Genomic DNA, 144,179 nt, shown 5'->3' with positions numbered 1-144,179 from the left:
GAAATCCTCAAAATATATTAAACTAAACTAAGACAAATCCAGTCCAAAGATGAAGGAAGACCCTACAGGGAGAGAATCGCGGGCGTACAATCGGAATTGACTTGGATCATCTCCACCCCCAATGACCTTCCTTAAAGTAAACCTTCCAGTATGGCAAGAAGTTCCATTGCTGTAGCTGACCATCCAATACAATTGTGACATTGAGCAGCTAGAAATGAACCTCGAGAATCCCACAAAATACAGCTCCTACCTCCCTTGTTGGTGTGGTTCTTCCATGCACCGTCTACAAACACTTGAAAGCATTAAGTTTTCTCTGAGGGTCTAGTAATAGTAGGAGGAGCAAAATCCCATGCAAAAAATGACATAGTCAAGAAATTATAAATGTCAACACAAATGAAAGAAAAGTGTTACATAATAGATCTAACTGAGACATCAAGACTAGGAAAAATAGATGAGTTTTGGGTATTCAAAACACACCAAGCCATAGAACTCCAAATTTGGTTCACTCTATCCATATCTCCACAGCCCTTGAATTTTTTCTGGACAAACTCCATCCAGTTATGAATGTCAATCTCTCGAAAATTTGTCATATTGATACGTAAGGGAGAAAGTTCCCAACACATCTTTGCATGAGGGAAAAAGAAGATAGCATGGGTAACAGTTTCCCTACCACAACCACAAATTAAACATAGAGGAGCTAAAACAATGTCTAATAAGTATAGAATTAGAAGTTGCAATTGCCTCATGAGTTGAACTCCAAAGAAAATGATTAATTTTAGGGAAATTACCTAGTTCCAAAGCAATGACATGAAAGAAGATGAAGTAATATTACCTTGAGAATCTGCTAGTGCGAGGCACTGATAATATGTAGATTTATCAGTAAATTTGCCATTAGAGTTTTTATACCAAATCTAATTTACTTGGGAATCAACACTAAGTATGGGAATGGTACACTAAGAGAATCCAACTTTAGTCAAAATGCATTCTTTTTAAGAAACTACTTCATAGGTAAGTTATGTGATCCATTTCATGTTAGCTTCCTTTACTCAATGAACGCCCAAACTGCATTTAATTTAATTTTTCAGACTGTAAAATTTTGTGGTGTTGTATAACCGGAGAATTGGAAACTCTAAATTTGGTTTACTGTGACAAACCCTATTCGGGTAAGTAATACACATTTCCTAAAACTCAAACCCTAATTCTCTAACTCTATCGTTCTTCACATGGTATCATCCTCCAAGGTATGATCCTTAGACATCAACCTCTCTCCTCATCCACATCAATGGCATCTAACCAAGCTTTCCAATATGTTTCATCTCACCTCGATGCTCACCACAAATAATTTCTTACTGTATAAAACTCCTCTATTAATTTCGTCTCCTAAGTAACTAGGATCTCTTAGACTTCTTCCGAGGCGCACCCTAATTGGGATATTATAAACTCAAACTTGTTATTGAATTCTCTATAAAATACATGGTCACACACTAAAAAGGGTAAGATGAACTTCTCCAACTCTATTGTTCTTCACAGTTCCATAACTAATCCCTTTGAAGCCTATCTATAATAGAGGAACAATGATGAACAGTAGTTTTTAAATGATAAAATGGAGACCCAAAAACTGAATAGGGTATTTACATCGTGCTGCATCCGAGACACATTTGTGTAGGGTGTTTACATCATTAGAAACTCCAGAGAAGATGCCAGGGTTTAAGAGGACAACACGATGACTAAACATGTCCTAGAAAGTATCTGAAGCTTCTATAACTAAGAAACATAAGAGAAAATTATTGAGATGCTTAGCAAAAGCTAGAGAAGCAATCTTAAGTCATAATTTACTACTTAGTAATGACAAATTGGAAAAAGGAATGGCATGCTAATCGTTGTTGTTTGTTCTCTTTTTTGGTAAAATATGCTAGTAGTAGTTGTAAAAAAAATGAGAGAGAAAAAGAGTGAGATTTTAGAGTGGGGATTATTACATATACTATCAAGGAGGATCAAGCCCTGACATCCTCATTGGAGGCATTGGTCACTACCAACTGAGATGACCTTTGATGGTGGGTTTTAACTACTGTTCAATGTCTTGAGTTACACCCCTTCTTATAGAAGGACCCTTGTCTCTTTCAATAAGTCTTGGAGACCTGGGTTACTAGGTTAATTACATGGTCTTTGGTATTGATTAGGTATACCAATGTTTGAGTTCAAATTAACCATATTGATAAGGTGTACAATATTTGTGTTCATGTCATTTTCATCTTTACGTTGAGTTGTTATCGCATGCAGTGAAGTCCCTCTTGAGCATAGATTGTAATCGCATGTGATGACTTGAGTTCATCAAGGTTTGGACTCCTAGCTTGAGCAATCACTTTATGCAATGAGGAGAGTCCACTAGGGTTAGGACTCTTGACTCGTGCAATCAAACCTTGACTATGATTATCGTTAACAAGCTCCTGCGAACTCGTGTGTCGAGGACACCTTAAGTTTGTAGAGAAATGTGGTGAAACACTGGGAAGGGAAAGCCTTGGTGAAGATACCCACCAATTGATCTTTAGTTGATAAAAAGAAATCAAGATCCTTTTTTGCAACCTTAAAATGGACAAAGCAAAAATCTATATTGACATGTTTTAATCAAGCATGAAGCACCGCATTGTTAGTGAGACAGGTAGCACAAATGTTGTCACATCATAATGCAGGCTCATGAAGGAGATGATACTAAGTTCTTATAACACATTGGAACTAGGTCAACTTGTCCATGACAATTACAAAAGCTTGATATTCAAACTCAATGCTAGAGCGGGCTATAGAGGGTTGTTTGTATGAGCTCCAACAAATCGAATTAGTGCCCAAAAATATAGAATATCCGTTGGTGAATTTCCTATCATCAAGATAGCTTGCCAAATCTGCATGAAAATAGACCGAGAGGTGGAGGGAGTTGTCTTGTGAAAATGAAGAACATAGGAAATTGTACCCTTTAAATAGCATAAAATACATTCAACCACCAACTAGTGCTCCTTGGAAGAGGGGGGGGGGGGGTGCATGAATTAACATGCTTTGATGACAGCATGTTGAATGTCAGAACTTGTGAGTACCAAATATTGGAGGACACCAACAAAGCTTCCATATTGAATTGGGTTTTGTGAGGATTCAGCACCAGACCTGCTCAACTGGGCCGAAGTTAGATATAGGAGTTGACACAGTCCTGTAACCACCCATGTTGGCTTTGCGTAGGACATCAAGAATGTAATGTTGTTAGCGTAAGTGCAAGCTAGTTGGTGTCTAAGTGACGGGCATGCCAAGAAAATAATGAATAGAACCTACGTTTTCAACTACAAAGGTGTCATTGAGTTGTTTGATAAACCATGTAGCACATTAGTACTCCCTGTGAAGATGATGTCATCTACATAATTTACTATAAAAGCGTTTGATTTGCTGATGAAACAAGTTCTCAACCGAGAGTATAGACTTATGAAAAACACCAAGTGCTTCAGATTTTACGGTTGAAGGATAAAACTAGATAAACTTTCTAAAACCATAAACAAGAGTAATAAAATAATGGTAACCCTAAACCAAAAATATAGCTGAAGTACCCCCAAACATCCAAGTAAATCTAGTCCAATAGTCCTCTGCAACGTAAATAGAGAAATTAAAGGGGAGCTTATGACTCTTGCCTTGCTAACCGACACTACAAATTAAAAATCCTTGGAAACAGAAATAGGTGAGTTGAACTTATTAACCTATAAATAACTACTTCTTGGAAGGCAGGGCGTCCCAATCGAGAGTGCCAGCCAAGATAAGGGAAGGCGTTCTCCAAGTAAAGCATGCGTAAAACTTGTATTAGGAGACTGATGCTGCAAATCAAACCAATATAACCCATTTTAAACTTGCCCTACAGAAGACAGATACCCACGATCCGATCCTTCATATAAAAGACTTAAAAGGAAGAAATTCAAAGACAACAACATTATTATCCTTGGTGACATAGGGGTGATGAGATGATTATTACTCTGTGTGTGATTTGTAAACCAACCCCATTGCCAAATTGAACTTGGTCAACACCGATGAAAGGTTACAGATCTTGCGAGTGATTAAGATCTGGTGTCATATGGTAAGCAGCACCAGTATCAGGATGCCAACTGCTATCAACAACTGAAGACGACGAATAGGCAAAGTAGTGAGACAATAATTATAAAAGTTTGTCTTGAAGGTTAATTTTTCATCTCATTTCCCTACAGAATATTTTTTTCGAGAACGAAAATCTCGATAAAAATCGATACATAAAAGTATAATTTTTATTTAGAAATTTTATTGTTTATCACTTTCAATGAGAGTGAGAAGAAAGGAATCCTTTCACAGGAGAGATTTGAAATGTGCATATATGTCACACGACTGAACAGCGATAGCAACACTTTTTTACAGGAAACAGAAACAGAAGACTTTAATGAGAATGAAAACAAAGGAACGAAGGAACAACTACTGAGAGAAAGGCAAGAACTCGAATTATTGAAGATGAAAAGGGACCAAATATTGGATGAACTTCGGAACGCCGAGGAAGATTCCAATCGAATGGTTGCAGACTTGGTTGAGAAGAAGGTATTCTCAGCTGCACAACAGTTGGTAGCTTTACAGAAAGAGCTTGGCGATTTGGAGGAGCAAAGACGAAAGGAAGTGGAAGAGTTTGAAAGCTTGCAGAGGCGGCATCAGTTCTTCTCGGTGTTCTCTGCCCTGGATATTGAGGCAGCAACTGGGGGCTTCAGCCCATCAATGAAGATTGGAGAAGGGTCATTTGGGGATGTTTATAGAGGACTCCTTCGACAAACCCCTGTGGCTATTAAGAGGTTTCACTTTCATGGTTTGGAAGGCCAAAGCAGCGCAGATTTCCAACGAGAGGTAAACCATTTTTTAGTCTCATCTGCATGCGACAAGTTATAAGTTTAGTCAGATCAGTAGGTGGAGCGTATTCACTTGTTGTCTCAAGCGTTATATATTAATTTTTCTTTTTTCAGATTGATGTCTTGAGCAAGGTAAGGCATCCATACCTTGTCACCCTCATTGGAGCCAGCCCTGAAGCTTCTTCACTTGTGTTTGAGCTCCTTACTAATGGTAGCCTCGAAGATCGCCTCAAATGTAAGGATGGAACACCTCCTCTTCCATGGAAAACTCGTATACGTATTGCCAGTGAGATCTGCACAGCTCTCATCTTCCTTCACTCCAACCATCCTCATATCATAGTTCATGGCGATCTCAAACCATCAAATATCCTTCTGGATGAAAACTTAGTATGCAAACTTGGTGATTTTGGGATTGCTAGCTTTATTGCTCGTGATCAAAATTCAACCTCCATAACCACACTATTTCATGAAACTGATCCAAAGGGAACCTTTGCCTACATGGATCCTCAGTTTGCGGCAACTGGGCAGCTAACGGAAATGTCTGACGTTTACTCATTTGGAGTTGTACTGTTGCAGCTTTTGACTGGGAGACCAGCCTTCGGTTTGATACAGAAAGTGCAGTGTGCAATGGTAGAGGGAACTCTTAATGATATGTTAGATGCCTCAGCAGGTCATTGGCCTTTGGTCGAGGCAAAGAGGCTGGCTCAAATGGCATTGAGGTGTTGTGAGATGGACAGGAAGAACCGTCCAAAACTTGAACCAGAAGTGTGGAAGCTGCTCCGCTTACTGGAGTTTTAACTTTGGAAATGCTGTTATATTATGCCGAGTTGAATCAAATGTATAGCTTGTTGTATAATTTTTAATATAGAAATCATTTTCTTTTATTTTATTCTAGGAAACCATCCTTATTTAGTGTTAAGAATATCTAGTCTAACGCAACGGAATACCAACAAGAATCGAAGAGACAGAAGCAATCACTCGCACAACACAGAGATTTTACTTGGTTCGGTCAGAGACCTACATCCAAGGATGAGATATGCTCTCACCAAGCTTATGCAATCGAAGAACAACAGAGAAGGATTACAGCCCTAAGATCAGTGTGATAACTCTATACAAAAGGTAAAAGAAAGAAACATCAAGACAAGGAACAATCACACCTGAAACCACAGATGACAACCTTGCTTCTTCTTCCCTGGAACACACAACCGAGAGTACCAAACAAGCACCTCCACGCCCAAACAGCAAGTAATACTTGCACACCTTTACAAGAGTAAACCTCACAACAAAGATCAAGCAAGGAGCAGCAATGGAGTCTTCTTGCGCATGAGCAGAATCACCAAACCAAAGGAGAGCAAACCCTAGAACCCGTGAGAGAGATTGAGAGGAGAGAGAGCAAATGAGCGAATTAATCTGAAAACCCAAAACCCCCAAATTACATACATGAGATACAACATGGGAAATTACTCACATACCCTCTAAACAACTCAATAAGACTTAGCCTATCCTAACCATAGTGAAAAGACTAAACTGCCCCCTGTATCATATTACAACATTCTCCACCTTGACTTTGTTATTTTGCCGATGCATAAACCTGAGAGAACACAACTCATCAAATAAAATAAAAAACAATGTAAAACAAATTATAGAGATAATAATTTCAATGAGTTTAAGGCAGACTTAAACTTATTAACAGGTACAACCTAAGTCATAATATCTGCAGGGCTAATGGAAGTATCTATCTTGCATATATTAATTAAACCCTTAGCAATTATATCTCTAATAAAATGCAATTTTACATCAACATGCTTTGTTCTTTCATGAAACACATTGTTCCTAGCAAGACACAAAGCACTCTGGGAATCACAATAAACAAGAGAATGCAAGTCATGAAAACCAAGCTCCCCTAGAAGTCCCTTAAGCCACATGCATTCCTTCACAGCCTCAGACAAAGCAATGTACTCAGCCTCAGTGGTTGAAAGTGCCACCACATGTTGGAAGGTGGACTTCCAACTCACTAGATTCCCACCAAGAGTAAACAAGTATCCAGTAATGGACCTTCTCTTATCCAAATCAGAGGCAAAATCTGAGTCACAATATCCAACAATGTCTAACTTATCAACACAAGAGTTATCATGAACAATTTTATAAGATGCAGAATTTTTTAGATATCTCAAAAACCACATAACTGCATCCCAATGTGAATCACATGGCCTACTCATGTATCTACAAACAAGACCAACTGCATAAGCAATATCAGGCCTACAACAAACCATAGAATACATGAGACTACTAACACATTCTTGATATGGTCTATTAGTTACAACAGCAATAGAACCATTTTAAGCTTGAAATGAGCACCAAGAGGAGTATTAACAGTCCTAATATTATCATGTCCAAACTTGTTAACAAGTTTATGAATGTATCCAACTTGAGACAAGGTCAAAACACCACTAGGCCTATCTCTATGAATATCAATGCCAAGAATCCTTTTAGCAGCCCCTAAATTTTTCATTTCAAACTCAGATTTCAACATAGACTTAAGCTTACAAATCTGAAATTTACCCTTTGATGCAATAAGCATGTCATCAACATAAAGTAAAAGATAAATGAAAGAATTAGTGCTAAACTCACAATAATAAATACAACTATCATAGGAGCTTCTCTTGTAACCATTCTTAAGCATGAATTCATCAAACCTTTTATACCATTGCCTAGGAGATTGTTTCAAGCCATACAATGACCTTAACAATAAACAAACCTTTGTCTCACTCCCCTTCACAACAAAGCCCTTAGGCTGAACCATATAAATATGCTCATCTAACTTACCATTCAAGAATGCAGTTTTCACATCTAATTGTTCAAGTTCAAGATCAAAGAGAGCAGCCAGGGCAAGAAGCACTCTAATAGAAGTATATTTCACAACAGGTGAAAACACTTCATTATAATCAATTCCCTCAACTTGGGAATACCCCTTAGCTACTAGTCTTGCCTTATACCTAGGTTGTTCAACACCAGGAATACCAGCCTTAAATTTATAAACCCACTTACAACCAATTAGTTTCTTTCCTTTGGGTCTATCTACAAGAGTCCAAGTCTGATTTTTCATTAAAGATTCCATTTCATCTTCCATGGCAACAAGCCAAAGCTTGCTATCCCCACATCCAAGAGACTCTTTATAGGTTCTAGGCTCACATCCCTCAAGCTGGTCAGCTACATTTAAAGCATAAGAAATCAGATTTGGACTCCCATTAGATACACACATATTAGCATATCTAGAAGGTCTCTTTATCTCTCTTTTAGACCTATCTCTAGCCAATAAATAACCATCTAAAGGATCCTCATCTTTAAGCTCTTCTTTAACATCAAAAGAATCACTACCAACTTCTAGATCATCATCCTCAACCTTAGGATCAGATTCATCAACCTCAGTCTCAGACTTATCCTCTAACTCCACCTCAAATATAGCCTTGTCTAGATCATTGGAGTTAGGTCTAACACTTGATGAATCAATTTTCAGAAATTCAAGTTCATTGAATTTAACATCTCTACTAATTACAATTTTCTTATCTTGTAAACACCAAAGCCTATATCATTTAACACCTAAAGGATACCCTAGGAAGATACACTTCCTACCCCTAGGCTCAAGTTTACCCTTGTTTTGATGAACAAAACAAACACAACCAAAAGGTTTCAACAAATTGTAATCAGTATGCACTTTACTCCACCTAAAATCAGGTGTTTCAAAATCAACAGAGGAACAAGGAGATTTATTAATGACATAACAAGCTGTACTAGCAGCTTCAGCCCAGAATTTCTTACTTAGTCCAGATTCAATCAACATGCATCTAACCCTATCCATGATTGTCTTATTCATCCTCTCAACCACTCCATTTTGTTGAGGAGTATAAGTGCATGTTCTATGTCTAGTAATACCATGTTCCTTACAAAAAACCAGAAACTTTTCATTCACAAATTCAAGACCATTATCAGTTCTAAGTTTCTTGATTTTCTTTTCAGTTTGATTTTCAACCAATACTTTCCATTCTAGAAATTTATCAAAACAGCAGATTTATCTCTAAGAAAATACAGCCATGTCTTTCTAGAATAATCATCAATAATAGACAAGAAATATTGGGCACCAAAAAGAGACAAATGTACATTTGGACTTCCCCACAAATCAGAATGAATATATTCAAGCACATGAGATGTCTTATATGAAGAATGGGGGAATTTAGTCTTATGGAGCTTACCCATGGCACACACATAACAAAAAGTCAAAGGGCTAAATTTCTTAAGACTTATTGGGCCACTTTTGTACAAATGTCCAAGCCCCTTACTACTTATATGACCCAGTCTCTTATGCCATAGCTCCACCTCACTAAGAACCCCATTAGAGATTGATGCAGCCCCTAAAACCACACTTCCATTTAAGAAGTATAAACCATTCTTCAAATCAGCAGTTAGAATTACACTACTACCCCTCATAACCCTAAGAGAACCATCCCTAGAGATGTAAGAGAAACCCCTAGAATCAAGCTGACTCAAGGACAGCAGGTTCCTCCTAAGTCTAGGTACATGTCTCACCTTTTCAAGGTCTCTAACAGTCCCATCATTCAACTTAAGTCTTATTGATCCAATCCCCCACAACATCACAAGCATGATCATTACCCATTAATACTTTACCACCACTGATAGACTCAAAAGTGATAAACCACTCCCTTCTAGGAGTCATATGAAAGGTACAGACTGAATCTAAGATCCAGGCATCATGATCACTACAAGATGAAACCACTAGTGCATCACTAGTAACATCAGCCACATGTGTAGCCTCCATTATCTCATTTCCATTTTCACTTTGCAACTTTTGAAGTCTCTCTCTACAAAATTTTCTTATGTGTCCTTCCTTCTTACAATAATAACAAACTCTTTTATTGTTGTTAATCTTTCCATTAAAATTCTGATTCACATTTGCATTGCCATTCTTTACAACAAACTTCTTCTTTTTCTTATTATTATTGAACTTCTTCTTAGTTTCATGCATACTTCTATTATCAGAATTAACATATAAACCCTCACTAGCATGCTTTCCCTTCTTCTCACATTTCAATTCTATATCCCTAATTTTCAATGCTTCCATCACATCATCAAGGGTTATAGATTTTCTACCATACTTAATAGCATTTTTCACACCAACATGAGAATCAGACAAATAATTCAATAATAGGACAGCAAGGGTATTATCAGATAATTCCTCATCTAGATCAGCCAAGTCACATGACAATCTATAAAATTCCTCTACATTATCAGTTAGAGTCTTAGAAGCATCCATTTTGAAACTAAACAATTGTTCCTTCAATAATGTAATATTAGGAACATATGCAGCTTTATAAAGAGTTTCAAGTTTAAGCCAAACCTGAGCTGCAGTCTTACAATCTCTTACCCTTCTCATAACAGTGTTACTTAAATGCAAAATAATAGTACTATAACACATATCTTGCATATCTTCCCTTTCTTCTTCAGTCATGGTCAAGGAGATCTCTTTATCAGTCTTCAATACCTTGTGGCATTTGTTTTGAACAAGAATAGCATGCATTCTGTTCTTCCACACCATATAGTCTCCCTTACCATCAAATTTCTCCAATTCATACCGGGTTGGTGCCATGACAAAAGAATAAAATATACAATCAGTTTGTATCTTAATTAGTAAACAAGTAACACAAGATATTATTCACTTTATAATATTTCAGAATTTAATCAATCAACAAATCTGAAAAAAAAATATAATAATATCAATTTTATACAAAGAGAACAAGTAGAGATCACCAATGTTTAACAAATTGTTAAACCACAATAAGAATATTCAAGAGTTGTTTATTGAAGGCAATATGGCACTAAATAAAAAAATCAGAATTTAATCTATATGTTTTTATAACCAAAAAATCAGAATTATACTAATCTGAGATTATAAACTTTAATCTATCATCTATCTCATATATACACCATGTTTCTCACAAAATCCCAATTCAATATGAAAAATCCCAAAGAGCCGAATTAGTCAAATAATCAGACAAGCAATTTTAATTTTTCAAATTGAATCAATAACCAAGGAAATTGTATTCAACCAATACCAATAATGCATATCAATAAAAGCCCTCAATCAATTTGAGAAGAAACCCTAAGACAGGGATTCGGCCAAGCTAGGGTTTATCACCACAGCAATAGATGAATAAGAATATAATCTAAAATCAGATTACTAATTCTATCCAAAAACATATACAAACGATTAACCAAGAGTTTAACAGATTAGGTCAAGAATCGTAAAGGTTGCTCGATGCCAAAAACTGTTAAGAATATCTAGTCTAACGCAGCGGAATACCAACAAGAATCGAAGAGACAGAAGCAATCACTCGCACAACACAGAGATTTTACTTGGTTCGGTCAGAGACCTACATCCAAGGATGAGATATGCTCTCACCAAGCTTATGCAATCGAAGAACAACAGAGAAGGATTACAGCCCTAAGATCAATGTGATAACTCTATACAAAAGGTAAAAGAAAGAAACATCAAGACAAGGAACAATCACACTTGAAACCACAGATGACAGCCTTGCTTCTTCTTCCTTGGAACGCACAACCGAGAGTACCAAACCAGCACCTCCACGCCCAAACAGCAAGTAATACTTGCACACCTTTACAAGAGTAAACCTCACAACAAAGATCAAGCAAGGAGCAGCAATGGAGTCTTCTTGCGCATGAGCAGAATCACCAAACCAAAGGAGAGCAAACCCTAGAACCCGTGAGAGAGATTGAGAGGAGAGAGAGAGCAAATGAGCGAATTAATCTGAAAACCCAAAACCCCCAAATTACATACATGAGATACAACATGGGAAATTACTCACATACCCTCTAAACAACTCAATAAGACTTAGCCCATCCTAACCATAGTGAAAAGACTAAACTGCCCCCTGTATCATATTACAACATTTAGTCCCACAGACAATTATTTAATTCGGCGAATTATTCCATCTATTCGCCTGGAGTCCGCTTTTCCCAGTGATTTGGTAAATGCTTGACATTTATCCGTAAGAATCACCAGGTTATATGCAAATAACTCGACTAGGTAATAATAATGGCATGAAAAAAGTAAAAACCCAGTGATTTTTCATGGCAAACACATTTAGTATTGATCTTCTTCTGTAAATTTTCTCCATATGATCCTTTTGCAAACATTGCCTATAGATTCCTGGGCTTGCCATCTCTTAATTCAAAAATCAAATTCAAACCATAACAGATCCGTTATGGTCTTTCACCCCCCCCCCCTCAAACTCTGTATTGGCAAGTGCAAGAGTTTGTCTCCATGCTTGAAGAAAGCTTGTGATGTTAAGTCCTTAGTAAACACATCTGCAATTTGATCATCTGACCGAACAAAGTGCACTTTTATGATGTTGTTCTGAACCAAGTCTCGGACAAAATGATAATACACTTCTATATGTTTTGTGCGAGCATATAGCACTGGATTTGCAACCATTTGTGTTGCAGACACATTATCACAATAAATGTTCATTCCTCTTGGAAGTTGCACTTGCAAATCACGTAGAACATAAGAAAGCCATAGTAACTCAGATGCTGTGATGGCAAGGGATTTGTACTCAGCTTCCGTACTTGATCTAGATACTGTAGGTTGTTTATTGGAAGACCATGATAATAAATTATCCCCAAGAAAAGTGCAAAACCCACTAGTTGATCGATGTGTGTTTGGACATCCTGCCCAATCTGCATTAGTATAAGCAGCTATGAAAGAAAGTTGGGTTGGTTTCAAGAGAACACCAGCACCAATAATATGCTTGACATAACTTAAAATACGTTTTCCTGCTAATAGATGATCTTCTGTGGGAGATTGCATGAACTGACACATTTGATTGACTGCATAGGAGATATTTAGTCTAGTGATCATCAAATATTGTAAGGCTCCTACTAATTGTCTGTATAGTGTTGGATTAGGTAGGGGATAACCTGTTGTTGATGATAACTTTGTTCCAACTGCAATTGGGGTTGTGCATGGCTTTGAAATCTCCATTCCTATAGACTTTAATAAATCGATGGAGTATTTACTTTGAGTCAATAAAAGACCATCTGAACTTCGATTAGCCTCAATTCCCAAGAAGTAATGCAAGTGTCCCAAATTTGTCATTGCAAATTCTTTGCTCAAGCTTTGAATAACCTCTTGAATTGCAGCGTCATTGGCTCCTGTCAATATTATATCATCTACAGATAACAACAATACTGTCATTGTACCTTGGGTGTTGCATGTAAACATGGAAGAATCTGCTACGCTTTACTTGAAACCTTCTCCTTGTAGATATATTTTGAATATGTGAAACCAAGCTCGTGAAGCTTGCTTGAGACCATAAATTGCTTTTTGTAGATGACAAACATGGGTTGGTTTAGATGTGGAAACAAACCCCTATGGTTGTTCTATGTAAACATCTTCTGCTAAGTTGCCATTCAAGAAGGCATTTTTCACATCAAGTTGATGTATTGGCCATGACTTTGATAGTGCAACGGTTAATACTGTCCGAATGGTGGTTGGCTTTACAACTGGACTAAATGTTTCATGAAAGTCCACTCATGCTTGTTGGTTGAACCCCTTGGCAACTAATTATGCCTTGTATCTCTCAATGGAACCATCACTTTTTGTCTTAATCCAGTGCATCCACTTACAACCTACAATATTCATACCCTTATAGTAAGGCACCAAGTTCCAAGTCTGATTGTCTATCAAGGCTTTGTATTCTTTTTGCATTGCATCAATCCACTTTGGATCTTTTGAGGCTGATTTGTAGGTTTTAGGTTCAGTTGGGATGTTGGAGATGGTGGTAAGAAAGGTTTGAGGTATTGGGTGTCTAATAGTGAGTAAAGAGAGAGGGGTTTTTGGTTTGGCGGAATTGGTTTTACTACTAGTAATCATAGGATGAGATGGTTGGGGTTGTGGTTGGTCTATTGTTGGTGGGGATTGATTAACATCTTGGGTTGGATTTGCCATTGATATGGCTGGTGATGATGTTGTAGGGGTTGTTTGTGATGGTTGGTTGTTTGAAATAGGTGAAGAAGAATGTGAAGTGAGTGGAGGCACATTTGGTGGGTTGTGTGGGATGAAAATAGGTAGAGAAATAAGTTCAACTGGTGGTTTGTTTGATGATTGGTGTGATGGGGGATTTGAAAAGGAAAATTCCTTTTCTTCAAAAATAACATATCTAGATAAACATACCTTGCCAGTGTCCTTATCTAAGCATCTATAACCCTTGTGATAAAGACTGTAACCAAGAAAGACACAAGCCTTGGACTTTGGCGATAATCTATCTTCTCTATAGGGTGTCAAGTTGAGGTAACAAAGGCATCCAAAAACTCTCAATAAACAATAACCTGGTTTTAAGCCAAACGGTGCTTCATGAGGAGATTTTCCTTGCAATACCGGTGTACGTAAATCGGTTTATTAAATAGACAGCAGCAGTAAAGGCTTCTAACCAATATTCTTTGGGCATGTGAGCTTGGAATAGAAGGGATAAACCATCTATTTAATGTGTTTTCTTTCTGAAACTCCATTTTGTTCTGGAGCATGAGGACATGAAATCCTGGATACAATGCCACATTCATCAAGATAATTTTTTAAAGCTCCCCTTGTTAACTCTAAGGCTCCATCACTTTGAAAAAATTTAATAGAAGTAGAAAGCAAGTTTTCAGCCATATTTTTAAAATGCTTGAAACAATGAATTGCATCAGATTTAAATCGCAGAGGATAAAACCAAGTAAATCAACTGAAATTATCAACAAATAATATATGAATTGAATCCACTAATTGGCAAAGTTTTAGTGGGACCCCACAAATCACAATGAATAAGCTGGCGCCAAAATTTGATCGTGTCACCAACCAATCAAAAATAAAATCCTATACTAATCTAGCAAGCAGAAAGTACGGGGTCGAACTATGGGGAACTAAAAGGCTAAGTTACTAAGATTGAATTTAACAAAACTAAATTTAAACTAAATCTATTAATTAATGCAAAAACTTAAACTATGAATATGTGAAGATTTTTGGGATTTTGAATCCCCAATGCTTTTCCCTAACCGATATAACACTATACTTCAAAGTAAATTAAGGATGGTCTTCCTAGATATGCCCTATCTTAGCAAGACTATCCTCCTTCGCGGAAGCTTGGCACGCTTAGTTCACTAAGCTATAGAACATCTTTGGCCAAACTCAAACACAATCAACTAGAAGAGATAGAACAATCAAATTAATGAAATAAGCATGGTTAATCTACATCCCAAAGAAAAGGAACTAGCTACTCATTATCACAAAGTTCATAAAAAAAAATAAAGATAAAACATAGGGAGAGAGAGAGAGAGAGAGAGAGATGTGGTCTAATGGCTGAGTGGTTCAACTAACTGAAATAGAAAATGGTAATTTGTGATGTTTGCCAAGTTGGTAAGCGTCACAAATTTTATTGGATCCAAGTGTTTCAAAAGAATTAAATAAGACACTATTTCTCAAATGAGTAAGTATTGCAGAAGAAGGATGACCAAGCCGGCGATGCCAAATATCAGAAGGAGCTTTATTTCCATAAAGAGCCAAAGGAGGCACAACATTGGTCGAGAAAGAATACAATTTATCTTTGACTGGACCCTTCAGGAGAGTGATGCCTGACTCCAAATCCTTAACACAGAAACCCCATGGAAAAAATTCAACAGAACAATTATTGTCAGACGTAAGTTGAGAAATGGAAATTAAATTCTTTGACAATTGGGGAACTATTAGTATGTCATTAAGAGATAAATGATTTGAATTTGTTTTCAAAATTGAGGAGCCTATATGAGTTATAGGGAGTTTCTTACCATCACCAACTGAAACCTGGTCTTCTCCTTTGTAGGTGGCAGATCGATGTAGCATGGCTGGATCAAATGACATATGGTTGGTAGCACCTGAATCCGGTATCTACTGTGCATCATTCTGTAGTGTAATGTGTTGGGTATTTTGGGTACCATGTATGCCAGGATAAGGAATGTGAGGTGGTGGATTATGATTATTTCGGCTCTGGGCATAACGGAAATAGCATCTATTGGCCGAATGGCCTTGCTTAACACATATTTGACAGTTGAAGGAATTAGTATTAAAGGTGTTTTGGTTTGGTCGGTTATAGGAATTTTGAGATCTTGGAGGGCCATTTGATGAATTTCGGAAGTCAGATCTAGGTGGGTTTCGGTTGTTGGCTGGATAGGATTTAATACTATTATTAGGCCGATTAAATTTAGGCTGATCTGTAACAAGTAATGCAGTAGGGGAATGGGAATCACTTAAGATTGATTGGATGTTCTCATAGCCACGGCGTAACCGTTGCTCATGAGTAAGTAGTTTGGCTCTTAGGTCGGTAAAGGTAACGGGTGGAATAATATTTTCCATAGTGATGATGAAAGTGAGATAATCCGAACCAAGACCATTTAATGTATATGTTACCAAGTCATAATCATTTACCTTGTCATTGATTGCCGCTAAGGAATCAGCGATGGACTTAATTTTGTAAATATAGTCTGTAATTGTGCTCGTTCCTTTATTAATCATCTACAATTCACTGCGAAGATAAGTCCTTCGAGCAATGGATTGTTCTTGGAAAAGTTGTGCAAGAGAATCCCATACATCTTTCGCTGTTTGAAGACCAAGAATATGAGAAGAAAGAGACGGTGTGAGGGTGGCATTGATGCATGCTCGAACAAAATGATCATTTTTTCTCCAAGTTTGAAATGTTGGATTCGGCGTTTGAGTTTCTCCAGTAGTGACAGTTTGATTTGGCATTGATCCAGTACCATCAAGATGATGCATAAGATCACAGGTAATAAAAATGGATTCTAATTGTTCTCTCCACATGAGATAATTTCTCCATCAAGCTTTACAGAAACAAGGTTGGAGAGATTGGTAATGGAGAATGGAGTGTTAGTAGTGGCCATTGAAAATATAGTGTTTTGAGGAAAGAAAAAAAAATATATCAAAACCTTAGCTCTAATACTATGAAAGAATGTAAAGAAAAACTCTAATTTTAATAAGTAGGTTACTTACCTTGATGGGTAAGTCTTATGTATTTATAAATAAACATAGCTGTTGTACAAGATTCGTTTACAATATTCAAATTTGAATTCAAAATTAAAGACTTGAATTTAAAAATTGAATTAAAAAACTTGAATTCAAAAATCAAATAAAAACCATAATAGATCCGTTATGGTCTTTCAGGCTTGGGTTGTGATCCTTCTATTTGACATTAGAGACAGTAAAGCTCCAACTTCTTTGTGATTCTCTGATATTTTTCTCTTCCACAAATGATTTTTACACATTCCTCTGATTATTCCTCTATCAATTGTTTGGGATTCTAACTTAAGAATGGTAGATAAAATCGAGAGATTGCCTATTTTGTCCATTCTCTGATTTTATTTTATTTTTTATTATTATTGTTTTTTTTTTAAATCTCTCTGTTGGGTGTGTATGCTAGTTTTAGGTTTTGAGAAACTATGGAGTATTGACTACATTTATTTATGTTGTGGATAAAATATTACTGAACCCGGTTCATCTTCGGTTCGTCTTTGACCCCCGGTCGAAGATGGCTAGACCCCACAATTGGGTTCGGACATCCGTTCAAGTTTGGCCTGGTTAAAGTCAACTTAATTTTTATATATTTCGATCTAGAACCTTGGTTACGTTTCTGATCTAAATGTATGCCTTTGGTTTCTGATCTAAATGTATGCCTTTGGGATTACCCAGACATAATTGAGGTGTCTTTCAAGAATGGGTGTATTGGAAATGCTTGTCAAGTGTTTGATGAGATGCCTCATAGAGATTTAGTTTCCTGGACATTACTGATTTATGGTTAGGTTTGGAGTATAAATTATTCTGATGCTTTTGAGTTATTCCATGACATGCGAATGAAGAAATTCAGTCCCAATTCAGTGACAATGTTGATCTAGTTGTAAGTATACAACTTTAGAGTTATCTGATCAAAGGAGGGTTTGAAAATAATGTACCCGTCTAGAATGCAATATTGACAATGTATGCTAAAATAGGGAACCTTAAAGATGCAGAAATTCTTTTTGACAAGATGGGTAAAAGGGTTGCTATCTCATGGAATGTCTATGATTTCTAGTTATTCTCATAGGAAATTATCTCAGAGCTACTGAATGCTTTGACAGAATGCATTACGAAGCTGTCCCTAGTCTTCAAACTTTGACTTTGGTTACCTTGGCCTTAGCCAGGTTATGCATTGAAATCTCACTTAACTGATGTTTTACATATTTCTTTGTTAAATTTGTATGCCTAGTGTGGTGAGTTGGGCTATCAACTCAGTTGTTCAAAGAAACCTGTAAGAAGAACAACAGTACTTGGAGTGCTAAACTAAAAAATGCCCCAATTACAGTAGAGAAGAGAAGATCTGATAAGTTGCTCAGAGCTCATCTGGCTTTAATGCCTTTCTCTTTCAAAAGTGTTGGGATAATTAAGAAAAAGGTCACAAAGGCCATTATAAATTTCTGATTTCTTCTGCCTGAAACATGGAGAGAGAAATTCAAAAGAGCTTTACAGCATGTTCTCGCGCCCATGGATCACTGCCACAGCGAAGCAGGAACAAGGCCGGAACAACATTGAATTTATCAATAACTGCTTGATTCTCAGATCTGTTCTTATCAAAAAGTTGTAGCTTCACAGCGGCTAGGAGTCTGGTAGCAATGAACAAAGATTGTAGATGTTTGACGCATCCCCTCACGGTTGGTTCAAAATTCATCGGAGTAGCACTAGTATCGTTGAGGATTTCCAAGGAGATTCTCTTGTTGCACTAACATCCCTTCAACCTCCAGATACTGCTACTCGAGAAGTTGCATGCGGTCAAGATTGTTTCATATTTGCTTGCTCAGTGGAATCTTAGCATGCATGATGGGAATGAAGTCCAAGTTCCAAGGTGGGTGACCACTGCTTTTCTTGCAATAGATAGACTGCGGCAAGTGGATCTGAAGCTACATTCAGATATATCAGAGCAGCTGAAAAAAGATGAAGTCGGAAGCCTCAAGGCTGCTTTCACTATTGATGGGAATAACCAGAAGAATTTGCAAGCTGCATTGGTCTCGCCTTTACGATATATAGATTAAAATGATCAAAAGCGATTTATTGAGATTGCCTGTAGATGTATAAAGAATCAGTTACCTTTTAAGACTGCATGTTGTCCTTCAGTTATGTGCTACCCTTACAAGAACACACTTTGTTGCTGTGGCTTTTCTTGATGCTGGTGGCTTGCCTTCTCTCTTGTCTTTACCAACAACTAGTCTGTTTGCTGGATTTGACAGTGTTGCTGCTACTATGGTCCGTCATATTCTTGAAGATCCCCAGACTCTACAGCAAGCAATGGAATCTGAGATCAGGCATAGTCTTGTGGCTGCCACAAATAGACACTCTAATGGAAGGCTACTCCCGCGAAATTTCCTCACAAATTTGTCCTCTGTCATCTCTAAGAGATCTAGTGATCTTCATGCAAGCTGCTCAAGCTGTATGTAAAGTTGAAATGGTTGGTGAAAGGCCATATATTATACGGATGAAAGACTGCGAAGTCTGTGGTGCAAGCACCAAGAAATCAGAGAAAACACAGCTGCTGCTGCTGCATCATCTTTTCAATAGTACAGGTGGGCGTGCACAACACAAACGGGTAAGTCAGCCAATTTGAAAGTTTGATCCCTGATTACCTTAGTTAGAACTGGAATAGGGGAAGCTGGCATGGTTTTATATTGCAATTTAGAGAAAATCGATTTGCTCAGGCCCACAAGTAGATGGAAAGGCTAGACATAATCAAACAAGCTGCTCATCCAAGCTTTGAGGCATACTAATTTCCATGTTGAAATGGTTAGATATTTCTAACATCCTCAAGATCCAACCATCTGGTTGAACACCCTACAGTTATTGCTGTGACTAAAAACAACTTGGTAGTAGTACTCCAAACATGCATATTTATTATTCTTAAATGGACAGCACTTTGACCAACATCAAAACGATGAAGAGAACAAAACGAGAAGCAACAAAAGCGAGAAGGGCGACCGCCCCGGAGGAGTTACTAAACCGAAGAGTAGACTCAAAGCCCAAGACCTAGTATTAAAAGTTGCATTAGGGTAGGGGATAAAGTACAAAATGATGAATGATCGTGTAGCATGATTTGCCAAAAGAGGAGGATTGTATGGCAAGCACGTGTTTGGCGCAGTAAGGATTACCTGGCTGATTGCACCAAATCTTTGATTCGAGATGGACCGAGTGCGAACCCCCAAAGCTAGTAGGAGCCGACACCCCCCAATACCCATCAGCTAACAACGCATCATGCCAACCCCACCGCCATCGCGCCCAGGTGAGCCCGAGCCCGCACAATTAAGATTGGAAGGAAGAAATAGTGATCAATGAGATAGTACACGGAGTATTGAAGAAAATGAATGTCCGGTTCCCCTTGTGTGGAAACCGGTCGATTTAAGCTACAACCACGTAATTGGTTGAGGAGAGAAACGGGTTTGGCTTTGGTTTGTGAAACAACAACCTTTGTTCCCAATGAAATAACAAGTTATGATGAAAAGGAGAAGAACACGATGAGGCCCAAGGTGGCATGGTTGAGGAAACTATTCACCAATGTAAATTGTTGAATGGGTTATGTTCCGCTCGGGCCACGCCGGCCCATATCCTTGGTCCAATCGCACGAGATGAAGACGGCCATAGTGTTTCATTTCCTTCACTAGGGCACACTGTTCTCTATTCGTCCATTTTGCTATTTGCTTCGGTAATCCGCATGGGGCGCCAAAAGGGTGCTTTAACTTGATGAAGAGTTACTAAGAGATATAATGATCATAAATGTTTGATACTCAATTATTTGTGCTAATGAGAATGTTCATTTTGAGAAAAAAGAGAGCTTAAGTTTATTTGACAACATGGGTCTTGGGAGTGATGTTCCTAAAGACTCGTGATGAAAGATGAAGAGTCCTCCACTTCATTGCTTGCCGCTGCGACTATCTCTAGTCTTGAAAAGCTGAAAAATGATGCTGCCAGTGCACCAAAAAGGGATACATCGAGTCCATTACACTCACTGTATTCATTATGGGTGTTGTGGGGGTCATTATACATCTCTATTTGGAGATGGGATAGCTCAATCAGTAGGGTAGGTGGCCTTTAAAAAAAATAAAAGGATTTTGATACAGCAACCCAGCTGCTATCAATCCACCAAGATGGATGCATCCTAGTGGTCTAGCTCTAGACCATGAGGGCAGCATGTTGTTCTATTTTGGAATGGGCAGCATTGTACAAGAGGTGCTTATAATGAACGCCTTGGCTGTTAGAAAGGCACTTACTGATCAAAGGACTTTCAACTAAAGTGCGTTGAAGCAGAGAGCGACAACCAGCAAGCTGTTATCTATCTTGTTATAGGTTAACCATCTGATATGCAAATATATATGTTGTGTTGCTGCCAATGTCAGAACTCCCCCTCTCAACAGCAACATTGATGCATGATAGCATGGATTGAGCACGAGATTGAACAGAGATCCAAAGTCAAGATGGCATTTAAATACTTGGCCTTAAACCAGTGTTTGGTCCATGTTCATCTTGACCAACTAATTACATTCAAAGTGGGTAGCAACATCGTAGGTAAGATCGAAATTGATCAACGCATTTTCCACCACTGCTGGGAGCGGCGCTAATACCAGTGGGCAATCAACAGTGGACATGGGCATTGATGATGCTGCAAATAAGAGCAAAGGGAAAGCTGTTGCAACTCTTTTTGAGGAGCATGAAATCAATAAGCAGAAGCCTTTTGCATCTCTTGCAAAGACTATGTTCTTTTTAAAGATGTTGACTGAGATACTGTAGACATATTCATCGTTTGTTCATATCCTTCTCCGAAGAAATGATGAGGAAGGAAAAGAAAGTAGATGGCGATTGAAGGAATTACTTACTTTAGTAAGAAACAAAGAAGCTGAGATTGCACAGAATGATTCTAATATTCATGTGGTTAAGAGAAGAATTGTTGATGCCATGTCAAGGTTTCATGACATGTTATTAAGCACATATGTGAAGTATAATAACTTGAAGTCTACACTTTCCAAGATTGAGCCATCATCCACAAAAAAGAAGGAAATTGATGACTTTCTTTCCTAGGAAGAAAAGAGGGATGCAACGCTCAGGGAACTTGCTATTTCTTCTGCAACTGAAGTAAAAGCTTGCCAAGACATTGTGGGGATAAGGAGGTTGATGACTTCCATTTTTAAAGTTGTGGGGAGATAAGTTGAGGCTTGCCAAGACTAAGGAGAAAATTTTGGAGGATGTTCAACACCTCAAACAAGAAGTTTCTGCTGCAAGAGCTTCTCTAGAATTACACGTGCTTTCAATATTTCTGCAACCAAATTTTCCGGACTTAAATCTAATGGCCTCTGATGAGCCCGTCTATATCATGTTCTCTCAAACATAAGAAGAGGACAAGAAAAATCAGCAATGAAAGCCAAGTTCGGATGCAAGCAAACTAGTAGCAAGTGAGGTTAAGACAAAGCTTCAGAAGATATTCTACAATGGTGGTGATGCATCCCCCGTGGCGAATCTGTACAACTTAAAAGATTAAGAAAGAATACAATAGAGATCACGATGTTTGTGAATGTAATCGTGATCATGATCATCCTCGGGAGCGGAAAAATGACTGATTGTGGGTTGCATGATCATGCTGAACGTGAATGTTATTATGATCAAGTGGATCGGGAATTTATTACCTTTAAGAATTTAATATAATCGAGAATTAATTAAGATCGAAGATACCTGAAAAGGGGCAAAGATTGAAGGTGTCGATCGGTGATCGGGGCATGAAACAATGCTTGGGATGGAGGCAACATTCGCTCGACCATGTGGATTATATACACAATTATAATACCCAAGTAAAGCATCGACAATTTCGATCGATAGGGATTTTATCATCAGAAGCACTTTGGCATCAAATCCACGTCACCAAAAGAAGTTGGATCCTTCATGAGAAGGGCCATATATGATCATCAAACCAGCTAGTTCGGGAGCATATAAGCTGAAGAACTTAGCTGCTGATCGTGAACTAGACCGATCATGGAATGCAAGATATCTCAAAAAGTTTCAATGCGAATCAAGCTTCAGACACCAAATCTTTTGATTGGGGCCAGCATATCAGCACATAAATGATTTTTTAAATCAAAAGGCTTCGGGTAGCATCGAATGAGACCTTCGAACGCCTAGATCACAAGTAAAAGGAATTTCGGGTGGAGGACCCACCGGTTTAGTGGCGGACGCCATGCCCCCCCCCCCAATTTTTAAAACTTTTTTATTCCTTTAATTTTGTCATTTTTTATATTAATTTGCTTCTTTTTTCTAGTTATTTCTCTTCTCACATGTGAAATTTTGCTATTCCCCCCCCCCCCAATATTGAAAACAAATTTTAAAGGTAAAATAATGGGTATAAATGTCATCCCTAGTTAAAACTAACTTCTCAATCCCTATTTATTCTCCCATCTCTTCTCTTTCACATCTTTTCTTCCTATTTATTCTCTTTTCTTTTTTATAAACGTGGGTTAAGGAATTTTTTTTAAAAAAATCTTATTACATATTCAAAATGTCATTTCTAATTAGAAACTAACTCCTCAATCCCTATTTATTCTCTCTTATCTCCTCTCTCCTCTCTCCTCTTTTCTTCCTATTTATTCTCTTCCATTTCTTTCTTCCTATTTATTATTCCCTTTCTATAAGCGTGGTTCAAGGAAAATTTGGTAAAAAATCTTCTCCACAATTAGATACTCTTTCTCTTTCTCAATTTATTTATTGTTTTTTCTTCTTCTCTTTTTTTATTTTTTTATTTGATTGTATATTCTTTTTTCTTTATTTCTTCTACAATTCTTATTATTTGATTTTATGTTGTAAATAAAATGTCAATAGTTAGCAACGTAACTAATTACCATTGGCTTGCATCTCTTACCTAAAAAAAAATTTGGTTTGCATCTGACCTTTTAGGGTTGAAGTCATGTGTATTTTTTTTTTTCACTCATGCTTTAATTTATCTATATCATGTTGAATAAAAATATCATTATCAATAAATTACCTATGTTTGTCAAATATGTGTGGGGCCCACAAAATATATGTGGCATATTCCTTAATATAATAAAATAATTCATAGGTGGACCCCCAATGGGATTTATAAGAGCCCACACAATATGTGTGGCGAAAATGTGCTTCCCCAATCTGTACTTCCATTCTTCGCCCCCCCCCCAATATTGAATCCTGGTTCCGCCCCTGCTTCGGTTAACACTGAATGAGACCTTCGAACACCTAGAAAAAATTCCAAGGAATTTTACAGGTAAAAGGCTTTCGGTAACACCGAATGAGACCTTCGAACGCCTAGAAAAAATTCCAAGGAATTTTACAAGTAAAAGGCTTCGGGTAACACCGAGTGAGACCTTGAACGCCTGGAAAAAATTCTAAGGAATTTTACAAGTAAAAGGCTTCGGGTTAAAAGCCAAGTGAAACCTTCAAACGCCTAGAAAAAATTCTAAGGAATTTTACAGGTAAAAGGTTTCGGGTTAAACCTGAATGAGATCTCTAAAAGCTTAAGAATTCTAAGGAATTCTTTATGTATGTAATTACGGGGCATCGGGCAAGAATCCGAACGAGTCCTCTAAAAGCTTAAGAATTCTAAGAAATTCTTTATGTTAGTCACGGGGCATCGGGTGAAAACCCGAATGAATCCTATGAAAGCTTAGGAGTTCCAAGGAATTCTTTAAGTAGAGGCTTCGGTTTTGACAAACTAAGACCTTCCATCATGGCTTCGGTTTCGACCGACTAAGACCTTCCATCATGGCTTTAGTTCCAACTGACTAAGACCTTTTTGCAAAGGCTTCGTTACGACCAAATGAGACCTCCCATAAAGGGTTTGAGCTCCCCGAAGGAGACCTAAGAAAGAGGGCCTTGGATTTTCCGAGTAAGACCCTACAATGCACCTGTCGAGAGTTTACTACGAGTGGGTTATTATCAAAGAAGATTGCAGGTCTTCGGATTTCCCGAATAAGACCCCATGTAGGAATCGGCTGTGCCCAAATAAGACCTCCTTACACTTGGTAGCACACCACTGAAGCAGAGGTGCAGTAGCAATAAATATGATTTCTTCAAAGAATGAGAGGACGTTTTCGTTTGATCAAACAAGCCAAGCATTTAGTCCGGGGGCTTCTCTTGAACACTTGGCTTGGGGGGCTTATGTTGTGGATAAAATATTAATGAATTGGGTTCATCTTCAGTTCAATCTTTGACCCCGGTTGAAGATGGCCCGACCCCAAGGTCGAGTTTAGACATCTGGTTAGGTTTGACCATCATGGTTGGGTTCGGCCACCATGGTCGGGTTCAGACATCCAGTCGGCTCATTATAGTGTGATGAGGAAGGAACCCTGCGGTTCCAAGGATAAGCACGATCCCGAGAAATTCGAGATACGTGATTGAGTTATATACAGTTACAACTACCATGAGGAGTGGACAATCATGTTAATCATGGAAACCACTTCCACCCTCGAGAAAAGGGGAAAACCCTACAATCGGACGGCCACCAAGAATGATCATAAACGAATTTGACGGTCGAGATTGAAAGGTAAACCCTATATAATATAGAAATTGCTACAAAGGGGAGGTAATTGAATCATTCTTCTTTTATTCTATCCCTTAGTTATGCTCTACAACTAGCCAGGGCACTTTGGTGTTCCAACTATTGACTCAACCTTCGAAGGTGGCTTCGCGACAGCCGAGTCGGCCCACGTCTGACGTTGTTTTGTAGGAATCCAAGGGTTGAATGATTTTTGGACGCATCAATTTAATAAACCACAATCTTTTGACTCTTTCTATAATTAATTTCTCTTTAAATTTGTTTCATTAATTTCATGCAAGAACCCAAGTATATTGGTTGTTGGGATTTATTAATTATTAATATAATTATATGCAAAGGGCAAAATTGGAAACTCAACTTTTGGGCGGTTACAAAATATAGGGTTATATATTTTGGTAACCACCTGTGACACCCAGCCCAAATCTAGCCCGGAAACTCGATCTGTTTTGGGTCAAGTAGGGTTTGTTTAATGTTGACTTTGAAGTTTGACCGTGATTTCAGTTTTTCTATCTTTGAAAATCTTAGGAAGATGTCTTTGTGGTCCATCTCAGTAGAAAATATGGTGTTTGACCCAAAACCCATGGATATTGATGATGGTGTTTCCTTATGGAAACCTTACTTGATTTGGTGTTGAACTATTTATTTGTGAAGAAGAACTTGGTTGATGGACCTAAAGCTTAGTTGGACCTGGTTTGAAGACTTCCCTCCATACTAGGTAAGTAGTACAATGTATTGAAAGAAGCCCATCCAAAAATATTGAAGTTTGGCCCATTAAATCCTTTGTTTTGAATAAGCTGTCCAGGCAGTGGCATTTTGGTAAATATCTGTTTTGAAGGTTTTCAAAAGCTTTATTTCTTTTAATTTCGTGGTAAACTATTCCCACCATGTTTCTAAACCTCTAGATAGTGTGGGATCGACCTTTGAACTTCCTCTTTGGCAACCAATCAACCAACAGGGTCAGCTTGGTCAGTTTGGTGAAACCCTAGTAATTCTTGGACTCTTTGTGATATGTAAAAGGGGGAACTCCATGTGTTTCACTCTCAATCTGTTTCTAAGCCTTGGGAGAACGTGGGAAGATCCCTAGATCCTCTCCTTCGAAGCCAAGGAAGATCCTCAAGCAACTGTTCAGGTTTCTTCAGCGGTTTCTCTTCTAAAAGGTTGGTATGCAATTCGTTTCTTCTTTAATTCATTCTTTCTTCTCTACTTCTGATTTTCTGATCATGAGAAGGGTATTACACTGCTGTAATAACCTCTTCTTTAATTCTTTTAGCCCTAGAGTGAATCCCCCAATTCACTCTATGATCTTGAAGCCATATGGCGATGATCCTTGAATTTGATTCCACCAAAGCTCTTAATGATACTTTCCCTAATTTCGTACCTATCTTTATTATTGTGGGGAAGGTCTCATATTATTACCATGACCTTCCCTTGTGACCTCATGATTGAGGAGTTGATCCTTGTTTTTCCTTGGAACAATTGGCAACCCTTTTATTTTCTATTAATTCATTGGACTCTCCCCAAAACCTTTCTTGATTGTAAATTCTTTGCCCTAAGGGTGAATCTTTATTCTCCCTAGTTTTTTTGTGGGATACACGGATTCTTGTTAGTAAATCCCTAATTGTATGATTTGAATTTGTTTCCCTTCACTTTAATTGAGAACCTTATTTTCTCTCATTAGTAGACCCTTTCTAATTCCATTCTTTATTTTGAAATACTAATGAGATTTTCCTTTATCTATCTTGGGTTGTTTTTGTGAGAATTAATTATGGGTAACTCTCATGAGAGGTAACCAACTCTTATGAGAGGTAACCATATATGAAACCCTATTGTTCTTTTATCTGTTGGAAACTTCCCAACACTTTTTCAGATTGTGCATTCTTTGTTTCTCTTTCCCATGGGTGAATCTTGATTCTTTGTTTCTCTTTCCCTTGGGTGATATTTGTGTTAACCTAAACTTGATCATCTATGTTTTCTTGTTTTATTGACTATCAATTTATTTCCCTTCATCCGGTGCTCTCAACCTTTTCATTGGGAGCCAAAAAAAAGGGTGAAATCCTAACCTCTTGGATCAAACCAAGAACCCTTAGTTTGATCTTGTTAACAGCCAATCAATGTGTTTTCTTTACTAAAATTGTAACCTATCATTCTCTAATTGTTTATCCTTGATCACACTATATTTTCTTCATGATCCATGTTTAACCTAATTAGGATTTCTAATTATTCTTTCTTCGTTCTTGTTCTTGTTTGAGATCAGGAAGAAGATGATGCATTCTTGCAACCATCTATTCCATGATCTCATTCTATTCTTTGAGATCTATGATCATCATCATGATCTTAACCCTAGCCAAATAAATTCCTTGAAACCCTAACCCTTGAATGATCTTTCTGGAAACCTCTTGTAACCTTCCATGTGCGGGAAACCTCATGGGTAATGTTTCTGTTAACATAAACTAGATTTCCTATGATTTCTTGTTATTTTCTTGATAACAATCATTCCCTCTCTTTCCGTGATCATAACCTTTTCATGAGCCATATCTTATGATGAAACCCTAACCCCTTTATTACAAACCTATTATGATTGATTTTTCGGACTATGATCTCCCCCATGTCTTCATTTGGGTTAGGTTGTACTTGGTCTTCAACCCCATGAGCAAAGCACCCTTGTATAGCAATATACATGGGGGCGGTTGCTAGTGGCGGTTGATTAAACCAAGCGACCGCCCGGTTCTGCTTGCGGGAAAATGCCCTATTTTGCCCCCTGTTCGTTATAAATAGCATCCCTCGCCCTATTAACGCATTATTTTGTTCGGGATTGCTATTTTGGGCGATTAGGCGTGGAATGGAATCGTGCGGGATTCAACTCGAAGTCTTGTTAATGATATAAAACCTTTTCTCTTCTATTCTTGGTGATTCTGATTAAGGTAATGAATCTCCATCTGCAATTCTCTTCTTTTTAACCTCTGATTGATATGAACCCATCCCCTTTTTGTTGGTGGTTACCCATTTGATTTGTTGTACTCCCTTTCCAATGTTCTTGATGAGATCCTGTCCAGAAACGAATCCCCGCATTTGTTTAATGGATGAATCCCATCAAGGGGAATGATTTGGGTAATAAATCTTTGTTAATTCTAGGGTTTCTTGTTACCCCCTTGTTCTAGACTTATTAAGCTTGAATTTCGGACTAAGATCATCCCAAAACGGATTGAAATCGGATGATAAAAAGTCTGATTTTCGGAGTTGGAAACTGCGAAGCAGGGCGGTCGCTTGTGGAGGTCGCTTAACTTAAGCAACCGCCACAAGCAACCGGCTGGTTTCCAAGAACTGTGTAGGTTTGATTTTTGAATTGTTTTGACTCTTGACTCTTATACATTCTTGTAACCCTATGCCTAGGTGTTCTCTGTTTCAAATAAAAGTCTTATAATAGTTTTTGGATTGCAAGTTAGAGGACTTCTACTAAATAACAGGTAAGGACATGCATTCTTATTTATATGCAATTACATATACATAATGATTCTGTTGTTCTATTTACTATTCTTTGATCATGTCACTTGCTATAATTGTATAAAGCATGTGAATCTTATTGTACACTTGCTGTTTGTGGTATTCCTTGATGTACTTCATCTTTCATGATATTGCACAACTGTTCATGGTATGATAAAGAGTGATTGTAGTGTAGTTGTGATGGAAGGGGTATTCCATTGGGATATCTTGGCTTGGGATATCAGAAGGCTGTGGAATGGGACACATGCCTGCTGATGCCTCCAGCACTATCATGATTACTTGATGACATACTTAGGGAGTCTAGAATTGCATGGCTAGGTACCCCACATGCTATTACCCTTTCGGCAGGGGAATTGAAGCCGAGTGACCCGTGACAATGGTGGCGTGACTATGTTTCATCCAACAGCGGTAACCAGTCCGTGCGGAGACTCAGTGGTCCACTGTTGATCATGTAATGGTAGGGTTGCATATGTTAGGGTTGGGCTCATGGACGTCCAAGGAGCGGACCGGGTGTCGCGTGGAGTCATGAGAGCATCCGCCCCAATAATATGTGGATGACCATAGGGTTAAGGAGTGGAGTCCAACAGAGGTAGCCAGTCCGTGAGGATTCACACTCCTAGGTTGCGAAGGATACTGAACCGAGTTGGTTGGTGCCATAGGGGAAGTATCTGGACTTCATATAGTATGTTACCATTATGACCTTGCATTGGATTAGAAACCCCGACATGCGCCGGTACTCATTGCCAATGGTCGTGGTGAGAGAGTGTTGACTTAACCCCCGCCCACGGTTTTGAGAGCCGGTGTGGACTTACCCCTTTGCCCGGGATCCCTACAGAGGTAACCGGTCCTTGCCGGATCGGAGTGATGAGACTTACCCAAAGGAGGGCTGGTGTATATCTTAAAGCATGTCAGCCATTAGAGACATGCATAGTTAGATCTTAGTAGCATTCATATTTCTGCATATCATCCATATCATTTCATATGTGCATTCGTGGATTGTATTGACATATATATGAGAATTGCTTGTTCCTTACCGAGTTCGTTGGAACTCATTCCTTTCATTGTATGTATTATATAAACTGTATGGATGGTTGCACAACGTCGGAAGTTGGAGATGATTCGTATGAAAGAGCCTTCTCGTTTGAAGCTGATGTGGCACAGACAGTGATACATGGACTTGCAGAGCATGAAGCCTCCTGAAGATGAAGATTATTTAGTTATTCTTTTTGCTTCCGCTGAACTCGATATTACATTTGATTCTTGATTCTTTCCTTTGATTATTTCTTGGATATTTATTGGAGTATTTGGACTCCTATAACCTGTTTATTAATTATTGCACTTTTCTTGCTCTTGATTATCTATATTTGTATTTATTATTATTGATAGACTAAAACCATGGATCCTGTGACGGTTCACATCCGCGGGTTGTCGGGCGGTTAACCGGGCCTGGCGGGCGGGGTGTGACACCACCGCTTCACTTGAGTGATCACATTACGGATAAGTGAATTTTCCTAAAAGGCAGCTTCCTCTCTCCCTGACTCCAAGAAATGTAGAAAGGAGAAGTGTCCCCCGCACACCCACCCGCCGGGCCCGGTTGCCCCGCCAGACAGCGGGGGGGGGGGTCCGCCGCGATCCACGGTTTTAGTCTATTACCAATAATAAATACAACTATAGACAATCAAGAGCAATAAATGTTCAATAAATGAATTAAAGAATTACAGGAGTCCAAATACTCCAATAACAATAATAAATGAAAGAATAATGAATAAAACGAATATGAGTTCAGCGGAACCAATCAAAAGAATTATATTAGTTTCTTTCCAGTTTCATTTTCTAAGGCTAAATAGTGTTTTTCATGAATTTCAAGATAGGGTGTCCTCCAGTTCTTCTCCATTCGCTGAGCGAACTTTCTAACCACTTTTCATCTCTGACCATCAATAGGTGCGATAAGCGCACTCCATGCACCCGCAGGAGCTCCCGCACATGCTATCTCCATTTCCCACTGCTGGTGCCACATCCTCTTCATACGAGATGGTTCCTTCATAGGAAACAAGTCCATCTTCCGGTACAATTCCTTCATCTGTGCAGGCTAATAAACATATACAAAATAAAGGAGTGAGTTCTAGAGAACTAAGTAAGAACAATTACAATTACCATCAATTATCCAACAAAGCATAAATGCATAAATGATATGAATGAGTGCAAAGTATGAATGATACTATGATTTCTAACTATGCAAGTCTCTAACAGCTGACATGCTTTAAGATATACACCAACTTTCCTCTGGGTAAGTCTAGTCACTCTAATCTGGCAAGGACTGGTTACCTCTGTAGGGATCCTGGGCAAAAAGGGAAAGTCCACACCTGCCTCTCAAACCATGGCTGGAGTTAAGTCAACACTCTCTCACCACGACCATTGGTAATGAGTACTGGCGCATGTCAGGGTTTCTAATCCAATGCAAGGTCATACAGGTAACATGTCTACATGAAGTCCAGATACATCCCCTATGGCACCAACCAACTCGGTTCAGTATCCTTCCCAACCTAGGAATGAGAATCCTCACGGACTGGCTACCGCTGTTGGACTCCACTCCTTAACCCTATGGTCATCCACATATTATTGGGGCGGAAGCTCTCATGACTCCCGGTCCGTTCCTTAGATGTCCATGAGCCCAACCCTAACATATGCAACCCTACCATTTATATGACTAACAGTAGACCAACGTCACATCACTGTCATCACGGGTCATCCGATTTCAATCCCCCTACAGAAAGGGTAGTAGCATGTGGGATACCTAGCCATGCAATTCTAGACTCTACCTAAGAATGTCATCAAACAGTCATGATAGTGCTGGAGACATCAGTAGGCATGTGTCCCATTCCACAGGCCTTCGATATCCCAAGCTAAGATATCCCAAAGGAATACCTCATCCATTAGAACCTCACACTATGTATCATCAGTATATTACAATCATAACCAACAAAGTATATATGTAAACAAGACAAACAGCAGTAATATAACAAGATTAATATATAAGACATGACTACAGCAACATATATAAAGAAAGGCTAATGCTAATAGACACTGGACTAGCATGTTCAAGTCTATTCATAAGATAGGATTGAATGTCCTTACCTGCATATAAGTAAACTGTCCGTAAAAAGAGATCTGTAAACTATTACAAGACTTTCTTTTCAAACAGAGTATACCTAAACACAGGGTTACAATAATATATAAGTTAATTGAATCAAGGTGGATCAAAACCAAAAGTCATTTGGTCATTGTTTACTAGCCGGTCGCTTGGGCCGGTCGCTTAGGTTGAGCGACCGCCACTAGTGACCGCCCCAAAAACAGAGAGTTTCAATCCGAAACTCAGGCTTCTGATCACCCGTTTTCAATCCGGATTTTGAGTGATCATGACCTAAATCTCGAACACCCCAAAGCCAAAGGGGAAGGACCAACCACATGGTTACCCGAACCCCCAACGGTTATCCTTCCAAAGCAAGGTTCGTTTTGGATGAATCACTCAAGAAGATTGGAAGAGAGTCACAAATGAATCAAAAGGGTAACCCAATGTGGGGGATGGGTTAACATGATTTAAAGCAAAGGAGTAAAGGATGAAGGGTGAATCCATTACCTCACTTCAGAACACCAGAAAAAGGGAAGGACTGATCTCCAGATCACTGCCAACACTTCAGATCCACGTTCAACACTTCTTCGCAGCCGTCTGACCTCCAAAAACGGTAACCATGAATAAAATATTCGTAAGTTGGACGAGGGTTACCTTTTATAGAAGTCAGGGGGAAAAATAGGGCAAAACCCTGAAAACAAACCGGGCGGTCGCTTGGTTTAATCGACCGCCACTAGCAACCGCCCCCATGTAATTTTCCATACAAGGGTGCTTTTGCTAGGGGGTTGATATCCATGTACAACCTAGCCCTAAAGAAAAGATGGGGGAGATCTTACCTTCATTCCGGACATCTCCGAACAACACTTGTCTTCCAGAAGACCAACTACCAAGCAAGGCAGGCTCTTCAGACAGAGGATCCATATCCATGGGTTAAGGGTATGGATCATGGACTTCTATCCGAACACTCCACAAACTTACTCGACTAGACCTTCGGGTTCTCGGACCTGCAATACGGATCTCGGGTTAGAATTACGGGGGTTGTTACAAAAAGTGTTTGAGGATCTTCTTTTCCTTTCTTTGGATCTCAATCTTATACCATCCATCCAAACGGTATTTGAGTTGTGGAATACATTCCCTTTCCTAGAGATTGTGGAGGAATGAGAACGTGGATCCAATTAACTTCCGTTGTAGTAATTCTATTTTGGGAAAGCGAATCTAGGTAAGGATCTTTCCCCTTCTATTATCGAATACAGATATGTAGAGTTTTTCCAACATTGGCATCAGAGTCATGGTTCCCACGAATCTTAGTTCCTTCCCAATTGTTTTTGTTTTCTTGAATGGATACAATTAGAGGATCAAGGGTTTATAGAAACCCGCGGAGAATCCAATGTTTAATGGAAACCCATGGGAGAACTAGGGTTGTATAAAAACCCTAATTTTTTGTGAGGATCCAAGTGGGAGGATCCTTGTTTTTTTCCCTTAAGTAAAAATTTCATGAGTTGATGATCAATAATGAATGTTTTTGTTTAATGTTTATTGGATTTTTTGTGTTTTTTTTTCCCCATTCTGTGGAACTGAAATACGTTCAAAGGGAAAAGACGTACGTTGGTCACTGAGGACTAGACGGACGTCCGTTTGGTCATAGTAGACCGAACAGAAATTCCTTCTGATCACAGTAGACCAGATGGAAATTCCTTCTGATCATAGAGGACCAGACGACAATCCATCTAGGAGATGGATTTTTTAAGACTCTGGTGTGTCCAGTTTAGAATATGTTTCTAACTTACTGGACACTAGTGGCCCGACAATCTGAGTGATATTTGGGCATTAAGAGCCTAATGGGGTCTAGTGGGAGCTAGTGAGGTAGAAGCATTCTGTGTGAACCACCTCATAGCATAAACATGATTGGGTGTTTTATTCTAGTAAAACTATATTGATTGTGGGTCTTTTTTAATCGTGTTTCTAGCATAGAATGAAACCAATATATAAGTCTATATGGGTTTGCATGAGAATTTGATTGAATGTTTGTTAGCACCTCTTTTGGTTTAAATGCTTATCCCATAAGTTTACTATGCTAGTGTGAATTGCTGTTGTTTATGTTGTGTTTTATACTAGAATAGTTGAACCCATCCTTGCATATATTGTCTCTAGTTAAATGGTTGCTACCAAGAGCATAGTTGCTGACCTCACGAAAGTAGATAAATTGAATGATAGCAATTATGACCTCTAGCACCGGAAGGTGCAGTATCTCCTGGAGGAGCAGGACATGTTGGAAACCATAAACTAGACAATGTCCCCACCAAAGAAAGGTACCACTGCACAGCATCGCAGGTACTTTGAGCTTTACAATGCCTAGAAGAGGAAAGATCGGGTAGCTAGGATTACTATCCTAAGCTCCATGAGGGATGATTTGATGCTTCGATTTGAGAAGCATCGGATTGCAAAGTCTTTGTGAGAGGTTGTGAAGTTCCAATATGGAGGGACTTCTACCACAAGAGGTTGCCAGCTTGGACTCACTTTTGATAGTTACAAGATGCGTCAGGGTCACACCATGAAGCAACATATAACCATCATGTCCAACATGATAAGTGAGTTGAGCGCATGTGGGTGTTAAAAGACTGATGAGGAGCAAGTCTCTACTGTCATCAGGTCATTGCCTAAGACTTGGGAGCATATGAAAATCTTCTTGATTCATGCTGATGATGCCAAGACTTTTGATTAAGTTGCCAAGCACCTTGAGCTGGAGGAGGATTGGATGTTGGCTGATGCCCCTCCCACTGAAGTATTTGCCGCTGAAGCTAGCACTAGTAAGGGTGCAAGCTCTAAGCGCAAGAGGGAGAAAGCTCAACCTCAACGGTCCAGGAAAAGTAACAAAGGTGGGAACATAAACAAGAGTGGCCCCAAGCGTTCAAGGGGGACCAGTGCTAGCAAGAAGAAATCACCTTTGATTTGCTTCAACTGCCGAAAGCAGGGTCATTTTGCTCGTGATTGCACTGAGCAGGAGGTATGTACTATGTGTTATATACCTCATCTTGTTATGTAACAAGTTTTGCTATGCTTGTTGAACTAAATCCTTTGTGGATTGTTGATTCAGGTGTTTTAGAACACTCGAGCTTTGTGGAATATCATTGTGTTCTAAGAGGAAGCAAGAGAATAACGATGGAGAACAACTCAATTGTGGAGGTTCATGGCATTGGCACATGCAAATTAGTTTTGCGAGGTGGTCGGACGCTGTTACTCCATGACTTGCCTGTATACTCCGGTATTAAGAGAAATCTTGTTTCTGTTATTTTTCTTATGAGACATGTTTTTAGAGTTGTATTTGAAAACAATTCTTTGGTTTTGTATCTAGGTGATACAATTTTTGGTTATGGTTTTCTTCAGAATGGTTTCATTGTATTGGATACAATTGATTATTCATTTAATTCTAGTAGTGCTTTTGTTTGCAAAAATACTGTGTGTATTGATTATAATTTGTAGCATGCTAAAGTAGGACATAGTGGCTTAGATAAGATGAATAGATTGGCAAGAGAAGGTCTCTTGGGCCAATGTTTACTATCTGATTTGCCAACCTGTGAGTCATGTCTATCAAGGAAAGCAACTAGGAAACCATTCAAAAAGGATTTGAGAGCCTCTCTTCCTTTAGAACTTATTCATTCAGATGAGTGTGAACCCATGAATGTGCATACTAAAAAAAGGATAGGCATATTTCATCACATTTATAGATGACTATACACAATATGGTCACATTCTTTGTCCAAGATTGCTTGACTTGACTTGGGCTTGAGCATCCGATGAGTTTGATCCAATGAGTTGGAATCGGTCCACTATAGTAATGAGCACAAAACACATTTAATGTAGACATTAGTAATTTGTATTTGTTATTATCAAAACTAATGGAGGCTGATTTGGCAATGCTGACATGATATTTCCCAACAATAATTGTATTGCTTATTATGATGATTCGATAATTGCCCTAAGCATATTAATGACTTTATATCTTGTTGTATTTATTGTCATAATTGTTTACTCATTGATTATGAATTGTGAATAATGTGCATTGTATTTTATTTCTTTTATAGAATGTTGTTGAATGATGTGACTATGAATTGGGGAATACCTAGCTTGGTACTCCTAGCTTGGGATATTAGGAGTTGAGGTATAAGACACTGTCCTTTGATGCCCCCAGCACTTTCATGGTTGTTGTACTTCATGAATAGGATGTCTAGATGCATGGTTAGCATTCTCTTACATACTACTACCCTTTCGGTAGGGGTATTGCAATTGAGTGACCTGTGGTAGTAGTGACATGGTCTTGTGGGCATCTAGCAGATGTAACTAGTCCGTGAGGAGACATAGTGGGCCCATTATTTATCATACAAATGATAGGGTTGCATATGTTAGGGTTGGGCTCATGGGTGTCCAAAAGACAGTTTGACATGACAAGACATGAGATGCATCCGCCCCCAACAAAGGGGCAGGGTAAGGGCCAAAGGCGCGGGGCGGGTGGTGGGTCGTCAAAGGGCCGGCGGGGGCGCCACATGGTGTTACCATATGACTTTGCATTGGGTTTAAAATTTCTGACATGCGCTAGTACTCAGATCAATGGTTGTGGTGAGAGAGCGTGGACCTATACCCCAGCCATGGTTGATGATGAGGACCATAGCCCTTACCTGGGATCCCAACAAACGTAGTCAGTCCGTGAGGGATTAGAATGACGAGACCTACCCAGAGGAGGGCTAGTGTTTATCTTAAAGCATGTCTACTTAGATAGTGACTCGCATAGTTAGATTTTTAGATGCATTCATAATATAACATTTCATCTATTCATCTCTTCGTTACTATGTGATTGTGGTATATGTACGAAATTGTTGCCTTACGGAGTTTATTAGAACTAGGAAAAATTCCCTATGCATGGGAGAACACCCTTGAAGAGATACTAGAGGCACCAGTGGGACCTAATTATGTTAGACACGAAGCTTCTTGCGGATGCATGGATTGCTCTTACGGGCACACCCATTGACAGGAAAAGAGCTTTGGTCATTTGCCGCATGGACAAGGGGATGAAGGAGGGTCACATGACTCCTTTTATAGAGAGACTTGAAGTAGAATACTCCAAATTGTTGAAAGATGATAGCAAACCATAATGAAACATGTTTGTTATGTTTACTTCCATTGTTACTTATTTGATTCATTCAATATTCATTTTTGGATTTTGAAACTTTTATTTCCTTAATTAATTATTGAATTGTTCTTTTTGATCTTGATTATGAGATTGTGTGTTTTATTTATTATTAATAGTGTAATTGAGATCTTGTGGCTGTGGATTACACCCATGGGTTGTTGGGACGGGTTCAATGCTATCAAGTGGGATGTGACAAGTTTAATTTATTCACATGTGTTATTAAATTGTTATCAACAAAGTGTATGCATAATTTATACTTAAATAGGTGGTCATGGGGAAGAATGATTAGAAACCCCACGGTTATACGCGCTAGACACCAAAGGAAGAAAGTCAACAATGACTAAAGGATTGCACCATAGATTGAATCTTCTCAACAAAAACGAGCGTCCATGAGTCCGATTAAGGAAAATTTATTTTGAGTCATCTAGTCAACTACAACCCTCTTTCACCCCCATAATTTATACTTAAATGGTGGTTAATGGTGTTAACTTCCTTTTCAATTAATTTAGTAAAAGCATTTACTTTTAAATGTGACTTGTTTCATCAATCTAACCATGTAGGTTACAAAATTTTCTATCCATTTAAGTAGATGACCCAAACTGACCCAAATTTGATTGCAATGGATTCACCACAAGAGATTGTGAAAATTAATACACTGCACTTTTTTTTTTTTTTGGTAACCAATAGAGGGGATGTAGTAATGTTCGGACTTTTTATCGAGTGCAACCTATGTAAGCATTAGCCCTGTGCACTACCATCGCAAGCACTGGCCCCGTCAGCGGAGCCCCACCGGAGGCCTAGTATAGTCCACAGAAGCCGATAGCACTCATGCCCATGCCAAAGAGCACACAACTGTCCAATGCAAGAAACAGAGGAGCAGAGGGGATTCGAACCTGGGACATGAGGTTTACCAAACCACTTGGGAGTGAGCTTGGGACCACTAGACCACCACCCCCGGTGGTATTAATACACTGCACTTGAGGGCTTCCATTATTGTCGACTCTAAGCTTACAATCTCTACAAGTTGGCAATCCATGGAGTGAGAAGAATTGGTGTGACATTCTAGATGCAACATTTTTATATTGAACTAATTTTTTTCCCAAACAAAAGAAAAGGTGAATATGATGGCAAGAAAAATCACAACCGTTGGATCTCACAAGTACCATGCATTGTAATCCAAGAGCCACGCAAACATCTCCCACATGGTAGCAAATCCAACACCTCTTAGTGAAAAGGTCATATGTTCACCCCATGCAGATGGCATATATAATATCCCCATCTCCTATATATATAAATAAGAAAAAAAAAAAAAAAAAAAAAAAAAAAAAGCAACCTTGTACAACAAAAAATTATAGGTGCAGCCGTGTAGGTAAAATTTTAACTCATTCTTTTAGCTAGCGATGTTACCAGTAACTGTCAGAAACACAAGAGAGGTTCACATAATGGTCAGAAAGGTGAAGCGACCTAATAAATATGCATTGCATATGGTTCTTTGCAATTGAAGTTAATCAAAAGGGGGATCAGAAGCAATTAGTTATTAGACAGGGTACTACTTGCAGTAATAGATATCTATATATTACAAAAGTTGAAATTATATATGCATATGAAACCCTATCAATGTGTTCTTTTCATTATTGTTCTTCCTTCTCTTCTCTAGCTGACTTTTCTCTGGAACCTGTTTATGTCTACTACTTAATTGTCTCTGATTCAGCAAGTATTAGTGCAAGAATAAGAAAATAACAGTGACTAAAGGATCTTGGCCTCTATTTCCTCAAGGCTCAGCCCCTTCGTTTCTGGTACTACGAGGGATATGAAGATAAGAGAAATCAGCGCTATCACCCCAAATATAACAAACACAAATCCAGTTCCGACCAATGACTGCAACAAGATTCAGACAATAATTTTCATCAGCAATTCCATTAGTGTACATGACAAATAATGAGCTAAGCTTTTTCAATGAGAAACAAATGCTAATGAAGAACAGAAATGTATATATTTGGGGACCACTCTACAAATAAAATTTAGCACAAGAAAGTTGATTGAGGTAGCATGATCACCATCAGCAGAGGCCTTTAAACGCCCTTGTACGAAGAAGCGGTTTAGTCCAAATCAAAGGAATTAAAAGAACTGGGGACAGACCTAAGATAACCCTTAAGAGAAGTGGTAAAAAATGATATGCAGTGAAATTTGGATGATATGATAGCATTTAAAACTTTATTTGTAAGAAACTTCTCAGCACGTGAAATTCCAAGTGCATTCTAATAGAAAAGAAGATGAAATTTAATATAGAAGAGAACCTAAATTTCACTAACAGTTATCTTAACGGTACCATGAACTAAAGCAAGTAAAACCAAAGCTGTTTTGATAAGTAAAAAAGCAAGTTGCAGAAGGCTACGTTTTCATGATAGAGTAAAGCCTCCTTGGTTGTTCTTACATCATTTCAGTTCCTAGTATTACTGGTTCAGACAACTCTTACAACACTTGAGAAGGCATAGCTGCTGGTTTGTGAAGCTTTTTGGTTGTTGTCTGAAGGGGAGGATAGTATCTCATGCTAGTTTAGGATTTTGGATAGTTTGTATGTGTTGTTGTGAAAATATGCTTCGGACTCCTTGGTTCGCTCCTAATCCTGGTCTGGTTCATGAGACCAAAACAATGGTGAGAGTGGGCGGCCTTTGAGGACTTGAAGCCACCTCCAATGATTAAGTCAGTTTAGGTAAGAAAACCAGAGACTCCCCTTGAGGAATAAATGGCCAAGGGAATGAAGAAGAGAATGTTCTTCAGGAGTTAATGCAAGAGAACAATGGCTGGAGTATTCAAGTCTTACGTTCAATTGTGTATAGTGTTGGTATATATATAGTTGGTCCATACCTAAACTGATGATGGATTCACCATAGCCTTACGATGAAGGCTACTTAGACAAATCGTGGAGATGGCCTCTCGGCGTGGCTTGCATAGCAAGTTGATATGCGTGATTCTCAAGATAGTTGATGATCTCACAGGTGAATCAAGAGATCAGCATTAAGTTGATCTTGATGTGACATCATTCCTCTGCTGGGAGACAAAACAGGGGTACACAGTACTCGAGGCAGGCTTTGGACAAATGAGAAGCTTCGGGACTATCCATGTGCATTTAATGAAACTCAGTGCATTCAATGTTGAATTAAATGCTGGGGTTTGACATTTGGATAGGGATACGCCAAATCTATTGCCAATGTTGCTTCTACCGAGAAATCACATGATGACAGCTGTGTGTCACTGTGATATATGATTCTTGGCTTCTCAGCTGACATCTCTCCTCCGAGGAGCCCCATGACTGAGAAGTGCCAATTGAACTATCTTGGACCAAGCTTGAGCCCTTGGTTTGGTTCAAGTGGTCTTTTCCGGTTCAACGGTTTGGACCGTAATGATCAATACAGTATGGATTTAGAAGTTTCTAAGATTCTACTTTGTCGAAGGATTCTCACTATGACTTCTGAACCTGATATTAGTAATCTGTCTCGGAATTTTTTTTTTAGGGGTCTAAAATTGGGAGATTCTAGCAACAAACTGTCCAGATTGACCTGCTGCTCCAAGTACTCTGTTCTGCTATTTTGAGCACTCTGTCCTAGACCAGATGTAGTGGTGTTTTGACTGGTTCAAGTTTGTCCATATCTCCGCAATCTGCAATATCCTTTTTCCTGGTTCGATTCTCTTGTGGCCGCGGTTCTGATTTGTGTGGCTCTGTTGATTGACCTACTGATTCTGCAATATTTCTGGTAGGATTCTCTTGTGGCTGCAATTCTGGTTTGTACACTTTCCTAGCTCTGTTGAGGTTATGTAGACTCTTTGGTGAGTGTTGTGAAGGCAGACTTTATATTGAGTGATTGTGCCCGTTCGGGGTGTAGAAAATCAGTGGACAAAGTCTTATAATGGCTGAAGCTAAGACTGCAACTAAAACAACCATGACATGACTGAGGTTTTGTCCTCTTCCTCTCACCGTCTTACTGAACATAAACTTGCAGAGGCCTCTAAGTTCCACCAGCGGAGGGAATTCGTAAGGGGGTAGTTATTACTGGGAGAAGCCAACAAGATCATTTGACCAAGAGACCTGACGCAAAAGACCCTAATTGGGAAAAGTTGGATGCCCGTATCTTAGGACACATTCTGAATTCTATGAAAAAACATATTATGGGTCTGGTTACCCCTACTGATACAGTTAAGGAGCTATAGGAGTATCTGAATGTCGTTTATTCTGGTCAAAACAACCTCTCCCATATTTATCATCTGTCCAAGGAGTTTATAGAGTTGATCAGAAGGACCGTCCTTTGACCCAATCTTTTGCTTTTGAATGGATGAATGAAGAGCTTAATTCTAGACTTCTCATCAGCTTGAATGTTACTGAAGTACAACTCATCGGTCAAATGTTACTGAAATAAAAAAACCAATGGGAGCAACTAGCAGTCATTTGTTTATTAAGACTGGGGAATGAGTTTGACTCGGTGAAATCCCAAATTGTTGGTGGAGACAAAGCACCCACATTATCTAACACCTTTTCAAGTGTTCTCTGAGGTTTTAGAGAGAATTCCCATGATACTACATCCAGTGACACAACTGGTCTTGCCTCTTTTACTAGCAATCATGGATCCAATTCTCAAAATATTTGCTACTACTAATCGCTATGGAGACCTCCACAGGTTGTCAATACTGTTACTGCTATGGAGATCACATCCTCATCCTGAAGATAAAACTGTGAAATGACTGCAAAGCAGTACACTCGTTTGACCCAGTTTCAGGCAGCCCAATCCCAGCTTTCTACTACTACGTTTGTACATGAGTAATGCAATAGCTTGCCTCTCATCCACCTCTCGGCCTTGGATAATTGATTAAGGTGCCGCTGATCACATGACTGGCACCGTTCCTCTTTTTATTTGTCTACTTCCATTGTCACCCTTGAGAATGATTCCTATGCAAGAAATTAAAGATACTGGAACTGTTTCTATTACCCCATTCCTAACCTTATCCTTATTTCTTACTTGGCAGATTTCCCATTTAATTTATTTTTGTTCATAAACTTACCACTGAATACAATTGTACTGTCACATTTTTCCTTGGCTTTTGTCTTTTTTCAATATCTTATGGCGAAGACAATTGGTAAGGGTCATGAGCCTGGTGGTTTGTATCCATTTGACACTTTGGCTTCTATGGCCGATTTGAGCATTCAGTACCACACCAGATTCACTGTCGCCTGGGAGATCCTTCTTTTTGGAGTTTAAAATTATTAGATGGTTGTTTTTAGCATATTTTTGTGTTATCATGCAAGTTGTGTCGGTTTGGGAAGCTTCACCATCTGAGTTGTTAACACTGGGTGATCAATCAGTCTTCCCACCCTTCTATTTTGGTTTATTCTGATGTTTGGGGTCCTAGCCTTACTAATTCTACATTGGGTTTCTGGTATTTTGTTACTTTTATGGATTTTTGTTCCAGACATACCTGGATTTCTTTAATAAAAAACCGTTTTGAGTACTTGATATATTTTGTAAGTTTATTAGGAACTTCATACTCAATTTCACATTATGGTTAAGATTATTTCTATTGAAATGGTGTTGCAGGGAGGAAGAATTGCCACCCTACGGAAGTAGCTCGTTCATTGTTGTATGAAATGAGAGTGTTTAAAATTTTCTAGGCTGATGCAGTATTGTTTTCCTGTTACCTTATTAATTGTATGTCATCTTCTATTCTACAAGGAGGAATCCCTTACTCTGTTTTGTTTCTTCTGCTGTTTCATGAGGGGAATCCCTCACTCTGTTTTTATTTCCATCTACTCCCCGGTTTGTCTTACCTCCTCGTGTGTGAGTGTTTGCTTTGTTTGTGACCTTCATCCAAGACTATCTAAATAGGAGTTTTTGTCGGCTACTTTCGAACTCAAAAAAGTTATTGGTGTTATAGGTTTGCCTTAAAGAAACATGTTGTCTCTGCTAATCTGTCCTCCTTTGAGTCAACAACTTATTCCACTAACGCTTCTGTTTCCATGATGATGCCGTCATCATCATAATTCAGACTACCATTTTGCAGGGTATTATTCTTCCGTGAATTCTAGCTACTTAGATGGATGCCTCAACAATGTATCGGAGACGTCACCAACCAGATATTGGCCCTCTTACTCTCACACTTCCTCCACCAACACACCTTCTACCTCTCCAAATCCGGTGGTAAGTCCTTCCCCTCCTCCATCTGACCTTGATGTTCCAATTACTCTTTGCTAAAGGCACCCAGAGTTGTGTTAAGAACTCTGCTTTTAACTTCATTTCTTATGCTAACTTGTCATCGACATTCCGTGCTTGTTTGTCTATCAGTAAGAGTTATCCTCTTCCTAAGAATACTGAAAAAGCTTTCTCAAGTACAAAATATAGAGTTGACATAGTGTAAGAATTGTTTGCTTTACATGACAATCATATTTGGAATCTGGTGCCTTTGCCTATTGGGAAGAAGGCAATTGGGTGTCAATGGATGTTTGGTGTCAAAATTAAATCCTGATGGTAGTTTTGCTTTTTTGAAGGCTAGATTTGTGGTAAGAGGACATACACAGGTATATGGAGTGGACTATTTGGAAAATTTTCCCCACGTTGCTAAAATGACATGTTTAACTAATTTGGCCACTTTGTTTCATTGGCCCCAATATTAAATTGATTAAAGAATGCTTTCCTCAATGGTAATTGTTGAAGTATACGTAAATTTGGGATTTTTACTGTTCATGTGAACAGTAAAAAACAGCTTTTACTGTTCATGTTATTGTTCACGTGAACAGTATTATGCTATTGTTTTTATTCTATTTTCTATTTCTAATGTGGGAGTCTTGCTACATAAGTTTTGGGAGTTTTTAGAAAGCATAGTTTCTATTTTGGTGGTAGTTTCAATTTTCAGAACTTTCTATTTTAGGAGTTAGGAAGTTACCAAAGTTGTAATTTATTGTTTCCTTTTTCTAGAGGACAATTACTTGTCTCTCAAGTTATATTAGATTCATTAGAAGCTATAAATAAAAGGGCTTTGTGATTCTAAACTCTTTAGCTAAGAATCACATGCCTTTTCTACTGGTTCTTCATCTCTCTTCTCTTCTTCTTCTTCTTTCTTTTCTCTGTTCAAGTTCAAATGCTATTTTGATTATTTAAAGCTTGTTTTCTAACATGGCATCATAGCTTTTTTGAATCAAAATAGTGTTGTTCTCAATATTCTCTTCTGAAGTTTTTTTTTTCTTTCTGTTTTCCTTGGTGTGCAGCCACCTAATGCTGTATATTATGGACTGTTAGATCAGATATTCATGTGAACTGATCTTCTCTACCTATTACCTTACTCTTACACGTTCAAAACTTGGATACCTTTGTTACCTCTTTTTTTGCTGCAAACCTTTTTTTTCTCATATTCAGTCCTAAGGTTGCAGAATTTTTTTTTTGTGCTCATTCTACTTCAAGCTTTGGAAAACTGATTTAAGTGATATCTACCTCAGTTTAATGTCTTCACTTACAAGTGACTCAATCATGAGTATGGCTGAATCAAAAGGATCTCAAGGAGATTATGTACACGTTCAAATTACATCTATCAAGCTTAAAGGTAGTTCTAATTACTTGTTGTGGTCACAAGCGGTTTGGGTGTACATACTTGCAAAAGGTAAGCTTAAGTTCATTGAGGATGAACCTCCTACTGAGACTGACAAATCCTATTTTAGTTGGATCCAAGATGATGCAATCATCAAAATTTGGATGTGGAATAGTATGGAACCTGATATTGCAGCGAATGTTATGTTCCATAAGACTGCAAAGGAAATATTGGATGATTTGCAAGAGACTTATTCCCAAGCTAAAAATATGACTTGGATTTTTAGTATTTATGAAAAGTTATTTCAATTTCAGCAAGCTGACAAGTCTCTGCAGGATTATTACAACTCCTTTAAAGGCATTTTTGGAGGAGTTGAATGTCTTTCAACCTCTCACCACTGATATAAAGAAGCTTAAGGCCCAACGGAATAAATTTTTTGTGTTTAAGTTTCTTGCAGGATTGAACCCTGAACTGAAATCTGTTAAAGGACATCTTCTGCCTGGTGAGCATGTCCCTAATCTTAATGAAGCATATTCTAGACTTCAATGTATTGCCTTGCTTGAAGGGAGTTCTCTAGAAAAAAGTTCTAAAGGAGAAAATTCAGCCTTCACTACCTCTCGTGGAAGGGGACGTGGTCGTGGTTCAAGGGGAGTTAGCAGGTCTTCTGGAGGTCGTGGTGTTCAACTGTTTGATAAGACATCTCGACTTTGTACTCATTGCTATAAACATGGTACTTAGTGGAAGCTTGTTGGGCCAAACATGGAAAACCAGAGTGGGCCAAGCACCTTGCCAATCATGTTAGTTCTGATGGTGGTACTGATATTGTAGCAAACAATGATAGTGGTTCTGGATCTTCTTCAGGGGATTTGTCTAAGACTTTAAGAGATGGTGTAAGCCAAATCCTTCGCCGATTGCAAAATATTCAAATTGGCGCTTCCACATCCACTAGTATTTCTGCTGCCACACTTTCTCATGCAGGTAACACAGCACTTCTCACTTCTACTCCCACCCCTTGGATCATCAATTCAGGGGCCTCTTCCCACATGATTGGTAAGTCATCACTTTTTAGCTCTTTTTCTAAATCTACCACTAAAAATTCAGTTGTCATAGCTAATGGGACTTCCACACCTATTCTAGGCTTTGGAAGTGTTTCTCCTACACCTTCTCTTACTTAATCATCCGTACTTCATGTTGCTAACTTTCCTTTTAACTATGTCAATTAACTAAAGCACTAAACTACTCTGCGACTTTTACTCCCACTTATTGTGTTTTCTAGGACCTTCACACGAGGAAGACGATTGGTGGAGGGTGTGAAAGGAATGGACTCTACTATCTGGACTATGCTACCCCTATTGCGGCTCTTTCTGATGATTGTGTAGATGCTCTCCAGTGGCATTGTCGTTTAGGCCATCTGTCTTTACCTAGATTAAAAATTCTATTTCATTCTTTTAAATCAGTGTCTAGATTAAATTGTGAAGTGTGTGAGTTAGGGAAGCATCATCGTGCCACCTATCCTCCACGCTCTATCTCTTGTAGTGAGTCCCTATTTTCTCTTGTTCATTCCGATATTTGGGGCCCCTGTAGAATTAGTAATAGGCATGGTTTTCAATATTTTGTTACTTTTGTGGACGATTTCTCCCGTTTAACATGGTTGTGTCTTTTAAAGGATCGGACAGAGTTCTTAACTACATTTAAAAGTTTTATTCATGAAATTCAAACTCAATTTTCTCTTCCTATTAAAATTTTTCGGTCTGATAATGCTTTAGAATATGTGCAACATGATATATCTAACCTGTGTGATTCTCTTGGAATGATTCATCAAACTAGTTGTTCATTCACTCCCCAACAAAATGGAGTGGCTGAACGCATAAATCGTCACCTCTTGGAGGTTGCACGCGCTATTTTGATTCAGATGAATGTTCCCAAGAGTTACTGGTGTGATACAGTTTTGACCTCTGGTCAGTTAATTAACCACATGCCTATGCTTTCTGAAAAATCTCATTTTTCAATTATTTTTCCCAATAGAGAACCGTTTTCAATTCCACCCAAAATTTTTAGTTGTGTGTTTTGTTCACATACCACATCCTTTGGATAAATTTTCCCCTGTTCTATTAAGTGTATTTTTCTTGGGTACTCATGTACTCAAAAAGGTTTTCGCTATTATGATTCGGTTCTTCGCAAACAATTTACAAGTGCAGATGTGACCTTTTTTGAAGACACTCCTTATTATCCTAGTCAATCTGTGTCTGTTGAAAACTGTGTTTTGGATGATACTCCTCCTAGTCCCTCTTTAGTTCCTTCCACTAACAATGTTCCTTTACAGGTTTATTAGCGAAGACATAAGTTGGCAGAACATATTGTGGATAGAAGAGTTCCTCCTAATAATATTAGCGGCTCTCTTTTAGTGGAGCCTAAAGCTGGCCTTACGGATGTTCCTTCTTCATCCTCTCCACCAACGGATTCTTCTAGTGGAGATCCCACTCCTCCTTCAGATGACTTACCAATTGCTTTAAAGAAAGGTACTCGTACTTGCACTTTACACTTTAACATTGTTTATCCTGTTTCCAATTTTGTTTCTACCTCTCATCTCCCTCCTAGCTTTCATTGCCTTGCTTTCTTTATGTCTACCATTCATATTCCAACCCATTATACCGAAGCTCTTAATTCCTGGCTGGAAAGCCGCTATGGATGTGGAAATGGATGCTTTACATTCTCGTCATACATGGTCTTTAATCAACTTACCTCCTGGGAAAGATGTGGTCCACTGTCGGTGGGTGTATACTATTAAGTACCATTCTGATGGTACGGTTGAAAGGCTCAAGGCCCGCTTGGTGGCTAAGGGCTATACACAAACATATGGTGTAGATTATTTTGAGACTTTTTCTCCTGTGGCAAGACTTAATTCTGTCCGTGTCTTGATATCTTTGGCTGTGAATTATGATTGGCCTCTTTTTCAGCTTGACATAAAAAATGCATTCTTATGTGGTGATCTTCATGAAGAAGTTTACATGAAGTAACCTCCAAGGTATGTTGCTAAGGGGGAGGACAATGTTTGTGTTTGTAGGCTTCATAAAGCGATTTATGGACTCAAACAGTCTCCACGGGCTTGGTTTGAGAAATTTAGCAAGAATGTGGAGTCTTTTGGTTTTGTACAGTGTTATTTTGATCACTCTATGTTTGTTACGGGAGGGTGATTGTGTTGTCATTATGGCAGTTTATGTTGATGATATTGTCCTTTCAGGCAAAAATGTTGATGCAATCCATACAGTTAAGGCACACTTACAAAAATCTTTCCAAACCAAAGATTTAGGTGATCTATAATATTTCTTGGGGATTGAAGTGATCCACAGTAAACAAGGAGTAAGTTTGTCACAAAGAAAGTATGTGTTAGATCTTTTGACTGAGACTGGCATGCTTGCTTCTAAACCTAGCGACATTCCCATGGATCCTCAATTGAAGTTAGGACGTGATGATGGTGACTTGTTAGATGATGTCCATCATTACAGGAGTCTTATTGGGAAACTTATTTATCTTATTGTTACTCGTCCTGATATTTCTTATTCTGTTGGTGTGTTGAGTCAGTTTATGCAGTCTCCTAGGAAGGCCCATTGGGACACAGCGATGAGAGTGCTTTGATACCTCAAGAGTGCGCCCAGAAAATGGCTCATCTATCGACCAAATCGGAGTATGGACTTGGTTGCCTTTTCTGATGCAGATTGGGCTGGATCCGTTATTGATCGCCGGTCAACCACAGGTTATTGTACTTTTCTTGGGGAAATCTTGTGACTTGGAAGAGTAAGAAACAGTCCACCATTGCTCGATCTAGTGTTGAAGTTGAGTATAAGGCTATGGCCCACACCGGTGCTGAATTGATGTGGCTTCGTTCATTGTTAAGAGGAAATAGGATTTCCAGTCTCTTGTCCTATGAAAATGTTTTGTGATAATCAAGCAGCCACTTACATTGCTAGTAATCCAGTGTTCCATGAGAGAACGAAGCATATAGAGGTAGATTGTCACTTTGTGCGTGATGTAGTCAAAAAGAAGCCTATAGCAACTCCTTTTGTGAGCTCTACTGACCAACTAGCTAATCTGTTCACCAAAGCTCTGTTCAGACCAAGTTTTTAGTTTATCTGTTGCAAGCTGGGCATGGGAGATTTGTATGCTCCAGCTTGAGGGGGAGTGTTGAAGTATACGTAAATTTGGGATTTTTACTGTTCATGTTATTGTTCACGTGAACAGTATTATGCTATTGTTTTTATTCTATTTTCTATTTCTAATGTGGGAGTCTTGCTACATAAGTTTTGGGAGTTTTTAGAAAGCATAGTTTCTATTTTGGTGGTAGTTTCTATTTTCAGAACTTTCTATTTTAGGAGTTAGGAAGTTACTAAAGCTGTAATTTATTGTTTCCTTTTTCTAGAGAACAATTACTTGTCTTTCAAGTTGTATTAGATTCATTAGAAGCTATAAATAAAAGGGATCTGTGATTCTAGACTCTTTAGCTAAGAACCACAGACCTTTTCTGCTGGTTCTTCATCTCTCTTTTCTCTGTTCAAGTTCAACTGCTATTTTGATTATTTAAAGCTTGTTTTCTAACAGTAATCTCCATGAGGAAGTTTATATGGAGCATCCTCTTGGGTTTGTTGCAAGTGATATGGTTTGTTGTCTTAAGTCTCTATATGATTTGAAGAAATCTCCTCGGGCTTGGTTTGGTTGGTTCGCTTCTGTTATGCTGGATTTTGGGCTTAATTCTTGTCATAGTGACCATTCAGTATTTTTTTTTCACCACTCTAGTACTGGAAGTCTCATCCTCATTGCTATGTTGACAACATTATTAGAACTGGAGATGACTCTACAGGGATTGATAAACTGAGGATATATTTGTAACAGCATTTCCAAACTAAGGACTTGGGAAGGCTGAAATACTCTTGGGTATAGAAGTTGCTGAATCTAAGAAAGGGTTTTCTTTTCATATTGGAAGTATGTAATTGATTTGTTGTCAGAGGCTGGGATGTTTGGTTATAAACCTTTAGATAATCTTATGGATCTGAATTTGAAGCTTATGCTAGAAGGTGGAGATATCCCTGATGATCTAAAGAGATATTGAAAGCTTGTTGGAAATTTGTAACAAGTTGTGCATGTTTGATCTATATGCTTCCAACTTGAGGGGGATTGTTGGAGAATTAAAGGGGGGGGGGGGGGGGGGGGGGGGAAGAAAAGAGAAAGTGCTAACTTGATAATTGTTGTTTCCTTATTTGTATAGAATTCTTCTTCTGGTGTTAGATTCCTATTTTGATTTGTAATCACAATCCAGTCCATAAATAAAGTATCTTGGCTAGTGGAGGCTTAAATGATAGAGTAAGGCCTCTTTGGATGTTGTTAGATCTCTTCTTCAGTTCTGCTATCACTTGCCTTCTCTGTTCTTGCTTCAACCAATCTACTCTCTGATATAGATTCTCTTTGATTACTGAACTTCCACAATCTTGAGTAGTTCTTACTGATGGCTCCACCACACAGGTGACACGACTTGGTACTATTTCTCCAACTACTTCCATGACACTTTCATCTATTCTTCATGTTCCTCATTTACCATTAGTTCTTGTCTGTTGGTAAACTTAGTAAAGCATTTGGATGTTCTGGTACCATTTATCCTTCCTACTGTGTTATATAGGACACTCAGACAAGGAGAAGGATTAGTGGTTGACTGAACAGGTTGGTCTTTACCATCTGGACAGCATGAGACCTACTGCATTGGTACAGGAGCAGATATAGGCTTCATGGTCCAAGTTCATTACACCATGGACTTTAGCTTTGTGTCCTAGGCAAAAAAAGCTTATTGACTTAGACTACTTAAATAGTAAAGCACCTGTTGTATGTGAAATATGAAACAATGCTTCAATTAACGGATTGACACCACTGCAGGGTTCGGGAGGGTCATTATGCATGGTCTTAACCCGGCCTTTCAGAGATGCTGTTTCAAGACTTAAACCTGTTACCGTTAGGTCATAATGAAGCAACCTTACACTTGCATCAAGGCTCACCCTCAGAAGACTTTATAATCAGAAGACTTTATAATAATTACAGAATAACAAAACTGTGGTATCACATATTGGTCTGACAAGCCACTTGCCATTTAAAGTAATACAAAAATATAAATATGATGATTCTTTCTTCAAAAACAACAGCATTAATTCAGGTAGTGTCCAGGAAATGTCATAAAAATTGTCAGTGACAGTAGACAAAAATTGATACGGGTAGTATGATTAAGTTATTTCTATAGGAATCCTTACAAGCAAATTTTAAGGAAAAATTATTAGAGAGAAAAAGAGGAAGCGGAAAGCTGAAATCACTTTCATAGTTCTCATACAACAAAGTGATATTATCACAGAATATTCTTGCTGCATAACTCTTAAGAAATGGTGTTCAACTCAGTAAAATGCAAGTAAAGTATCAGTTGGACAAAGTAGGATGTCAAACTCGATGGAGACAAATACCTTCAATGGGGAGAAAGCAAATGTCACCAGAGCATTGGATGCAAAGTTGACAAGCACTGCAACACTTAAGCCTCTCCCTCTAACACGCAGTGGGAAAATCTCAGAGATCATCAGCCAACCAATTGGTCCAAATGATAGCTGCAAAAGCAATAACCATGGAAAAAGGAAAATAGTTGCATTGGAAGGTCAGAGAAAATATCATTTGACACAAAGCACTCATGCACAACATACACATACATGGAAGGGCACAATACAAACAATTGACAAGAATCTGAAAGAACAAGTGATCTTAAGCATCTTACTGAACCCTCCAACCGAAACAGTAGAATCAAGATCTCAGGTTTAATTTTCCAACCCACATAATTAAAAGACCGGGTTTAGATTGAACCCCAACTCCTAGCACCATGTGCAAAAGCTGCACTGCATATCAAAGCCCGCCACATTTCCCAAGATAGATAGGGTGATGCAGGATCCAAGCCCTCAAAGACCAAGTGGAAGGCCAAGAGAAGCCTCTAAGGTTTTCTTCCTAGCAGCATGGTAGTTCTTTTTTACAGTTCCTAGCTTAGTTTGATGGTCAGTGGCAGAGTTGTAATTCTATCCACTTTTGAGGGCATATTAGTAGTCTTTTAATTCAATTTATAGTCATAAGGTGGCCCATGACTTAAGGGTCCTAATTGAGAGTTTGGATCCTCCACCCCGACAAGTAGAGGATTGTCCTCGCCTCAAATCAACAAACAATTAGTAGGGAGCCAACCTCTAAATGTTCATGGTCCACTTTATCAATGCTCAAAGGTGAGCCTCCCCTCCTAAATGTGTGGTGGAGTATGAGGGGAGCACCAATCCTTGACCCCAATGGGTAGAGGATCCCGACTCCCAAGTTAACGTATAGGTCTGACTAAAAAGACGTAACAGGATTTCTATGTTCTAATTCCTAGAGTAACATACTTATTTTTCATTTAGAGCACAGCCGGGAGTCTAAATCAGATTAGGACCCTAGCTATCATGTATGCATAAGTCCCTCCACTAAAAGGGGAAGGCACCTATTGATTATATTAATAAAGCTTCTCTATTTGAGTATCTCCTTGTGTTTTGCTGCTGGCCTGCTGCAGCTTTGGTTTCGCTCAATTTGGTTGTGAAGATCTAGATTTAATAAAGCTCCTAAGGTTCTAAGGTGAGGTCAAACGCAGACTCTCACTGTCACTGAAAGGACAGCCTTCAATATCACCACTTCCATCTGAATCAAGCACCTGGAAGGCTCTAAAATAGGTATCTAGCAGCCTACCCCATTCCCCCTTCACATTCCCTCATCTATTTTCTGTATGGAACCCCCTATCCCTGGTTTGACCCCTTCTCCACCCTACATTAAGAAATTTCAGAACTCCATCACTAGCCATCCTTTTCGCTCCATATCGCAGCCATCCTACTACCTTACAGAAACTACCTGCAACTCCCATTCCAGCTCAAACTACCCAGCCAAAACATAGATCTGTCCCTTACTTGAAATTGGAATTTTATTTCCCTCCAAAAATAAGATTTTTCATAACTTCATATTCCACCAACAAACCTAATGAAACTTGATGAGCAAGGCCTAGACAACTTGTGAAATCCCACCTAACCTCAACCTTGCTGCTATGCCATGCCAAATGCATACATACCATATGCATTGTTTGATTTATTCTCTATCGTATGAGTTGCCTAGTTTCATTTAGTAGAAGTTTACCCCCGAAGCTGATCTATTCCCTTTGATAGGAGGGTGATCTTAAGTCATTCCCATGATTGATCCTTCTATCCCTGCTGTTCTAGAGTGGATCTCCATACACTCTATAACCTTGTGAATTCTCCACATGATGATTTCGAAGAGAAATCAAGTATGATCTTCATGATTTGTTAACCCTTCTAATTTTTTCTGATTTCAAAGCATGTTAGATTTACTCCTTTGTTTTTCTTACAAAAGACTTATTGTTATTTGTTCCCGTAAATTTTGGGAGAAGAAGTCAAGATAAAAGCAAAGTATCTCCATCTCTTTGGAAGCCTAGTACCCTCTCAATTTCGAGGACGAAATTATTTTAAGGGGGGGAGAATGTGAAATCCAGCCCAAACCTAACCAAGACACCCTATCTGTTTTGGGTGAAGAAGGGCTTGTTTAATGTTTGACCTAGAGTTGGACCTTAAGTACCATGTTGATATCCTTGGAAAGTCCTAGGAAGTCAAGTCAGACCTCTCCCTTAGTGTAGATCCGAAGTCCCAAAATGAAGGAAGAAGTCTTTGTGGGCCATCTCAGTAGAAGACATGGTGTTTTGACCCAAAACCCATGGATATTGATGATGGTGCTTCCTTATGGAAACCTTAGTTGATTTGGAGTTGGACTACTCATTGATGAAGAAGAACTTGGTTGATGGGCCTAAAGCCTAGTTGGGCCTGATTTAAAGACATCCCTCCATGCTAGGTAAGTAGTATGATGTGTTGAAATAAGCCCATCCAAAAATATTGAAGTTAGGCCCATTAAATCCCTATTTTTGAGCAAGCTGCCTAGGCAGGGGCAATTTGGTAAAATTCAGTTTTTAGGGTTTTTAAAGCTTTATTTATTGGAATTTCGTGGTAAACAATCCCACTAGGTTTCTAAGTCTTTAGAGAACGTAGGAAGGACCTTAGAACTTCCTCTTTGGCAACCAATCAACCAACAGGGCCAATACCAATTATGAATGATTATATTTTGTATTATCAGTTGTGCTTGTGAATGATTGATTTAGAATGTGATTGCCTAGGTTGTGATTGGGGAATGGGGAATGCCCTTTTGGCTTTTCCATCATTGGACACTAGTGGAGGTGGTATGAGACATTTTCCTATTGTGCCCCTTGGTGCTTTCCTTGATTACTAGTTGACATACCTAGGGCATGTCTATAAGTGTTTGGCTAGGATGTCCCTATTATATCAAATCCGATCGGAAAGGGAATTGAGTCCGAGCAACCCGTGATTGCAATGCTGATTTGTGGATACTTAATAACGGTGCGTAATATCCGTGAGGAGGACATGAATCACATTGTGGACAATCAATACCGGTGCGTAATATCCGTGAGAGGCCATTCATTGGTACAAATGCAGAAGTGGAACGTGGGCCCTAGAACTCAAGACCGGTGAAATGACCCATGAGAGAGAACAGAAGTACCTGTTAGCTTGATGTAACTGACCAATAGGGTTGATGAGTCCGTAGTCCGACTTGATGACTATCATAAAGATACACAGACTCTAGGGAGAAGGATACCGAAAAGGTTCCCGTGATGGGAAGAATGGAGGTATCCGGATCTATGTTGATATAACTAAGTAGAAGACTTACATTTTTGGCTAGGCTTAACCCTGACACGCGCCAATACTCATACCAATGGCGGAGTGAGAGAGTGTTAACTTAAACCCCAACCATGGAATGTCCGGATGGATGCCTTAACCCAATTGCCGCAAAGAACCCAACAGACATGCATCAGAGCCGTGAGGGAAGTGTGACTGAGACTACCCAGAGGAATATGGTGTTCTATCTTAATGCGTGTCTGCCAATAGAGACTAGCATACATAGAGTTAGAAGCATATATGCATTGTCTGTTTCATATCATGTTGCATTTTATATGGTTTGCTTTCATGTGTTATTATGTTATTATGGATTTAACTGCCTTGCTGAGTTCTTTTGAACTCACTCCTTTTTGCAACATCTTCTGTTAGACTTCTCTGCAGGTAATACTACTACTGTTGACTATGATGGTCAGTAATATGAAGACCAAGTTGATGACTCATATTATGCTGGTTATGGTGATTACGTCGGTGAAGACTATCAGTACGAGACTGATATTTATCAGGATTAGTTCGACTTTAACACTTGTGTGCCAGCGATGGGACATCGTCTTATTCTCTTTTTTTATCTTTATTAGTTTCATTGAGACTATAGTTTAGCTTTGTTCCCCTTTCATGTTGGGAACCGGTTGTAATCGTCATTTGCTTTTGATCTACCTTCCGCTTGTCTGTGGAGTGATTTTCCGCCTCACTCTACATTTGATTGGTATCATTTTCCGCACTCTGATTGTATTCTTGAACCGTATCTTAATATTTTGATTAATAAAGTTAAACATTCGATTTATTCTTACTTTTGATTATATTATTGTGCTAAGTAGATATGATCGTTCCTAAACTTGATCTTCAGGACTGTGGATCACTCCACCGGGTATTCCAGATAGGGTACCGGCTGGCTGGATGTGACTGAACTACCCCTAGACTGGATCCAAGTTTGATCTCTTTCCACGTCATTAAGATCTACATAAATTGTCTTAAGAAACTTATCCGACATTCATTCATCTCATCCCCACATGATTGGCTGGAATCTTGTTGGATTTTCACCTACAACACTTCTAAGGAGTCCTTAGCTCATCGACAACAACAAAATAACATCAATCAAGGGTATCTAAAGGTGTTCTTCAAGCCAGGTGATTTTATCCCCAAATTTGACTTTTTTTTTTCAAATACCATATTATAGAGTAGGCATGAGTATGGATTGTTGAAGTATATGAAAGTTTAGGCTATTTTACTGTTCACGTTACTGTAAAAGCTGTTTTTACTGTTTACGTTACGGTTCACGTGAACAGTATTATGCTAGTGATGCTACTTTACTTTCTATTTCTAATGTAGGAGTTTTGCTACATAAGTTTTGGGAGTTTCTAGAAAGCATAGTTTCTATTTTGGTGGTAGTTTTTATTTTCAGAACTTTCTATTTTAGGAGCTAGAAAGTTATAAAGCTGTAATTTTTTGTTTCTTTTTTTTTTTTTTTTCTTCTAGAGGACAATTACTTGTCTCTCGAGTTGTATTAGATTCATTAGAAGCTATAAATAAAAGGGATCTGTGATTCTAGACTCTTAAGCTAGAATCACAGGCCTCTTCTGCTGGTTCACCATCTCTCTTCTCTTCTTCTTCTTCTCTCTTTTCTTTGTTCAAGTTCAGCTGCTGTTTTGATTATTTAATGCTTGTTTTCTAACATGATATCAAAGTTTTTTTAATCAAAACAGTGTAGTTCTCAAGTATTCTCTTCTAAAGTTCTCTTTCAGTGTTCCTCTCTTTGGTGTACAGCCACCTACTACTGTACTTATTTTATAGCTAGATCAGATGAATATAAACTGATCTATTCTATTAGTTACCTCTTACTTATCCCATAATTTGATTGATTACTTTGATCTATTATTTTTTGCAGTTTTACATCCTTCTGCAGATTTGTTTTCTCTGCAAACACCTATTTGATTCTGTGTTGCAGAATTTTTCTGCTATTCTTCTTCAAGTTTTGGTGCACAACCACCTGCTGCTACAAATAATGTGTTACTTAGATCAGTTTTTTGTTCTACCCTGTTCTGTTCTGCACTCTGCAGAATTTATTTTATGATTCTTCTTCAAGTTCTGGGTTGCTGGTACATGAGTTTATACTACAGATCGTGGGATCTTTTGCTGGTTTATGAAGATTTATTTGGGATGGCTACTGGTTTATATGGTTTGCTTCTTTGATGACTCATGAAGGACTCAAATAATACCTATCCATGCTACTAACAACCCAAGGAATCCAGATGAAGATTGGCTGTATGTTTCAGTTTGCAATCCTTTACATGATGATTCCTACACAAGCTTTTTTTTGGGTCTTCTCTAAGGTTCGATCTACCTCGTATTCATTTTTTTTTTTTGGTAAACCAGTTTTGGGTCAAATTCATGATCATTGTCCTTTCATGGTCTAGATCAAAAGAGTACTAAAAGTTTCACTTATGTTTTTTAAAGGAATGCTATTTTCATTTGGAAAGAGGGTTTTATTTAATACCTTAAGTTGATGCAATTTAATGACTATTTATGATGAAAGCGTGTCTTACATAAACCTAGAGAGCCTATTTCCTTCTGTGTGACTAAGTATGCATGGTTTTACAAGGAAAGTGGAATAAAAGAGTAAATTTTGTTTTTGGTAGAATAAGAGTAGGTTAAGATGTGACATGGTGGTCACCCATCAATATAACCCATAACATATCACAATATCTCATTATAAAAGCATGAACTCAAGGGACATGGTTACATTTTTGCTTCCTTAAATACCCTTATCAATTCAATCAATTAGACTTTTAAGTTACTAATAAATGATATTGAAAATTGTAATTTGATATACATAATTATAGTAATACAATAATAATTACTACTAACTGATAAGATCCCTTAATTATCCCTATTTATCCGATCTATTAAACCTTAAACGTCATTAATTAAGCATGTTCAAAATTGTAATTTTCCATCCATATGTATAATAATTCATAATTACCAAAAAAATGAAACAATAATAATTATTTATTTGATCCTCTTTCCTGTAATGTTCTTCCCCCTTCCAAGGAAATAGTTATTACCTTATTTTCCATTTTTACATAAGTTCATTCAACAATTATTTCTTTTAGTTTTCATTAATGAAATTCTTCTTTATATATATATAAAAAAGGTAGTGGACGTGCGAATTGCTTGGCTAAACGCTCATAGAAATCCTGCCATTAAATCTGAAAGGGTTATCCATATAAATTTTGATATACAATAAAATTTAATTGTGGAACAAACAGATTTTGTCCCCCACACCGTTCTTACACTTGTCATTGAACCATCATAGATATCTTTAACTATGTTCACATATTTACTTGCATTATATCTTCTTTAATACTTGCCAAATTAACGCACTCTATCATAAGCTTTTTCTAGGTTAATAAAGATCATATGAAGTAATGAAGATCCTTCATACACTCTCAATACCTTTCCATAAGTCTCATAGCAAGGTAAGTAGCTCCCATCGTAGATCTTACCGAAACAAAACCAAATTGGTTCTTTGTATTGGTGGGTTTTGTCTCAAATGGGTAATCAAAGAAAAGCTTTATAGATTTTGTTGTAACAGCAGTAATGATTCAACCAATATGACTTTATTTCCATATTTTACTGGCTAAGGCACATTCATTTGCATCCAAACAAGGCACCTCTAGTTCTAATTTTATGGTTTTTGTTTTTGCATCCATTAACAACTTCTTTTCTTAGAAAAAAACTATTGATGCAGAACACAGAAGTAATACAAAGAAGATAATTCTTCTAAATCAACCAAAATCTAATAAAGGCTAATTAAAACAAGACCTAGAATGGCCTCTTATGTACACTACAATGTGCTTTTTCTCTTTCGTTTGTATGGGAGAGCAATATATTAGAACCTAAGCCTAAGTTTTCTTACAGATCCAGGTTGACATCAGGAGCGTGAAATATATAAAAAACAAAGTTGAACATCAAAACCAAAAAAAAAATGCTTCCTGATGAGAAAGGATGATCAATCCGAAGGAATCTTTGTCAAGACATGTCACATGTGTTCAACACAAAACCTGCTACGAGAGAAACTTAAGGCACATTCAAAAACAGATCTACCTCATCTGAAGGAAGACTTGATGAAAGGAGTAAATAGAGAACTGCCAGGTACCTGATAGCACCCAACATATAACAGTAGTCCAACTACAGCCACAGGTGGTGCATCATCCAAGAAAAGGTAATATGAAGCCAATAGGAACAAAGAGACCACCTGTCACAAAAAGTAAAAAATTTAATAAGGAAATAAACCACGAATAAAAATAAGCAACAGTCTTTAAAGGATTTGCCTGAATATAACTAGATGCACCATGATTTTACAACCTTTATTTTATTTGTAGATTTGGATAACCAATGGGACTGAAGAAGATAGAAGATATCAGTTAAAGAAAAAATGATAAGTATTAATATAACATATTAGTTTCTTATAGACAATCAAATTTCCCACTGCAGTTGGTTAACATAGGGCAGTACTGGACCTTGTATCATTGGATTAAATCTGAATAACTTTGGTATGGCTTATAAATGACTTACATCATGCATAATGTTTTTGATGCTACAGTAATTCAGAATGTTTTAGGGAAATCGAACCCGCCAGAGGGACTTACAATACCACTGACGCCTACGAGTAGTAAAGGTCTTCTGCCAAGTCTATCAACTGCAAACACAGCCGCTCCGGTCGCAATTAACTACAAATGGGAAAACAAGTATCAGGTACTTGTTCTAAAACACGCCATACATCAATCATTATCTTGGGGCAAGTACATGTAACCACAAAGCAGGCCGTATCAGGGAAGGGGGGGGGGGAGGGCTTGTCCTACAAAAATTTCTCACATGACATTAAATTAATAAGCATAACAGCATCAACAATGGTCAATTACACAAGGGACTCATTATCATAAAAGTATTAAAATATTCATGAAAACCATTCTCAGCCCTGTCAGCCAAAGCTCAGATAAATGCATCCATATCTTCATCCATAATTATAGCACGTATGCATACCCAACAAGAGAACATTGTAAAGAAAAAATGTACATGTGAGGAACTGTCCATCCTTGTTTTGGAAATTTTAATTTATAAATAATTTTATAAAAATAGTATTCTCAGTAAGTACTGAAATGAAAAAGTTCAATATCTTGGCGAAATCTTGCAGAAATTTTAGTAATTTCGCCGAAACTTCAGAAATCTTGGTAGGTGCAATTTCGGAAATTTCACCGAAATTTTGAAATTCCAAGGGGTTAGAGCATATGGTGATTCATCTGCTAATTCCAGGAACACATCTGCATATGAGCATGGAGATGGATCAGGTGCATCATTTATGGACTTTGTCTTTGGATAACTATTAAGACCAGCCCAACTGGTTATTCCAGTTCAGTGATCGGGACAGTCTATGGCAGTATTAACACATTCCCTAGGGTAGGACATCTACTTAATGTTGATGATGCTACCTATAGAAGGCCAATGACAAACTATATAGATAACTTTATACATACCATGTCTTGGCCTGCTTATATTTAGTATTCAGTGTACTCCAAAACGGGATGGATCCAGCCTGACACATATTTGTATATTGAATTCTACTTATTGAATTTGTCATTGTATTTTAATCAAGAACTTAGTGTTGTCTTGCATAATATCCATATTTATATTTGTGAAAATGCATGCTCCAAACTTCGAGTTTCGCCTGCATACAGCCGCGCATTTGCCGATCAAGAACACTACTTCAGGTTAGGTTTTAGGCAAAAATAACACTTTTGTTATGTTTATTGGCCTCAAATTAAGTTGGACACCGAAAACCAGCCAAAAAAAACACCAAAACCCCACCGAAATATTGAGTCAAAATAAATTGAAGGAAAAAAAAATTCCAAGATATGTCAACACCACTATCAAGCCAAAGCATCTGATTGGACTAGAAGTTCAGATGCAACATTTTATAAGTAACCCATCCATCAGATTGGACTGAAAAATCAACCAAATCTCAAGAGTGCTATATGGGAAACCTGATTCAACTTTCAGCCAATTCTAACCGGTTGAGTGGGTATTGGACTGAAATTCTGTTTTAGCATATGCCTTGTTTAACCATGTTTACCTATCTGATTCGGTTTATAATCTGCTGAACCTACTAAACCACTGTTTACATTAAAGTTGGGTCCGAAATCTTGCAACCTATTTCCAATCTCTAGAGTCCAAACCCTAATTGCAGCAGTTAATGTTACACCTGCACTCAAAGTTTAGGGCAAATTTGAAATTTGTTATTAAAACCCATGCTGCATACACTGGGGGACTCTGGATCATAACAACCAAACTAGATTTTTGCATTCTTTGGGCAGTAAATTTGCCAAAACTTTTGTGTCCAATATCTGATCAAGGTTAAATTTGCCAAAACTTTTGTGTCCAATATCTGATCAAGGAGTTCTTTGTATGGTAAAGTAGATAATTGTATTACACTGTGTTCAAAAGACACCTGAAATAGGCTGCACGGCATGTTTCAACCAAAATGAGAACCTATATTCCTTGAGATGGCCCAACGAGTTCATTGGGCATTCTGGCCCCACTCACTATTTCTAAAGAAGGAGATTGCCCTTGCTACTTTTAAAATTTACAAGCTTCCATGTTTTTGTGGTTTCTACTCTTTGGATTATTGATACAGGAGCCATAGATCATATGACAGGTTCATCCTTTTTTTTCTTACATTATTCTCCAACTTCCGGAAAAGATAATGTTCGAAATGCTAATGGCACTTATTCTTCCATTGCTGGAAAGGGGACCATTTAGCACTCTCCATCACTTTCTTTGTCTAAAGTTTTACATGTTTCTTCTTTCTCTACTAATTTGCTCTCTATCAATAGTCTTACACATAACTTGAATTGTAAAGTGACTTTTTCCATCTTATAGTGTCTTCCAAGATCTAGTGACGGGGAAGGAGATTGGACGTGGTAAAATAGACAATGGACTTTATCTGCTAGAACCGATTGTAGGATCTACTTCTGACCTAGCAGCATCTTCTCATCAGGTCCATTTGGTAATGTTAGACCTTCATAAATGGCATCATAGGCTAGGTCATCCCCTTTGAAGAACTCTTAAGAAAGTGTTTCCTGATTTAGTTTCTTCTTATAATAAGGACGATTTTTTATGTGAAGCCCTGCATTTTTGCAAAGCAAACTCGTTCCACTTATTTACCTTCTCTTCATAATAGAAAATCTATTCATTTTGTGTTAATTCATACTAATGTTTGGGGGCCCTGCTGATATGTGTTTATTACTGGTCGTAGATACTTTTTTACTTTTATTGATTGTCACTCACATTCTAAGTGGATTTATCTTTTAAAACAAAAAAAAAATGAGGTTTTTTGATTTTTTTGTGATTTTCATAATATGATTAAAACTCAGTTCAATGCTAGTGAAAAAATCCTTCGCTTTCACAACGGCACGGATTAAATTGATGGAGAATTTTAGATATATATCTCTCTAAGTCCAACATAATACACCAGACTAGTTGTGTTGATACAGCTGCCCAAAATGGGGTTGCCGAAAGAAAGAATCAGCATTTATTAAAGATAACACATTCTATTACGATTGCAATGAATGTCCCTCGCTAATACTGGAGTGATGTAATACTCACTGCCTCCTACCTTATGGATAGGATACCAAGTAAGATACTTGGTTTTAAATGTCCTAATGATATTTTTCAAGGAGACTCTTCCTTTATTAATCCTCCAAAGGTTTTTGGACGTATGTGTTATGCCAAAATCACAACCCACCAGAGTAAGCTAGCTGCCTACAACTTATACTACATATTCCTGGGGTATTTCTAGGGTATTCTACTACTTAGAAGAGGTACAAATGTGATCATCCTCCTTCCAAAAAAAAACATTGTGTCAATGGATATAATTTTTAATGAGTCTTGTGCTTACTATACACCTCTCAGGGGAGAGTCCTAAAGAAGAGGTGTTCTTTCCAACTTTGGACCTTCCTACCACACATATAGACTCCCATACACCAACACAGCACCACTTAGGAATTTAGGAAGAGTTTCCTAACTAAGGGGAGACTTCAATCCAGTATATCCGAAGACTCTAATTCTCCAAACTCTAGACCTTCTTACCGCACACAAACTCGCACACAACACCATATCACCGCTTAGGAGTTCAAGAAGAGTTTCCTAACCAAGGGGAGACTTCAGATAGTATACCTGAGGACTCTAATTCTCCCCCTCTATTTTCTAAACCATATGAAGAATCTGGTCAGGGGGAGACCACTCATGTGAGGCACACTATTGAGGTTTTTCAAATTAGGATTGACCAAAATAAGGAGGTGTGAACCTATCAAAGGAAGAATCACAATCGGCTAAAGTAGGAAGAGAAAGGTGACATGTTACCACTTCAGTCCCTTGCTTCAAAATCAGATTCTATTGTTCCCTCTAGGGTATCTTTTCTTGATCTTCCTATTACTGTTAGAAAAGGAGTTAGATCTTGTACTTAGCATCCCATAGCTAAATGTGTTTCTTATAACTCTTTGTCCGACTCTTACCATGCTTTTATATCCTTTCTATCATCTATTTTTGTTTATGTTCCTAAAAGTTGGCAGGAAGCCTATGCTGATAAGAGATGGAAGGCAATTATGGTAAAGGAAATGCAGATAATAAAGAAAAATGATGTTTGGGAGCTGGTTACACTTCTATTAGTAAAAAAATAAAATGCCTATGAGTTGTAAATAGGTGTTTGCAGTTAAATAGAATATCTATATATCGGTCAACAAGTTAAAGGTTGGACTAGTTGCAAAGGGGTTTACCCAAACCTATGGGATTGATTATAAGGAGACTTTTGTCCCTGTTACAAAACTGAACACCGTAAAAGTTTGTTGTCTGTAACTATGAACAAAGATTGGAACTTGCACCAATTAGATGTAAAGAATGCCTTCTTGTAAATGGAATTGGAGGACAAAGTCTATATAGAGATCCCATATGATTTCTCTGATGACAATACTGTAGGGAAAGTTTGTCGGTTGAAGAGGTCAATTTATGGGTTGAAACAGTATCCAGAAGGCAATAAAGAAGGCAATAAACTCTATTAGGTACAAGCAAAGCAATGTTGGTCATACACTGTCAAGAAGTTAGGTACCAATAGCACACTTTTCATTGTTTATGTGGATGATATTGTCATCATAGGGAATGATGCTGAGGAAATACAAAGGTTGAAGGACTTTCTTGGCGAAGAGTTTGAGATTAAAGATCTACAGAAGTTATAGTACTTCATAGAAATTGAGGTGGCTCAATCAAAGAAGTTTATATATCTGTCCCAGAGGAAATATGTTCTAGATTTATTATCAAAAGTAGGAACATTGTGGTGTAAACCAGTTGATACACCTATTGAGGTGGAGCTAAACTTAAAGAGAAGGAAGGAAAATCAGTGGACAAAGGAAGATATCAAAGGCTGGTAGGGAAGCTTATTTACTTGTCACACACCAGGCCAGACATTGCTTATGTCGTGGGGATAGTGAGCCAGTTCATGCATGATCTATATTCAGCTCATATAAAGATTATTACCAGATTACTATGGGCTGCGTTTGTTTGCAAAGGTGGGGTGGGAAAAAAATATGTGCACCCCATGTGTAGTGGGGTGAGGGAGAAGGAAATGAAAGGAAAGGAAACTGTGGAAAAGTATTAATTGTGGGTCCCACATTTACCAGACAAGTTTCCTTAATTTGTCTCTAACTTTCCCACCCCAAGCAACCAAACAATATACACTTTTAGGATTTAAAGGAAAAGTAGAAAAAGTTTGTTTTTTTAAAGAATTTTCCCACCCCACATTTATTCCAGCAAACAAACGCAGCTATAGTGAACTCCTGAAAAAGGAATACTTTTGTCATCCACCGCTAATCTAAGGGTAGAAGCATTCACTGATAAAAATTGGGTTGGGTCTCCTAATAAAAAGTCAATTTCAGGTTATTGTACCTTTGTTGGAGGTAATCTAGTTACTTGAAGGAGTAAGAAATAGAATGTGGTGGCTTTATCCAGTATTGAAGCTGAATATAGAGCTATGGTTCGTGGAGTTTGTGCTACAACAAGGTTGTATTGTGACAACAAGATTGCCATTAGTATTGCCAATAATCCTCTGCAACATAATCTAACTAAGCATTGAAATTAACAGATTTTTTGTCAAAGGAAAGCTGGAACAAGGGCTGATCTGCATACTTTTTGTGACGTCTGGAGACTAAGTGGCTGATATTTTTACCAAGGGTTTGAAGAAGGAGATTTCCTTCCTATCGTAAGCAAGTTGGGCATGACTAATATCTATACTTCAACTTGAGAGGGAGGGTTGGTTGAGTTCTATTAGGAGTTTTGGTTTATGTAATTTTCTATTTCTTGTTGCTCAAATAAGGGTATTTATGTAATAATACACTTTCCAATTCATTATAAATAAAGGGCTTGAGATCACACTGATAAGTTCAAGCCATTCTACCACAATCCACTTTCTCAACAGATTTCGACATCCACCTATCTGCAGCTGCGTTGAGATTTCATATTGGTAGTTTAAGATGACTGAGTCAAAGCCTACCAATGATTCTTTACAGGTTCAGATTACCATTGTCAAACTTAATGGGGACTCTAACTATTTACTTTAGGCACAAGTTGTTCAAGCCTATATCCATGCTAATGGAAAAAGTAAGTATTTAACTAAAGATACTATTGTTTCTGATGACAAAGACAGTACATTTATTGCTAACCATGATGCATGGATATGAGAGAAGTCTAAACTGAGAATGGCTATGGAATAGTGTTGAACCATCATTTGCAGCCAATGAATTTTTCATTCGTATGGGGACATCTCTGTGAAAGTTATTCTCGAGCAAAGGGCATATCACAGACACATGAACTGTATGAAAAACCTTCCACTGCTCTCAAAGTGACGCATCTCTTAATGACTATTTCAGCAGCAACAGAAGTTACCTTAAAGAGTAAAAATTCATCTACCATGTAACACTGACTCGGATCAGCTCATGCAGCAATAAGCTGTATGTTGCCAAATTCTCGGCTGATCTTCATCCTAACTATCAAGCTGTTAAAGCTCAGCGTCTTACTAGTGAACAGGTGCCTACTCGATATGAAGCCTTTTCACGCTTGCATCGTCTGAATACCACTAGTTGTAAGGCAACCTCTACTTCTGCCCTGATCAAGGACATCAATGCTTTCCATGATTGTGGTCATGGCTCAAATCACCATGGTTCCAGTAGACAGCAGATAGATAAATTTCTTGTCAATGTGTATTTTGAGGTAGTCCAACTATACAGTTCATACTTGTTGGAAAAGCATGCAGACCACATTGGGCTATTGAGTTGGCCAATACAGCCACCATTGATATTTTGGCTGATCACAATGACCCTGTGACACAGAATCATCATCAAATTGGGCTTCCTTCCCTAAAATTAGACTAGGATTCAGCTATACGTGTATTTGGCCTTTGATTCCTTGGGCTTACTTTGTCACCTGATTTAATGGGCCTAAAAATATGGGTAGAAAATAGGAAAACAGGATTTATTTCATGAATTTGGCGATTTAATACCTTCTATGTGATTTCATATCTTCTCTTTTTCTCTTTGAATCTCCCAAGAATATATCTTATCATTCAAAGTGATCTTCAAGAATATTGATAGAACTCTTATATCGCGAGTCTATACTCGCAGGCAGGGAAAGCAAGATTCTGGATCTGCTGCACAGCAGCCAAAGATGGAAGGAAATAATTGAGAAATATAGACTGCTTTATAAGAATAAATTTGGGGTAATTCTGTTGAGATACAGACTGCCTTTTAGGAATGGATTTGAAGTGATTCGGTTAAGAGATATGATAGGAAATTAATTACAATTAGTAGGAGAAGGGAGATTAGGAGAGACTTGCGTTTTGAGTTGTTAGGGAAATAAGGGAGGGGGCAATTGCTCTCGGGCAGAGTAGGATCACCTACTGCTGTACTGTGTTCTGTTCTAGAGATTATTTGATTAAAGTTCAGTATTGCTATTATCTTTGTGTGCCAATTTTTCCATTGTTCTTCTGTTGAAATTGGGGTCTTATCAAATATCCTCAACAAGAGTTCAATTATCACTAACCCCAATAACACTTCAGTTTAGGACTGAATCACATTGGCAATGCCACTTTTGTGATCCCATCAAGAGCTTTTTCCAGTGGACCAGTTTCACGTGACAATGACGATCACTTCTTCAAGTTTCTTCACCTTGAAGCTTGCACACCACTCTGATAATTCTTCAATAAAAATTAGGACTACTCAAAAATAGTGATGTAAGCAGTAAGTACCATGGTTCTACAACTCACAAAATATCGCCAAGATCTTGTGAGATATCTTGGCTTATAGAGATCTCATCATGCAAAGCCATGGCTGAGATCTTGGTTCAACTTGGTTCGACCGAGATTCCAGTCAAGCCACAGTGACAAAAATATGTCATCTCAATCAAGATCGAGCGTCCTCGTCCCGACTCAATCTCAACAAATCTCGTGGGAGACCACCTTTTTCCTTGCTGGATTTTTGGCAGAATCTTGGTCAGAACACCACCTAACCTGCATCAAGAACATGTTTAAAGCATCTCTAGAAAAGATCCAAGTGGTTTTGAAGCAAGTTGAGAGTTTTCCCAAACTTTACTTTTTTTGAAAAACTGTGTTCTTCGTCTACACCACCTAATCAATTTGTTCTAGTCAAATTTCTACCGTCTCTCATAAATGATTGAGTCAGACATGCTGCCACATCGCCTACTGCTCTTCTCAATCTCTGTGTTTTCTCCAATTTTCTATCATTTTACAAGTAGAACTATTGCATTAATACAAAAACAAGGAAATCCACAAACAAGGAGGGCAAGAATGATAAAAAAAAAAGTCCATTTTACAGAATAGGAAATAAGGAAAATGCAAACATTCGAATATGAATAAAGCCAAGTAACGGTAACACGGAAGCTTCTCCCATAAATACTGCATCAAAACAATACATATTTATTTGAGAACTAGAAATCACCAGCCATCACCTGCAAGTTAAATATTTTGTACACCAATGGGGTAAAATATATTCTCTTCCGAAGAACGTTTATCAGAAAAGGAAAACTACCTTTAGCACACCAAGAAGAACAGAAACCCGGGTAGCATCAGATGCAGCAGAAAAACCTGCACTCTGATGAAACAATTACTTGGTAAGAACGAAACAAATGCTAAGAGCTGTGATGGTATATATATTTGCAACTCAATACCTATCAGAACATATTCCCATGTTCTCAAAAATGGTTGTAAGCTATATTCATTGTTTTCCAAGAATTGTCAAATGTTACTCAAAGATAGTTAAGCAACGACATGGCAACAGATACAGAAAATCTATCCCTGGGATTAAACTACTCTTTGGCTCAATTTTCTCACATCTCTAAAAAATATCACATGCTAGTCAGAGTCAGGGAGCATTTATATGTTTCATCTAGATACCAAGGAAACTATGGTAGAAGTTCTGAAAAAGATTAACAAAAAAAAACTACTAAGAAGTAATAGAATTCAAGCATTATTTATATGATTGCTGTTATTAGTATGATTGTTGATGATGATGTCCATAAATCCTCATAATGTTGAAAATGAAAAAACAAGGAAGATGAATTAGCGACCATGGTGGGACAACTCGGCGAGATCTCGCCATATCTCCCTATATCTCACTAAAGCTCTCAATTTTTGCTGGTTTTTTTTGCAGATTTCAGCTGGACTTTCACTTGCAACTACTCTTAGCACATCTACAACATGGAAGGAAGATCAATCATTCTCTGGTTGTCTTATGAACTTACGATTTAATGACTTATATAGAACTTCTAATGATTATATAATTTTATTATTCTTTCTTGAAAATTGAGACTGCAATACTCATATGGATGGAATTTTGATGACAATTAGTTATTTGATGCATTTGATACACTTGTTTTTTCATTTATATGCCTTAAAGGTTCTAAATTACATGTTGTATAACATTGCATTCCCTAATCCTACAACATTTCGGTTTCTAAGTTTCACACCATGGGTAGACTTAGAAACCATAGTTAGGGTTGTTTTTTTTTTTGACAAATCCAAGCCCCCCCCCCCCCCATGTGTTCAAAAGGCCTTAAATAAGATAAATACCAAGTTTAAGCCCAATTGGGACCCTAAAATCCACCGAGATGGGCCACTGAGTTGAAGCCAAAAAATCTCATATCTCAACCGAGATGGTCAAGATCTCGGTTTTTCAAGGTGGCGAGATCTCGCTCAAAAGCGAGATCTTCTACCATGTTAGTGACTGCATTCTCTTTCCATACTGTTGCCCTCCTAGTCCGTTCATTTGAGCTAGCCTTGCCTTTGACTTCTATAAGTTAGGCTAGATAAACACGGGTATTCAGTTCTCAAAAGAAATAGAGCTGCAGGTGGTCTAGCGATCTGCTAAAGTTCAAGCATACTTCCATGGAAGAGGATTTGGACTAGTTGATTGATGGGTTACCATTTCCCTCCAAGGCCCAACCACTTCTTCCCAGGAGATTTAAAAGACCTTACTAACAAGAATTTCCCTTTAATGACGACTTTTGGCTCCCAAGGGAGGTCATTGCATGGAAGCATTAATGTTGATGTGTACAACTTCTTCCTAGTAGATTCAAAAGACCTTACTAACAAGAATTTCCATTTAATGACAACTTTTGGCTCCCATGGAAGGTCATTGCAGGGAAGCATTAATGTTGATGTATACATTGACATTGTGCTTTCTAACAATTTGAACCTTTTAGCTTTAGGTGAAATGGTAGAAACCATGATCAATCGAACAGAGAGGTTGAGAGTTTTAAATCCTGGGAAGTGGAAAAATTGGGTAATGGTTGATTCCCTTTCTTCTCCCTTAGTGCCACATGAGCTGATCTTGGGTATTCACCTGCACATGCAAGAGAGTGTTGATTTATACATTGATCCTGCCCTTGCCTAACTATTCAAGCTATTGGGTGAATGGTAGCTAATACTTAATTTATGCGTCCATCTGATTTGGATAATGACTACAATGCACACAGACATTGCAACACCGATTTGAAGCTCATGATGATGATGGACATGTAACTGTAGTTGAAGTTAACAAATTCATAAATGATTTGAATGCATCATGGATTTGCTAGATCAAATTAGATGTGGGTTACACATGCTCAAGAGATAAACACAGTAAAGATGTACATGTCCAATAATTGTCATAGGCCATGGCTCCATGCATGACTCTGAGAAAGCAGACCAAACTTTAGTTTCTTCTACTCATTTAAGATAAATAAGATCAGTAACAATAAAATCTAGAGAATTTTAGTTTCCTTTTCAAATTTTTAATAAATATTATACACTTCAAATCATTTAAATTAAAATTTTAAAAACAAAGTTCCAAAACTTATTAAAGCCAATAATTCCACCTGAAGAATGGTTGCAGCATAGTACAGCACACTTGGTTGGCCTGTGATCTGCAATGCAATGCAAGGAAAATTACATTAAGAAGAAACAGTGAATATGTCGTATCTCACAGTGGAGAACCAACCATAAAGATGGTACCTGTTGAAAAAGGACTAGTCCTCCACCAATGATAAGGGCCTTCAAGCATTTCCCTTGGAAAATCTCACCCAGTGTGGCTTCTTTTTCTGGTTCACCATATGAAAGCTCAGCCAGAATCTCATCAACTTGTTCTGGAGCTGAATCACCAATGGATGGACCCCTCAACCGGCACAAACAGTGAATTGCCTTTTCTTTTAACTCTTGCATATTTCCTTTCCCTTGTATTGCACATAACAGAAGCCATCGAGGTGATGGTGGTAGCCACCATACTCCAACCCCCATAACAATTGAAAGTGGAATGCTAGTTCCATACATGTAGCGCCATCCTGCTAGTATATCAATTTCAAGACTGCCAATACCATAACCTAACTGCATAAAAAATCCGGCGCTAAGTATAACCAAGGGATCTAAATCATGGTTGTCAAGGCGACAAGGCAACCAAAGCAATTGGGGCACTGGGCAGGTGATTAGGAAATAAAGTGGCGCCTAGGCGGCAATAAAGCGACCAAATCAGTTGGGTCAAATTTTTCAATGCAACTATTTCTAAATTGATAAATCTCTATTATAAGCTAAACAAACATTCAAGAATCACATTCATAAATAAAAATAAAAAATAAAAAAAGCATTCAAGAATGATAGTTATGAAAGGTTATCCCCCCCCCCCCCCCCCCCCCCCCCACACACACACACAAAAAAAAACATAAGTTCATCTCATGAAGCATCATAACATATGACTATATCCATTTTTTACTGCTTTTTTGACTGAACACAATAAATTAATAGATCACATAATTCCGATTTCCAAATCATTCTCCATTTAATGATTCATTGATTCTCGATTCCGACATGAATAACTATTGAATTCATATATGGCTTTGTAGAACAAAATTTGATTTTAAAAAAATTAAAAAAAAAAAATATTATGTACAAAAATATCAAAAAAACGACTGCTTTAGTGCTGAGGTGACAATAAGGTTCACAAGGGGATAAAGCAGCCAAAAGCAGTTGCAAATAAGGCAGTTCAAAAACCGCCTTACCAACTAGGCGGATGTTTTGACAACAGTGATGTAAATAGTTCAAAAAACCATCATAGAAGGAACTCAATAGAGGGTAAAGGTAAACAACAGGGAAATGATACAAGAAAATGTTTAGCTGTTTTGATTATTGACTAGGCCTGCATTATGTCAAACATTTCTTCTAGGGTTTGTATTCACCCAAAGAGAGAGAGAGAGAGAGAGAAGAAGAAGAAGAAAAAAGAACACTTAATGAGTTATCAGTAATTCTGGAGCACTTACAAGCATTCCAATAACAATGAAGAACTCTTTCAAAGAAATCAGTAGACCTCGTATTTGCGTCGGAGCAGTCTCAGCAATGTACATTGGAGCAGCATGCATTGCCTATAAAGATCAAGGATCTGAAAATTACATTTCTCATCTAATAAAAGGAGAATGAAGATTAAGACCATGACTTTCTTAAGCAAGTACCAAGACAGTACGGCTAAGGATTAATGGCTTCGGCAGGCTTGGTTGTTGAACACATGCATGATGTACAAAAGATGAAAAGAAAAGCTAAACAGAAACGCTAATATTTTTTAAGTTAGACATATTGTCAAATTTCCTCCTTCCATCCCCTGATCTGAACTCTTGCTTGCTTCTTTCCTTTTAGGTATGTAAGACATGATCACTACAAGTTAAAGGGTAACAATAAAGATAATAAATAAGAAAGACAATCTCAAGAAGATAGCAAGAGGGGGGAAAGAAAATGTATTAGCAGCAAGCACATTATTTTCTGATATAGGTAGCACTGTAGCATATGCGTGCTGTTACAGGAGAAGAATGCTGGCTAGTATGCAACCAAGGACAGGCACAAAGAGAGTCATAATCCGGTGAAAGTCCCCTTTTCAAAGGGACCTGAGAGGGTGGAATATGTTTGGTGCAACCTTCAATTATTATTAATATTCAACTAGCTACCCCACAACTTGAACCCACATCTTCACGATGGACCCTAGGTTTTAATGTCACACCAAGTGAGAGCTCTTTATATGTAAAACCACTGTAAATGCAGATTCAGGGTTTATTCTCCCAGGCACACAGTACAGCATCACATACATAACCATTGTAAATGCACATTAAGGGTTTCTTCTCAGGCTTAAATAGTCCAACATTGCATCACCTTATATGCTTCCAGGGTATTTTGGCCCTTACTCCTAGCATCCTCTACCCAAGATGAGATATCCTCCAGCACCATCAACCAAGGAAGAGAATGGATAGAAGCACAGAACTTTTTGCAGCCTACTCCATCCCCATTGTACCACATAAAATATCATTTGTGTGGAAAATGAAAATAATAAATGTCGTGATGGAAGAACAAATAGTACTTCAAAAAAGGAAATACCTTGCCAAAAGAACTAAGAGAGGCATCCCTCCTAACCAACTAAAAATTAAAAGCAACAGTTTGTCTCAAATGAGCCTTGCCAGCCCTTCCCCCTCCCTAACCCCTGCCAGAATCAAACAAAGATGCTTGTCACTTCACCTTTTTCACCCTCTAATTCCAACTCTCTATAAACCATGACAAACCTTCCATTGATAATCCCTCTGCATTTTCTCTCTTCTCAAAAACATTCTATCTTCAGAAATTTCAAATTAAAAATCTTGCCTTGGTCACTCTCTTGGCTCTAAGCTGACTTTCAATATGGAATAGAAAGCTGAAGGTTCTTTGAATTCTTCATGGAACTGGTTTGCTCATTTTCAAGTTCATCTCTGATGAAGCGAAAGTACACGTTCTTGATGGGGCCCCATGGATGGTTGGGCTAAGCACAATTCCTCTGCCAGTGGCCAGTGGGATCCCTACCTGCAATTCCACTAGGTCGACTTCAACTCCGTTCTCCTGCAGGTTGCCATGCCTGGTCTTCCACCCCAATATTGGAGTTCAGAATGCCTTAGAACCAGTTCATTCCTTGCTTTTGCCCCTTAGTCTGGTGCTGACACTAAAATTGACAGACTCTCGCTTGCTATGATTTGTGTAGACATCCCTGGAGTTTCAATCTCCTTCCACCTTTATTATGGAAGATGGTTTCAGTTTTGAACAATCTGTTTATATGATTGGTATTCTCCTCATTTTTTCACTACAAAAAACTTACAATGTATGGTGCAAAGTGTTGGACTGGGGAGAAGCATCATATTGATGAACTCATCATAGTAATGAGGTTGAGGATGCCAAGATGGATGAGTGCCAAAACTAGGAAGGATAAAGTAAGGAATGTTCATATTAGAGCTAGCTTGGAGTAGCTCCGATAAATGATAAGCTATGAAAAGGTCATGTGAGGTAGCACGTCCATGTTCAATGAAGGCTTTTAAAGTCCTTTATATGGAGGAGTGATTTAATCTAAATTGAAGGAACTAAAAAAAGTTAAGGGCAAACCCAAAATAACCCTAAGAGAATTAGTGAGAAAGGATATGCATGGCTTAAGCCTTTTATCTTGTAGGGCCTCAAATAGAGCTAATTGGTAGGCAAGGACCCATGTAGCCAACCCCATTAGGTTTGGGATAAGGCTTGTTTGTTTTTTGCATATTATTCATAAGTAAGAAAATACCCCTCCTATTTGAATCCCGTAAAACAGTTAAAAAAATAAATTTTGACGAAATAGGAATTGAAATGTTTGATTCTTTAGTATCTTATTCAGAACTTTACAATCAATATATACACAACTGCTATCTATGAAATAGGAAAGAATATCCTACCTAGAAGATTAGAATAAATAAGAAATCTACCTAGAATAGAAGATTACAATATATGAGAAATCTACCTAGAATAGAAGATTACAATCAATGAGAAATCTACCTAGAATAGAAGATTACAATCAATGAGAAATCTACCTAGAATAGAAGATTACAATCAATGAGTAATCTACCTAAAATAGAAGATTGCAATAATAAGAAAAATACCTGTAATAGAATATTACAATCTGATCTACTTAGATTAAAGATACTAATAAAATATTATGATATGATTATAAGATTTTCCACACTCCCCCTCAAGCTGGTGAATAGGCATTCTCCATTCCCAACTTGGATATGCATTTTTGAAAGGCTAAGCTGCTCAATCCTTTAGTAAGTACATCAGCAAGTTGACTATGTGTAGACAAATACGGTGTACAAATCAGTCCACTATCTAGCTTCTCTTTGATGAAGTGTCTGTCAATCTCAATGTGCTTGGTTCGATCATGTTGAACAGGGTTATGTGCTATGCTGATTTGTTGTCACAGTAGAGTCTCATTGGTCCACCCCATTCAACCTTTAGGTCTTCTAAGATAATCTTCAACCAAAGTAATTCACATATTCCTTGAGCCATTGCACGAAATTCGGCTTCTGCAATTGACCAAGCCACAACATTCTGCTTCTTGCTCCTCCATGTCACAAGATTGCCACCAAGAAATGTGCAATATCCTGTGGTCGACCTTCTATCTACTGTTGACCCTGCATAATCAGCATCAGTGTATGCTTCTAGTATCATTCCTTTATTCCTTCTAAATAAAAGGCCTCTCCCTGGCGTCCCTTTTAAATATTGTAGCACACGGTGAGCCGCATGCAAGTGAATTTCCTTTGGATTGTGCATGAATTGGCTGATTACACTAACTGCATATGCTATGTCTGGCCTTGTGTGAGACAAGTAGATTAGTCTTCCTACTAGTCATTGATACATCTCTCGGTCCACAACAACATCTTCTTCTGCTTTCCCAAGTTTACTATTGGGATCTATTGGAGTGCTTGCTGGTTTACACGTGACCATTCCTATTTCTTTAAGGAGATCAGTGATATACTTTTGTTGAGAAATGAAAATGCCTTGTTGAGAGTGAGCAACTTCAATGCCAAGGAAGTATTTTAATCTTCCTAAAGCCTTGATCTCAAATTCCTTAGCCAAGCATTGAGTCAAATTTTGTTTCTCTTTTTCTTCATTTCTTGTCACTATTATGTCATCAACATACACAAGTAGTGCCGTGACTCCCCTAGATGATGAGTGCTTGATGAACAATGTATGGTCTCCTTGACTTTGCTTGTAACCCATACTAATCATGACTTTAGTAAATCTGCCAAACCATGCCCACGGTGACTGTTTGAGTCCATATAAGGCCATTTTTAACTTGCATACAATATTAGCAACTAAATCCTTCTCATAACCCGGTGGAACCTCCATGTAAATTTCTTCCTTTAGTTCACCATGCAAGAATGCATTTTTAACATCAAACTGTTGCAAGTCCCAACCATAATTTGCCGCCAAGGATAGTAAGATTCTGACAGTATTCATTTTTGCAATTGGAGCAAATGTTTCAAGGTAGTCAATCCCGTAAGTCTGGGTGTAGCCCTTGGCTACCAAACTTGCTTTGTACCTTTCTAAAGATCCATCTGCTCGATACTTCAAAGTATATACCCCATTTGCACCCCACAGGTTTCTTCCCTTCAGGTAATCTTACAAGTTCCCATGTTCCATTGCTTTCTAATGCTTCCATCTCCACATTCATATAGCTTGCTTCCACTCCTTATTGGATAAAGCCTCAAATAAGGTGTTAGGAATGGCAATGGTGTTTAAACTTACCAGAAAGGCTCTATGAGATGGGGGAAAATGTTTAAAGGACAAGAATTGGGCAAAAGGGTACATGGGTTTCGTTGTGCATTCTCTAGTGCCTTTCCTAATGGCAATAGGAAGGTCTAGTTCATTACTATCTGTGGGCTCATCGAATTTGGTTTGTAGTGAAGGATTAGTCATTTATACCTCATTTCCAGAATTTGGATTGGAGTCTTGAATTTGCACTGATTCTGGAACAAGATTCTTCTTCCTTGAGAACACCTTTCCTTTGCCAAATCTCACATGCTCAATATCAGAAATAGGCTCATTCATTTCAAAGTTTGACATATGTTCCTGTTGTTCACAGTTTGACACAAGTGAGTTTGACACAAGTTTAGGTTGTTCACAGTTTGACTCAGGTGACATAGTGAAGTATTTGGGAGTGAACTCTAAGTCAAATAAGGAATTCCCATTATTATCTTCCATTATTGAATGCTCCCCCTGAAGATGAGGTGTGGAAAAATAAGACTTATGTTCATGAAAAGTGACATCAATGGAAACATAGAACCTTTTTTAAGGAGGGTGATAGCACTTATAGCCCTTTTGAGTGGAGGAATATCCTATAAATAAACATTTGAGTGCTCTAGGATCTAATTTACCCCGATGTGGTCCATGAATATGAACAAATGAGACACCCAAAAATTCGAGGAACAAGGTTATTTGTCGTTTTTATGTTTGGGTAGAACTGGGAAAGGACATCCATTGGACTCTTGAATCCTAAGACTCTCGAAGGCAGCCGATTTATGAGATGAGTTGCTGTGAGGATTGCTTCCCCCCAAAATGACTTAGGCACATTGTATTGGAATAGGGAGGCTCTAGTTACATCAAGAAGTTGGCCATTTTTCCGTTCAGGTACTCCGTTTTGTTGTGGGGTATCAACGCACGATGACTCATGTATAATTCCCTCCCTTTGAAAGAATGGAGTTAGAATTTGATTGAAATAGTCTCTGGCATTATCAAATCTAAATCTTTTTATACTAACTCCAAATTGGTTTTTAACCATGGAATGGAAGTTGGGAAGAAGACAACTAACATCGGATTTGTTTTTTAGTAGAAAAATCCATGAGACACGAGTGCAATCATCAATGAATGACACGAACCACCTAGCCCAAGACACATTAGGAATCCTAGAAGGACCCCAAATATCACTATGAATGAGATAAAAGGGGATGGAACTTCTTTTCTTGCTTAAAGGAAGTGGTACATGCTTGTGTTTAGCAAGCTCACACACATCACAATGAAACTCATCGACATGTATACCTTGAAACAAAGAAGGAAACAAAAGACTGATTACCCTAAAGGAAGGATGTCCAAGTCTGTGATGGTAAAGCCATATTTTTTCTTTATTGGTTTGAGAAGGACTACCATTAGTAGCATGTGATTGGCTTGGTGCCTCAAGGTAGTAGAGTCCATCCATTTCTCTAGCATGTCCAATCGTCCTCCCCGAATCCTTGTCCTGAAATATACAATGACTATGGTGAAAGACTACATTACAATGTAAATCTTGCGTGAGTTTCTTCACATAAACGAGATTTGTAGATAGTCTAGGAACATGTAGGACATTTTTCAAGGTGAGGGATGAGTTGAGCTCAATATTTCCAGTTCCAGCCACAGTAGTTAACGAGCCATCAGCAGTAGCTATCTTCCTACTACTTGGACAGAGAGAATATGTGGTGAAAAGATTTGGTGAGTGTGTCATGTGGTCAGTTGCACCTAAATCTATGATCCAGGGGCTTGGAAGAGAATTACTAGAGACATTTAATCCAATAGAAAGTGGAAACTCACCTAAATATGCCAAAGAACATGTACATGGTTTTTTGTTAAGGTTGCTCAAAAGAGTTTTTACACGTTCTATGTCCTCCTGATTTAGGCTAGCAACCTCTTTATTAGTGACTTCAGGTTGCTGTGCAAATGTAACATGCGCCTGACCATTATTTCCAGATTGCTCTCCTTTGTGCCGCCACTCTCGGCTAGGAGCTTTATCATGAAGTTTCCAGCATCTTTCCCGTGTGTGACGAGCTTTCTTGCAATAGGTACACCATAGATTGTCTCTGTTTTGCAATTCTCCATTCTGCAGATTTTTTATTTTCTGATCAAATGCAATCCCGAAAGTAACCTCTCTTGGTTCTGACATACTCTTTGTAGGTGCTTAAAAATAGTATGTGAAACAGTAACCAAAGATGCAATAGAATGACAGATAAGGCGGAGAAATAAAAAATCTGTGTTTTTTAGGTAAGGAAAAATAAACAGAATTGAGCTGAATAAAGAATGGCGATAAAGGCCAAAGGAAGAATAATCTCTATGTGGCGGAAACACTAGAGATTAAAGGCAATGAAGGCCTGAAAGCTGGACAACAATCCCAAGATTGGTTGGCTCTGATACCATGATGAAATAGGAATTGAAATGTTTGATTCTTCAATATCTTATTCAGAACTTTACAATCAATATATACACAACTACTATTTATGAAATAGGAAAGAATATCCTACCTAGAAGATTAGAATAAATAAGAAATCTACCTAGAATAGAAGATTACAATAAATGAGAAATCTACCTAGAATAGAAGATTACAATCAATGAGAAATCTACCTAGAATAGAAGATTACAATCAATGAGAAATCTACCTAGAATAGAAGATTACAATCAATGAGTAATCTACCTAAAATAGAAGATTGCAATAATAAGAAAAATACATGTAATAGAATATTACAATCTGATCTACTTAGATTAAAGATACTAATAAAATATTATGATATGATTCTAAGATTTCCACAAATTTCAAAAGGATAAACAATCAACACCCCCCCCCCCCCAAAAAAAAAACTCAAGAACAAAATTTATATTTCACCAATATTAAAACATTACAAAAAGACAACAATGCAAAAATATTCATTTTTTTTGCTATCCAAAATGATATTTTCATTAAAAATAACAAGAAAATACTAAATAAGGTTTGATCCATCATAAATCAGATTAAAGCATACTTGGATTCTTCAAAAGCTGGCTTTTTGCACTATCTAATACCAAAATTCTCATAGAAAAATAAAATCATTTGACTAGTTAAATTTCTTAAAGATGAATTTTATTTAGTTATACTATTTGGCATTGATAGGATTTTAATATCTATTTTTGCATACAAGCTTATATAATTTCAATATGTTATGTGTGTCAATCAAAATGACTGAGAATGACAAAATGCTTTGTTTGCCACCCTACTGTGCACCTAGGAAGGTCCTTAAGCACTGTGATTGCTTTGCAGCCTTGATAACTATGATCTCAATTTCAGTTCGATTTTGACCAGACCAAGCTATAGAGGACACTGTTCAGCAAGTTTTCGACCTCAACTCAAATTCTGCCTCACTTCTCTCACTCTGCTATGAAGGAAAAACATCTCCAACTGAGGGTTTTGGTACATTGTTTAGGCAAATCTCACATCAATAAAAGATTAAAGCTTGGATATTCAAGATTGAAGCTCTAACAACAAGAGAGGGGCTTCAAGATTAAAGCTTGAAGTTTCAGCCCACACTTCTTTCAATACTAGCTACTCTCAAATGGTAGGACTTGTTACAATTACATACACTTTTATTTGTTTAATTTAATATATGTCATGTTCGAAGTACCTTACAATTATAAAAAGCTGTCAAACCAATAATATGCATGAGTATTGATGTTATCTCCACCTAAATTGGTATATGGTTTGATTTTTAAAATACATAATGCTTAATTAACTTGTTTTACACCTCTAATTTAAACACGTATAACAAATATTGTCAGAATAGTGTAGGGTATATCTTCACTAATCAAGATTCTAGACTGCTCTGTTTCCCCCCCAACCCTTCTTGGGTATGGAGGAAGATCCTCTCGTTGCGTCCCCGCGCCATCTTAGCTATTTCTACCATCATCTCCTCCGGCTCCTCCACTTCCTTTTGGCTTGACCCGTGGCATCCGATGGGCATTCTCTATAACCACTTTGGTCCCGCATTGTCTATGATTCTCATATCCTCAAGTCCACACCCCTCTCCACTATCATCTCTAATGCCGGCTGGTCCCTGGTCCCCCTCCCCTTTTTCCTTCAAGTTTGGGATTCCCTCCCCCCTCTCTCCAACTCCCCAAATGAACTTACTGTTTGGCTCCCTTCCCCCTCCAAAACCTTCTCCACTTCCTCCGCCTGGAACCTCCTCAGACCCCACAACCCCAAACCCCCTGGCCTCCTTTGGTTTGGTTCAAAAGAATCATACCCCGTCACTCCCTTACCTTTTGGAGAGCCCTTAATCTTGCCCTCCCTACCCAAGCCTTCCTTATTAGCCGTCACATCCCCACCAACCCCAACTACATTCTTTGTTGGAATGGTTTGGAAGACCTAGAGCACATTTTCTTTTCTTGCCCTTTCACTAGATCCATCTGGGGGAAAGCCCTTGCCACCATTTGGCCCCATTTTAGGTGATCTTTCAGGTTTACTTGTGATTGGTCTTGGATCTTGAGAAACTTTTCTAGCACTTCCATTTGCGATTGGATTGGTGAGCTAATGTTAAGTGCCTCCATCCACCAACTTTGGTGGGAGTGCAATCTTCGGAGATAGACCTCCAAATCCCGCTCCATAGACAGGATTTCGAACACCATCTATTTTGATGTTTCTTCTAGATTGACAGCTATCCCCCATCTCCCGGTTGATGATACCCTAAGGAACAGGCTCATTATTGTCTCCTGGGGTCTAAGTTCTTCTTTTCGGTCTTCTTCTTAAAGACCTTGTTCCCCTTTTACTTTTTTAATATAATTATTTATTCATCCAAAAAAAAAAAAGATTATATGGTTTGGGCTCTGTAATTGTTTCCCTAGAATCAAGGTTAGCCAAGAATCCTTTCCTCCTATGAACCAGCAAAGTAATTAACAAATCTAGGAATGGAGATTTTAACAAACCCAGAAGGGATGTTAAATTGGAAAAGTTAGGGTTTTGGGTAAAGATGGGGATCAACAAAAATCTAAATGGGTTCAAGAATTGAAATGGTAATGAGTTTAAGATTTATGGGGGATCTTAGGAACAAGTTAGGGATGGGCACATTTGTTATGGGTTGGTTAGGGTTCCAACAAATCCCGATGGGATGGTTTCGAGACACCTAAAATCAATGAGTTGTAACAAAAAGAATCATGGAGTGTGTTTAGTGATACCCTGACCTACCCTACGATGATCAGGGAAGCCTGTAGTTGGGTATGGGAGGGTTTATTGGCTTCCGTAGAGGGTAGGGAAGGGGCTGGGGATGCTTGCGCAAGAAGGGAGATGGGTGGGGGTGAATTCTTGATGGAGTCACAGTGAAGGGAGGTTTAGGGCTGCTATACTTGTTTGATTGGAAGAAGGTGCTGTGAATAATGGACTGCTGCCAGAATTAAAGATCTGACCCTGAATTGAAGAAGAAACTCTTTCTAAATCAGTTGTGGCCCTCCCAATAAGACCACGGCCTTGTTTGCCTCCAAACAGAAATTTTTATACATCAATTCAACTCCCCTTTTCAATGAGGTATGGTGGGATATATATAACGTTACAACTAGAGGGAAAAGACTTGGATCCAAATAAGGAATAACTTGAGTCAACTAGAGAATCCTTTTATAGACTAGGATCCCCCTTACAACTCAATGAAGAATAACCCCACACAAAAAAATAAAGAGGAATTTTAAAGAAAAACAACGTGCAATATTAAAGCTAATTATCCAAAAGGAAAATCTCACTTTAAAATGGATTCCAATTGGGACTCTGACACTAATTAGGACTCTATCATAACTTACAAAATACTAATCCAAATAAAAAGTTAAAGTAGATCCGTGACCCATGGATCCAGGGGGTTCCAACCAGGTCCCTTTTGAGCCCCAAAGGGCTGAAAATGACCAAAATACACCTCAGTTATTCAACCAGCTTTGGATTGGGCCTTTTGGGTCTAGGTTTGGGCCCAATTATAGGGGGGCTCAACCCTTCTTACATCAATTCGTCCCTTCTTGAAAGCATTCATCTCCTGATGAATGTGCCTATCAAATGCTCCTAGATCGATCCTTCTGGAGATGTTCAGTGTGAACTCATCTTCACATCTTGTAGTGGGAGGAAGTAAACTCGAAGATTATATTCCTCATCTTATCCCATTGCTAGAGTTTTCTCTTGGAGCAGTACTAGCAGCAACATACCTGGAGCCTTCTTTTCAAAGAACCAAGGCAGCATGATAAAGTCAACATGTTTAGGTTCAAAATTAGCAATGGTACCCCTGGGGTCTTCTCTTTTCGCCACTTATGCCTGTATGGTTGTCTTGACAACATCCCAATGGGTCTCTATGGCAACATCTCCAAGCTTGTTTCTTCATATCAAGGGTCGGAGGTGCATAGTCTAGATCTTTAAGAACAAGGTCTTGATCTTCAAGGGCTACTAGGGGAGTGCTTTCAATTACCTTCTATCCTTCCATTGTGCTAGCCTGGATTGCTTTGATCTTCACTCCTTCATGAACTCTTTCGAAGTCAAGGGAATGATGAGTGTTACATAAGGTAGAAGCTAGATTAAACAACTCTCCTGGTGCTCCTTCAAAATTTCGGGGATGGTGAACTTCTGATATGGGAGGTACAGCTTCAGGCACATCTCCAGCCAGCATCATTGCTTTGCTCTTGTCCCTGTTATCGATCTCCTTTGTCACTATCTCTGGTAAGAACTTCTGGATCAGTGGAGAGGGGCTCATCTTCTGGTGGTGGAATTCAGCCTTGGTGCTTGTAGTGGTGCCTTGGTTGCCCTCTTGACTAGGCCCTTCAAATTCCCTCAGTAGACTACACTTCGGTTGTCTTCTTGACTAGGTCCTTAGATTTTAGAACCACAAATTGCAATGTTTTGGTACTAGGCTCCATAAGGGTTGAATTGCAGACCTTTCTTTTTTCTGGCCTCCTCTTGGAAGTTCAAGGGGAGTAAGATAATTTTCTTCCCATGGTAGTTGAACATACAAATATTGTCCCTCCCAAGAATAAATACATCATTATCAAATAGCCACGGTCTCCCTAGAATTAAATCAATAACTTCAATGGGAACCGCATATTGGCATTCATGCTAATGCAGCTGTTGTAGCTGCCTTTCAAAGACTAGTAGCTGATCAGCTGACGCCGCTCTTGTAGCAAGCTCTGTTAGGGCAGCTCTAGTAGCTATAGTTGCACCAGTTGGTTAGTAAGAACCTCCCTCTTCGGCTAACCTGACGCAGCAAGCAGAGTTCACTATTCACCAAACTTCCTCAGGATAATAATGAATTGAGAAGACCCACTCGATATAGGTTGGGATGTTCTTCTATTGTAAGCTTGGCCTTCTGAATAGAGAGCTCAAACACTACATTAGAACTGCACCCACTGTTAATAATAGCTCTGACTGTGGCTTTTCCTACCTTCAATCGAGTATGGAACAAACTGCTCCTCCACCTTCAGTCTTCCTCATGAGCCTCAGTATCCAAAATCTTGGAAAAAATGTTTATGGAAGGACCATACCCAAAGTAATCTTCAATAGGGGAGTTTTCATTTAGCCCATCCATGGCTCTTTCTATAGTATAGTCATCTATCTCTGGCTTCTACGGGTTCCTCTAGCTCTCGGTGTTGTTGGTTAGTATAGCTCTAATACAAAACTGATGAAACCACAATTCTAGGGTTAGGGTTTTGCTATTGTTTCCTTATAATTAAGGTTAGTCCAAAATCTTTTCATCTTGTGAACTAGCAAGGTAATTAACAAATCTGGGAATGGGAAATTTTAAAAAACCTAGAACGGATGGGTAAATTGGAAAAATTAGGCTTTTGGGTAAAATGGGGATCAACAAAAATCTAAATGGTTGCAGAACTGTGATGTTAATGAGTTCAGAATTTATAGGGGATCTTAGGAACAAGCTAGGGATGGGCAAATTTGTTTTGGGTTGGTTTTGGGATACTTAGGGTTTAACAAATTCCTATGGGATGGTTTTGAGATACCCAAAATCAATATGGATTGTAGCAAAGAAGCATGGGTGCATTTAGTGATACCAAGATTCACTTTGGGGTGATCAGGGAAGCCTGCAGTTGGGTATGGGGGTTTCTTGGCTGCCGCAGGGGTGGGGGAGGGGCTGGGGATGCTTGCTCAAGAAGGGAGATGGGTGGGGGTAGGTTCTTGATGGAGTTGCATGGTAGGGGGATTTAGGGCTGCTGTACTTGTTTGATTGGAAGAAGGTGCTGTGAATGCTGGGCTGCAGCTGGAATTAAAGATCTCTTACTGAATTGAAGAAGAAACTATTTCTAAATCTGCCGTGGCCCTCCCAAGAAGACCATGACCTTGTTTGTGTCCAAACAGAAATCTTTATTCATCACTTTACAGTGAGGTACAGTGGGCTATATATAACCTTCAATTGGAGGGAAAAGACTTGGACTCAAATAAGGAATAACTCGAGTCAACTAGAGAATCCTTTTATAGACTAGGATCCCCCTTACAACTCCATGAAGAATAACCACACACAAAAAAAAAAAAAAAAAAAGAAGGAATTTTAAAGGGAAAAAAATTAGCAATATTAAAGCTAATTATCCAAAAGGAATCTCATTTTCAAATCGATTCCAATTGGGACTCCCACATTAATAGGACTCTATCATGACCAACAAAATACTAATCCAAATAAAAAACTAAGATAGATTCGTGACCCTTAGATCAAGGGAGTTCCAACCAGACCCCTTTTGAGCCCCAAAAGAGCTGGAAAATGACCAAAATACCCCTGGGTATTCGGCCAGCTTTGGATTGGGCCTTTTGGGTTCAACCTTGCATTGCATCATTGTAGACTATCAACATAGGATTGAAGTTAAAGTCCCAATTTGAGAAAAATGCACCATCTCATCAATATGTTATGAGAACTCAGTTTTGTGGCGTGGCAAAACCAAGACCTAAAACCATGTATATAAATTTTTTATCATCCTTATGCTAATCAGATGTTGAATGAAAATCTGCAGGAATGAACTAGCTAGAGCTACAGTTGAAGTCCTAGGAACATATGCTGCCTTTAATTTTTTTCTTCTTTCCTTAGGCATTACCTTTAATTACAGTGAATAAAAAATGGAGTTCTATTGGTATTACTCACCTTAGTCCTTCAAATCTTTATAAATAAAAATATGCCAGAAAAAAAAAATTATATTGTTGTCTCAAACATGCTAAAAGATGATTCAGATATGCTTCCCAAAGTTACATTTTGAATTACATCCAGAATCAATTTCCTCCTCTCAATTTGAATCAATTCCAACTTAAGATTCATCTCAAAGTTACTCAAAAAGATCATGAGTGCAAATTACCAGTCCAATTCCGATACCAAATACAAACCGTCCAATCACCAGCACAAAAAATTCAGGTGCCAAAGCTGTTATTAGAGCTCCAACAAGATACAGCAAAGAGGCCAGAATCAACTCACGCCGTCTTCCTACAGTTAAAATTATATGTTTCAGATTTAATTAAGTGAAACTAAAAATCATTACCTCAAAAGTAAGACAAAATGCTTCTCTTTTTTTTTTTGGCAAGACCAAAATGTCGACGAAGAGCAAACCTAGAAAATCAGCAACAGTAAAAGCTAAAACAGAGCCAATCAAGGCCCCGTAGAGTGAACCGCTGACCTACATTCCATTGAAACACCCAATTAATAGGGAAATTAAAATGAAAACATGCTAAAAACAGCCCAGACTTTTCTGCAATGAAGAAATAGTAGCAAACATTAGACATCAACTTACAACAAGCCCAACTTCGACAGAAGATAAGTTGTTCCATGTGGTTCCACTTAATGTGGATGACTGCAATGAAAAGAAAGCTATTAGATGCATAAATTGTTGAAGCCCGCATAGGATTCCTCAAGGAATATATAGATTGCCACCATGATCAACTCATTAACTGTGAAGTTATCATACAAAACTAGAGTTACTGGCATTCACTTCATTTAAACCAAGGCAAAATTCATAAAAGAAAGAAAAATCTCAACCAAGCAAAATAAATTGATTTGTGCTGGCACAAGATTTCTAATTTGGAAATGCTGAGAGACAAAAATTACCTTCTCTGACCATCATTTATTTTCAACAAGAAGATTAAACTATATATGAAAAGACTTATAGTTTGGGTATTTGTTTGATTATCAAACAATCATACTTCTGGTCTCAGATTCTTGACAGGGGTTAAACTTTTTAACCACTATCAAAGTAGAAGTGTGATTTTGTGATACAGCATCACATAGATACACAAAGATTACTACTTGTTCACACTGCCCTGGCCAAGAATCACTCATGGACCAAATAACAAACAACCTCTAGTAAGTAAACCTTTTGAGAAACAAGCACAACTAGAAACATGCAAGATGAACATTGGTCACCTCAGCTTAACACAAGTAAAAAGTGAACACAATAGAGCAGATGCGAGTAACTAACTGATCTTGCACTTATTGTAAACAACAAAGTGAAAAAGAAAAGCTCTGTGCCTGATTAAAACTAGACTTTTGAGCTGGCACAACTGGATACTAAAGCACAAGGAATAATCAGTCTTCTGAAACTGAAATCTTAATCATGTAAGAAAGCAAAATCAAATCAATTGACATGCTATGCCAATGCAGAGAAATGATATATAGTGAGTGGAACAAAATCATTAGCATCTAAAAACCAGAGAACATCAATCAGATAATACCTCTAAAGAAATTGTAGCACCAGATGTGGCCCCAATATCGTAGCCATAAAGTAGTCCTCCAAAAGCTGGGAATAAGAACCTAAAGCTTATAGAGTTACTCACCACATTATATTCATACAAGAGATACAAGGATAATATATAGTTTCACTTCAACAAAACCAAAAACACATAATCATCTAATATGTATATCATAGCCATAGATACAATCTGTACCGCAGGATGTAAGCAATGTATTTGTGCAACTTTCCAAGTTCTACAGCATGCTTGCATGTCACATGTAACAACTGACAAGTCCTTATTACGTGATGGAGATAATTAAAGGATTACGACATATGTACCAATTCATGAATGAGGAACAATAAAGAATATCTAAAACTCAAAAAGAGTGGACTCTACCAATACTATCAATGTCAGATGATAGACCCAAAAGAGTATTACATCTTCAACTTTGTTAATAGTGTGCACCAGGTTGTACAAGCATTAATGCATCATTCGCATATATACCCTTGTACTCAGTAATACTATTTTGTTAGCTTTATGGATGATTTCTCCCCATTCTACTTAGGATTATTTGTTGAAAGACTGGTCCCAATTTATCATAATTTTCAAGAATTTCTATCAAGAAATAAAAACTCAGTTTGGTGTGTCTTTTAGGTCATTCATTTCAATGATGCCCATAAATATACTCAAAACTAATTTTTGTCTCGCTAATGGTATGGTTCATCAAATCTGCCAGATCTATTATGATCTAAATGAATGGTGTCAATTGTTTCTGGAGTAATACAATATTAACTGTCTGTAATATTCTTAACCGCATGTCATTGTCTATTTCAAATGACAAAGATTCTTTTTCAATTTTTTAAGAAATAGATCGTTCTTTCCATACCTACCCAAAGTGTTTGTGGTTTTGTCTGTTTTTAGTCCATACGCTTCAACATGCTAACGACAAATTGTCTCCCTGGTCTATTAAGAGTATTTTTTATATTTACACTCAAACCCAGAAATGGTAAATGTTTTGATATGTTTTTAATAAGAGATTGCTGATATCACCTTCTCTGGAAATATTCCTATTTTGTCTTCTTCCTTACCCATAATCAATAATGAACCTACCTGTCACCTTATACCTTTCACCAAACCCTTCCAAGTTTAAACAACCACGATACCATCCACCTTACTTTCCACCACTACATCTCCATATGATCTAGCCATGCCATCTGTTCCAACCACCACTATTCTTCCATCCACTCAACTGGATTCTGATGCTGAAGGCTCCACTGACTTATCAGTCTCTGCTCCTAAAGGTTGTCATTCCTGTACTTAGAAGTCTCACAAGTCACAAGTAATCTACTGTTTAGCATATCCAAAAGAATGTTTCCGTTTCTCATCTTCCACCCATTGTATTTTATTTTTCTTTACCTCTATCTACTGATTGTAAACGATTTGGTTACACAAATGATGTGTACAGCAAGGGGTAAATTTGGATAATGTACAGTCCCTCTTTTGGCCTAGTTACTTGCACTCCAAGGCATCCACCATCTTCTTTGGTTTACTAACTTCAGTTTGTCTCTTTCTGTTTTGGTCACAGACTTGTAATCAGTTTAGGAAAGTTATTTTCTAAAACAACGATGGTTATCATCATAACTATATGCTGCACAAGGGGGAAAGTTATTATGCACTTTACACAACTCTCCCACCTCCTTTCCATCTTCTTCTCCTCCTTTCTTCTTCATCTTCTTCTTTTGCTGGTTATCTGATGCTACTTGTCACATGGTATTAACTATTAACGCATTACGCAAACCAAAGTTGAAGATTAATAAATGCTATTTTGAGAGTCTCCTCAAGCAGTCTCTCATTTTTACCTACTACAGCTCTTGCTGCCTAGATTGAACAAATTCTCCTAGCTGGACTGGTGCTCCAAGCATGTACCACAGTACTATGAGTGTTTCTGATCAGGCTATCCAAGTCTAAATCCCTGCAGGTTCATGCCTATAGTTTCTATTTTCAGGGCAGCTTTCCCCACTTATTGAAAAGCGAGTACTCACTATTGTTGTAAGTCAAGAGTTTAAGTGAGAAGGGCAATTTTATCAGGTGAGATGCTTTTATTTTTCTAGTCCCATATCGGCTACTCTTGTTTTCTTTCTTTCACATTATTATATAAATAAAGGCCTGCTATGTCACATGGCATAAGTCAGGATTCATTCAGTTACTTCAACATGGCATCAGAGCGAGGTCTGATCCATCATTGAGTACCACCTTTCCCTTTGTTCTTCAAAAAGGGAGATAAGGGAAAGAAACCATCGCAGGAACAAGAACCAGCAACTAAATCACAGGAACCATCTAAAGCCATCGCCATCTTCGCAGGAACCATCCAAAGCCATCACCATCTCCTTCTGCCTTTTTTCCCATCGCTGCAACCATCCAAAGTCATCGCTGCAACAATCCAAAGCCATCACCATCACTTCTGCTGCAACCTAAAACCTATCACCAGAACCACCCCCTGTTATCTTCTTCCTCACTTTTTTCCTTTTCCATCGCAACTTCAAAAGACCCCTTCACCATCACACCTTCAGAAGCCCCATCACAACTTGACCCAAACCATGCCAACCATTGAGACCATTGAACCAAACCAGAAATCAAACCAATGAACCCAAACCAAATCAGACCAATGAACCCAAGCCAACCCATCAAACTCCTTTTGGTGTCGCAGATTTTGAAGGCTGCTTTAGATTCAAAAAAAGGAAAAAAGAATTATGTTCTAAACCATATTTTCGCCCACCAAGCCTATTTTTTCTTAGTAAGTGATCTGTGATAGTTCCTCTGATGGCTGACCAATTACCCCCCCCCCTCTTCTAGTACATCTGATGAGCTTCCCGTTTCATCTATTCCTTGGGATCATGATCTTTCTCCTCTTCAGATGACCACAGTCAAGCTTAATGGGACCAATTATCTTCAGTAATCTCATTTTGCTTCCCTTGTCGTTGATGCTCGTGGTCTGACAGATCATCTCGATGGAACTACTACTAAGCCTTCTACTCCTGGTCAACAATACACTAAGTAGTATACAGATGAGTTTTTGGTTATGGGATTTCTCCTTAATTCCATTGAACCAAGCATAGCAAAAAGTTATCTCCTCCTTCCTGATGTTACCACTATTTGGAGAATTACACAAGATGCATATTCTAAAGTAGGTAACGATGCACAGTGTTTTGACATCGAATTTCTATGGAAAATTTAGCCCAACCACTACTGCTGATGTTGCTGCTTATTAGAAGAGGGAAGACAAGCTCCACGTCTATGATTTTCTGGCAGACCTAAACATTGAGTATAATCAAATTTGGGCACACATTATTTCCTAGTAGCCATTTCCTTCTTTAGAGCAAGCCTATGCTATGGTTGATACTGATGACAGTAGACGGACAACTATGGTACATACACAGACTCCTTATAGGTCTGCATTAGCTGTTGGTTCTGGTAGTAATAAGTCTAGCTCTGGTGATTCTAGGCCCTCGATAAAGTGTGAATATTGTGGGGAAAAAAGCCATACAAAGGAAAAGTGTTGGAAGTTGCATGGACGTCCAGTAGATTCACGTGGAGGAGGTTGGATGAAACTAGGGGCAGCAATTCAACATCTGCAAATCAGGTGACTTCAGACACTCTGAGTACTTCAACACCTCTTTCCTCAAATGAGCTACAACAACTTCATCAATTGATGTCCAGGCTTGTTGTATCCTCTTCCGGACAGATTCCTAGTGCGAGTGCATCTATTGTTATATCCAGTACTGATTCCTAGCATTCCACAGGTATTTTCGATTGTCACAATGTCAACTCCATTTATCCCTCCTGGATAATTGACTCTGGGGCAATCGACCACATAGCAGGCTCATCCTCTTTATTTCATACTTATTCACCTGTTTCTTTTGCCCAGGATGTTCGAACAACTAATGGATCTCTTTCTATTATTCACCTGTTTCTTTTGCCCAAGATGTTCGAACAGCTAATGGATCTCTATCTCCCATCTCTAGAACAGGTTCCATTATTTATTCTCCTACACTTACACTTTCTTCTTTTTTGCATGTTCCCAAATTTTCGGCCAACCTTAAGTCTATTAGTAGCTTTGCACATGATATGAACTACAAAATAACTTTCTTCCTTCTCATTGTGTTTTTCAAGACTTTGAAACGAGGCGTGCGATTGGCAATGGTAGACAGAAAGGGGTCTCTAATTATTGGACGGATTTCCATCAACTTTTTCTATAGCATCTACATCGTCCTCTCCTACATTAGTGTCTTTATTGCAGTGGCATAATCGGCTTGGCCACATTCCTTTATCAGTTTTGTCTAGATTATTTCATGACTTGGTTAAACGATGTTATTTGAATGATTCTTGTTGTGTTGCTTGCTTTTTAGCCAAACAAACTAGACATGTTTATCCTATTTTTAATAATTGTAGTAATATTCCTTTTACTGTTATTCATTCTAATGTGTGGGGTCCCTCTCAGACTATGTCTATATCTAGTCATCGATGGTTTGTTTCCTTTATTGACTATTGCACTAGATGTATCTTTTTCACCAAAAAAGTGATGTGTTTTTTTTGTTTTCATAATTTCCATAATATGGTTAGGACTCAGTTTGGGCCCATCGTAAAAATCCTTAGGACTGATAATGGGACTAAATACACGGGTGGGGTTTTTCCCTCTTATCTTGCTAATCATAGGATTATACATCAAACTAGTTGTGTCGATACCCCTCCCCAAAATGGGGTGGCTGAGTGCAAGAATAGACATCTTCTTAAGGTAGCACAGTCCCATATATTCTCTATACATGTGCCTCCTCGTTTTTGGGGTGATTCAATTCAAACCGTCACCTATGTGATTAACAGGATGCCTTCCCGCATCCTAGATCAGCCTTGTCCTCTTGACGTTCTTTTAGGGACAGCCAACTTTACAGTTCCCCCTAAGCTATTTGATTGTGTTACTTTCATTCACAACCATCATAGTCTTGGTAAGTTAGATCCCCGTGGGTACAGTGTATATTCTTGGATTATCCTCCTACTCAAAAGGGGTATAAGTGTTAACATCCTGAGTCTCGTCATTTCTTTTGTATCTATGGGTATGGTTTTTCAAGAATAGGTTCTTATCTTTTCCCCTTCTCCTCTTCAAGGGGAGAGTGCAAGTGAAGAAGCTTTAGTGTTCCATGAGATTCCTCCTGAGGTTCCTACTGTTGAGTCTTTTGACAAATTCTCTTTTGGAAGATGGAGTGACTAGACAGGAACAATTGGTGGCAAGGTTAACAAAGTGTTCACCTAGGCGCACCTAGGCGGGTGTCGCCTTGGTTTTCTTTGCCCTCTATCACCTTGTTGCCTTAACAACCATGGCTAGTGGATGATGTGCAAAGGGAGACTAGACCTTTGAAGACCTACCAAAGGAAGCAAAAAATACCCCCTTCTGAGCCACGCCAGTTGAAAGCACCGACTCCTAGTCCTGAAGAATTCGCTCCTCCTGATGTGTCTATCTCTAACCTTGATCTACCTATTGCTTTGAAAAAGCAACCACATACTTGTACTAAACATCCTATTTCTAACCATGTCTTATATCAATCCCTATCCCCAAAATTTAAGAGCTTTATTTCCTCTTTGTTCTCCACCTTTATTCCTAATTTATGGCAGTAGGCAGTATCTCACTTAAACTAGAAGAAAGCTATAGATGAGGAAATGCAAGCCCTGGAAAGAAAAAAAAAACAAAACGTGGGAGTTGGTGTCTTTGCCTACAGGAAAGTAAACCGTTTAGTGCAAATGGGCGTTCGTCATAAAACACAAAGCAAATAAAACCATAGAAAGATATAAGGCAAGATTGGAAACCAAAGGCTTCACTCAGACCTATGGCATTGACTATCAAGAGACATTTGACCTTGTTGCCAAGATGCACACAATTCAGGCTGTTCTATCATATATTGTGAATCAAGGGTGGAATCTTTAGCAATTAGATGTGAAAAATGCTTTCCTACATGGATAGCTTCAGGAGGAAGTATATATGGGTGTGCCTCCAGGCTACTCTAGCCTTGAAACTCATGGGAAAGTGTGCAAATTAAGAAAAGCCTTGTATGGACTAAAGCAATCCCCTAAGGCATGGTTTAGAAGATTTCATAAGGCTATGATCTCCTACAGCTACAGGCAAAGTAATGCATTATGCAAACCATACTCTATTTGTTAAGCGGAGTGCTTCTCATACTATAGTACTTCTGGTGTATGTGGATGATACTATTATCAAAGGAAGTAGTGAGAAAGAAATTACAGCCTTGAAGACTTTATTGGGGGACAGAATTTTAGATAAAAGACATAGGCAAACTGAAACATTTTCTTGGGTTAAAACTCTCTCTCTCTCTCGGGGATGTTACGATGTAAACCTGTTACGACCCAATGGAGCCCAATCATCACTTGAAGGCAAAAGAAGAAAAGTTGGTGGATAAGACTAGCTATCAAAAACTGGTTGGGAAGTTGATCTATCGACACACACCTGGTCCAGATATCACTTTTCCAGTCAACCTGGTCAATCAATACATGCATGATCCTTACTATTCACATCTTGATGAAGTGTATCACATATTGAGGTACTTGAAGGCATCCCAAGGAAAAGGCATCTCAATCTCTTCCCATGGGCATCTTAGAGTTGAAGCATATACAGATGTAGATTGGGCAGGATGTCCAGATGATAGGAGATCTGCCTCTGGTTATTCTACTTATTTAGGGGGTAGGTAATCTAGTGTCATGGAGGAGCAAGAAACAGGCCGGAGTTGTACGGTCTAGTGCTGAAGCAGAGTTTAGGGCCTTGGCTCAAGGCATTTTTGAAGTAATATGGTTGAAGGGTCTTCTTCAGTAGCTTGGGACACAGATCTAGAAGAACTTATATGGCTATACTCTGACAGCAAATCAGCAATCCACATAGCTCATAATCCAGTTCAGCATGACAATACCAAACATGTAGGATTGACAGGCATTTTATTAAGGAGAAGATTGAGCCTGGCTGATTCAGATTTCCTTTGTCACATCTGATAATCAGTGTGCTGACGTGTTCACAAAGAGTTGAGCTTCAAGTTATTCAGTATCATTATTAGCAAGTTGGGTATGATAGACATCTATGCACCAACTTGAGAGGGAGTGTTGTAAGTCAAGAGTTTAAGTGAAAAGGGTAGTTTTATCAGTTAGTATGCTCTAATTTTTTCAGTCCTACATCGGGTACTCTTGTATTCTTTCTTTGACATTATTATTATAAATAAAGGCCTGCTATGTCACACTGGCATAAGTCAGGATTCATTCAGTTATTTCAACACCTATCTGCCCTGCAAATGTTGCAGCCATTTTGAACTTTTGTTCACCTTGCCAAAAGAAGAGATTGGATCCTACTTTGGAGGCATTCTGGTTGTTTGATTAACATGCCTTGATACTCTACTATATGCTAGTGGATTCTCTGTTTCCTCAGCAATTTTACTGACCAGAAATCAGTCCTACAGATTACTCAGCCTTTGTTATCGACCATGTTCTATCTGGATCCTATTTGTTGTATTGCTAAAAGTTTTCGCTATAGTTTGGACTATTTGAACCTTCTGTGTCTCAAGGCCATGATCCTCTCTGTTTTTCCACTTCTAGAACTCTGTTTCAAGGTTGATGCAGATCCATGCACCGAATCTGACTCCTTTCCTTCGAAATCAACCTAGGGTTTATAGACATAGGTGTTAGGCTTTTGTCCCCTAGGTTTATGTGGTCATGGGCCTATTCTGTGAGCATTAAAGTTAATTGTCTAGGCTACATTAATTGTCATTGATTAGTTTAATTGATCTAATTATGTAAATCCTGTCCAACTTAATTTCTAAGGGTAGAATAGTCTTTTTCCTGTGTTTTTTTAAGTGTCCAAGTCTAGCAGAAATCCTAGGTCTAGTAGGACTTTAAGTTCTATTTCTCTTTGGAGTTAAATTCCTATTTCTATTCTTTTTACCAAAACGAATACTTCCAATTTCTATTGAGTTGTAAGGCTGATCAGATACCTATTTACATCTCCAAGAGGGAAGAAAAAAACTACGGTCTAATATTACTAGTAATTCTCCAACTTTGCAGCTGACTCTTTTGTACTTCGCTGTTCTGAGTTAAAGTAGTGCTTCAGTCATGGTAAACTATCTCCAAGGTACTTTATAAAAGGTTTGTGGTGAAGACAAGTCAAGATCCATCTTTTGGTTGAGGATTCAGTCTACACAACAACTTCATCATATCCATATAGCTACATATGCAAGCGTCTCCTTCCAGGTATCTGGCAGCTACACCCCATCCCCTTTCTCCTATCACTTTTTTTTTCCCTTGAATTTTTGGACTTCCAAAACACTGAACATTCAAGGTTGGCTCTTCAACAAACCATCAAATCTGTCATCAAACTCCAGGCACATCATTCCACCCAAGACCTTGAAAACTAAGAACCCCCCATATCTACCAGTTTTGCCACCCAAACGCAGCCAAATTTGGAGGATCATATCGCTATATTCCCATCCAAGTTTCAACCCATTCTGACATGCCCAACCCTGGATGCCAGAATGTTTCTAGAATTCTAATACTTCCTAAAACCCTAAAAGCAAGAACCCAGATCAGCCCAATTTGCCCATTGTAATATCATCAAACTTGGAAGTCAACCCCCTACACCATCATTTACACTCACTCCAAGTTTCATCCCTTTTGTTTTAAAACCTAACCTTATCACCTTGAAGCATCACCTAACAACCCCATACAAGATTAATCACACTTTTAACATAATCTTCGACATTAGCCTCAAAGCTACCCATATATGATATACCCGAAACCAAGAAACCCTCCCATAAGCCCTAACCATAATTACCATTCCCAGATATTTTGTCCCATAAGTTGGTTTTAATCAAGATGTTAGAAGAACTGCTTCTTTGATTATCTATAAAATCTAGGACTGTCAACAGTGTTCTACCATCCGAAATTAATTTTACTGCTGCCACCGTCTGGTTCTTCTTCTCCATGGTACCTTGCTGATTTTTGGGAGTAGCTCTACTACTTTTTTGATTCATATGAATGACTCTAATAATATCACTGATTTATTACATGTTCAAATCACTACCATCAAGTTAAATGGCAGTATCTAACGACCTTACAAGGGCTCAAGCTATACATGCCTACATTCATGCCAAGGAAAAGATCAAGTATATCAATGATGACCATCCCCTACCTAATCTAAACAGAAGACCAAATCAGATTATACAGCAAATCCTACCCAAGTAAATGGCAGTATCTAACGATCTTACAAGGGGCTCAAGCCTGCCTACTCATGCCAGGAAAAGATCAAGTATATCAATGATGACCATCCCCTACCTAATCTAAAAGACCCTACTACTATTGCCCCATGATGAGTAGATGCATGAAAACTCATTTGCTAAAATCTGGTTACAAAACAGTGCTGAACCCTCTACCACAGCATATATAATATTTCATATCCTTGCTAAAGGAATTTAGGAAGACCTTCATGAGAGCTACTCCCAAGCTAAATAGCAAACTTATGAACTGTATGAGAAGTCCTTTCAATTTTCTTAGGGAGAGAAATCTTTAATGACTATTTCAGTGCTTACAATAGATACCTGGAGGTTTATATCCCCCCCCCCCCCACCCCAAAGAAAAAAGATAAAAAGTTACCTAGAGGAACATACAAATGTACCAACCTCTCACTCTTAACTTAGACTAACTAAAGCAGTAACAGGCCGAGTTCCATATTGCAAAGCTTATGGCTGACCTAAACCAGGACCATAAAGCAGTCAAGAATCAATTGCTTACTGAAGAAAAGGTAGGCTCGCTCAAATTTTTGGCTTGAATCAGTTGATTACCACATCTTTAAAGGCACCTACTGTTGTCCATCCTTAGGAGAGCTGAGCTTCCACTGCTGAGCGTGGTCGAAGTTCAAATAGATGAAATGGTCATTTTTCTGGCTACATCCATGGTTCTGCTAGGCATGGTTCTAGTGGACTGAAGCCTAGTAAACCCTCTAGCCATTGCACTTGCATTGGGAAGCAAAATCATAATGTTGATGCATGTTGGGCAAAATATAGCAAACAGACTTGGGATAATAAGCTAGCCCATATCAATGTATAATGTATTAATACTATGTTTATAACATTTTGGCTGGCAGCTCCAACATTACATCTGCATCAGTAGATTCCCCCAAGATCTAATGTCTCATGTGATGATTAGGCCATGCTTCTCACAAATTTACAACAGTTTGAAGCCACTATAGCCTCAACTGTCACTACTACTTTGGCCCACATAGGCAACTCTTTTCATGTCATTCTTGCTGATGATCTGCTGCTAAAGAAGCAGGTAATGGTGTGGTATCTCCTACTAGTTCCATAAATCTGTCTCCAGTTCCTTTTGTTCCTAAACTTCACTAAGCTGGTTGTCTATCAGTCAATTTACCAAGTATTTTAACTGTTACATCACATCATTTACTTCCTCTTGATTCTTAGAATCTACTGTCAAGGAGGACAATTAGTGAAGGGCTTGAACTACCAGGCCTGTACTAATTAAAGGCCCCAGACAATCTATTGATGTTGTTAACTCTACTACTAAGACTCCTCTTCAGTGGCATTTTCTCCACATGGTTCTCTATCCAAACTTCAGCTAATGGTTCCAATTTGCTAGTCTACCTTCCTGTGTGAAGCTTGTGAACTAGGAAAGCTTCATAGATCTTCATTCCTTGCTCCTAGTTCCTCCCTATTTTAATTATTTCATTTTGACACTTAAGGCCTTTATTGGGCCTGAAATAGACAAGGACTTTCTTACTGTATTAAATCCAGATCAAAGGAAATAGAAGAACTAAGAGCAGACCTAAGAAAACCTTAAGAGAAGAGGCGAGAAAGGATATCCATAGTTTAGGCCTTTTATCTAGTATGGCCTCAAATAGAGCTGATTGGAAGACAAGAATTCATGTACAAACCCATATAGTTGGACAAGGCTTGTTGTTGTTGTTGTTATTGTTGTTGTTATCTTACTTTGTTAATTGAAAGATCATTCACAATTTGTTTCCATTCTCCATAGCTACTATAATGAAATAAAAACCCAGTTTGATCCTTCTGTTGAAGCTTAGCAGGCTGAAAATGCCCCTTGAATATGTTTGAAAAGATATTTCTGGTTATTGTTTACCCAAAGTGATGACCATTAGACAAGTTAACCTTTATATAATCAGTATCCGATGCCACCATTCCCAGGTATCATGAGGCTGTATCTCATACTAGGTGGAGAACTGCAATGGATATTGACAATGAAGCAGATAAGGGAACCCAAATTGAAGAAACTATGTTAGCATGCACCACAATAACTAACGATCTACGAAGTCTAAAACACAGAACAAACCAGAAATGTCTAGCACGTAACTTCCAATGTCTTACCATTATTCCATTTGTTGATAATAAAAACCCGTTAAACGATCACAATTCAGAAAGACATCAACAAATTTAAGAACAGAAAATACAATCGCAGGAAACAACACTCACGGTAATACCGCGGCAAGAAGAGAATAACTTCTGTCCTGACGATTCCTCTCAGCAAGAGGCTGCCTTTCAGGGTCAATCTCCCCAGAAGATTTCCCCCCCTAAGAAACAGAATCACATTCCAATCATTCAGTGCTTCAATGAATCAAAACAAAGTAAATTCATCTCTGAAATGCTTAAAGCTGTGAACCCATTAAAAATATTGGACCGAAAGAATTCAATTTGATCAACAACCTTTCCAAAGAAAGAGAGACTGGATTGCCCCTGATCAGTCGCCATTGTTTCTCCGGTCTGACACAGCCCTCAGCTGCTCAAACAAGCAACAAAGGAGAAGCTATGGGAGTTGCAAATTCCAATCAGTAGGGCACTGCTCCTATTTAATAGGGGTCTACTAGATAAGGGTTGGTGGTTACTGGAAAGAGACAGAAGAGTGAGGGTTGGCACAATGCCTGCTAATTGTCGCTGCTGTTGCTACCAGATACACAGATTTTGGTAAGTTTTGAAAAGGAAAAATAGCGGTCATAACCACAGCACGTCGGCCGCAGTGGACTCGTAAGATTGACGTCGTCTTTCTTGTCAGAAAATTTGGTAATTTGGATCCATGGACTGGCAGACGAGATTACGTGAGCACGAGAGATGTTTTCAGTCACACAGACGAAGTTTTCATAAATTTACCCAGTCCACCATTCATTTCATTCATTTCCTTGTATGTATAATATGTGTCCCGATAGGTGGTTGAAATTTATTTATGAGTTGGATAAAAAATTTATAATTAAATTAAAAAAAATAGTTTAACTTGTAAAGAACCTCGATCTTCTGATGTAATGTTGAGACATAAAAAATAAAAAAGCATTTTAAGGTCTTTTCCATTAGCATTTCAGGATTAAATAAAAGGAAAAAAAAGAGTGGGGGAAAGGGACACAGACGCGGAGGGGCAAGAAGTTGAATCTCCGGTCACCCCAACCGCGGTGACGGGACGGACGAGTTTCACCACGGGATTCTGTTCGAGTTAATCTCGGATATGTAGCCCTAAAAGAGTTTCCTCAATAAGATTATTTAACAAAAACTTCACACTAAAATCCGTTAAGAGTTTTTTTACCATGAGCTCACTTAAATGGGGTTTAAACTATGATTTAGCCCACCTAAATGCAAAATATTACTAGATGCTCCCTTTTTGCTTTTTTAAAAGTTACTGGATATAATTTTTTGTTAAGTTTAAATGCAAAACAATGTATTTGGACTTATGTGTGGTAATTTGATGTTATTACCCTTTCCTCTCACTCATACTACCTAATCCTTAAATGGAGAAAGGGATTTTCTCTCTTCACTCATCTTTTACCTACCCTTAGACTGTGTTTGTTTGCAAAGGTGGGGTGGGGAAAAAAAGATGGAAAAAAAAACATTTGGCCCCATGTGTAGTGGGGTGAGGGAGAAGGAAAGGAAAGGAAAGGAAGGGTTTTATAGAAAAGAGATTGTGGCGTGGGTCTCACTTTTTACTTTTCCAAACTTTTCTACAAAATCCCACCAAATTTGTGGGATTTTAAAATGGCTTGGGGTGGGAAAGTTGGGCTGCTAAATCACCAGACAAGTTTTATTGAATCAAAGAAACTTGTCTCTCACTTTCCCATCCCAAGTGATACGGAGAAAATATGATCGAACCGGGTTCATACTTGGTTTGATCCTCGACCCCGGTCGAGACAGAGGAAATCGACTCGCTCCTGAGCGAACCGGATCCAGAAGATGACTTGTTGAGGAAGAAAACTAATTCAGCTACAAGCACGCCCTAATCCAACTTATGGATTAGGGTAATTACCCTAATGATGGCAGACTCAAATTGACGGTTGTTGCTTATCATTATCGAAGGGATAATCATCGCATAACCTAGAGAATATCTCAAGAGTCCTCTACTAGTCCAAACTAGTAGAAGTCTATCACTCAACGGATCTAACTGTTAAGATCCAACGACTACCCGAAGAAGGCTCGAGTACATCCAACGAAGGAGATTTGAAGGTACACTCTATATAAACCTCACTGGCTTACGAGGTGAGGGACAGAGACTCATATACACATTGGTAGACGTAAACTATCAAAGGCTCACGATCTAGATCACCTTTCCCAGTTCTTCATTCCTTAGCTCTGTGCTTCTAGCAGAGCCGTTTGTGATTAAGTTCATCAACTGACTTAGCCTTCGGAGGTGGACTCCCGACCCCAGCGGTCGGGCCACGTATGACACTTTCGTTTTGCAGGTCATCACGAGGAGATCTAAGGGCTGAGCAAATTTTGGACGCATCATTTGGCGCCGTCTGTGGGAAAGACTTGTAAAGCCATGGTGACTAGATCGGACAGCAGCCGCTGCACAGCGCGATTCCGGTGTTCAAATCCCTGGAGTGAATAATCCAGACGTTCCCAAGGGAAGCCAACATCCTCTTGAGGTAGATGGTGGTCAAGGAGGACATAATCCTCCAGATACATTCCAAGATCAATTGAATCAGGTGAAGATTCAACTCTTGGAGGTGAGTCAAGCACTCCGCGTGCTCACCAGACGAGTGGTATTACCGCAAGAACTTGATCATCGCGATTCAGGGAGGCGTGCATTACCACGTGATCAAAGATTGGCTGAAGATCGGAATATCGGTCAGAACTTTCGTGAAGGTGACCGAGGGCCTAGGAGAATTGACGACCAACCTAGGTGGGACGATCGGTTCAACAAACCGCAGGAAAGTACAACCGATTCAAATACAAGGTTGGATACGGGGGTGAGGACTCACTCTCCGACTGTCAGACGAACCGTTTGTGATGATCGAGCAGTTCGCGATGAGCGGAATGTTTGTGATGGACGGGCTGTTCGTGATGATCGAATAGCTCGAGAAGATCATGTTTTTCGGGGTCGTGATCATATTGTTGAAGATCACCCGACTCAGATTGGTCAGGAATTGGCCAACATTAATAAAAAATTAGGGTAGTTAGCTAAGGGAAGGATAACTAAGGATATATACTCAGTTATTCGGAAGACCCCCTTTGCCGAGCCAATCGCGGGATATCAGTTTCCCCACAACTTCCGCTTGCCTACCTTTTCTACATTCGACGGCTCCGGAGACCCAAAGGCCCACATTGGCTATTACCAATAGACCATGGCAGTTTCAGGTAATTCTGATGAAATTCTATGCAGGGTTTTTGGTTCATCTTTAACCGGAGCAGCACAAAAGTGGTTTTCGAACCTCCCATCTGGAAGGATCGTAAACTTTGATGAGTTGGTGAGCAAATTCATAGGGCGATTCCAGAGTGGAATACAGGTCAAGAAAACGGAAGAAACCTTGTTTACTATCAGACAAGGAAAGAGTGGATCGATCAGAGAGTTTCTGAAAAGATTCAACAAAGTAACGATGGAGATAGAAAATTTGGATGAGCAAGTAGCCAAAACTGCTCTATTCACTGGACTCACTAACCGAAAACTCTTGGAGTTATTACTACAGGATATGCTTGCAACTTATGTTGAGTTGGTACAGAGATGCCAGAAGCAGGACGAAGTCATGGAGATCTTAGATGCATGCCAAGGAGACAATAAAGCCTCCACTAAGGAACAGAAGGCTCCTGAGCAGAAGCAAAAGCTGAGGAAGAATGTTCGCGATCGGGTTGGAAAATCTCAGGCTTGGCGCCAGAGGTCTCCCAGTAAAAGTGAATATACTCCATTGAATGCTCCTCGGGCTGATATTCTAAATATCATTAAAAGGCGAAATATTTTAAAGTGGCCACCTAAAATTCCTTTGAAGCCTGGAGAGCAGCAGGATCGAGAAAAGTATTGCCGATTCCACAAGGACTATGGTCATTATACAAATGATTGTCATCATCAAAAAGCAGATATTGAGAGATTAATATCTCAAGGACATTTATCCAATTTTGTTAGCAGAAGAAGGGAGGAGCCACATGAGCCGCTAAGAAAGGGATCGTTCGGTTAGTTCAGAACGATCAAAGGAGGCTCCGAAGTCTAAGAAAGGCAAGGAGGTGATTGAAGCTACTCGGTCACCGATCCTTACAATTTTCGGAGGACTAGAGCCCGAATCACTCCGTAGTTTAAAGACAAAATCCAAATTTATCGGAAGCGGAGAGACACAGAAGTGGAAGAAGCCAAACGGTGAAGATTCTATCACGCACGGCCCCCCCCCGGCCCCGGCCGGGGCCGCCCCCCCCCCCGCCCGCCCCCCCCCCCCGGGGCGCGGGGGCGGGGGGGGACCTCACTAGTTCCGGGTATACCGGCAGATCCTCGGTGAAGAGATGAGTCCACCGCAATGTGTCGAATCTCTGCCGAATCCTAAAGGCTACGAGCTGGCGTAAGTGAAGTAGACGTCCCATCTCGATATTGCGATGAATCGAAGTAGGCCTCGTACGGGAACTCGGCCCGAGGTGTGTCAAACATGTCCGGTCTCCTAACCTCCTGTCTAGGCTCGAAGGAACCCGACCTCGCCCCTAAGAGCACCTACGATGCGACCACGACCTCTACCTCGTCCTCGCCCTCCCTCTCGCATAGTGGGTATCCGTGAAAGAGACAAGAGACAATTCCAGTTAGTGCTATTTTAAGATTTGAGCCAAAAGGGTATTTTCGTAATTTTTTGGAAAATTTCAAATTTGGGGGAAATTTGATTTGAACATACTAGTATGTGCGCAATACTTGGAATTTCATGTCTATGAAGTTTGTTTGATGAAAATCGATCGAAAACTTGGATTAAAGCGAAAAATTCAGCAAGAAGGAAATTTTGGGATTTTGCAATTTAGGTCAAAATTGGATTTTTGAAAAGTTGAAATTGGTTAAATCAAATTGTATGGACCTATCCATAATGTCATCTTGAGCATGTAGCATTTGATCTCGTGCGAAAATTTCAAGCGGTTTGAGAGGAAACGGAATTTTTCTAAAGATATTGATTTCGGTATAAAAACTTTGCGAGATGAACACCATTATGTTAAAACTTGTAGTCTATGCATGGAATTGTGTTTAAAACCTAGGGAATATGTTACTAAGCATTCCTAAGCATGATTTCTAGCATTGGATACAAGTAAAGCATGGTTTTATTGAAATGCAAGCATGAGAAGATGAAAATGGAAGAAAGAATGAGAGATTTACCTTGTTTGTGAAGATTGTGTGTTGTGGTGTTGTTGTTGAAGCACCAAATCACCTCAAGAACACTTGTGAGAACTCTTGGAGACTTTCCCTAGAGCTCTCTCACCTTTGGAAGAAGTTAGAATGAGGTTGGAATGTGAAAATGAGGCTTATAATGCGAATTTTCGCATTATGCATCGCATTGGTCGACTCATTGGTCGGCGGGTCGATCGACCAATCACTTGACCAATGGTCACAGAGACCTCAATTGCTGTTGAATTTTTGGAAAATGTGATTTTTGCCTTATGGATTATTGTTTGATGACTATATGGATATATTTAAGCATGATTTAAGTTTTCAAATCATTTGGACTTGTGGTTTATGTTGAAACTTCGAAATTTGGTATTTTGATGTTCTCGGTTTTGCAGAATGGTTACTCTGAGAAGTGGGCGTGGTGAATCCAGTGGTCATGGTGGTGGTGAGATACCTAAGGGAGGTGGTGAAATACCTCATGGAGGTGGCGAGATACCTAATGTTGATCAGGGTACCCATGAGATACCTGGTGCCCCGAATGTTGGAAGTTTCCGAGATATTGCCAATATTATGGGCAATATGATGCAGCGACAAGCAGCTCGGTTCAACCGAGATGTTGGTGGGTTTCATGACTCTGCATAATGAGACCCGGGCTGGTGCTAATGTGAATCCTCATGCCGCGATCCTGAATGCGGGAGGTTTAGCTGGAACTCCTCATACTACTTTGATGGAGAGTTTTCTGAAGATGCAAGTACCCACTTTCACTGGAGTTACCAAGGACCCCTTGTTTCCTAACAAGTGGCTTCGTGAGTTGGAGAAGGCTTTCCGACATCTGCAATGCTCGGAAGCTCGGAAGATTCTGTTCTTTGAGCAGAAGTTACAACAAGAAGGCGATGCATGGTGGATCTCCACTCGGCTGTTTTGGAAGGTTTGCATGCAGGAGTTGTAACTTGGGAGTTATTCAAAGAGGCTTTTTGTATGAATTACTTTCCGAGGCGGTAAAAGATGCGAAGGAAGCTGAGTTCATGATTCTTACTCGGGGATCTCTGTCTGTGTTGGAGTACCAACGAAGTTTGAGGAGCTTCATTTCTTTGCTCAGATTCTCGAAGGATGACCTCGCGAAAGCAAAGAAGTTCTTCAAAGGACTGCGCCACTGCCATTAAAGCTTACCTCACGAGTCCAGCCTATAGTGAGCTATGCTCAAGTGGTGCGAGAACTCGAAGAAGTTGGAAGAAACAGAGAAGGAAAGTGCTCGTGTGCAAAAGCCCTGGCGATCAAGGAATTCTGGTTTGGTGGATCGTAACGACCGTCGTTTTGTGAGACCTACACCCTACCCCACTCCTACCTTTCGGGCTAAGAGTGTAGGTCGAACACGGGTTTTCAGCAGCCGGCCGGTTTAGACAGTATGGCGGAAACCGACCACCAGCAAGTGCAAGTGCAAGTGCAAGGCCTTTTGTTCGGAAGCCCTCTGTTGCAGCCACCCCTGTTGGATCCAAAGCAATCCTGTTTGCTTCTCTGCAAGCAAGCTGGTCATTTTGCTCGTGCTTGTCCGAAGCGGCACGCTTGACAGCCTGCCTGATGGTGAAGAGTGCTCCTGCCTCCTCCCTCGGTAGAGTTTTCAGTATTTCCAGTCTTGAGCAGGATCCAAGCCATGAAGTGATTACAGGTACATTGTTAGTTGCTTCTATTTCTACATTTGTCTTATTTGATACGGGTGCATCTCATTCGTTCATGTCATCTGCATTCATCAAGAAGACTAACCTAATCCCCGAGAAGTTGTCTAGTTGTTTATTGATTAGTACACCTACTGGTCTGTTGTGAAACTAGATAAGGGGTTATCTAAATGTCCTGTGTTGATTGGTGAGAAGAACTTGGAAGCCAATTTTGTAATTCTTGACATGAAGGACTTCGATGTTATTTTGGGAATCGATTGGTTGACAGCCCACAAAGCTGTGTTCCTTTGTTCCTCAAAGAAGATTCAGTTCCATATTTGTGGAAGTCCGGTCTTGGAATTTCGGGGTGAAAAGAGAAGGGTTTGTAAGAAAGTGCTTGTCCACTGGGATGCAAGTCTATGCCCTAGTGGATGATGCTTCATCTGAAGGCAAGGGTATAGTGGAGAAAAGAGTCGATGAAGTTAGAGTTGTCTCTGCGACTTTGTTGATGTCTTCCACGATGATCTATCGGGGAGTGCCTCCGAGACAGGGGATGTCGAATTTTCTATTGATCTCGTCCCTGGTGCCGCTCCGGTATCTAAAGCTCCGTATAGGATGGCTCCTACCGAGTTGAAAGAGTTGCAAAATCAGTTGAATGATCTCATTGATAGAGGTTTCGTACAGCCTAGTGTGTCACCTTGGGGAGCTCCGGTCTTGTTCGTCAAGAAGAAAGATGGTAGTATGCGCTTGTGCATCGACTACCGTGAGTTGAATAAGTTGACTATCAAGAATAGATATCCGCTGCCCGAATTGATGATCTCTTCGATCGGTTGAAGGGTGCAGTTGTGTTCTCAAAGATTGACTTAAGGTCCGGATATCACCAATTGAAAGTGAAGTCTAGTGATATCTTCAAGACAGCTTTCCGAACGCGGTATGGTCACTACGAGTTTAGAGTCATGCCCTTCGGATTGACCAATGCTCCTGCGGTGTTCATGGACCTCATGAACCGAGTATTTCATGATGTGCTTGATAAGTTTGTGATTGTTTTCATTGATGACATCTTGATCTATTCGAAGAGCGAAGAAGAGCATGCGAGTCATCTAAGTTTCACTTTGCAAAGGTTGCGAGAAAAGAAGTTGTTCGCTAAGTTTAGCAAGTGTGATTTCCGGCTTAAGAGAGTGGTATTCCTTGGTCATGTGGTTTCAGCCGAAGGTATTTGTGTCGATCCTGAAAAGGTCCAAGTTGTGGCTGATTGGGAAAGACCGAAGTCAGTAACGGAAATAAGAAGTTTTCTTGGATTGGCGGGTTACTACCGAAGGTTTATTGAGAACTTTTCTCGGTTGGCTGCTCCTATGACTAAGTTGACCAGGAAAGAAGAAAAGTTTGTTTGGTCCGACGCTTTGTGAGAAGAATTTCCAAGAGTTGAAAGATAGATTGACAAGTGCCCCGGTTTTGACTATACCCGATAGTTCCGGTGGTATGACGGTTTATACCGATGCGTCAAAGATTGGTTTGGGTTGTGTACTGATGCAACATGGCAAGGTCGTAGCCTATGCTTCTCGGCAATTGAAGGATTATGAGCGGAATTACCCCACTCACGATCTAGAACTTGCCGCCGTTGTCTTTGCTTTGAAGATTTGGAGACATTACCTTTACGGTGAGAAGATTGCCATCTTCACGGATCATAAGAGTTTGAAATACTTCTTTACCCAAAAGGAGTTGAACATGAGACAAAGGAGATTGTTGGAACTAGTCTCCGATTATGATTGTGATATTCAAGTATCACCCTGGGAAAGCAAACGTTGTTGCTGATGCTCTTAGTAGGAAGAACCAGAAGAAGACTTTGGATTTGAATGCGTTGAGTTTACCATTGTGGTCTTCTATTGAGAGTTTTGATTTGGAAATCGTCCCTGAGAATTCTGATTTTATTCTTTTCGCCATGACGGCAAGATCTGGTCTTAGAGATAAGATTGTTGCTCTGCAGAGTTCCGATCAAGAGTTTTTGATCAAAGTTGAGAAGATTTATTCGAATCTCGAGTCGGACCCCGACTTTGGTATATCCATGGATGGTGCTTTGTTGTTTAAAGGAAGACTCGTGCGTGCACGCAAACGAAGAAGTTAAGAAAGAAATATTGAAGGAAGCACACCAGTCGGTCTTTACTATACACCCGGGAAGCACCAAGATGTACAAGGACTTGAAGGAACATTTTTGGTGGATTGGTCGAAGGCGGATGTTGATGATTTTGTTGCCAAGTGTGAGACTTGCCAACGTGTGAAAGCCGTTCGACAACCTCCATCTGGATTACTTCAGCCTCTTCCTATTCCTAGTTGGAAGTGGGAGGATATCTCCATGGACTTTGTGACTAGCTTGCCTCGGACAAGTAAAGGCAATGACACTGTGTGGGTGATTGTTGATAGGTTGACCAAATCAGCCCATTTCATTCCTATGAAGATCACTCATACTCTGGATAAGCTAGCAAGGCTTTTTGTGGATAATGTGGTTCGTCTGCATGGTGTGCCATTGAGAATTGTTTCGGATCGTGATCCTAGGTTCACCTCAAGGTTTTGGAATAGTTTGTAGAAGGCCTTGGGAACCCAATTGAACTTGAGTACAGCTCATCATCCACGGTCGATGGACAATCCGAGTGGACAATTCGGACATTGGAAGACATGCTCAGATCTTGTGTGGTGGATATGGGTGGTAATTGGGATGAACACCTAGCTTTGGTTGAGTTTGCCTACAACAACGGTTATCGGGCAACAATAGGCATGGCTCCATTCAAGGCTTTGTATGGCGGTACTTGTAGGACACCTTTGTCTGGGTCGAGACAGGTGAAAGAAAAGTCTTAGGTCCTGAAATGATTGAAGCTACGAGTGCTATGGTAGATATGATAAGAGAAAGGATTAAGTACCTTGCCATCAAGACAGAAATCTTATCTTGATAAGAGAAGGACCGATTTGGAATTTCAAGTTGGAGAGAAAGTTTTCCGAAAGTTTCACCAATGAAGGGTGTGATGAGATTCAATGTTAAGGGAAAGCTTAGCCCTCGTTACATTGGACCTTTCGAGATTTTGGAAAAGGTTGGACCTGTTGCGTATCGATTAGCATTACCTCCGCCTCTTGCTGGTGTTCACAATGTGTTTCATATTTCGATGCTCCGAAAATACATAGAGAATCCGGAACACATTTTGCAGCAAGCACCTGAAGGACTTAGTGCTGATTTGACCTACGATGAAGAACCGGCTGAAATCTTGGATAGGAAGGACAAGCAGCTGCGGAATCGCACCATCCCTTTGGTGAAGATTCGGTGGAAGAACCATACCCCTGAAGAAGCTTCTTGGGAGAAGGAAGAAGACATGAAGGAGAAGTTTCCTTACCTCTTTGGAAGCACAGGTACGCTTTCAATTTCGAGGACGAAATTTCTTTAAGGGGGGGAGAATGTAAAACCCAGCCCTAACCTTGACCCGGAAACCTTGTTATTTGTAGGTCCGATGACCCGGAGTAAAGTAAGAAGCCAGCTTTGGGCCATCCCAGTGGAGGACTTGGTGTCTGGCTTTGAATCCATGAAAGTTGATGATGAAGTTCTATTTATGGAAACTGAATCTTGATGAAGATCGGATTAGTTGATGGACTTGGAGTGCTCTCTATCTTGGTTTGAAGGCATTTCTACCTATTAGGTAAGTCACTTGACTTGTGTGCAAAACCCCTTTAGGATAGGATTTGATCTGGGCCTTCAATTCCCTGTTTTGGTCTTTCTTGTCGGCATTGGTCGACCGATTGGTCGACTGGGCCGATCGACCAATCCACTCGACCAATGAGTGTTGTCTTTGGCAATTAGGTTTTTCTTGCTCTATTTAAGTCCAATCTCGAGTCCACTTCGTATTTGCTGCCTCCAAACTCTTTGGAACGAACCAAAGACCTCTGCAAGTCATCTCCCTTGCATCCTTGGTGTTTTCTTGACGGATCTTCGTCGAAACTCTTCCTTTTGCATCAAAAGGTATGTCTACTCTCTCTTCTTCTCCTCCATCTTTGTTTTTCTTTCCTTTTTGAGTTGAGACAGTAGAAGAGATGCTGCATTCTCTGTTGCAAACATCTCTGAACATGTTCTCATGATCATCCTAAGGATTTGAGGCTAGAACAATGTTCTTAACCATGATCATTGCAAGCTTTTGAAGGAATCATGATCAAACCATGATCTAATCTTGTTAAACTTCCGATTTGAATTCTGATTTCTTTGGATCTTCTTTATTGATCATGTTAGTAGTTAATTACTTGTGTTTTCTTTCCATGATCCATAATCTATCAATTTCTAGTTGTTCTCTTCTACCATACTATGTGTTCTTCATGAAGCATGGTAGTTACATATATGGTAGGTTTTATTTCCTTATTTAGATTTATGCTTCTAAGCCTTGTTCCTTGAAGATCTAAGTATGTTTTCATGATACCTTTACCTGAAGCAATGATCCATCCTCCTATTGTTCTTGTCTTTGATTTCTATTTCGAATTCATCAAGATCCATGGTTGATCTAATTATGGTAACTTTTTGTTTCCTAATTTGGATCTTGAAGTCTTGAATTGATTGGTGTTTTGAAGTCCCCTATATGTTAGAATACTACTGATGTAGTTTACCCCTTGATTAGTACCCTTTTGAACCACCAAATTCGGATTTCATATCTTAAAACTCTGTTTTTTTTAGGCTATCGTCTGCATTGGTCGATTGATTGGTCGATTGGACCGATCGACCAATCCACTCAACCAATGAGTACAAAGCAACTCGAATTGGTCGTGTTGGATGTTTTGGTATCTTTTCTGTTAGGGATCTTTCCTAATATGTTGTATATACTTGTTTAGGACCTCCTTCTCAAGTTTGCCAAGATCTTACTTGATTTCTTAGGATTCCTTTGCGAGTTATAAAAGGTAAGGATGGTTATTTCCTTAATTACATAGATAGCATGAATCTAGTTTCTATATTTGAATATCATTGACATGTTTCCTAAATTAGATTCTTACAATGATATACTACTGTTGCATAACTTTGATTACAGTAGCATTACTTATTCATATTAAATTGATTCATGTATGATTTACTTCCAATTGTATACAAGTGATTGTAATTATTGATTTCTTTCCATATATGAAGTTACCATATATGTGATGATATGAATTGATGCATGTGTATGCTTAAGTATGGTTTGGAAAGGAGAGGTGTCCTTTTGACATTTCTGTCCTTGGACTACTACGGGAATATTATGGGATGTTTCCGGAGATGCCCTCTGGACACCTTCCTAAACTATTGGATGACATATCTAGGATTGTCTAGTAGTGTTTGGCTAGGATGTCCTGTTATGTCAGACCCTAATCGGAGGGGTATTGAGACCGAACGACCCGTGGTAGCAATGGGGATTCATGGGCGCTCAAGACCGGTAACCAACCCGTGAGAGGACAGGAATCACATTGTGGGGGCCATTTATTGGTAGGGTTGCATATGGTTAGACTTGGGCTCACGGGCGCTTAAGACCGGTAACCAACCCGTGAGAGGACGTGAGAGCTTCCCGTTTACCATATGTGGATAACCAATAGGGTTGATGAGTCCGTAGTCGGGGACTATGAGGACTCTAGTGTGAAGGATACCGGAAAGGATCGTCGGGGACGAGGAATGGACGTATCTAGATCGACTTGATGTAACTAAGTAGAAGACTTGCATTTGGCTAGGTCTTACCCCCGACATGCGCCAGTACTTATACCAAATGGTTGTGAGAGAGTGTGTTGACTTAACCCCCGCCATGGTTTGTCCCGAGGGATGAAGGACCCATTACCAATCGGCTGCTCAAGACCGGTAAAATGATCCGTGAGAGAATCCAAGATATCTTAAATGGTTGAGGATGTGAGCGGACTTTCCTAAAGAAGTACGGTGCTATGACTTAAAGCATGTCCGCCAATAGAGACCAAAGCATACATAGAGTTAGATTCATTCATTCATTGTTTGTCTCATATCATATTGCATTTATGTTTGTTCGGAATCCCGCCATTTATGTTATTATGGATTTTTATCGCCTTTACCGAGTTTCTTTGAAACTCATTCCTTTATTGTACAATGTTTGTTAGACTATCCTGCAGTACCGAGTACTATGACGGTCCCTATGAAGAAGCGCAAGGCGAAGAGGGATATCTCCAGGAAGGTGATTGCGGTTACCACAATTACATTGAAGATCCCGCGAGTGGTTATGCTCCGTACGATGCTTAGTCCGACCATTGAGTGGAAGCGTCCTTGTGCCATTTATGAGATTTACACTTATAAGGATGTTGTCTATAAAGTGGAGAACAATTTAGTTACCCAATGTACTTGCTACTGGGATTAGATTTTGTCTAGTTTATTCTTTTAGAGCTACTTTTCCGCTGGTTGTAGAGTGGGATTTTTGCCTCACTTTACTTATCTGTTTGACACTCTGACTATATCTATTATTCTGATTCATTTATGATTCATTCTTTCTTTATTGGATCTATGGTTTATCTTCCGCACTTTTATTATGATTGTTCATGATTATGTTATTGTTTATGTGGGAGGTTGATCACTCGATACCTGATCTTCGGGCTGTGGACCACACTCTCGGGTATGCCAGATAGGGTACCGGCTGGGAGGACGTGACACCGAGGAAGGTGACTGCCCTACCTATAGATGATCGGGAAGAAGCAGAAATGCAAAGGCCCGAGCCAGTGGAAAGGCTGGAACAAATCCAACTGTGTACCGAGAATGAGAAAAAGATTACTTATATCGGGTCTGAGCAGCTGGAGGAATTCAAGGATGAGTTGAAGTTATTTCTTCAACGGAATAATGAAGTATTCGCATGGTCTGCCGAAGACATGCCAGGAATCGATCGGGCTGTCGCAGAGCACAAACTCTGGATAGATCCGAAGGTGAAACTAGTGATCCAGAAAAGGAGAAATTTCTCCATTGAAAAATATGAAGCTGTTCTGGGCGAAGTTGAAAAACTGAAGAATTCTGGTTTCATAGAACCAATTGAATGCCCAACTTGGTTGGCTAACGTGGTAATGGTAAAAAAGGCAAATGGGAAGTGGAGGATGTGTACAGACTGCACAAATCTTAATAAGGCTTGCCCTAAAGATTGTTATCCATTACCTCGGATTGACCTCTTGATAGATGCGATTGCAGGATATGAAACTCTAAGTTTCATGGATGCCTACTCGGGGTATAATCAGATCCTTATGAATAAGGAAGATGAGAAGTTCACGTCTTTCATGACTGATCGTGGAAGCTACTATTACAAAGTCATGCCATTTGTCCTGAAGAATGCAGGAGCTACATATTAGAGGGCCGTCAACAAGATTTTCAAAGACTTTATAGGGAAGAATGTAGAAGCTTATGTTGACGACATGCTTGTGAAGAGCTTTACAAAAGCAAATCTTATTGCAGATTTAACTGAGGTATTCTCAATACTGCGAAAGTATCAAATGAAGCTGAATCCAGAAAAGTGCGCCTTTGGAGTTTCTTCAGGCAAATTTTTGGGCTTCATGGTGTCATAAAGAGGTATTGAGGCTAATTCTGCCAAACTACAAGCTCTGGTTGACATGGAGGCTCCCAAAACTGTTCGTGATGTGCAGTGTTTAACAGGGAGAATTGCCGCTTTGAATCGTTTCATCTCCAAGTCTGGAGAAAAGTGTTTGCCGTTCTTCAAGGCCCTCAAAGATTTGAGGGGCAACAAGGAAGCAAAATGGACTGAAGAATGCCAGAAAGCTTTCGAGGAGTTGAAAGAGGCATTAGGACAACCACCAATTGTCACATCCACCCAGCCGGTACCCTATCTGGCATACCCGAGTGTGTGATCCACATTCCACAAGATCCAGTAGTTAGAGAAATCAACCTCCCACATTCACAACAATATAATCAAGAACAAGACTAAATCAATGTTAACAATATTATTCAAATGAATCAAGGTAAAGTAACGAGATATTCATCAGAGTGCGGAAAAGATACCAATAGATATATAAATCAAAAGTAGAGTGAGGCGGAATCTCACTCCACAAGTACAGCGGAATGTAGTTCGATAATCAAATGGGATTACAACCATTTCTAAAGACAAGAAAGAAAGATATAATCTAACTAAACTAGAGTCTTTTCTACTTTATAAAGGATGTCCTCATAGACATAGACTTCATCGATTACGCTCAAACGCTCCCACTCCACAGTAGGGCTAATCCTGGTAACAAGAGAGACCACTCGAGGGATCCTCAAAGTAATCTTCGTAATCGCCAGCACTTTGCGTATGGTACGCTTCTTCATCTTGCGCTTCCTCATATTGCGCTTCATAGCCATCAAAACCTGTAGAATAGTCTAACAAAAGATATTGTACAAAAAGGAGTGAATTTCAAAGAAACTCAGCAAGGCAAGTTATTCCATAATAGCATAAATAACATGGTATCACAAACAAAGCATAAGATGATATGATATGAGGCAACCATGTATGTATGAGTCTAACTCTATGTATGCTGGTCTCTATAGGCAGACATGCTTTAAGTCATAGCACCATACTTCTTTGGGTAGGTCAATCACTCCCCCTCAGCCATCTTGGCATCTTGGGTCTACCGGTGGTAGTTGGGTCTTGCATCCTTTCCTGGACATTCCTTGGTTAGGGGTTAAGTCACCTCTCTCTCACATCACCGTTTGGTCTAAGTAGTGGCGCATGTCAGGGTAAAGCCTAGCCCAATGCAAGTCTTCTACTTGGTCATATCAACTTAGATCCAGATACGTCCATTCCTCGCCCCCAGTGATCCTTTCCAGTATCCTTCACACTAGAGTCAGCATAGTCCCAGACTACGGACTCATCAACCCTATAGGTCATCCACATATAGTAAACGGGAAGCTCTCATGTCTTCTCACGGGTTGGTTACCGGTCTTGAACGCCCATGAGCCCAAGTCTATCCATATGCAACTCTACCCATAAATGGCCCCCACAATGTGATTTATGTCCCCTCACGGGCTGGTTACTGGTCTTGAGCGCCCATAAATCCCCATTGCTACCACGGGTCGTTCGGTCTCAATACCCTTCCGATTCGGGTCTGATATAACAGGGGTATAACCTAGTCAAACACTGCTAGACAAGTCCTAGGTATGACAACCAATAATCCGGGAAAGCGTCAAAGGGCAACATTGGAAATATCCCATACTACTCCCAATGAGGTCCAAGGACAGAAATGTCAAAAGGACATTCCCCAATCCCAAATCATACCTAAGCAATCACGATCATAATTCGGTCATATCATCCACGACAAGTATCACATCATATGAAAGAGTATAATAAGACAAGATTAATTAAATAAGGAAACATACATGAGTAAGTAGTATTCATACATAATCAAGTACATAAAGTAAATAAGGAAATAAGATCCTAATTTACTTGCAGCATTCATATCATAATAGAAACTAACATAACAGTACCAAATCTAAGTAGTTCCCAAATTAGAAACTAAATCTATGCAAATCTATGTTAATATGGTAACAACTTTCCTTACCTTAAATAGATCCGAGAATATTCTGGACGAACAAGAGGATGAATCCAAAGTTAGCAAATAAACCCTAGAATAGCATCACACAATCATTAGGAAGTAGTCCTAAAAGAATAAGCATGAATCGAATCAAATCGGACGAAGAAAATAGATTCTGCTATTGCGGGTTGATTGGCTGGGTAGTATTGGCCAGTCGACCCAGGCAGTCTGCCCAAGAGCAAATCCGAAAGTAAAAATAGAATCTTGATCCGAAACCTATGCTACACAAACCGGAATGCGACGAAACTTGGAGGGATTGTCTAACACAGTAGTCTAAGCCTAGAAAGCATAATTTAGACATCAAACCACCATTAAAACATTACTTCCTAATTTAGAACCATAGTTTCTATTTTGGTAAAAATCATAGTTTTCATTGGAAACATGCTATGAATGAAAGAGATGAACTAGAGATGATTAGATCTCATTCTAGTACAAGAACACAGTAGATCAGAGGTATGAATAATCATAGAGAAGCATCTATAATGCTAGAATGAATCAAAATAGGAAATATTATCATAGTTTAAGAAGAAATCATAAGAATCATGTTAAGAATGAATGAGATGATCATAGTACAAGAGAATGAAAAGAGATTGTAAAGATATGACTACAAGGTTGCAGCATCTTCATCATAATCTCAGTTTAGAGATGAGAGTGATCATGGAAAGAATAAATCATTAACATAAAAGATAGATTACTAACCTTTAATTGAAGAACAAGAGAGAGAGTTTGCAAGATTGCAAGATTAGGTCTTCTTCTTCACTCTTGGAGGCTTGGAGATGGTTTCCCTTCGTTCTCTAAGTGTTATGGAGGCTAGGGATACTAAAATCACGAAGTCATGGGGTATATATAGCAAGATTCCCAAAACAGAAGATTCTGTTCGAGTTCAGCAACTCTGGGTCGATTGGTTGGGTAGCATTGGGCAGTCGACCCAAGCACTCGACCCAAGCTGACAGCAAAGCCAAAAATAGGGATTTGAGGGTCTTCCACTACTCGGAATCAAACGAAACTTTAAACACATATTCTATAACATACCTAGCATGGAAAAATGGCTTTAAATCATATCCCACCAAGCTCTAAGGTCATCAACTAATCTTCTCTTCATCAAGGTGCAGTCTCTTCTCTATATCCAACATTGACTTCAAGTATGGGGCATCATCTTCAATCTCCATGGGTTCGTAGTCGAACACTATATCATCTACCAATATGGCCCATAGTTGACTTTCACTTCTACTTCGGGCCTTCGGACCTACAATCAAAGAGTATCCGGGTTAAGGTTAGGGCCGGGTTTCACACCAATCTTGTCACGACCAGAGAAGGGGGAAATCTTACAGCTATATCAAGCGACGTCCCTTTTAGCGGTCAGTGCAGTACTTGTTCGTGAGAAAGATAAAAAACAATGGCCGATTTACTATGTAAGCCACGTATTGCTAGATGCGGAGACACGATATTCGCAGATTAAGAAGCAGGCTCTGGCTCTCATGATGGCCGCCAGGAAGCTAAGGCCATATTTCCAGGCTCATCCAATTGAGGTATTTACAACTTTTCCTCTCAGTAATGTTCTTAATAAACCTGATTTATCTGGAAGGATGGTGTCCTGGTTGGTTGAACTCAGCGAGTTCCAAGTGAGCTTTAAGCCCAAAACTGCAATCAAAGCTCAGGCGCTAGCCGATTTTGTAGTAGAAAATACTGCACCAGTGGAGTCCACCATTGAAGATCCCATTATACCAACCACTTGGGAGGTATATGTGGATGGTTCGAGTAATAAAGATAGAGCAGGGGCTGGAATTCTATTGAAAAGTCCAGCAGGATTTATTATTCGATATGCTTTGAGATTTGCATTCTAAGCAAGTAATAACGAAGCGGAATATGAAGCTCTGATAGCTGGACTTCGGTTGTCAAAAGCATTGTCTATTGCAGATGTTACTATTTATAGTGACTCTCAACTTATAGTCAACCAAGTCCAGGGGGAGTATGGTATTAAAGAACCGCGCTTGCAGAAATATCAAGAGATTGTGCAGGCATTTCAAAAGCAATTTCGGAATTTGAACATATCTCAGATTTCGAGGAATGAAAATTCAGTGGCAGATGAGCTATCCCGACTAGCCAATGCCAAAGAAAAAAATCTAGACCCTTCGGTCTACATTGAAGAGATAACATTTCCAAGTTATCATGAGAAAGAAATTTCTTATATCGAAGCAGCGTTGCTGGATGGATCCGATAATCGAGTTTCTGAGAGATGACAAATTACCTGAGGATCTGAAAGAGGCAAGATTGATCAAGATACGATCAGCAAGATTTGTCATTCCAAATGGGAGAATATACAAAAGATCTTATTCTGGACCCCTTATGAGATGTATAGGTCCCGAAGGAGAAAAATCAGCTTTGACTGAAGTTCATGAAGGAATTTGTGGTGCTCACATGGGTGGACGAGCCCTGGCACACAAAATTCTAAGACTTGGCCTATATTGGCCTAAGATCCAAGAGGCTGCTATGGAGTATGTTCGTCGATGTAGCAATTGTCAAATTCATGCTACAGTTTCGAAGCGCCCAGCGGAGACCATGACTTCAATTCTAGATCCCATCCCCTTTGCGATGTGGGGAATTGATATCATGGGTAAATTCACCATGGCGTCGGGCGGACGGGAATATCTGATAGTAGCAATTGATTACTTCACGAAATGGGTTGAAGCCAGCGCCCTAGCAACAATTACTGAGAAAAAAGTGGAGAAATTCGTGCTTGAGTCAATCATATATCGCTTTGGGATTCCAAAGATTATTGTCATTGACCATGGTACTCAGTTCGACTATCCACAATTCGAACAATTTTGTGGAACTTATATGATCGAGCATCGTATGTCCTTAGTGGCATACCCCCAGAGCAATGGACAAGTAGAAGTTACTAACCGAACGCTACTGGAAGGAATAAAGAGAAGACTTGAAGCTGACAAGGCTTTATGGGTCGCTTCATAATGTACTGTGGGCTTATAGAACTACGGTTCGAACACCCATAGGAGAAACTCCATTCAGGTTAGCATATGGGTCCGAAGCATTGGCACCTGTGGAGATAATGGAGGGGACATTATGGGATCGAGAGTTCAAGGAAAAAGCGAACGAGCAAGGACGGCTTGATAGTGTTGATTTGTTGGATGAAGTTCGAGCAAAGGCAATAGCACGAACTCAACATTATCAAAGAAGGATAGTGTCTCATTATAATACCCGAGTGAAGAATCGTCGATATTTAGCCGAAGATTTGGTGTTGAGAAACACCTTAGCTTCAGACCCACGCCACCAAAGAAAATTGGAGCCGTCCTGGGAAGGACCTTATATGGTTGTAAAACCAGTCGGTTCAGGAGCTTACAGGCTAAAGAACGTCAACACCCAGAAAGAGTTGGATCGTTCGTGGAATGCCAGGCATCTCAAAATTTTTTTATCCTTGATGATGATTCAATTTTGTTCGTGATGTAAACATTTTCAACTCAATCAATGCAATTATTGGCTTTCAACAAATTATCTTTTGATTGGGGGGCATCAAACACCACATTCAAGAACAAGATCCAACTATTAGGCATCGGATGAAAATCCATGTGGGTCCTTCAACACTTATGGAATTTTTTCGGAATTTCTTAAGTCAAGGCATCGGATGAAAATCCGAGTGAGTTCCTTTCGCAAGGCATCGGTTTGAAACCCGAGTAAGTTCCTTCAAGACTTATTGAATTTTCCAAATATCCTTAAGTAAAGGCATCGGTTTAAAACCCGAGTGAGTTCCTTCTACAAGGCATCGGTTTAAAACCCGAGTGAGTTCCTTCTCAGACTTATTGTATTTCTCCGGAAATCCTTAAGTAAAGGCATCGGTTTAAAACCCGAGTGAGTTCCTTCTACAAGGCATCGGTTTAAAACCCGAGTGAGTTCCTTCTCAGACTTATTGTATTTCTCCGGAAATCTTTAAGTAAAGGCATTGTTCTAAACAACTAAGACCTAGTGCAACAGCGATTCAAATGACTAGCAAAGTTCAAGATGAAGTTAACTTCTTATTTCTTCAAAAGACCAAAAAAGGCCAGTCTCTATATCAAGATTACAAGAGCTGGATACAATCTTCGATCAAAAAAGAAAGTCATCATCGATGATCATTAAGAAGTCATATAAGATCGGCACAACTTTGCTAGAACAGACACATGAGTCAATCATTGGTATGGATTCAAGGAAAAGAAGAGGAGAAATGAGGATTACAAAAAAGCATTTCAGTATGTATAAAATCCTCTGCAATTTCATACTCTTTGTCCAGCTTGTCCAGGAGAAGTATGGTCCTCGACCAAACTTGCATTCAAGGCGAGCTCGTCATAATTGAATCCTTCTAGGGGAGAATAAACAGGAGAATCTTCCAGATAATGCATAATATCTGGATCAGAAGGCGGATGATCAATCTTATTTTTGGTCTAGTCAGGAGAAGGAAGACCCAGGTTGGTAAATACTTCAGGATGGCAAACAGCACTGTAGGGAGTCGTATCAAAATGAGGATCCTTCCTTAGTATTGATTCCCATACTTCGTTCTCACCATCCCGGTACGCTTGCAAGTTATAAGCATTCAGCATATCAACAAAGGGCTTAGTGTGTAAGTACTCGAAGACGCAGGCTCTGCGAACAATAGTTGGAAGGGATTCGGGCAAAGGAATGACAACTTGCCTTTGAGGTAACGCTTCAAATCCTTTGGCTCCTGACTTACCAACCCCTCGCTCCAGTTGCCTAATCTTCTCCCTGTCATCATCCAAGTCTGACCGGAGACGATCAATCACCGAATTCTTTTCTCCTGCAACCTCCCAAGCTAATTTCCTAAGGCGAGCAATCTCAGCATCTTTAGCTTCAGAGATTTCCCGAAGCCTGGAAACTTCATTGCTCAACCTATTGAGCCTAGAGGCTGCTTCCACTTGGTTGTGGAAGTTACCAATAAGACTCTTGCAAACATCTTCCGAGTTAAAAAGGAGCAGAAGAGTAATATTCAGAATCAAACGATAATGAAGAAAGACTTACATCACCATTGACTTCATAAAGACCTCGTCTGGAAGTTTGGAAAGAACTGCGCTCTCAGAAGTCATTCGAGCAGCAGTGCACCATTCCAACGCTCTGTCAAACTCGTTTGACACTAATTCAGGCGAAGGATGAGAAGGATGAGCTACATCAAGAGAAGGATGAGCTTCATCACCTGCCAACCTACGACGCTTCCTGGTGGCAAAATCCTCCGGCTCCAAATGAGAGACAGAGGATGCCAAAGAAGCTCTAGAGTTGGAAATAGAAGCAACACCTGTTGGGATTGCGCCTTCATCAGATGCCAACATAGTTGCCTCAGATGCCCGAAGAGCCTCCTTCGGGGGTGCACGAACGGTCTCTGCAGGGGGCGTCAGCAGCGCCATCAACAATGGAGTGATCAAGATCTTCCTGGGAAGAACGAGCGATCACTTCAGGCAGGAGAGGCGTAGGGGTGGCATCAATAGAAACTGTGGGAATCTGAATTGAAGATTTACCAACAGCAGTTGCCTTACGCTTAGAGGATTCACCAGCTGAAACCACCTCACTGGCCCCAACCACCACCGATGGAACGATTTTCTTACAAGATTTTGCTCTGATAAAGTTCGGATCGATTCTGGGAGCCACTGTATACACAGAAAAAACCGTATCAGTACAAAAACCCAACAACAAAAGAATCAAGGGAAAACCCTAGTTCTCTGTCAGATATGAAATACCCATTAAATAAACCCCAAGCATTACTACTAGGGGTGTCAATGGTTCGGGTTGGGCCGGTTTCGGGCTGGGCCAACGGTTCGGAAAGCACCAGCCCACGGCCCATTAAGAAAATAACGCTGGCGGTTTGGGCGGGGGGGGGGGGGCCAACGGTTTGGGCTAACGGTTTCGAATTGGGTTTACTAACGGTTTTGGTTCGGGTTTACTAGTGGTATGTTTTGAGTACTTTATTGATGTGTGGATTTATCAAGAGCATTAAACACATATAAGCATTAAGTTCTCTTCAAATTGCTTGTGTTGAGTGTTCAAAACCAAAAACTCTTTTTCTACAAAGAAGTAAAAATTATAGAACTAATATACAAAAGAAATCTAGCATCTTGATGAATTTTAGTGGGTTGTATTTGCCTATTCTCTTTCCCTCTTAACACTTGTAAAAATGGATCAAAATAAAACATTAAAAGATTTTCAAATGATAATACATTTGCTAAATATTTACTAAACCCATCTTCCAAATGGCGTAGCCTTTGACAGGCTTGTTGTTTGAATATTCCAAAGCAAAATAATTAAGAAAACAAATAGAAACTTGGGGGTTTTCTTGGCTTTTACATTTAGATTTATTTTATTTTATTTATTTATAACGGGTTTAACGGATTGGTTCAGGTTCGGGCTGGTTTCGGGCCAAACGGTTCGGGCTAGCGGGCCGCACACGAGCTAGCCCGGCCCAGCCCGAACCGTTGCGGGCTGAGGCCATACAACAAAAACCCATTAAGCCGGGCGGGCTGGTTTGGGCTATAACGGGCCGGTTCGGTCCGGTTTTAACGGTCGGGGCCCTTACTACGGCGTTCTTCGAGGGGGAAAGGGAAAGAGATGAGTAATAGCAAAAAGCTCACTTGTTCAGAAGCTGATAGAGTTATTGTTGGAGTACGAGGAATACGGAAGCAAGCAGGAGGACGGAATGTCGCTTTTGCAAATCTAACTTGCAAATAGCAGGATAGATGGAGAGTACCCACGAAGGCTTTAAATAGCCTTAGGTATTGAGACGACGGTTGAGAGCTAAAGGCAACCAATGGCCCAGATCGAAAAGACGCTTCGAAATCCACAACAAGCAAAATCAACGGTCAAAGGGAGGCCACGTGGAAACATGTGGAAGCGAGCACCCGATGCAAGAATACCTCCAATCATCGCACCGCCATTGTAATAATGGATGTATTACCAATTCATTGGAAACAGTGAATGGTATACCAAAGCAAGAAAACGTTTGGACTTCGCAGGTACTAGAAGGGAAACGTGTGGACTTTGCAATAAATGAAGGATTTGGGAAGGTTAAGGCATCTCTCCACAACATCTCTTCATAATATCTTTACAAGATTATCATTCGTCGAGGAATATGAAGTTAAGTGATAAATTATCATTTATATTTTGATATTCAAGACAAGCTTTCGATATGAGACAAGGAAATAGTAAGGCAAGCATGGAAGAAGTATCTATTCATTAACAAGGAGGACAATCTTTACAAAAAAAAAAAAGATAACTCCCTAAGCCTCTTCCTCATTGTTGCCCAAGGAGCCCTGTACAGGAGAATTTTTCTCAGAATTCTGAGGAGAGCCTTCCTCAGGATTGTCATTGTCAGAATCCTCTTCAGCAGCAGCTTGTGACTCGGCTTGTGACTTTTCCTCTTGGAGTGGCGGTTCGTCAGCAAGATATTCCTCATATTGTGGGTCAGCTGGAAAAGGATCATCCTCTTCCCGAGCCCAGTTAGGGAGATCCACTTGTAACTTCCCGAAGACCTCTTTGTGACACACCTCACGAAAGGGAGCAGTATCAAAAGAAGGGATTGATTCAAGAATTCTTTCCCAAACGTCATTTTGCCCCAAATGGTAAGCTTGGATGTTGTAGGCACCCAGCAGTTTGGAGAAAGGTACGCTGTTTAGGTACTTCCGAACACAATCCTTTCGAAGCTCTGGCTTGATGTGCTCGGGCTTGCTAGGAATCGCCCACTTCAAGTATCTTTCGTTCTCCGCACACTGAAATTCCAGTCTGTCACCAAACAACGTGGCAGCTTCTTTCTGCTTCTTGGCCTCGTGCTCGGCAGCAACAACGCGAGCCGTTGAAGAATTGAGGGCCTCCTTAAGGGAGTTCATCTCCTCTTCATGCTTTCTTTGCAGCTCCTTAGCAGCTGCCGTCAGCCAGTCTATCTCAGAATTGGCTTTGGCCAGATTCTCTTCATAGGTCTGCAGCAAGGAGCCGTTGCAACCAACTCCGGCTCAATGCTTCCATGTGCTGATAGAAGTTCAACACAACATTCCTGGGAAGGCGGAGATTATCAGAAGAAGTCATAAGAGATTATGAAAAAATAAACAAGCAAGAAGACCGGTACCTTGTGGACTGACTAACAAGGGCAATGTCATCCAGGGCTTCAAATTCCCGACGATCAGAAGGTATAAGACTGAGGGAGCTCCACTCTGCAGCTTTCTCAGGGTCTCGTGTCACCCTATCGGTCAACTTCAAGGTCCACTGAGGAGTAAAGACCTCCTCGCAATCCTCAGAATTTTTGGATTTTTTATGGGAGGAAGCATCAATTGTATCATGCTTCCTTTTGGTTCGAGCGGAGGAGGAGACATTTGACCTTTCCTCCATCGGTTTCTTCCCTTTTCCCGAAGCATCAGCCACGGTCTTGATGTTCCTAATGCCCCTGTAAGAAGGGTCGGGAGAGGGAATAGAAGCCTCTTGGTCAACGGTTAAGGCTCTAGGCGACCGTTGCTCAGCTATTACAACGGCCCTAGCGGCCTTCGCTCGCAGGTTCTTAGGGTTCATTCTTGGAGGCACTGCAAAGAAGAACAAGAGTCAGAATTAAAGACGTATCACTTCAGTAAAATTAAAGGATGATGGTTAGAAGCTCACAATGAGCCAAGCCCCAGTACTGAAGGATGGAGTTATACTCCAATTCAAGTCCATGTATCTCTTGATACCATGGAATGGATTTGATCTTCCTAATGGCCGCCTCGTCTTCTTTGGATAAGGGAAGGCCTCGGTTATTCTCAGAATAAGAAGAACACCGCCTCCAGACGGTCGGGAAGTTGAGATCTGATGGAGGCGCTCGACAGAAAAAGTATCGTTCGCGCCATCTTTTGTGGTTGGAAGGGCAAGTTCCTTTGGCAAGAATGCTGCCCCTCCAATCAAGTTCAGCCTTATTGCATTTGGACAGAAAAACCCAGCCGGGAGGATGGGAGATAGAAAGAATATGAAAGTGCACAAAAAGAGAAAGAGATGGCGTAATGCCAAGTTCAAAACACAAACCCAAGAAGTTGACGATGAGACGCCAGCTATTGGGAAGGAGTATTCTAGGGCAAATGTCCCAATGATTCAGAACGGCTAAGAACAAAGGATTAAAAAAGGGAAAGCGAACCCCGCTTTCCAGTGCATCTATGTACAGGGAAAACTCACCCGGAAGGGTTGAATCAACCCTCTCATCAGGATGGGGAACCCTAACCTGGTAAGAGGGAGGAAAATCAAAATCCTGGATTGCCGAAAGAAGGGTTTCCTCCTTGTAAGAAGAGGGAACGAAGCCAGGTCCGCCATTAGACCTGGAAGTTTGAAGCTGCCTAGGAGACTCGACAATCATCCTAGGAGTCCTGGAAGATCCAGACTCAGGAAGGACAGAAGGAGTTTTGGTTCTTCTCTCTAAACTTTTTTGGGAAACTTCAGCAAATTCGCGCCAGAGGACAGTTAGGGTTTTGTTATCACTATCCGACTGTTCGGAAGGAAGGGAAGCAAAAGCTTCGTTACCACTACTATTACTGGCACTGGGTACCAAAGAAACCCTATTATCCGCCATTACTAGTTTCAGTAAGGTACAAAAGAAAACGACTGGAGACAGGAAGTTTAAACTTTACAGAAAGACCAGTAGAAACTTACTGATTCAGTGAGGCAAAAGCTTGAGAGCAAGAAGGCGCAAAGCAGACGACGAAGGTTCAAATTCCAGACAAGAAGAATGAAACCTACGAAGACAACGAACCGCTTTTAAAACACCCGCACGAGTGTTTGGGAATTTGAACGATCGAGATTGATTTAGCATCGACGGTCGAGATTAGAAGACGTTTTGAAAGTTTGAACTCACGAATCCAAAACAGGCGTTCGGAAACCGTCGCTTGGGTTACGTGAGCCACGACAGATCGACTGCAAGGAGACACGTGGCATTGCCCTCACAACGCTCGAGGAAAAGTGACCACTGCATTAAATGTGATATGACATTTAATGGAACACGCAGAGACTATTGCCTGATGAAGAACCCAGTTAAAAACAAGCCCTCGGGATCGACCGAACGCTTTGTCTGGGGGGCTCGTGATACGGAGAAAATATGATCGAACCGGGTTCATACTTGGTTTGATCCTCGACCCCGGTCGAGACAGAGGGAATCGACTTGCTCCCGAGCAAACCGGATCCAGAAGATGGCTTGCTGAGGAAGAAAACTAATTCAGCTACAAGCACGCCCTAATCCAACTTATGGATTAGGGTAATTAACCTAATGATGGCAGACTCAAATTGACGGCTGCTGCTTATCATTATCGAAGGGATAATCATTGCATAACCTAGAGGTTATCTCAGGAGTCCTCTACTAGTCCAAACTAGTAGAAGTCTATCGCTCAACGGATCTAACTGTTAAGATCCAACGACTACCCGAAGAAGGCTCGAGTACATCCAACGAAGGAGATTTGAAGGTACACTCTATATAAACCTCATTGGCTTACGAGGTGAGGGACAAAGACTCATATACACACTGGTAGACGTAAACTATCAGAGGCTCACGAATTAGATCACCTTTCCCAGTTCTTCATTCCTTAGCTTTGTGCTTCTAGCAGAGCCGTTTGTGATTAAGTTCATCAACTGACTTAGCCTTCGGAGGTGGACTCCCGACACCAGTGGTCGGGCCACGTCTGACGCTTTTGTTTTGCAGGTCATCACGAGGAGATCTAAGGGCTGAGCAGATTTTGGACGCATCACCAAGCAACCAAACAATCTACAATTTTGAGATTTAAAGGAAAAGTAAGAAATCTACACTTTTTTAAAGAATTTTCTCACCTCTTTTTTCTCACCCCACTTTTATTCCAGCAAACAAACGCAGCCTTAGTGTAAACCGCCCACTTTTGGCAACCACCACACACCCCCTACTGGTGACCACCTTAGCTTTCTAGTGTATTTTTTGTACAAAAATTGACAGTTAAATATTGATTTTTGGGTGCAGAACAAGATGGAAGAAGACCTAACTTGGATTGGGAAGTGGGTTCTCTAATCACAAAGAAAACCATTTGTTTTTTATGCTCAAATTTGTTGAATGGGATATGAAAACCTATCAGCAATGGTAAAGAAGAAAAAAAATTTGGGAACAAAACAGAGAAGAAAATTTAATGAAGAATTTCATTCTATCTGTTTTACCCAGTGATACGAAGAAAATATAATCGAACCGGGTTCATCATTGGTTCGACCCTTGACCCCGGTCAGGACGAAAGGAATCGACTCGCTTCAGAGTGGGCCGGGTTCAAAAGGTAGCTTGCTGAGGAAGTAAACCGACTCAGTCAATAGGCACGCCCGAATCCGAGATAATTGGAGTGGACTAATCGTCAAGGAGATGATTAACAACATTCGCGGAAGATACCTATTGCTATTATATAGATAACTACCATATAACGATCATATTATCAAAGGAGCTATCTATTAGCCTAACCTCAAACGGATCTATCATTAACGGATCTATTCGTTAAGATCTGACGGCTATCCGAAGAAGGCTCAAATACATCCAACGAAGGAGATTCGAAGGTACTCACTATATAAGACATCACCTACCCACAAGGTAAAGGAGATACACACACAATCTAAATCGTATTCAAGGTTCGATATGTCGACTCGTGTATCCGTGTTGGACCTTGGAGACATGGTGATACGGGCGACATATTGCCGAAAGTCGACCGACTTTTGGTTGGGGTTCGATGAAAAATTGAACCCCTGTTTCGATGGGTATTTTAGGTCATTTTGACCTGAAATTTGACGTGTAGCCTAATTTGAGGCCAATAAACACATTGGGAGTGTTCTTTTGACCTAAAACATTACCTAAAGTAATGTTCTTAATCGACCCATGTCCTACTGTACGCGGACAAAAGCCCCAAAACTGAAGACCTAAAAACTCATAAAAACCAAATCATATAAAGTCTACAATTCATTGTACAAATACTGAAATACATAGAGTCATCCAACCATATAAAATCTGGAACTCTTAGCACCAAGTATTGTGCCTAGGTGGATTGAACTCCTGTGACTCAGACTGTCTCCAGGTGATGCCCCCCCAACAAATTCACATACTCATCCCATCTCATACGACATTGAAAATTGTCTAGCTAATCATTAACTGTAGTTCTATAGCGGTCATCTTCCGCCGCCATGAGAACTCCAATTTGAGGGAAGTGAGAATAGGGCCAAGGAACGTTCCGCATGCCATCAGATGCCCTTGTTGGTACGAATGACTCTGATTGTGAAGGAGGGAGAGGGACACCAGAGCTCCCATGATACAAAGAACTAGAGGGGACACCATAGCTCCCATGATACGAAGAACTAGAGGGGTTACTAATTCCCATATCATACTATCCATGTGAAGGAGGGAGAGGGACACCATAATTACCCGTAGGCCAATAACCTGTTGTGGAGCCTACATACTCATCCAAACTCATGGACCCTATTGACACAATCGCCGCATCCCAAGGATTAACATAATCATAATCACCTCTGTGTTGTTGCTGGCCGTCATGGCCAGCCCCCCTCTGATGGTGGCTCGGCCTCGTATTAGGATATTGACAACCACGCTGATAATCACCACCATGATCATAATCCTGGGTGGCATGATTGAAATGACTCTTCCCAGTGTATTTGGGTGGGGGCTGCTGTGTCTCTGGTAGTGGAACATGTAGACGCTCTCCAATGCCTCCACCACCACCACCACCACCACTACAACTACCACCACCATCATCATCATCATCATCATCTCGTCCAGTCTGACTAGGCGGGAGTGTGTCATCGGGATCATCGTCCTGCCGCTCCTCCGTTCCTGGTGCCATCATCCAATCCTCATCAGCAGTGGCAGCTACCTCTGCATGTGCCTGACCCTCTTGAGTGGCCATATAATCATCCACATTAACCCCTGCAGCTTGGGTTAGTTCTGGGTCAGGCCTCCCTCCAGGTTGGTCCAATACCGGCTCACCCCTGTCCAACATCCACTGAGTGAGGGGATCTTGCTCATCTTCGACCACATCAAATATATCATCGAGATTGATGTATTGCCTATCATTCTGAGCCTGCTCCCTGGCATATTGCAGCTTCAACCTCATATTATAGTGAATAAATATGAGGTCATTTAGACGCTGGCTTCCCAACCGGTTCCTCCTCTTGGAGTGCATCATGCTGAATGTACTCCAATTCCTCTCACATCCAGAGGCAGAGCAAGTCTGAGACAATATCCTGATTGCCAATCTTTGCAAGTTTGATGCACTGTTGCCATAGAGATACCACCATTCAGGTGCATTATCACAAAAACATTAAGTTAGAAACTCAAAAGTCAAAAGACTCAAAACATTTATGCATCTAAGGATCTAACTATATAAGTATCTAACCTGGATCATTGGTTTCTCTGCCCCGTACAACAGCTGCTCCACTAAAAGACCCAAATGAATCCCTAAACAATTTGATCTACAATAATACAATCATTAGTATTGATTGGTTATCTAAATTATTTAAACAATAAATACAACTCACTAATCGTTTGAAATTCTCAATGTCTCACCTCATTGTGGCAAAATGATTGGAGCATCTCATCTGGCTCCAACTTCGTTATCACCTGTAGCAGGGCATCCAATAGGTTTGTGTCCAACCCTAAATGTTGACTATATTGATACTTAGGGTTTAGAAAATATGCTGCATAATTAAAAAAGCTTAAAATTAGTACCAACTACCAATACCTACAATGCTACAAGCCCACAAGTCTACAACTACAAATCAACAACCCAGAATATTTACTTACCGACCCTATGTAGAGGATGCATCAGATGAGCTGTCCATCATGCATCGACAATATCTAAGAAAGCCCAATGTCCTCTAGGGTTTGCTGCCTTTATAGCATCCTTCATACGCTAAAGGGATGCATACAAGTGGGGCATAGTGGGTCCCCTCAAGGAAGAGTTCACCATACGCAAGACCTTTACAATAGGATCTATGGTCTGCAACACCACAGTAACACATCTCCATAAATCATTAGATGATATTGTGTACTGTGCGGCGCGCCCATTGGTCGTGCTGAATTATCAAAAACTCATTAAGTCAATAGACAATAGATATCATACAAGATAATCATAAACTCATAATATAAATATAATAATTTATAAGATGAAATAGTAGATAGTTATCTTACTTGGATCCAGCCCAATCAAACCACTCCTGCGATGCAAACATGGATCTGAGGCCCGACTTCTTATCTTGCATGCTGCTCAAGGCGATGAAATTCATCTCAAATCGTGTCGGACCAGGTCGCACTAACTCACCTCCACATGATCTCCTAATCATTGCCAAAGCAACGTTATGATTGTAGATGAAGTTGGTTACTTGTCTTGCACTCTTAACGGTGTTGTGGACAATGCTGATTTTTCCAATGTCCTTCAGGATTAGGTCAATTGAATGTGCAGCACAAGGTGTCCACAAAAGGTTATAATCAAGTGAAGCCATCAACACTTCACCGGCCTTCTTATAGTTGGAGCCATTTTCAGTGACAATTTACACCACATTTTTCCAACCAACCTCCTCGATCACATCCTGCAAGAGACCCATGATATATTTGTGGTCTTTCATATGACCAGTAGCATCCACTGATTTCAAGAAGATAGTTCTCCAATCAAAGTATACCATGAAGTTGATGATGGACTTTCTCGTCGGGCCGGTCCATCCATCAGACATGATGGTGCATCCATAAGTATCCCAAAAGGGTTTCATACTATCAATATATTCCTGCAGCTCTTGCTTCTCCTCTTGAAGGAGGGTGGTCATCAACTCTGTAGGGTTGGGACCATCATATCCAGGGCCTGCCGCTGCAATAGTATCAATCATATTCCTATAGTATGGACCTTGTGCTGTGTTTGCTAGGATGTGATTGTAATAATCCACTTTGACATTGCTTTCTTTACCTTCTTTGCCATACCTTTCCATGCACCAGATATCTTGGGCTGCTTGGCCCCTTTTCTCCTGAATGTATCAGGATCTTGCTCCATGATCGGGTCTTGACGGCGTGGATAATCAGATGGTTGCCGTGGCGGTGGCACTGAACGGTCTGAACTTGATGTATGAGGGGCCCGCTGACTCTGTGATTTGCCAAACATGCCAAATACACCACCCCTCCCCCCAGAATCAGAAGGTCTAGCCCTTGCAGGCCTAGAGGGACCAGCTCCTGTAGCTCTAGCCTCGGCCATATCCTGCTCCTAATGGTGCAATCGTCTACTCTCTGCCATGGCCCTCCGCATATCCCTCTCCTCTTGATCTCTGTCCACATCAACAGGATCAACATCCCTATCATCATCTGAATCATCCACATATGATGACGGTCCCCGCACTGCATCATCTAGTGCTCTGTTGACTTTCCTCCGATCATCTTTCTTCTTCCCCTTCTGTTTTTGTAAATCCCTGAGTAACTTGATTACATCTGGATGGGTGTCTCTGTGCATGTAGTCACATGCTTTGAACTCCCAGTGATGTGACCCTTGAACCTACTGATGCCACCTGTATATTCTTTTGTGAAAAAAATTACACTCTTTTTTTTTTTGTCTCCATTAATAGCCGTACAATATTGCCATGTTGGGTCAGTCCTCCCTCCTACTGCTGATCTCTCAGGCTGTCCCTGTCCCTATCCCCGTCCACCTTGGGAAGACCCAGTTCCCCTTTGACTCCCACCAGTAGACATGATGACTGTTGCATTCAAAAAACATTAACAAATAACAACATCATTATAATTGTTTATACACAAATAAACAATCATATATGAAATTATGAATATTGCATGTATGATATAATTATAAAAATAGGTTGCCCATATCAAAACCGACGATGAAGCCACATGGGCAACACAACCAACAGTTGAAAAATACTTACATAATTATTCCATAATTTTCAAAACATTTCCCCCCATTTCCCCTATTTTTTCCATTTTTCATAATTATTGGTATTTTTATTAATATTTTAATATTTTTTTAATATTTTTTTAAAAATAAAATAATTAATTTTTGGGGTTCCACATATGTTTTTTCTATCATCATACAACCTATATCACTTAAAAAGTAATCATACAAGATAATCAAATATCATTTTTACCCCAAAATAAAAAAATAAAATACTTTGCGGAAAAAAATTCTGACTCCGTGAAATCGTAAATCGGCACATGGTATTCAACATATATTAATTTCAAAATCATCCAACATCATATAGCATGCATTTTATGAAAAATTACTTGGAGAAGAATGGTTACCTGTTTGACGAAAAAACTCCCAGATCTGTGCGAAACAGCTACTGATCGACAGAAACAACGTGATATCCAGCAACAAGGAAGAAAGATGTACTCATAGATGTTGAAGATCGGACCAAAATATGGTGAAAAGTGCGAAAAATGAGAGAGAGAAGCTCTGGAGAAGTGAGAGAAGAGAGAAAATGCAAGAAAATTGAATGGGAAATTCGGGCGAAATTCGCCCGAATTCCCCATTTTATCAGGAAGTCGGCGATATATCGCCGAGAAGTCGACGACATATCGTCGACTTCTGGCAATATCGGTGTCGCTGGGGGGTGTCGTGTCGCCCCCCAGTGACATGTCGACATTTAGCCTCGTGTCGGCGATATATCGCGGACACGAGGAATCATGATCGTATTCTCAATATTCGTATCTTTGCTCTGTACTCAAGCAGAGCCTTTTTATGATAAGTTCATCAACTGACTTAGCCTTCGGAGGTGGACTCCCGACCCCAGCGGTCGGGCCACATCTAACGTTCGTTTTTGCAGGTCATCTGCAAGAGATCTAAGGGTTGAGCAGATTTTGGACGCATCATTTGGCGCCGTCTATGGGAATTGCTTTAGAAAGTCATGGTTACTAGATCAGTAGCAGCTGCAGCGGCCCAGCGAGAAGCTGGTGTTCAACTTCCAGGAGGAAATAATCCAGAAGATATTCTTAAGGGAAGTCGACCTCATAAAGTACGAGAAGATGGTGGTCAGGGAGGAAATAATCCTCTTGATCCACTGCAGTACCAGCTAGATCAATTGAAGCTCCAGTTATTAGAGGTAAATCAGGCACTTCGTACATAAGGCAAGTGGTGACACCACAAGCACTTGATCAACACGATATGGGAAGGCGCGTGTTGCTAGAGGGAGGAAGTATTAACTTCACTCCTGCCAGGACGTTCTCCGCAAAGTCAGCGAAGACTGATCGGTGACCAGAATGTTGGTTAGAATTTTCGGGAAGGCGCCCAGAGACAAGAAAGAGAACCTTGGATAACTGAAGAACTCCCTAGGAGAGATGAGCGGTTTGAAGGACCGCAAGGAAGCACAACTGATTCAACGACAAGGTTGGGTGCAGGAGTACGAACTCACTCACCAACTGTTAGACGCGCAATTCGGGATAATGATCGTGTCATCGGCGATCGATCAACACATATTGGTCAAGCATTGGCCAATATCAATCAAAGACTCGGACAATTGGCAACAGGGAGAATAACTGATGATATTTATTCAGTTATTCGAAAGACTCCATTTGCCGAGGCCATAGCAGGATATCAATTTCCTCACAATTTTCCAGTTGCTTAACTTTTCCACGTTCGACGATTTGGGAGACCCCATTGCTCACATCAGTTACTATCAGCAGACTATGGTTGTTGCGAGTAATTCAGATGAAATCCTTTGCAGAGTTTTCGGTTCATCTTTGACTGGAGTAGCACTGAAGTGGTTTTCAAATCTCTCGTTGGGAAGAATCATGGACTTTGAAGAGTTGGCACGAAAATTCATTGGACAATTCCAAAGTGGAATCCAGATTAAAAAGACCGAGGAAACCCTGTTTACTATCAGACAAGGGAAAAGTGAACCGATTCGAGAATATCTGAAAAGATTTAACAGGTTCACAATGGAGATAGAAAATCTAAATGAACAGGTAGCCAAAACTGCTTTGTTCACTGGACTCACAAATTGGCAACTCTTGGAGTTACTACTTCAAGACATGCCTACCACCTATGCTGAATTGGTGCAAAGGTGTCAAAAGCAGGCAGAGGTGACGGAGATCCTGGATGCACGCCAGGGGGACATCAAGGCCTCTACAAAAGAACAGAAGGCCCCTAAGAACAAGCAGAGGCCGAGGCAAAATGTTCATGATCGAATTGGAAAGCCTCGCCAAGCATGGCGGCAAAGGTCTCCCGACAAAAGTGAGTATACTCCATTAAATACTCCTCGGGTTGACATCTTGAACATTATCAAGAGGTAGAATGTAAAACCCAGCCCTAACCTTGACCTGGAAACCTTGTTATTTGTAGGTCCAGTGACCCGAAATAAAGTAAGAAGTCAGCTTTGGGCCATCCCAGGAGAGGACTTGGTGTCTGGCTTTGAATCCATGAAAGTTGATGAGGAAGTTCTATTTATGGAAACTGAATCTTGATGAAGATCGGATTAGTTGATGGACTTGGAGTGCTCTCTATCTTGGTTTGAAGGCATTTCTACCTATTAGGTAAGTCACTTGACATGTGTGCAAAACCCCTTTAGGATTGGATTTGATCTGGGCCTTCAATTCCCTGTTTTGGTCTTCTCAGATTGGTCGCTGATTGGTCGATGGCCAGCCGACCAATCCACTCGACCAATGAGTGCTGTCTTTGGCAATTAGGTTGTTCTTGCTCTATTTAAGTCCAATCTCGAGTCCACTTCGTATTTGCTGCCTCCAAACTCTCGAGCGAACCAAAGACCTCGCAAGTCATCTCCCTTGCATCCTTGGTGTTTTCTTGACGGATCTTCGTCGAAACTCTTCTTTTGCATCAAAAGGTATGTCTACTCTCTCTTCTTCTCCTCCATCTTTGTTTTTCTTTCCTTTTGAGTTGAGACAGTAGAAGAGATGCTGCATTCTCTGTTGCAAACATCTCGAACATGTTCTCATGATCATCCTAAGGATTTGAGGCTAGAACAATGATCTTAACCATGATCATTGCAAGCTTTTGAAGGAATCATGATCAAACCATGATCTAATCTTGTTAAACATCTGATTTGAATTCTGATCTCTTTGGATCTTCTATGTTGATCATGTTAGTAGTTAGTTCCCGTGTTTTCTTTCCATGATCCATGATCTATCAATCTCTAGTTGTTCTCTTCTACCATACTATGTGTTCTTCATGAAGCATGGTAGTTACATATATGGTAGGTTTTATTTCCTAATTTAGATTTATGCTTCTAAGCCTTGTTCCTTGAAGATCTAAGTATGTTTTCATGATACCATTACCGAAGCAATGATCCATCCTCCTATTGTTCTTGTCTTTGATTTCTATTTCGAATTCATCAAGATCCATGGTTGATCTAATTATGGTAACTTTTTGATTCCTAATTTGGATCTTGATATCTTGATTTGATTGGTGTTTTGAGGTACCCTATATGTTGGAATACTGCTGATGTAGTTTACCCCTTGATTAGTACCCTTTTGAACCACCAAATTCGGATTTCATATCTTAAAACTCGCTTTTCTAGGCTCGTTATCTGCATTGGCGATCGATTGGTCGATCACGATCGACCAATCCACTCGACCAATGAGTACAGCAACTCCAGAATTGGTCGTGTTGGATGTTTTGGTATCTTTTCTGTTAGGGATCTTTCCTAATATGTTGTATATACTTGTTTAGGACATTCTTCTCAAGTTTGCCAAGATCTTACTTGATTTCTTAGGATTCCTTTGCGAGTTATAAAGGTAAGGATGGTTATTTCCTTAATTACATAGATAGCATGAATCTAGTTTCTATATTTGAATATCATTGATATGATTCCTAAATTAGATTCTTACAATGATATACTACTGTTGCATAACTTTGATTACAGTAGCATTACTTATTCATATTGAATTGATTCATGTATGATTTACTTACCAATGTTATACAAGTGATTGTAATTATTGATTTCTTTCCATATATGAAGTTACCATATATGTGATGATATGAATTGATGCATGTGTATGCTTAAGTATGGTTTGGAAAGGAGAGGTGTCCTTTTGACACTTCGTCCTTGGACTACTACGGGAATATTATGGGATGTTTCCGGAGATGCCCTCGGGACACCTTCCCAAACTGTTGGATGACATATCTAGGATTGTCTAGTAGTGTTTGGCTAGGATGTCCTGTTATGTGGACCCTAATCGGAGGGGTATTGAGACCGAACGACCCGTGGTAGCAATGGGGATTCATGGGCGCTCAAGACCGGTAACCAACTCGTGAGAGGACAGGGAATCACATTGTGGGGGCCATTTATTGGTAGGGTTGCATATGGTTAGACTTGGGCTCACGGGCGCTAAGACCGGTAACCAACCCGTGAGAGGACGTGAGAGCTTCCCGTTACCATATGTGGATGATCAATAGGGTTGATGAGTCCGTAGTCGGGGACTATGAGGACTCTAGTGTGAAGGATACCGGAAAGGATCGCGGGGACGAGGAATGGAAGTATCCGGATCGACTTGATGTAACTAAGTAGAAGACTTGCATTTGGCTAGGTTTACCACGACATGCGCCAGACTTATACCAAATGGTTGTGAGAGAATGTGTTGACTTAACCCCCGCCAAGGTTTGTCCGAGGGATGAAGGACCCATACCAATCGGCGCTCAAGACCGGTGAAATGATCCGTGAGAGAATCCAAGATATCTTAAATGGTTGAGGATGTGAGTGGACTTTCCTAAAGAAGTACGGTGCTATGACTTAAAGCATGTCGCAATAGAGACCAGCATACATAGAGTTAGATTCATTCATTCATTGCTTGTCTCATATCATATTGCATTATGATTGTTCGGAATCGCCATTTATGTTATTATGGATTTTTAACGCCTCCGAGTTCTTTGAAACTCATTCCTTTATTGTACAATGTTTGTTAGACTATCCGCAGTCGAGTATTATGAGGGTCCCTATGAAGAAGCGCAAGGCGAAGAGGCATATCTCCGGGAAGGTGATTGCGGTTACCACAATACTCGAAGATCGCGAGTGGTTATGCTCGTACGATGCTTAGTCCGACAATTGAGTGGAAGCGCCTGTGCCATTTATGAGATTTACACTATAAGGATGTTGTCATAAAGTGGAGAACAATTAGTTACCCAATGTACGCCGGGATTAGATTTTGTCTAGTTTATTCTTTTAGAGCTACTTCCGGGTTGTAGAGTGGGATTTTGCCTCACTTACTTATGTGACACTCGATTATATCTATTACGATTCATTTATGATTCATTCTTTCTTTATTGGATCATGGTTTATCTTCCGACTTTTATATGATTGTCATGATTATGTTATTGTTTATGTGGGAGGTTGATCACCGATACCGATCTTCGGGCTGTGGATCACACTCTCGGGTATGCCAGATAGGGTACCGGGTGGGAGGGCGTGACATAGAATATCTTGAAATGGCCACCAAAGCTTCCCACAAAGCCTGGGGGAGCAGGATAGAGAAAGGTATTACCATTTCCACAAGGATTATGGTCATTATACTAATGATTGCAGGCACTTGAAGGCCGATATTGAAAGATTGATATCACAAGGACACTTGTCCAATTTCGTCAGAGAAAGACGAATGGAACCGCGAGATACAGGTAATAAGAGTGAACGCTTGGTAAGTCCGGAACGACCGACCGAGGCTCCTAAATCTAAGAAGGGTAAGGAAGTGATCGAAGCCACTCGGTATCCCATACTGACAATATTTGGAGGTCCCAAACCTGAGTCGCTCCGGAGGCTGAAGGCTAAATCCAAGTTCATTGGGACCGGAGAAACGCAGAAGCAAAAAAGGCCGAATGGTGAGGGTTCGATCACCTTCGGTGAAGAAGATGAAAGAGGCGTCTGTTTACCTCATGATGACGCTATAGTCATCAAGGTAGAGATTGCACGCTGGGAAGTACATAGAGTGTTAGTTGACACAGGGTCTGCTGCAGACCTTTTATCTTATGCAGCTTATCAAAAGCTTCAGGTGGATGACACTTGATGGAGCCATCATCCACGCACCTATATGACTTTGTTGGATCGTCTGCAGTAGCTGAAGGATTAGTACAGTTGGATCTATCAATTGGAAGCTTCCCTAAAGAGGCTACTGTTCGGGTAAACTTCTTGGTGGTTCGAGAACTTTCGGCTTACAACGTCATTCTCGGAAGGCCATCCCTATCAAAGTTAGGTGCTATAGTTTCAACAAAGCACCTGAAGATAAAATTCCCGACAGCAATGGGAATCGGTCAGGTTTCTTTTGACCAAAGAATCTCTCGACAGTGCTATGTAGCATATTTGAAAGATAAGGAGGGCCCAAAAAAGGTAACTGTGTTACCAAAAGAAGTACAAGATGATCGGGATGAGGCAGAGATGCAAAGACCCGAGCCAGTCGAGAAGTTGGAACAAATCCAGTTGTATCCCGATAATGAAAAAAGAATTACTTATATCGGGTCTGAGCAATTGGAGGAATTCAAGAAGGACACTGAAGTTTTTTCTTCAGCAAAATAGTGATGTGTTTGCGTGGTTTGCAGAGGATATGCCAGGAATTGATCGGCAAGTTGCAGAGCACGAACTTTGGATAGATCCAAAGGTAAACCAGTAATTCAAAAGAGGAGAAATTTCTCCATAGAAAAGCATGAAGCCATTCGAGGTGAGGTTGAAAAATTGAAGAACTTTGGGTTCATTGAACCCATTGAATGCCCAGTTTGGTTGGCCAACATGGTAATGGTCAAGAAGGCAAATGGAAAGTGGAGAATGTGTACAGATTACACATATCTCAACAAGGCTTGCCCAAAAGATTGTTATCCATTGCCCATAATAGATCTTTTGATAGATGCCACCGCAGGGTATGAAACATTGAGTTTCATGGATGCATACTCGGGATACAACCAGATACTCATGAACAAAGAGGATGAAAAGTTTACTGCTTTCATGACCGATCGTGAAAGCTTCTATTACAAAGTCATGCCGTTCGGCCTGAAAAATGCAGGGGCAACTTATCAGAGGGCTATCAACAAAATATTCAAAGATCTGATCGGGAGAAATGTGGAAGCGTATGTTGATGATATGCTGGTAAAGAGCACTCTAAGGTCAAAACATATTGAAGATTTAGTAGAGGTATTTTCAGTACTGCAGAAATACCAGATGAAGCTGAACCCAGAAAAGTGCACCTTCGGTGTCTTATCGGGCAAGTTCCTGGGTTTCATGGTGTCTCAAAGACATATTGAAGCTAATCCTGCCAAAATACAAGCTTTAATAGGCATGGAAGCACCCAAGACTGTTCGAGATGTTCAATGTCTAATAGGGAGAGTGGCTGCGTTGAACCGGTTCATCTCACAGTCAGGAGAAAAGTGCTTACCTATTTTCAAAGCATTTAAATATTTGAGTGCAAGAAGGAGGCGAAATGGTCTAAAGAGTGTCAAAAGGCATTCGAAGATCTGAAGGAAACCTTAGGAAGACCATCGCTCTGTCTCGACCCAGAAAAGGGAGAAATTTTGCAACTATATTTAGCAACATCCCCCTCGGCAGTAAGCGCGGGGCTCATTCGGGAAAAAGACAGAAAGCAGTGGCCAATCTATTATGTTAGCCACGTACTGCTCGATGCGGAAACGCGATATTCCCAGATTGAAAAGCAGGCTTTGGCTCTTATGATAGCAACTAGAAAGCTACGGCCATACTTTCAGGCGCATCCAATCGATGTATTTACTACTTTTCCTCTGAGTAAAGTTCTTTGTAAACCTGATTTGTCTGGAAGGATGGTGGCTTGGTCGATCGAGCTAAGCGAATTCCAAGTAAGCTTTAAGCCTCGAACAGCAATTAAGGCCCAAGCATTGGCCGACTTCGTAGTAGAAATTACTACACCAATGGAGGAGATTGTCGAGCCTAGTATTCCGACCATGTGGGAGGTATACGTAGATGGCTCGAGTAATAAACAAGGAGCAGGGGCTGGGATTCTTTTGAAAAGCCCAATAGGTTTTATTATTCGGCATGCGTTAATATTCACATTCAAAGCAAGTAATAATGAAGCAAAATACGAGGCTCTAATAGCTGGACTTCGCTTGTCAAAAGCATTGGCAATAGCGGAGGTAACTATCTTTAGTGACTCGCAGCTTATTGTCAATCAAGTGCAGGGGGAATATGGTGTCAAAGAACCCCGACTACAAAAATATCAAGAGATTGTACAAGCGTTGCAGAAAGAATTCAGGAATCTGAAAGTATGTCAGATCCCAAGAAAAGAAAATATAATGGCAGATGAGCTATCAAGACTAGCTAATGCCAAGGAAAAGAATTTAGACCCTCCGGTCTATATAGAGGAAGTAACATTCCCAAGCAATCAGGAGAAGGAGATATCCTATATTGAAGCTGAACGATGCTAGATGGATCCGATCGTTGAATATCTTAGAGATGATAAGTTGCCAGAAGATACGAAAGAGGCAAGATTAATCAAGGTACGAGGAGCACGATTTATAATACAGAATGGAAGGCTTTACCGAAGGTCCTATGCTGAACCCCTCTTGAGATGCTTGGGTCCCGAAGGATCAGAGATAGCTCTAGCGGAGGTTCATGAGGGAATTTGTGGGGCTCATATGGGAGGTCAGGCTCTGGCCCACAAAATTTTAAGGCTCGACCTGTATTGGCCTAAACTTCAAGAACGCTATGGAATATGTTAGTCGATGTATCAATTGCCAGATCCATGCTACGGTATCAAAAAGACCGGCTGAAACCTTCACTTCAACTCTAGACCCCATCCCTTTCCCAATGTGGGGAATCGATATCATGGGAAAATTCACCAAGGCATCCGGCGGAAGAGAATATCTAATAGTAGCAATTGATTACTTCACCAAATGGGTTGAGGCTAGTGCTCTGGTGACCATCACTGAAAGGAAGGTGGAGAAGTTCGTGTTGGAGTCTGTCATTTATCGGTTTGGGATGCCAAAAATTCTCATCACTGATCATGGCACACAATTCAATAATCCACAATTTGAACAATTTTGCAGTACATATCTGATTGAGCATCGTATGTCATCAGTGGCATACCCCCAATGCAATGGCCAAGTGGAGGTTACAAACCAAAGACTACTTGAGGGGATAAAGAAGAGACTCAAAGCTGATAAAGCTTTATGGGTTGAAGAATTGCACAACGTTTTGTGGGCCTACCGAACTACAGTTCGAACTCCCACATGAGAAACTCCTTTTAAACTGGCCTACGTGTCTGAAGCATTGGCGCCTGTCGAGGTAATGGCTGGAACACTACGGGAAAGAGAGTTCGAGGAAAAAGAAAACGAGCAAGGATTGCTAGATAGCATTGAATTATTAGATGAAGTTCGTACAAAAGCAATAGCACGAACTCAACATTATCAAAGAAGGATAGCGTCACATTACAATTCTCGAGTGAAGAATCGTCCATACCGAGCAAGAGACTTGATATTAAGGAATACCTTAGCTTTAGACCCACACCACCAGAGGAAATTGGATCCTTCATGGGAAGGCCCATATATGGTAATTAATCCGATCAGTTCAGGAGCATATAAGTTGAAGAACATGACAACAAACAAAGAGCTGGATCGTTCGTGGAATGCTAGACACTTGAAGAAATATTATCCTTGAAGAGATTATCATTTTCATTCATGATGTAACAATGTTTGACTCAATCAATACAATTCTCAGTTTTCAACACACTATCTTTTGATTGGGGGCAACACTCGAGATCAGATCCAGTGACAAAATCAAAAGGCATCGGTTTAAAACCCATTTGGGACCTTCTACAAGGCGTCGGTTTAATACCCGAGTGAGACCTTCTCAAACTTATTGAATTTCTCCGGAAATCCTTAAGTAAAGGCATCGGTTTAAAACCCGTGTGGGACCTTCTACAAGGCATCAGTTTAAAACCCGACTGAGACCTTCTCAAACTTATTGAATTTCTTAGGAAATCCTTAAGTAAAGGCATCGGTTTAAAACCCGTGTGGGACCTTCTACAAGGCGTCGGTTTAAAACTCGAGTGAGACCTTCTCAAACTTATTGAATTTCTCCGGAAACCCTTAAGTAAAGGCATCGGTTTAAAACCCATGTGGGACCTTCTACAAGGCGTCGGTTTAAAACCCGAGTGAGACCTTCTCAAACTTATTGAATTTCTATGGAAATCCCTAAGTAAAGGCATTGTTCCCAAACAACTAAGACCTATTGTATCAGAGACTGAAGTGACTAACAAAGTTCAAAGATAAAGTTAATTATTAATTCCTTTAAACGACCAGAAGGGGTCAACCTTTACATCAAATATACATATGAGATAACAAGTGTTGAGATACAATCTTCGTTCGATCAAGAAGGAAAATCATCATCGGCGATCATGAAGAACTCCAAAACAGGATTGAAGTAGCTTTGTCATTTGATGGCTATTGGCCGTGGAGACATAGGTCCTCTCATCATTTGGTTCTCTTCCTCGGGTATTTGTGAAGAATTCCGTAAACTCCCACCTACAGAATCCTCCTCAATTCCATACTCTTTATCCAGCTTTTTCTGAAGAGGCCTGGCCTTTGATCAAACCTGCATTCAAGGCAAGTTCTTCATAGCTGAATCCTATAAGAGGAGACAAAGGAGGAGAGTCATCAAGATGATGCATTATATTCGGATCTGGAGGAGGAAGATCCACCACGTCCTTGGCCTGGGCAAGAAGAGGAAGTCCCAGCTTGCAAACACTTCGGGATGACAATTTGCGCGGTGGGGAGTCGTGTTGAAATAAGGATTTCTCCTTAGTATCGATTCCCATACCTCGTTCTCACCGTCCCGATATGCCTGCAAGTTATAAGCGTTCAGCATGTCAACAAAAGGCTTACTCTACAAATATTTGAAGATGCAAACCCTGCGAACATTAGTCGGAAGGGACTTGGGCAAAAGGGTAATAGCTTGCCTTTGTGGCGCTGATACGGTTCCAGACCCTTTCGCCCCTGCTGAAAGCTTTTCAACTTCCCACTTCATCTTTCGGATTTTCTCCCTAGCACCGTCCAAATTTGAACGGAGTTGCTCGTTTTCAGAATTCTTCACTCGGGCAATCTCCCAAGCATTGTTTCCAAGACGAGCAATCTCAGCATCCTTGGCTTTGGATTCTTCCCGAAGTCTGGAAAGTTCATCACTCAGTCTACTGAGTCTAAAAGCTACTTCCACCTAATTTTGGAAATTACCAGCAAGGCTCTTGCAACAACTCAAGAGTTAGTCAAGATTAAAAAATCTTCGGAACGAAAGGCAATAGAGAGAAACTTACATCACCAGGGACTTTATAAAATCCCTATCCGGGACCGTAAAAAGGCTATGCTCTCGGTAGGCATCTGGACAGAAGTGCACCATTCTAGTGCCTAGTCAAAATCGCCTGTCACCAAATCAGACCTCTTTAGCGACCAGGAAGGTTGGAACACATCATCATTTAACCGAGGGCGCTTTCTAGAAGCAGTACCCTCGGCCTCCTCGAAAACCTCCACAAAAGTTGGAGGATTGGAGGAGGATGCCAAACAAGCACTAGAGGTAGGTTCGGGACTCGAACGATGACTACAGGGACTGCATCTTCCTTAGAAGACGGAAAGGTCTTCATCATGGAAGAAGATTCCAACGAAGCACCAGCAGGGGTTTCGGCAGTGCGAACAGCTACAGAAGGAGCCACATCCTCCTTGGGAGACCGAACGGTCTCCATCAACGAAGAAGACGCGGGAAAGGCATCAGCGGAAGCTGCATGAATCTGAACTTTAGAAGATTCACCAATAGCAATCTCCCCGCATTTAGAAGATTCACCAACAACAATCTTATCACATGGAACAACATTTGTCAACATTGGAGCAGTCTTCTTGAAAGATTTTGCCCTAATATTATCCAAGTTAACTCTTGGAGGCAATACAAAGGAAAAGAAAGCATCGTCAGTACGAGAGATCAACCAAAAATAAAGCAGAAAAGGGAAAACCCTAGATTTCTGAAGAACCGACGCAGCAAAGAATATCCAACAAGGAACTTCCGGAATGAGTAAGCCCCAAGTATATTACTGTGGAGATTACTTAGGGGGAAGAAGAAGAAGTTCAAGCTAAAACTGAATAACAGAGGAGAAACTCACTTGTTCAGGTTCTGATCGAAGAATCATCAGAGCATAAGAATACAGAGGCGCAGCAAAGGCAAAACACTACTTTGCAAACGATGAAGACAGGAACGACTTGCAGATAGCGAAGACAAAGATGAAGCAACCCTGAGGAACTTAAATAGCCTCAAGGAGAGATGTGACGGTTGAAAACCCAGGTAAATCAAGGGTTAAAACAGAACGCATGTTTCGAATTCCAAAAAATGCAAGATCAACGGTCAGGAGAAAACAACGCTTCAAATTCGAAACTTGAAGGCCATCTCAAGTTTCCACGTGGAGCAACGTGCACTTGATACGAGGATATTGCCAAATACCAACCATCACACCACTATTAAATAAGAGAGTATTCCCAATTCCTTGGGAAGAACAATTTATATGCGAATACGAGGAAACGTTTGGGCTCCGCCATAAAGAGGGAGCAGTCGGGGGAGAAGTGCGCCAAGCGTCATAAAGGGTTCAGTAAGAACCAAATCAACTCAAATCAATGCTCCTGAGCCTCCCCCTCTGGTGTCCCGAATGTCATCTTCATTTAAGGTACAAGTTTATCTACATAATAGCTTATCTCATTCCTAAACGTCATTTTACGTAAGGGAACAGAGAAAATTCTCTGAGTGCGCTATGAGAAAGTATTATTAGAGCTTTATGGCAATCATTGAAAGAGTTCGAGAAGGAAGGAGGAAAATGTCTATTTCATTATCAATAGGCCATGGGGGCCAACCCTTACACACACACACACACACACAAAAAAAAAAAAAAAAAAAAAAAAAAAACAAACAAACAAGAGATAGCTTCCTATTGTTCTTTAACAGTTTGGGCCGAAGGATCCTTGTCTGAGGTAGGCTTTGGAGGTTCTTCGAGAATAGGTGGCGAATCATTAAGATACTTCTCGATATCTGGATCCGTTGGAATAGGGTCCTCTTCCTCCAAGACCCAGTCTGGAAAAGGCAGCTCAAGCTTCTCAAAGACTTCCTTGCGGCAAACACTCTGGAAAGGAGTTGTGTCAAAGGAAGGGTTAGCTTCAAGAATAGCCTTCTAGACGTCATTCTGCCCTGCTCGGTAAGCTTGAAGGTTGAATGGAGTCATCAGATCGCTAAAGGGAACGCTATTCAGATACTTCCGAATGCAGTCTCTTCGAAGATCTTGTGAAAGATGTTCAAGTTTGCTGGGAACTGCCATCTCCTTCAGACGCCCATTCTCTATGGCTTGAAGCTCGAGTCTATCGATACTCTCGGTAGCAAGCTTTTTTCTGCTTCTTAGCCTCGCGCTCGGCAGCAGCGGCACGACTGATTGATAAGTCAAGATCTTTTTTCAAAGAATTGATGACTTTGTCATTTTCCTCCTTCGACACTTCGGCTTGCTTTCTTCAGCCGGTCCACCTCAGAATTGGCCTTCGCCAAATTCTCTTCACAAGTCTGCAGCAAGGAGCCACTATGACCAACTCGGCTCAAAGCCTCCATGTGTTTGTAGAAGCTCAACACGGCATTCCTGAGAAAGCAGGCGAATTATATAAAATCCC

The 144,179-nt window shown here is 39.7% G+C and overlaps 2 protein-coding genes across 2 annotated transcripts in view; one reads left to right on the top strand and one right to left on the bottom strand.

Moving 5' to 3' along the window:
* Positions 1–6,486, top strand: part of LOC149012138 (U-box domain-containing protein 33-like) — a 12,478-nt gene extending 5,992 nt beyond the window's left edge. Inside the window, exons 6-7 of the mRNA XM_089159097.1 lie at positions 4,414–4,884; positions 5,001–6,486. Of these exons, the coding sequence (XP_089015223.1) occupies positions 4,414–4,884; positions 5,001–5,684 (1,155 nt within the window). The 3' untranslated portion in view covers positions 5,685–6,486. The remainder of the gene's footprint in view (positions 1–4,413; positions 4,885–5,000) is intronic.
* Positions 6,487–38,765: 32,279 nt separating this feature from the next.
* Positions 38,766–98,915, bottom strand: LOC149012137 (D-xylose-proton symporter-like 2). The gene is made up of 14 exons (XM_089158102.1): positions 98,464–98,915; positions 98,233–98,330; positions 86,693–86,771; positions 85,756–85,815; positions 85,575–85,641; positions 85,327–85,451; positions 71,703–71,804; positions 70,408–70,776; positions 70,272–70,319; positions 67,946–68,008; positions 59,450–59,530; positions 58,957–59,055; positions 51,462–51,599; positions 38,766–39,279 (listed from the first exon to the last, which is right to left on the bottom strand). Exons 1-14 carry the CDS (start codon positions 98,506–98,508, stop codon positions 39,148–39,150), a joined length of 1,506 nt encoding a protein of 501 aa, XP_089014228.1. The 5' UTR covers positions 98,509–98,915; the 3' UTR covers positions 38,766–39,147.
* Between the last annotated feature and the right edge of the window lie 45,264 nt (positions 98,916–144,179).

The sequence above is a fragment of the Hakea prostrata genome, chromosome 6 (assembly GCF_041222555.1).
Source record: "Hakea prostrata isolate BN-2017 chromosome 6, UWA_Hpros_2, whole genome shotgun sequence".
In the NCBI taxonomy this organism is placed as follows: domain Eukaryota; kingdom Viridiplantae; phylum Streptophyta; class Magnoliopsida; order Proteales; family Proteaceae; genus Hakea; species Hakea prostrata.
The sequence above is the reverse complement of the archived record's forward strand: the minus strand, read 5'-3'. Positions and strand labels throughout refer to the sequence as shown.

What these genes read in the sequence shown, in the direction of transcription:
- LOC149012137 (XM_089158102.1), bottom strand. Translation starts at nt 98,508, where the DNA reads ATGGCGACTGATCAGGGGCAATCCAGTCTCTCTTTCTTTGGAAAG. An exon ending in GTCTCTCTTTCTTTGGAAAG is followed by an intron (nt 98,331 to 98,463) that starts GTTGTTGATCAA and finishes TCTGTTTCTTAG; the next exon opens with GGGGGGAAATCTTCTGGGGA. An exon ending in GTGCTACAATTTCTTTAGAG is followed by an intron (nt 85,816 to 86,692) that starts GTATTATCTGAT and finishes TTTTCATTGCAG; the next exon opens with TCATCCACATTAAGTGGAAC.